Source organism: Salarias fasciatus, chromosome 12 (genome assembly GCF_902148845.1).
Source record: "Salarias fasciatus chromosome 12, fSalaFa1.1, whole genome shotgun sequence".
Classification (NCBI taxonomy): domain Eukaryota; kingdom Metazoa; phylum Chordata; class Actinopteri; order Blenniiformes; family Blenniidae; genus Salarias; species Salarias fasciatus.
In genome coordinates, this window is record NC_043756.1 from 19135512 (window position 1) to 19248507 (window position 112996).

Sequence of the window (112996 nt, forward strand, 5' to 3'; positions counted from 1 at the left end):
AAATATGTCTGTGGATCAACAGTTGTAACTCTTATTCTTAGATTTTGCACTCAAACTTAATAGGATGGGTTAAATGTAGAAAAACAATTTCCCCAAGGGGATCAAGCTAATTTAACAATTATGTTTTTGTATTCTTGAAGTTGAAACTAAAACACATTGGAAAATCACCAACAAGACAGATTTTTGTAATAAGACACCGGGAATGTGATATTATGAGTTGTACTGATTGCACAGAAAACACTCCATCCCTATTTCTTTGAAAAGGCATATTTAATTGGATTCTGATAATTAAGTTTCTTGAATGAATCAACTCCAGGAAATCATTATTAGGAATACATTTGCACGAATGTTAAATCAATATGAATTTAATTGTGGTCATTTCCATTCTAATTTGTTCAGAGAAGGTTTCATAAGCTTGTTCTTTACTATTTTCTTTTTAAACTAGTAACAAAAATCGTCGGTTTCCATCACACAGCAAATGAACACGATGTCCTGCTGGAAAACAGTGACAGCAGCAGTGTCCTTGAAATAATGATGGTCCTGATATACAATTATGTACCGTGTGTCACAGCTGACTGTTGTAACGCTCCTCGGATCAGTGGAAGAAGGAGAGACGAAACAGTGCATCAGTCAGTTTACAGGAGTTCATTTAAATCAAGAAACATGTCAGACGCCTTGATTTATTTCTACATTTCAGAAGAAACAACCACATTATCAGCATTTTAATCACCTGTGTGAATGCAGAAGTCCACAAACAACTCTGCCACATAAAACATTTACCTCAAAGGAATTTTGGACCATTTTCAGTGCAGTGTGTTTGTGAAACAGCGCTCTCACCTCACAGCAAGAAGGTAGCAATAACAATATTAATAACTTCTATCAGCATTGAGTGTGATTAATATATTTATTGAAAGGGAGACCTCAAGCCAAATTGGACCACTCCTTGGTGGAAGTCATATGTGTGTTATCAGCAGACTGGCTGTAAAGACGAAGGATGTCAGCAAACAAATCGGCACTAAGCAGATGTTCAATCTCTAAAGATGTATCGATCTGGTAGTTTTTCCCATGCAGTGACCAGGCCGAGTCTTTCTGACAGAAGCAGTGGCTCAAGCTCCAGTGTGGAGCCACACTTAAGGCTGGAGCTCGTCTTTGTGTCGTTTATCTGCTTGCATATCTTTTTCAAAGTGGTTCAACCTTGTCGAGATTTTCTTGATTCAGCATGGGTAATGGTCTATGAAACACTTGAGCCCGTCCATTATTCCAGGCAGTTTCCTCTCCTCAACTGTGACAGAATGTGTTGAACTATGAGCAGCCGAGACCTCGAACCCCCCCCACCACCGCCGCCTGACGTCAGCCCACTACACTGACCCTGTACACTCAGAAAACACGCGCCTTGTTTTTCCTTGCTGACACTTTGTGGAATTTATTCGAAGTCAGACTACAGAGGAAATTGCGATCATGGGTAAACTGCAGCCTTGAGAAAATCAGTTTTTTAAAGACTGCCATTCATATGCGATATGAATAAATTGATGGTGACATGTCAACGTTTAGAGCGGTCATTATGTAACAGTGCGTACATACAGCACTGAGTAAAATATGGTTTCTGCCTCCTGTTGTTTGTGAGCGTACGGTTTCAGGACTCGCAGAATGTTCTGTAAGTAGATTTGAAAGATTAGGCTTCTTATGAATGCGCTTTTCCTGGATTTGTTTGTTGAAGTCAGATAACCTGCAGCGTGACTGCGCCTTCAGCTCAAGAGTAATGACCACCGTCACTGCTAAAAGAATCAATTTTTCTTACAAAAAAAAAAAAACAACTCCAGCGTGCTTATTGTTGACAGACAATGGTACGGTTGAGTGACTTTCTCTGTTTCTACGTTTGTTTTTTGGGTAAACTCAGCGGCCCAAAGAAAGCAAACACAAAAATACTTCCCAAACACAAGATTTCTTCCAGTCCTTTAATTCCTGTGCCAGACAATTACTACATTGTGTTGTGGAAAAGATTTGTTGGCCCCATAGATTCCTACGTTCTCAAAGTATTTCCAATTGGTGGGAAACCGACGATGTTTCTCCTGTGATAGCTCTTCAAAACTTTGTTTCTGGCAGAAGGAGTCAATCGTAGCGTAGACAGAAAAGCCAGAAATGCAATTACAGGTATGTTTTTCTCTGCGCTCGCCACATTAGCTGTGGATTATTTCTTTTGCAACAATGCGTCTGTGCTTTGGTTCGGTGTTTGGGATGCAGTGGGGATAATGGTACTTCGAGGGACTGCATGTTTAGGAAAAAATAAAGAACCTGAAGAGTAACATGATTGCCGTGGACAGGTACGAACACATTCAGCAGCTCCTGAGAAGCTGTTTTTCATTCCAGGGTTTAACTATGCAGTGTGTGTGTGTGCGGGGATGCTCACACACCCACACGCTTCACAGTGACTCTACAAACAGAGTTTACTCTTCTGTCAATGAAACCGGTTGCATAACTCTGAAGTCATTTTTTGAACCAGACATCAGTCTATTTACATCAGTGTAAATAGACATCAGCAGTGGTCTGAAGTTGAAACATATGAGGTAGATTAGCCCCAGAAAAGCCGGTTCCTATAGCTTAGCACCAAGATAGGAAATGTGAAGAGAGTCCTTCAATGTCTGGCCAAAACGTGATGAAATCCACCCACCACTACATGTAAAGCTCACTAATGTAAAACACGTCATATCATGTTGATTAAATTAAAAAAAAAAAGAAAAAGAGAAAAACGTTGCCTGTAAACTATTTCCTCAGCTGCTGGCTCCAGGTGGACAATGATCAAGTTCATGGCTCGATGAAGTAATAAAAGAAAAAAGAAAAAAAGAACTGTCATTGGCAGCTTTTAAGATGTAGTAAACATTACAGTGGCGAATGAAACAGAGACGCATGCATCAAACGAACCTGAAACTAAAAAGAAGCTTTGAGCGGTGGGAGCAGGTCGGCGTGCAGCGGCGCTGGTCTGCAGGCTGGAGATTTGTGTGCGAATCCATCACCAGCGTCAGACTGGAGGGGATGTTTTCATGAACCTCAACTCAACATCGTAACTCAGTCGTCATTTCAGTCTGCACTGCTATTTTAGGTTACATTCAAATCCATTAAAATTTGTCAGTTGGCTTTTCTCGACTTGGTGCTCAGAAGACAGTTTCTTATCGGTGGTGAGGATTTCTTAGGCCAGGTGCAGAGGTTGCTGTCCTTGAGGACACTCCGGCTGCAGCTTGTTTTTAAATGCAAAGTTTAGATTAGAGATAGAGGATGTGTTTATTCTGGAGTCCTGCAGATTTATAGATAACATCCGTATGCAATCACACTCAACATAACAAACCCGCAGCACTGAGAATCACTTGTAAACTGTTTGAACTGGCACACGTCTGGCAACATGAACACACAAACAGCGGTGGCGCATTCAGAGTAACTGAAGGAATGGGAATGTCCAGAATCAGAAAGATATGTGGAAACCCCATTAAACTGGTAGCTTCCGTCTGGGAAAAAGTGACATTTGGTGACGTCCGGCCGATTCAGGATTATTCACTTTAATGCTCATTCACTCCTGAAGTGGCACGATCATTGTCCCGTGAGAAACAAAGCTTAGTTCTTCGCAGGGTGTGACTTTATATCATAGCAACAGTCAAACATCAACATTCTGGGAAGCTGCGCTAAAAGTGTTAATGAACTCAAACAGTGCAGACTCTGGAAAAATGTGGGCATCTGATTTCTGGGCAGTAGCTTGGACGGGTCGTCCTCCAGTCTAATCATTAACAGTGAGACAAACTCAGAGCCGTGTTAGAGGTGTTCTCTGCTAATCTTTAAATAACCGGACCACCATAGTTGAACATTAGAACACTGTGGAAAAACGCAGGCGGGGTGGTATACTGCTGATGATGCATAAATTAAAGACAAAGGTGCAAGCCTCCAGCTAAAGGGTGAAGCCAAAACCAAAGAGCAGCACTGCTCCATGTTTAATCCCCTCATTTATATTCTAACCGCTGAGTCTGTGAATTCGCTTCAGACTGATTTGAGGTTCTGAGATCTGCGGGGATACTGTACTGTATACATAAACACATTTTTTTCCCCCCATCTTTCTTGTAATTAGTAAAAACAACAATTAAAGCTACAATTTAGAGTGCATTACAGAATGTTAGGAATTTTTCTCTCCTCCGGGGTCGGGGTCACCACTGGAGCTTTCAGACCAGCTGTGATGCTTCTCGCCGTTACACAGTTACGTCACTTTAAAAGACTCTGAGGCTTTAATCGCCAAGCAAATGAAACTGCTTTACCTCACAGAGCTGTGTGGATGAGCTGTAGCAGTTGAAAAGAAAAATACTGAATCAGTATCAACAAAAGTAGCTCGGATTTTTAAAGTTTGGCATCTGGAATGAACGCCGCTTGCTGACTTTGGTTACAGAGCTGAGGGAAATCTGTCGACACCTTTCAGTCTGGAGGTGTGGGATACTTCACTGTTCAGCCGCTCTGGCAACGTGACAGTCTGACACACACACCCTTTCAGCTGACTTTGTGCATTTCAACAGGTGTGTGGAGAGTCTGGAGGCTGTCCAAGTGTGCGCTCTGATCTCGTCTCTATGATGGTATGTTTTCCATCCTGCCTCGGAATGAGATCATCAAGAAAGGCAGAAACCATTTCTCCAAGAACTTCTTGCTCATTTTTAGTTGGACATCAAGGATCTTTAATAACTAGACTTAAACTGATTAACTTCTGTGGTTTCCTTTGTTCTTTAACTCTGTTGCTTTGTTTCTCCTTTGCTTGCCTTGTCTTTATGCGTTCCGCATCTTTCCTGCTTTATTAAATCTCTCCAGCTTTTACTCCAATCTCCAAGTGATTCATTTGATCTCTCTCTCTGCAACAGAAGCCATCGACAAGTCATTTAGCTGGTACTTTAAATCAGAAACTCATCTGAGCTTTCAAAATCCATGTTTAGACAGTTATTAATTGAGGGTCTTCCAATCCAAGTGAACAGATTGCATTTGTTTGATGTTTACTTTCTCCCACAGACCTGATTCAATTCACTGAGGTACCAGTACGAAGCTGACAAATTATTAATTTGAACAGGGATGGAGAGAGTATTTTGTTTTTGTTGTTTCTTCTTTTAAATGCCAGTCTGGTGCTTTCACTTTTTTTCTTAGACAACAAAACTTCTCAATTATTTTCAGCAGATTTCCAAATGGAATTCCAAACATTTGAATCTTACTTTAAAGACAATTCTTTTATACTTTTATATTTAGAGACAGAAATCTCCTAGTCAGGTTGAATAGCACACATTTATGATAGCTATTAGTGTCTATTAAAATCTGTTTGTGCATTTTCATCGCTCACATTTATAACACATACAGTGATGGTGAGAAAATATCAGGCAAATAAATCAGCCAGCAGTTAGATCCAATTTCTAATTACCGCCGCTTACCTCTCCGATCCGTTAGTTTAATATGTGAACAATGTCAGACGGCATAAAAGTCACGAGTAGCCTCTGAACAAATGGACAGACAAATTAGACATTATTTATTTCCAATTACCTCTTTAAAATGTTAAATATGAAGCAACTGACCTTGATGAAAAATGAAAGATTAATAAGAGTGTCTCTCTGGAGACTCTGCAGGCGAGGAACATAAGTGGCAGCAGCTCATCCTGTCTGCATCATGCAGCAGGAAAAACACACTTCTGTCTCTGCTTCTCATTCGAAACCCACTGAAACATTAAAGATAAGACGTAGATACGGTCTACCAGAGCCTGTCCACTTGTTCAAGAATAAATATCAGCTAAACATGGCTAAAAAGTAGTTAAACAGTAGTTTCAGGACTGTATTTATGCTCAGTAGTATTCATTTTCTCTCTGAGATTTAGCAATATTTACATATAACAGAAAATTCAGGACAGCTTTCAAAACACTCAAAGGTCTCTGGGCATTTGAGAATGTCAAACTTCCTGATTATCTTCGCCGGCTGATTTCAGCTGCAGCATTAACAACGTCTTGTTCTCAAACACCTGCAGTGGAGAACAAAAAGCTTCTGTGATAAGAGCAAGAAGTCCAAACAATATTAATTTTAGGTCAGTGGCTCTGAGTCAAAGCTGAGAAAGCAGACAAAATGACACTAGAGATAGAGCAAATTCATTCTCTGTACCTTTTACACGGTTTAAGCTTTATCACTAGAAGATAAGCATCGTAGACACTCAGAAAAAAAAAAAAAAAAGAGCCTGTGGGGTAAATCTGATGAGAGAGATGAAACACTTTATTGCTTGGAGACAGAGAAGATAGTGACATTTTTCTTTATGGTGATTACATTTTACTTGCACACATCCAGCCTTATCCCCAGTTCTTATGTCAAGAAGCGAAAAAATAAATAAATAAAAAAAGTTGATTTGTGTCGTCTTTCTAGTTGAATTGATGGGACAAACACGAGTAGATGTAAAAAAAAAAAGAAAGAAAGAAAGAAAAAGGGATCAATACATACGTTTGTTCTGTTCCTGCTGTAAACCTGTTTAAACTAAAGGAATAATGTGATTGTTCATAGATAAAGGTATTCCTATCTTCCAAAATGACAAGAAAACAAGACAACCTGCAAAAAAAATGGTTGCTTTATCACACTTCTATTGATCTTCTGTGAGCCAGTGGAGCCGATCCCTGCACATCCTGGTCAGGCCACCAGTGAACCACTGAGTAAACACAGACGACCACACACTCGCGTTTTACACTCACAAGCAGTTTAAAGCAGCTCTTTAATCACAAATGAGCAAAGGATAAAGTAGTTTTGGCTTCATGTGTTACATGATGACATAAAGCTAAACTTTGAATGTGTCTAAATGAGGTGGTTGTAATCTAAATCCATCAACAGGAAACCGCCGAGTGCAGAGCCGCTCTCAGAAACGCAGCAGGTCAGGAGCTTCAGGGTCACAATGGTCCTTTTTTTTTCAGTTTGTGGAGCTCGTTCATCCTGAAGTGCATACCAAGCTGTTTCCGAAGACCATGCTCTGAATATTGAATAGTCGCAACATGGCAAGAAAGGAGGGCATTATGCGTTTACCCACCACGGATTTCGCTTCCCCAGAGATCTATTATCTGTCCAAGAATCCAGAATTCTCTCTAGCTGCAGTTCTTACTAGTGTTGTCAGTGTATTAGCTGATGCTGCACTAACGCATCGCTGTCTTAACTCATTAACAAGAGCACTGTGCGTCTCTTTTCAGTTATCTGTGGCTATACTGCAGGGTTTATGTTTTCCACCGTGCACACCAAGAGTTCAGGTCATGAGCGCATTCCTTCTTATGAAAACAATTTGTTTTTTTCTAGATTGGTTATCAGCAAATTCTCCTGTGCCATACCCACTTCCCTGTGAGAAACACTTTGAAAGGCACACACACACACACACGCGCGCGCGCGAAGCAAATCAATGTGTGACAAAGACAAACGGCACGCAGAAAGGAAAAGGAGTGGGAGGATGTGATGGTACAGTTTTGCTCAGTTTTCCCTTCTTTCTGCGTGCATGAGGTCACCCGACCAGCGGGCCGAACAATCGATGTCCAGGGATTCTGCCGCTGCGCAGTTCAGGACAGAAAAAAAACAAAAAAGGTAGGAGACAAAAGTTGTTGTATGAATGGAAATACATTTTATTCCGACAGTTTATCGGCCCTATTCTCTGAAAACAGAGGGAGGTTTATTACAGACACACAATAGATGATATATACAAAAGCAACTGGTGGCATGAGCGGAGATAACACCGACACGTCGGCTTTAATCCGTACCGCGGTTCAGATGTTACAGTCTTTGTATTTATTGCGCCGCCGCTGCTGCCTGAGCTGCTAACTGCGCCTGCCTCTCCTGCTTCTCCTGCTCGGCCTTCACCTTCATCTCCTTCTCTCTCTGTGCGAGCATCTTCTTCTCAGCCTCCCAGGCCTGCACCCGGACCTCGTATTGCTCCAGGTCCGACTTCTCTGCAGCTGCCAGGCTCTGCTGGGCCAGAGCCGTCGCCAGGGCCTGGAGGGAGGCCGGCTCCACTTTATTCTGATCCTCCAGCTGGCTGCGCAATTCCTGAAGGGGCAGAGAAACAGCAAAAATCTGCTTTGAGCAGTTCAAAGACTAAACAGCGACTTAAAGCCTGACTACCACATGACTCATTAATATGCAGTCATGACAAAGAAAAGAGTTAAGCACATCTAAAACACGATTCAGCACTCTGAACCTGACAGTTAGCATTTTCAAAAACACAGAGAGCAACATGTGTTATCAGTGTTTGTATAAACAGCTGGTAGAAACCCCGCTGACTGGCAGGCATCAGACATTAAACAAACTGAGTGATTCAGGAAAACGGGCAGCATTCTAAGTGAGTTTTTCCACTATTTTTAACAGTTTTTCTTTGTTCTCCTCTAAGTGCTCCATAGAGGAAGTGTCCAATCGGTGAAATCTACATCCCAGCCGCTGCTTTTGGATCATTTCACCGGTCGGTAGGTGGTGGAAATGTGTCAAAAGCTCTAATGCAGCAACAAAGCCAGGAAAAAAAGGAAGAATGAGAGCTGAAAAATGTAAACTAAGTGGCTGTATGAGGAAGGAAATGTGCTTAGCACGAGCAGGAGGCCGTGCACGGTGATACTGGAGTGGAGGTAAGCAGGAGCCACTTCATGGAGAACTGAGTGAGCTTCACAAGGGGCTCCAAAGTGAGGCGAAGAGCGTGAAGCCGTGCTCCTGTCAGGCGTGTTCGGTTCAGCAGAAACAAACACTGCATTTGTGGACGTGTGAAAAGGAAATTCAAATGCAGAGAAGTGCCGCCGTACACAGCAAACGGACAAACCTTGAATCTGCTGACGTAGTGAGGGAGCTTAGCTCTCTCAGCCTGATCGTGCTCGTCCACAGCTTGGTTTTTCTTCTCTTCTTCACCTCCGGACTCCTCTCCGGAAGACTCTGTGTCTGAGGCCGAGGACAGCTCCTCCAGCAGCTGATTCACATAGACCAGCTAAGAAAGGAAAGAAAAATACAGGTGAGGAAATGTAGTATTCACCTTATTGGAGGGTTCTTTATCCAGGTACTGAATAACATCAGTGAAAACTCACACTTGAGGAAGATGCAGTGTCCTCCTTCAATGATTACAAATCAGACACGTACTGACAAATGAGGCTGAATACCCGATTTGACAACTCGCCTGTTAATCTCAGGAGGAGGGAAGATTAACTGTGACCTGGAGGCAGCAGCCGCCGCCGCCGCCACCTCCACCTGAAATGTAATACTTCCCCCTCTGTCCCAGGGTGTTATCTCCTCTCTCTGCATTACTGCCTCGCCGCCGTCTGACGCCGCTTGTTTAGCTCCCGCTGCACTGATTGTCTCAGACATCCTCAGATATCCAGGCTCCTCAAAATCTCATTAGATGGGGACAAAGCTGAACTATTAAACCGGATTAGACCTGCGACCACCGGCTGTGTACGTGCACATACATGTAAAGATAACAACAATGTGACAGCACGCGTGTTCTATCTCAGTGGATGGGAGACGTCTGCGTCACACAGCACACCTGGACAGGAACAAGGGTCTTGTCGGCTGTGTGTCACGCTTCATGTTTCGTTTTTGATCCTGCTCAGAGGGGAAACTTTGGCCGGTTCTGTCTATTTGGTCTTAATCTAACAGTTTGGTAATGCTGAGGGAACTTTACTGAGGATTGGGTTTCACAAGATGCTCAATTGATGTCGAACATTTCTCCCAGAGTGTGCAAAATAGTAAGAAAAGTCTGTGCAAATGAATGACTTTACCTTGCAGGCTGTGATTTACAATGTATAAAAGTGCTGTTTATTATCCTGCTGGTATTAAACAAGAAAGCAGAAGTCAGTTCCTCTCATCAGGCTCACTGCAGACGCTTTATCATAAGATATTTAGTTTTTCTCTTTTCTTCTTTCTTCACACAGTGTTCCCACAGCACTGAGGGATTAACTTTTCATATTGTGTGTTTTTTTTAAAGCCAAATTCATTTTTGCTGTCTAACTTCATGTTGTCACACATAATTCTGTGCTAGCGAGCATTAAACTCCCCATTTAATCTTTTATTGGCAGACACAAGCAGCAAAACACACAAAGCTCTCATTTGAATATTCCCATTTGCACATGTTGTGGACCATGCTATCATTCCTATTTGTTCATCCAAAAAATAAAACGACAATTTGCGTGCATGAGCATGACTTTTATAAACTTGGGATTTAAATAAATCAGGCTTTAATCTTTTGAACAATCTTTGAACAAACACATCTTTTTTATTTGTCCTGATGCTGGATGCTCATGACTCGGTAATGCCAAAACCTGTCAGGTTAAGAAGGATCGGAATAAAATGGATTGTTGTGATTCAGTTCTTACTGAGTCTTTGGACAGCTTGACGTCACCAGAGGCAGCCGCCACTCTTTCCATGACAGCCAGCGCTCGCTCCAGATATCCCTGCTCCCAGCTGAGCGGCATTCCTTTGAACACGACATGTATGCCCTTTGCAAACTCCACCTTTCCTGCGTGGGGTTGGAGGAGGTTTGGTAAATGAGACGGCGTGATGGAAAAACAGCCACGTGAATCAGTCACAGTGAAAACAATCGACCTGGTGGGAGCAGGAACTCAAATACCTAGAAGAGCATTGCCAAGTAACTGAGCGCTGACTCCGATGGTGGTGCCTTGACTGATGCCGGAAATGAGCAGCGAGGCCCCCAAAGATCGCTCCTCCGACAACTGAAAAGTGAGATATAAGTGGTTTGTTAAAGTTTCTGCAAGATTTCGGTGTTTCTACTCTACTGCATTAACCTTCTGCTACATTAAAATCCTTAGAATCATGAAAAGTGCTGATTCCTGTTCCACTCACAGTGAGTTGTGGTCTGGTTGCTAGGTAACAGCCCAGCGCGTACAGAGACAGGATCTGTGTGGAGGGGAGGTCGAAGGCCTCTTGAAGCATCACCTCTTCAACCAGCGAGCAAGCACCTGCACATTGATAACAAAGAAATATACCTGATTAAAAGGCAGCAAAGAATGGATCAAAGGTCTGAAGTGTTCACTGCCTATCCCCACAGGTGTGAATAAGATGCGATCAACACAAAATACTGACATTCAAACTGAAGGGTAACAAAATATCCCAGAACAAAATGATGTTCAGCTGTGATTAAATGGAATGAAAAAAAAAGGCAACGAGATGTGTCACATCAGGATACTAATTCATCTACAAGGCTGAAAACAACTAGAGAAGACAATCAGACTGATGCTTTATTTGTATGAAAATATATAAAATGATCAAACTAGTACAAAACATTTAAAAACTATATAAAATGTATTAAATTTTAATTTAAAATAAGTATGTCGGTAATGAGTCCATAGCTAATCAGGTAGGTCTCAACTAACTGTATCTGCAGGTCAGCTGTAGAGCTTGATATTTTCTCAGGTGGTGCACAATGAAAAGTTTGAGAAACACTGCTTGATAGTAAATAGGCATTATCAACAATACCTGGGCTTTATAGACTAAACTATATATTGTAACTGAAATGCTATGTTAAACTAGAGAAGAAACGTTTGAAATTTTCATTTTGACAGGCTGTTCAAAATTCAAGTGATTTATTAAAAATCCTAAATGTGTTCACATTTTTTCCCACCCGTGTGTGTGTGGCAAATTCTCTAAACACACGGTGAAAACACACAAAAAAAGGTCCTTACTTTTGAAGTCTTCATCCTTGATGTAAGAGTCTAGGAGCAGGTTGAAAGTGAAGTCGTCAGGATATATTCCATACTGGACCTGTACACACACACACGTACATTTCTCCATAAATACTGTGTCTGAGTTTCAATCAATACACTGTTGTGCAGATCATGCAGCAACAACAAGAAAACATCTGTCCCACATCCAGAACCTGTACGTTCCTGTGTAACATGCCACCAATCAAAACAAGATGTGGAGGTGGTTTTCGAGTGTGTTCCTCTTTAGCTTGCTGTAAACAAGACATCCCACTGTTTGGAATAATCTCACAATGCTGAATTACAAACATGCTTGATGTGATTGGGGCTGCACGTCAGTTTGATAATACATCTGGGGGGTTTTTGAGACAAACTGTAATGCTTCATACTGACAGATGAATGGCTTTTTTTCCCCACAGCATTTCATTGATTGTTGGCTTACTCACTGTACTGAAACCTTTTGGGGAAAAGATTCAACTACCTGTAACTTTCTGCCTTTATATCCCATCTGAATCAGGATGATACATTCCAAGTACAGCAAATATGCTATGTATAGAATAAATGGTGGGGGTATATGGTTTGGCGTACCTTGTTTTTAACAGTGTGCAGAGCCTTATCTCTGGCTCCGTATTTTAGACACTGTCGGATCCATCCGTGAACGGTCCAGTCTCGTAAGTACCAGCAGTTTGGACTGTGACGAAATCTTTAAGGGTAAAAAATAATAAGAAGAAAAAAACAGTGATCACATTTTGGCCTTGAAGATATATAAAGACACCAAACAGGAGATTTATGAGTCTGAAAATAACCGAATAGCTCAAAATAAACACAGTTGTTTCAAAAGTCAAAATACATCAGTAGAGTTGAAAAAACTTTTCATTGATTGAGAACATGTATGTCTCTTCTAGAGTAGAGTGACTGTGAAATTTAGCAAAACTTGTAATCCGGAGAATGGGTGCAGATTCCAGAGGGACGAGTAAACAGGAAAGGTCTGGAGTAGCTTTGAACAAAGAAAAGCATGTGGCTCGACATAAACAGACAATGCAACACACACAACAGACAATCCAACACACACACACACACACACACACACACACACACGGAAACAGCTGATATGTGACACAGAAAGTGTTGCAATGAAAGGACAGATTGTTCATACTTGTAAAGGTAGTACTCTGCCTGATCGACTTCCTCTCTAGATGATATGTTGTCGACAAACTGAAACACAAACAGAATGCACAGCTATTACACATCTTATAACTGCTGCAATAAAATTCACTAGTGTATTTAAATAAAGGTGCTGATTACCCGCGATATAGTCAGAGAACTAACTGGCAGATTCCTGTCATAGGTCCTGTCCATAGTGTTGGCAAGTACAGCTGTGGGAGAAAAACAACAAAGTCATCTGCAATCAACTGATAAACTCAGAGTATATTTATCATACACTCACTACACAGTCATCAACACTGATTAACTTCAAACTTTTCCAAACAAGTAGATCTTATCAATATATGTTTTCACGAATAAGGCCACAATAAGGTGAATACATGTAAATTACATCCACACTACAAAGCTCAACAGAGGATGGCTGCACCATGAGGCTGCAGTGCCACCCTGTGCTTATCAAGAGTACATACAGCTATGATGTCTGCTGGATTTACAGCCTGTAGAAGTTACATTATTTCAAGCCATTCTTTGAAATTCACAAAATGTAATATAATCTTCACTTCATCGAGTATCATAGAAACTGCGATGTAAAAATGACTTTGGCTGGGGCGATTCCAGCTGTGATCAGCTCTCATTCTGAACGAGTCTGGGTAAAGCTGGCATCTCGTTTTAAAAGATGGAACTGCAATAGTAACTTTGGGAGACTTACTTATTTTGCTGTTTCTACTATCAATCTTTGATTGAATCCACATTTTGAGTAAACAAAAAATGAAATAACATAAAACCAAAGATGTTGAAATTAACACTTTCTTTATCTCTCAGCTGCTCAGCAGACTATCAGAATCCATCTCACAGTATCCCCTGCTTACTATACTGGAACATCAACATTTTGGTAAATAGATGTCACTATTCTAGTCCTTTTCCACTGCTTGAGCTCCCCCTGAAGCGCTATACAACATTAATGAAATTCACACACCAATGATGCCATGCAAGGCACTCAGTTCATCCACTGGAAGCAATTTGGGGTTCAGTGTCTTGCTCATAGACACTTTGAAATGTGGAATCGATTGTGCAACCTCACATTTTCATCAAAAATTTCTGAAAACTTGCTAATGTACCGACATGCTGCTGCAACACTACAGCTTTACCAATAGATAATCTCATTAATATCACAGAACTCTAATAATATAAATCAAACTGAGGGACAAAACAGCTACTCACATTTTGAGTTCTTTTTTTTCTGTTAACACTGTTGTGTGTATAATCATTACAGAAGCATCTATAATGCAACTTTCACCGACAAATGAGAAGTTGTACTGATATTTTTACTAAAGTGCAGATGATCAATGCTTGATAAGAATATGATAATTGGTGTAGAAACATTTTGAAAAAAGCAGCAAAAGAAAACCCGAAGTCTGCATGCACTTACTGACACAGTGCAAGAGTAGCTGTGTGCCTGGACTGTTATTAAATGTGATCTGCCAGCTGAGGACTGATCTGAGGACTTACCCAGGTTCTGGGGATCCTTGACTCTCGCCTCCCACAACTGAGTGTCCGTGTAAGCTGCTGAGAGCAGCCATCGTTTGACTGGAAATACAAACAGACAGCCAAGGCATAGTGGTACAAATACCTCATGTGTACTAATGTGTATTTCTTTTTAACCATAAGCAAAGATCTGAGCAGAAGCTGCTCCATGGAGGTGGATACATAGTTAGCTAACATACAGCTAGCTGAAGACATTTTACTGTTACTGTGGACCGTAACAAGCAAAAAGACAGACGGTGAAGCATCAATCACGTTTAATAAAACTCATAATATTGTCATTGTTTATAAATAAGACGATTCTACCTGAAAGAGATGGAGAAAGACATTTAACTTTGACAGATGCAGTCACACAGCGCTTCCACAAGGAGGCCGCCATCTTGGAATTTACCATCACACAGCCAGAGAGGGGGAGGTCGGTTGAAACCAACTGCGGTGAGAGACACCAAAAAATGAATATTGTCAGGAAACCGACACCCAACATCCACGTAGGTGTTCATTTATATATTCAATTTCTTTACCATATATTCTAAGTTAAAGTTTGTTGACATAATGCATAACTTACGTAGAATATTTAAAAATGATACTTAGTTACATTTAAAATATTTTGTTTATTCATATTCATAGTAATGCAATAACATCTATTTTCCAGAAGCAGTCTTTGTGGAAAAATGTCTAATTTTTCATAGTTTCAGTGATTTGCCTGTAAACTTGGTACACACAGAAGTCTCAGATAGAGACAGGCCTGCGCTTTGAAATGTGAAATTTCAAAAGTGTAACAAAATCTGTCTAATTTAGACCCTCACTGTGATATTTCGATGAAAATAAGTGCTTTTTATGACACCGTTTCAGAAAAGTAGAGTATGCAACATAACAATGAGACCTGGGACAGAACAGCAGATGGCAACAGTACTTCAGGAGAAGTTAGTGTTCCACTATCAAGAATTGCTAATTTACTAGCATCAAAGCTAATTTCACTTTGTCCCACTTCTTTTCAGACATGTTCAAATAGTTGTGTGGATGTATGCATAGAGATTACTTATAGATTATATATGGATATATTTGAGTTTGCAGTGATGATTTTTTTTATTGCCTGTTTTAAGTGTTTTATGGTGTTTAAACATGTCTGAATAAAGAAAAAAGCATTCTTGTTTATGAAAACATGCATATTGGAGGCTTCAGAAATCTTGTGCATTGGAGGGACAGGTTTTTCCCACATCAATCTGAAGAGGTAGAATTTCTTTTTTGATAAAATTTCAGGTTGTTCAGATTAGTTTGCACTAAATGGGAAAATATTAAAAGTGTTCTTATATTTTTTTGCTTAAAATCAGTGAACAAGTGTGTTTACTTTGCCTCTTCTTTTTTCAAATGTTTATTTTGTACGTGTCCCTTGAACTTGGATGAGTTTGGGGCCAGTGCGTGGACAGCAGAGGGCGCTGTTTATGCAGGGGTCACACTGACCTACTGGGGATGAAAACATACATTTTGACACTCCACTTTACCCTGTGGCACGACATTCAAAACCCAGTTGTCGTCTCTCAGCATCGTGAAGGACTGATTTCTGAATCCTCTCAGCACCTTTCATAAGCATTTTTGAAATTTGACATTGCAAAAAAAAAAAAAAAACTTTCATGCATCTCTTCTCAGTAAAGTTTGACCCGACATAAATAAGGAACAAATTTGCATTTAAAATCTTAATATGTGGAGTGAAATATGTTGAAGGATGATTTTTTTGTTTGTTTGTTTGTTTTTTGTTTCTTTTGTCCAAGTGCTGCAGGAGGACAGCCTGCAGCTATTCTTACAGCGAGCTGCTTGGCTCTGGGTCAAAGGAGGTGACAGGTTGAGAGTGGGGTGCGGCAGTTTTGCCAAACAAAACGTGGAAGAATTTTACCACCATCTTGTTTTCTCTCTGACCTGCAAAAACAGGAAGCTCCTACCTGAGATACACAGGAGAGAAATCAATAGAAGTCCATTCTCCTGAAGACACACCTCTCCTTTCAGGAATACACAATGAGTGGACGTCTGTTGTTGGGGTCTTTGCTTCCCCGTTGTGCTGATTTGACAAAAAGCAACACAGGGCATGAAGAATTCTTATCAGAAGCTTCACTTCTTACTGCTACAGTGTTTCCACTAAATGAATTTGTTTCTGAGACTAAATGTATTCTGAAACATGTTTTTTCATTGTATATCACTCACGGGCATCCCCTGTCTGCTTCTAATGTTTCACTTCCCGTGCTACAGAACTTTGTGGCCGACGATAAGAGAAAGATATATGTTATTCAAAATGAATTATGTTTAAAAATAAAAGTACAGCAGCTCTTTGAGAGATTATGCACCACAAAGAAGTTGATTTAGCTTTGACAGAGAAGATTTCGCAGCTGCAACCCACACATGCTTTCTGCTCATCCTACAAGTGCATAATTACGGTACAAAAAAAAACTCTGAAACTGTAGTTTATTAGAAAATCTAGCGAGTGTCAAACAAAAGCAGAACTGTATTGACTGTATGTGCTATGTGCAGAAATAAAGATAATACTGAATAAAAAGGCTTTATGTTGACTTCTGACAGAAAAGATACAACATTTACATATAGATAAGATTTTTTTTTTTAAGTAAATGAGTTCAATTAAAATTGCTCCAGTACAGAAGAACACATCAATCATCCATCTGGCAGATATTCTCTTCTCCAGTTTTTATTTTATATTTCCAGTTTCAGAGAGAATGTGAAATCTTTTTCACTTACATGACAGTGAAGTATATTTTTGAGAGAATGAAACAGGATGAGAACCACTTGACACCCCCGTGTAATCCAAACAAATCACTTGTTTATTTAAACCAGATTCACTAGCGATTCTTACAGGGTTGCAATGTGGACATTAATGACGGGTACAGGATTCTCTGAATGTAGAAATAGAGACTATTGAAATCGCTGTAATCTAGTGGTGTAGTTGTCAGAAATTTCTTCTGATGCCAGAAAGGAGTCATCTGAATAGTTTTATTTTCCCTTGTTTTTAAATTATTGGTGACTGTAATTTAATCTGTGTGTGTGTGTGTGTGATTGTTGTAGATTACAGAGGATGGCAGCTTGGATTCTCTTGAACCTCGATGGAACGGGCATCTGCTCTGGACGCCAGTGGCAGCACTGATGGATCCCAGGATCAGGAGCTGCGTTACTCTTGTGCTCCACATTGCTGATTCCCAGGGTGTGTACTATTCAAATTATTTTCCTCAACTGGAGTGTTTTCTTAATCTAGGACCCCCACGAGGAGTCAAGACGTGTTATGATCAACAGTGGTAGCACTGTCAGTTCTTTCCATTCCCCTCCTCATTCTGTTAGGACTCGTCAGTCTCTTATCCCAGCAGAACTCTTGTCTTGTTCAGGATATCGTCCGTCCCTCCTAAACTGTGTCCTCCTCGTGTCACACATATCTGCTATTCTTGCAAAAAAGAAAAATACACTAAAAATGAGCACTTTTTACATTGAAATCCAATTTTAAGGAAATGTAAAATAGAGGTGTCTTAGAGAAAACAATTGAAAAATAAAATATATTTCCATATTTGTCATCAACTTACCTTAAGTTAGAGACAATAAAAAAATGACATTCTGGAGGCAAAAACAATGTTTCATCAACACTCCAAATACTGATAAAGTGTATGCTTTGCTGTCGTAGAGAGCAGTTTGTCAAGATCAGTTTGTTCAGATCGTGATGACTGTAAAGCAGAATATCAACCACAAGGTTAACTTTCCCATCAGACGAGTATTCACTTGTTCTGGTGGTTCGCTCTGGATTCTCATGATTTATTCTGTTTCAGTTCATCAAAAATGTACTGCATCCTTTTGAAGCGCCGTCTTCCGTCGAGTCTCTAAGCTGTGATCAGTTCTAGACGTCGATCTTTAAAGGCAGCCCGGTGCGACGCCGCCGAGAGGAGCTGATCCTGGGACAGAGACGGTGACACATCCTCTCTCTCTCTCAGCCAGTGGTCGGGATTGAAACGTGTAGGTGAGGAAAGGAAAGAAGAGGAGGATGTGAGAACTTCCTCAAACTATTTGCAGTTTCGCTCTTTGGGACTTGGTGGTCGTCATTGGTAGAAATGGAGAAGCTGCTGTTCTGCATTTCATCTGACAAGAAATGACCCTTTTTACCTGAACTGGCACAACAAAGCCAGGGCCAGTGATCTGATGGCGTGAGGTTAAAATTCAGGGAGCATTGTGTGAACTGAAACACACAAACCTGTGCTTTGAACAACCTCTTTAACTGCATCACAATGCAGCAGAACCTGGATACGTGGTAGCTGTCATGTATCGTCTTTAAATATACAATTTGAGAGTTTTTTCTTCATTTCTTTGATATTTAATTTTCAGTGGGGATTCTGCAATGAGAAGAAACAATGGTTTTTTTTTTCATACAGACGTATGAAGCCTTTGTCTGGGACACCCACTGTGTCCGTCACTGCTGTTTGATCACAAGCTAAAAGAGAGAAGGGGAGAGGTGTTTTCTCTTCCTCTTCCTCTGCTTTGAAAGAGAAGCAGGAGAAAGGCAAGCATTTTGAAACTCACAGCAATCATTTAAAATGTTTTTTTTTTCTCTGCAAAGACTGATTGAAAACTTCTGAAAGCATTTAAAAATATACAGATCGACTGTGTAAGTTTTTGCATTCGAGCTTTTATTTTGGTAATTTGAAACAAAATCATATTTCAGGCAATATTTAAAAAAAAGAAAAACAGCAGGAGAATCAACTTCGGTGATTTTATTAGCAATACATCTAAACATTGGACAAAAAAACAAGAGAAATCACATTTTATTTCAGACAGAAATTCAAGCTGTCCTATGTTTAAACCTGTAAAAAAACAAAATTATTACACCTCATATGTTAGATTTTTACAAAAAAAAAGAGAATTAGCAAAAACCATGTTCAACTGCTTGAGTCGTAAAAATCATTCAACGTAACAGATTCCAGAGAAATAATTAAAGGCAAAGCTGCATATTTCAGTGAATGTCACAATTACAGTGATAGAAAAAACAAATTAAAACCTGAAACATATTTTTTTAAATTTATTTACATAAAGTAACAATCATAAAAATTTCACCTCACAAACAAAAAGAATCCTCAGTCAGTAACTTTTATTCATTGTATATATACTCTGTAGAAGCGGCGTGATTCACAGCTTCACGTTAGTTTCTTCATGTTTTACTTTCTGCTGCGATCCGTCTGTAGTTTGCTCTGAACTGTTGTGTGACATTCTTTAAAATCAGCCTCGCTATCAGACCTGCACACTTTCCTTTCTCCATGAGGGAGTGTCTCCTGAACATCCTCCCTATTTTCCTGTCAAAACAAATAACATCATAATCGCCAACGTGCATCTTTTTGAAAAAGAAAAATATTTGACTAACTTTTTTATTTTATGTGCATTTCTCCAATTTTAACAGTTATCTTAACTTGACTCTGTTACATCAGTGACCTCTTACAAGTCGTCAGACTTGTGTTTCCCCTGCTCTGGCTCGTCTCTGTGGTCATCTTCTGCCTCTGAAACAGAATCGAAGTGGTGTGCTGGTTTACAGACTCGGTACACCTGCTCACCTGACTCTGTGTCAGAATCACAGGATGTTACTGTCTGTGAGCTGCGCTCTCCTTCGTCTCTGGGTTCTACAGATTGTCTCTCTTCTTTGGACTCGATCTCAAATGTCTCATCCTCCAAGCTGTGCTGGTCCCTCTGTTGCCCCGCTGTTTCCCCCGGGGTCAGTTCGTCTGGGGAGCTCGGTCCTCTGTCCTCCAGCTCGGCGGCGTACCGGTCCTCGCAGGCTGCGTCGTGCTGGTCCACCTCGGGGCTGTACTGGCTCCTCCTGTACAGACTCTCGTCGTCCTCCTCCTGACAGGAGCTTCCCGGGACGCTCTCTCCGTCCGACTGGGAGAGACGCAGGCCGGGCAGGCCCGGGGTCTTCTGGGAAAGGTCAAAGGGCTCCTCTTGGCTGAAGTGAGTGAGGAGGCCCATTGGACTGGACAGACAGAACCGGCCTCGCTGTCTAAACACTGGAGGAAACAAGTAGCTGCATTAGACGTCGTTTACCACACAGACGATATGCATCCACAGAGATGTGCAGGCTTACATCTTTCATCCAGGCCTCTGTCCATCACTCCATGTTTGACCTTCATGTGTCTGGTGAGGTTTCCCTTCAGGGTGAACTTGCTCGGGCAGTAGAGGCATTTGAAGGGCTTGCTGTCGGAGTGGAGATGCATGTGACCCATAAGGTTGTGCATCCTGTTGAATTCCTTCCCACAAAGCTGAGAGACAAGACAGAAACCGAGAAGTTCGTCAGTATAAATCATACAAGTTTGTCTCAATCAGCTACACGTCCTGTATGGATGACGTTTTCATAAGGAAGGATCAGCTGACTGATTTGGAAGAGCTACATTTTTCCATTTCAGAAGGATTAACCAAACTTGACAGTCATCCCTTCATCCATCAATTAGATAAAACCAAGCAAAAAATGTTGTTTTGTGATATTCACCCACAGAAATTATTTTTCTAGTTCTATTGGGGCTTTATTGTAACTTTTAAATTTTTTTGCAAAGACATAATAGCAAGAGTTGGCAGATACATGCAGCAGACTAGCTGTAAATCACGATTCATCAGTTGAAACCAACCACTTAACTCTTTACTGTTTGTGTCAGACGGTTTTCTCTCAATGCCCAATTGTTGTAGAGAAGACGTAATCATGAATGAATGTGCAGGCATTCAGATACACATAATAAACACAGCCACACACCCTCCTCCCTCCTTCTATCCTTATTCTCCTCTTTGTCTCTCCCCTTCTAACTCCGTGACACACACACACACACACACACACACACACACACACACACACACACACTAGAAAAACAGAGAGAGACAGAGGGAGAAAGAGGAAGCAACATTGAGACAGGGCCAGGAGGAGAACAGGGAAGGGCAACTCCTGCGCTGTCCTTCCTCTGCATTCTTTTTTATTAGGGTGGTCCTTTCCTTCAGGAGGAGAGAGGGACTGTAAACTGTCCAAGAGGACCGTGAGAAAACAGGAAGCTCCCTCCAGCAGCAGAGAAAGCGAGATGAAATCTATTTGCGGGCCCCGTTCTCCAGGGAGGCTCGGGGGGCCATTGTTAGAGAGGCATTTTGTGTAGCGATATCCTTCCTATGGACAAGGAGGCTTCCACTCTCATAAACCCCTCTGCTATCTGGTCATCGTCTCAGGCCTCGCACACAAAACGCCGAGTAAAAGCAGACACTCGTCAAAATTAGAGAACCTCTTCAAATGCAGTCAGTGATAAACATCGACAAGTCAAGTTCTGCATTTAAAATCAGACTTATTTAAATTCTGAAGCTACTCAGTTTTTTTTTTCTTTCATTGCAAAAAAAACAAAACAAAAAAAACCCAACATATTAAAGAAACAGCAATACATTTTGAGGAGAACAAAAATACTAATGATTACTTATGAATAGCACTTATCAAATGCTTATCGAGAATCCTTCAAGCTACATTTGTTGCGTCACATTTGACCAACCTTGCATTTATAGGGCTTGATGTCCGAGTGGACGATCATGTGAGCCTTGAGAGTTTGTTTTTGCACAAAGCTCTTGAAGCACATCTGGCACTGGTAGGCCCGTATGTTGGTGTGGATGAGCACGTGGCGCTTCATGTTTGCCAGCAGGGTGAACTCGCGGCCGCAGATGCGACACTTGTGCTCCTTCACCCCCTAAAGAAGAGAAAATGTGGAAGACAGTGCAGCAGATGAGTGATAACTCTTTTAAAAATGACTATTGATAAGTTACTACTCCTGCATAATGAAAACAGAGCATCAAAGAGCCAGAATTTAAAGGGAAACTGCAAATGAAACGTCCTTTTCGGCTCATATCCGAGCTCTTCCAGACATTTTCACCATTCAGAATGTGAAGGAGCAATAAAATGATTTGACAGCGAGGGGGATACCTCCAATCAGGGCCAAGATGTATGATTTTGAGTCTAAGAGCTGTCAGAAAAACATTGACGAGGTGTTTTTCTTTCCTCCTTTTGTTTCAGACCTACTTTGTGAGTGAGCGTGTGCTGTTTCAGGTGGTGTGACTGGATGAACTCCATCCCGCACTCGCTGCAGATGTACGGTCGGATGTCTTTGTGTTTCATCATGTGGTTCTGAAGCTGACTCGGATACTGGAAAGTCTTCTGACACTCTGCACACCTGCAGGGACAACAGGTATTCAGAAAAACAGGGCACTGAGATGTTGAAACAATAGTCAGACAATTTGTAAAATGTATGTTTTAGATGTCACATCTAAGAATAGCATTTCATTTCTTTCGCTAATTTTGAGCCTGTGCTCGATGCTGGTTAGTGCTGTATGGTATAAAGACTATAATTTGGATCTCACTTTTTCCAACGTTTAAATTCCTCATGCATCCAAAAAGCATATTTCCATGAAACCACTGCACCAAAAACTCACTATTTTGTCCTCACCTGTACAACGTGGGCCCTCGATGGACAGTCAGGTGTCTCTTCAGCTGAGCCAGTGTGGGAAAGTCCAGACCGCACTCCACGCAGACGTTCTCTTGTCCCTTTTCATGCTTCAGCTCGTGGGCTCGGAGCTCGCTGGGGTAAGCAAAGCCTCGACCGCACACACTGCAGCTGGAGGCGCAGAGACAGCCTTCATGAGGAGGGAGACTTGGATAGAGACACAAAGTGGTCCGGAGCGGACGATTTACCTGTACGGCTTCACGTCGCTGTGCTGCATCATGTGTCTCTTCAGGTGGCTGGTCTGCGTGAAGGCCTTGTGGCACACCTGGCACTTGTGGGGCCTCATGCCCTGATGTGTGAGCAGATGCGTGTGCAGGTGGCTCAGCTGCTTGAACAGCTTGCCGCACAGGTGGCACCCGTGTGGCTTGATGCCGTTGTGGCCCAGGATGTGCGTGACCAGGTTGTACTTGGAGGTGTACGACTTCTCGCACATGCGACACTTCCATCGCTTTTTGTCGCCGCCGACGTCGACGTAGTAGCTGTCGTCTACGTGAACGCTGAGGCCCAGCTTCTCGGCGCTGGTCGTCCCGCCGCGCGGGGCCTCATCCCGGGTCCCGGGACCGGAGCGGGGGTCCTCTTTGGGGTAGAAAGCACCGGGTGACAGGTGCATGAGCGGTCCGGGCATGAAGAAGGGGTATGGGAGGAGGCTCGGGTGGAGCGGTGGGAAGTAGGCATGGTGGAGGAGGAGGGGGGAGGGAGGCCAAACTCTGGAAGGACTGAGAGGCTCCTGCTTCACCTGCACGGGTAGACTCACACCGGATGGTCTGTGGTGAAGCTGCATTCTGCTGAGCTCGATCATACCGGGGAATTGTTTAGGAGGGGGCGGGAAGGAGAACTGGAGGTGGGTGAGGTCTACTGTCTTCTTGCTGCTGCTCTCCTCTGCCTCCTCTTCCCTCTCCTTGTCTGGAAATTCACCTTCCTGGGCGTCCGCTCTGAAAGGGCTTCTTTTGGGTTTGCGGAGTCCGTCGGTTGTCGTGTATCTGGAGCTGAGCACGGGAAAGAAAGCCGGCGGGCTGAACGCGCTGTATCTGTCTGCAGTGGGCGACAGACCCGGATTTCTCGGCGGGGAGAATTTAGGCTGTTTAAGGTAAAATGGAGGCGGGTTTAAGTAGAAACTGCGCTGAGGTATGTGCCGTGGCTCATCTCTGAGAGGGGGACTTCTTCCAGGAGAGAAGTTTACTTCATTTTGCTCCATCTTCCACCTGCATGAAGAAAACAAAAATGGTGAAGAATCAGTCAGAATGATCACATAAAATTACAACACATCTTGTAGTGCATACATAAAATCTGCACCCCGTCAAATGTGGATCAGCAAAACACTTTTTTAGAGGACAACTTACCTAAAAACCACAAACACAATTGTAGTTCAGAACTACAATCAGGTGAACAACAAGGATGTTATTTATTTATTCAAGCGTGAATAGCTAGTTCGGACTTCAAAGATACAGACTCTCTTCACAAGGTTCACTTGCACAGTCATCTTAGTACATCTTAATCTTTGTACCACACCTTTCAGTGGTAAACTTGAACCCTTTCACTTCTTCCTTTCACACACATCTCCTCCTTGCCTGAAATTAGGAAGTCATCTCTGAAACGCTCACCTCCAACCTCCCGCATACATTTCGCTTCTCTGTCTCTTTTTTTTTTCTCTGCTCTCTTCATCTTCTGTTGTTTTTTTTTCCCCACTGGTAGACAGGGAGAGCTTCCTCTTTTCTTCTTCTTCGCTGAAAGTTGATTTTTTTTTTATCTGAGCTTTAATTAAACAGCTGATAACAGTCTCATGTGAAGATGTTGAAGAAGCTGCTCTCAGCATCTGAACTGCAGAGTGCTGCATACGTGGGCTTCATAGTCGATGATGTTCATGGACGGAAAGATAATGAGGAGGAACTATCTTACTTCTGCATGACATTTAGAATAGAGCTATACATGAATACACATACACGTGTTCTATTCCTACTTTCATATTTTTATTAATCAGAAACAGATTATCATTTCTACTCACTCAACTAAAAGGAGGATGTCTGCAACAAGTTGCGAACCTACTGAATTTTTTTCTCACACTTCCACCAATTGATGTTATGTGTAGATGCATTTCTCAAATAACTGAATCATTTTTATCGGTTAAAAATACATAATTCAGTAGATATTTTGTAAGATAATTATAAAACATTATTGTGCATTTTTTTAATGTAAAATATATTATTCAAAACTAATAATGACAAAAAAATGTTCTCAGTTCAAAACCTGCTTGAAAATTATTTCAATTTAGTGAAATTTATCATCAGATTAACTACTTAACCATTTCAGCACTTAACATACATTTACATATATGACAGTGTGTTGAAGATTGATGGAACTTGCAAGGATTAAAGTACTTACATCAATAATTTTAAGTCATTGTTTCTCCAAAAAAAAACCTCTGAAAATGTTACATTAACTCCCATGTGCCCACAATAACTGAGAAATCTCTATTTGTTCTGTAATAATGAAAACGTTCAACAATGTAAACATGGATATTGAAGAATAGAAAAAATCACACTGCATGCACAAAGACCACACAGATATTGTGATTATCTCAAGGATTTAAAAACAGCTTCTAGCTGAAGCTTTCTAATATTTCTAAGCATTGTCAAGTTGTTTCCTAAACATACTCTTCTCCTTTATCATCCCTGTGACTCCCACCAAAGCCTCCCTGTGCAGACCCCAGCCCGTTCTTGCCTCGCGGTGCATTCCAAACAATCCATTAAAACCGAAGCCCCTCCTCACATGCCAGTCAGTGCCCAGTAAGTGTGAGGCTGCAGAGAAGTGTGAGTGTGTAACTTACCAGCTGAGTCTAGTGGAGTGTGTTTTCTGTGATGCTGCCGCTGCTGCTGCTGCTGTACCTGCACCCTCGTTCTCTTCCTCCTGCTCACACTACAACCCTCCTGACAATGAGCCGCCCGTCCACGGATAGCATTTGAAGTGACTTAAGAAAGAGAACAGGAACAATCACTTTGTTCTCATTTTTCAGATGAGTACCTTCGGAGAGAAGGAAGGAAGGGAGGGGAGAGGAAGTCAACAAGCCTAGTGCCTTCCTGCAGAAAAATAAGGAAACACTAGATAGACATCTCCATTTCTCTATGAAATAGGGATATGCACAGCTTCGGAGGAACGTGGGGAGGAGAGATCTAATGTTTCATGATAAAACAATGTAATTTGGATGCAGATGCATGATGACATGCTATGATGGAGGATGGCCCGGCTGTGAAAATCATATAACTTGGTCTGTTTATCAAGCTTAAGGAAATGGAGGTTGAGGATGACTTTTTGAACATATGTCAATAATTGAAGCGCAATTTTCAAAAAGTTGTGGGAAAAATCAAGGTGTTAGCAGATGTTTAAAAAATGTCATCATGAAAACATTTTAACTGCTGTTGGTATGGAGCATGATGTAATTAACAGAAAGTGTGAGGCTCATGATGGACACACACACTTATTGTTGCGCCTGTATGTTGTGTTCACAAAGTGCACAGTGTCACTGAACATGCACCGGCTTTAATTCATCCGCCTTCTGCAGCAGCCTGGCAATATGAAAACTGTAAGACAACCATGAAACATGCAGAAAAACTACAAATGAAATACATCAGCACAGCCACTAGGAGGCAAGAGTGGCCTATTGTCTAAATTGTTTTCCTTCAGACAAATATATTTTTTTCTCTTCACGGTGTACCTGCAACTATGTCTTATAATCCAAACAAACTAATGTCCCTTTTCACTCACACACAGACGTGTGCAAACACTGATGATGAGATTATCTTTTTCTTTGTTGTTGTTTTATATGGATGAGCTGGCAGTGCAGTGACGCTCACGCCGAAGTAAGTGAGCTCACGTCATTAAAACGGTGAAATTGTCTTTTATGGGTTGTGGCTGATCATTAGCTGTATTAATTAGCTCATGAGACCAATTAACCTCAGACCTTGAAGATGTGTGTGTGCCCATTCTTGCCAGGAATTAAATACATTGTGCGTGCATGCGTGCGTGAGTGCACACTGTTGGCTTTGAATACAAACATCCCCATTGGCCTGCTGAGTCGCCATGTTGGCTCTGAGGGCCGAACTTCTGTCCGAGTCTTCTTCACCTTTGAAATTGCTTTTTTTTTCTCCCCCCCCAGCTAACAAAAGCCCTTTATTAAAAGGAGCAATCAAAACATATATTCCCATTTTAATAAAAGCACATCAGAGTCATACAGTGCTCGTGGCCCCTCGTGCCTTTAATACTTTCATCTCCACATGCTCTTCTTGACCCTTCTGACTTCACGGTCCTCGCTAACATGCACGATCACGCACCTCTAATGATCCTCCAATGCGCGGAACAAGCCGGGCCACATCAGCGCCACCCGGCCCTTTGACCTGCCCTGCCCAGCGGCCATCTTCATCTCCGGTGGTGACAGTAACTAAGATGGGCTCATTAAGGATTTTTAAGTGGCTTTTGGGTTTCTGTGTCACTCTCAAATGAGGCTTTGGAACTATAAAAGACATGTCCGCAGCTTGATGCGAGATAGAGAAGTCAGCAATCATCTGCAAGCATCTGAAGCGAGGACTGGAAGTAACAGGTGAGTACATTCGCGCTTTGAGCGTTGACTTCAGTGTTTTTAGTCTGATTCAACTAATGTGTTTCTGTGATTTTTTTTCTCAGGAGAAAATGACTGGAGCCGCCGTATCTGTGTGCCTGCTTTTCATCCTTTCTGTGTGTTCGGCGTGTTATATCTCCAACTGTCCGATTGGTGGGAAAAGGTCCATCATGGATGCACCATTGCGCAAGGTAAGCCGCAAGCACTAGGCTTCATTTTTATGATACTAATTCACTGTTGCAAAGATAAAGGAAGTAGCAAATATTTTATTGGATTCAATTAGCAAGAGATTAGTTTTCATGTCAAACCACATATCTCTGTCGGTAAACTTGACACCGTCTGGCCTACGGCCTTTGATTGAGATAAGGAAAAATGATACGTATCTCAGGAAGAGCAGCAGATGAGTTATCACACTTTCCAGGGGAACATATGAAACACTCAGCTTGAGATTTAGGACAAAAAAATATAATGTGCTAACACGTTCACACACACACACCCATCAACGTACTGAAATCTACACATTAGTCAATTCCTACAATCATTTTAGGAATCACTGACAATGATTTTGAAATAACTGTAAACTGATGTGAAGATGAACTCTTTGTTCCGTCCACTCTAGTGCATGTCCTGTGGCCCTGGCGACAGGGGCCGCTGCTTCGGCCCCAGCATCTGCTGCGGGGAGGGTCTGGGCTGCCTGCTGGGCTCCCCAGAAACCGCTCACTGTGTGGAAGAGAACTACCTGCTCACCCCCTGCCAGGCAGGAGGGAGACCCTGCGGCTCCGAGGGGGGACGCTGCGCTGCCTCGGGACTCTGCTGCGATGCAGGTCAGGTGAAAGAAGTATTTTGACCCTTTACTCTAGATTGTGACAGCTTCAGAATACTTGGTTGAAACTGAAATACGTAATTGTTTATGTTATGCATGTTTGAGTTGTTACAGTTGTAGCGTTCAGTGTTGTTCCTGATGCAGCCTGAGCAGCCGGGGTTCCTCGCTTTACTCAGACTGCAGACTAGCAGTGACTTGCAGAGGACTTGACAGGCTCACTCCTGTAATCTCTCGTCCACCTCTGCCCTCAAAATACAGTTTAATCTTAACATTTTTTTTTGTAACATGGCAACACTCAAGAAACCGAGAAACCAAGTCTCGCTCTACTTTAGTCTCTTGCCATTAAAAGGTTCGTGGTTCCATGTCACAGAGTCTGATAACGACTGATCATAAAGTGATTGTTGCAATAACAAATGAGTGCGGCCTTAGATAATAACGCAGCTTCTTCTTTTCCACAGAGGGCTGCAATACTGACCAGTCCTGCCTCGTGGAGGAGGAGGGAGACGAACCAAACGGCCAACTCGAGGGCAGCGACCCCAGTGATATCATCCTCAGGCTCCTGCAACTGGCCGGCCACACTTCTCCTCACCGGATCCACCAATGAGCCGCCGCCGCCGCCGCTGCCGCCGCCGCCGAGGCCCCGCCAGAACCGCTCCATTCCTGGGGACAGAACGGGACTTGTGATTGTGTTTCCATGTTTGTCATCTTGATCTTTCCCTTGGAGTGCTTCTGTAGAGTGCCTTTGTCAATATATTTTTCTGTATGAAAATAGAGATGAATTCTGACACTGGTCATTCAGATAAGTGCATGCTGAAATAAACTTTTGAGACGGTATAAAATGTTGTTGTTTCTCTTTTATTTTGAAGTCAGTATTTTGAAACCTGTGCAAACAACTTAAAATATTGAAAATCTGTTCTCCAGGCATTAAGCACCAAGTCAGCATGAGTCTTATCAGGCCGCCGGGTTCGTCTATACTCTGCTATCACCAATCGTACAAAGCCTGAAGCCGTCATTATCGTTCTGATGTTCGGCTTTGCGTAACCCTCCTCTGTGTAAATTCAAAAGATCCTCACATGCCGCTGTGTGCTTTTTTCTTTTTTTTGTGGCAGCTCCAGTGACACAATACCACTATTGCAACAGTTATCTTGTGTGTTTGTCACCTTTGATCCCTTTTTTTTTACTTTATGGTCGAATCATTTAAGCAGACTTCAGTTCTTGAGGTTCTTGAGAAATGAATTATAAACTCAAGAAAGTAATGAATTTGCTTAAGATAACACTGTTAAACACGAATGAGCTTTTATAGTGCCATTAAACTGATTTTATTGATATTTACTGACTCATGTATGAAAGCAGTTTTTTTTTTTTTCGTCAGTGAGCTTATCTAAAAAGGTGACATGATCTGGCTAAAGTACATTTCCAAATGCAGATTATAGTTCTTATTGAGAAAATCACAACACTCTCCGTGTGGATGTACTCCCACTGCTGCACTGCTGAAGAAATTCTGGAAAATTCTGAATGAATCCTGTTGATGTGACTAAATAAATATTATCATCATGGCTTTGGGACCTCTGATGAACGACACAATATACATTCAGTTTGTGCATTTTCAACACGACTGTGTGCAACTTCTCTATTATATAATTCAAATATAAGATCTGTCCAAATTTAGACTGAGAACATTTAGTGATTAATGACAGGAAAACTTGTAAAAGTCAATTTTAGTAATAATATTTGCTATATTATGAACTTTGATGCACTCAAAAGATTTCCTTAAGAGTCATACAGCTGTAGGGAAGAGAAGTGGTGAAACAGCTGGCCAGAGACAACGCCAACAGAAAACTGAGTGAAAAAGAATGAAAAGAGGGAACAGAAATCAATGTGGAGGCTTGAGGGAAAGAAGGAAGGAAAATGAAGGGAAAAAAATAGCATTAACATGAGAAATGACAAAGATAATGTCCTGTCAGCAGTTGTTGGGTACGACACATGCAGTGTCATCATATATATGTTGGTAATGTATGACTTCTAAAAACATGCATTTATTTGCAACAAAACTTCTAAAAACACATCCTGTATTGTTGTCCCTGTGCAGCAATAGTTATGTCTTGTCACTCTGTACCTCGTTTATCTCTGACGGCCGTTATCTGCGGCGGTCGATCTCAGCTCTGCAGGGTGAAGTGGGCTGCCCGTTGCCTTAATTGGGGACACCTGTAGTTAATGATTGAGCCGCTGCAGTTGTGAGTATAAAAGGGGGAGAGAGCCAGTTCTGCTTCACCTTCATCGTCAGCCACCATGTCTTTTTCAGGAAAGTACCAGCTGGAGTCTCAGGAGAACTTTGAGCCTTTCATGAAGGCCATTGGTAAGTAAGCTGCTTCTTGACCTCAGTTCTTTTTTTCCCTACTTTTGGCAAATGCTTCTTTTCCTCTGTGAAATACCCGTATTGTGAAATTTCAGAGTGTTTAACTCCATGTTTGCTGTGTCAGGTCTCCCTGATGAACTCATCCAGAAGGGCAAGGACATCAAAAGCGTTTCTGAAATTGAGGAGAATGGTGATGACTTCAAAGTGACGGTCACCACAGGCTCGAAGGTCCTGGTCAACAGCTTTACTCTCGGAAAGGAGGCAGAGCTGGAGACACTTACTGGAGAGAAGGTCAAGGTAAGGCGACACACTGAACCGGTGGGGTTTTAGTTGGCAGGAGCACAATTTCAGAAATGCTGTGAACACTAACAAATTGTATTTAATGTTTAAGTCGGTGGTTCGGCGTGAAGGCAACAAGCTGAAGGTTTCCTTGAAGGGGATCGACTCAGTCACAGAACTAGTGGATGCAAACACAATTGTCAATGTGAGTATATAACGCTTTATTTTGAGTTGCAGTGCTGTATCTTGAGTATCTCACACTTTTTTGTTCTTCCTGCAGACCATGACTGTTGGTGGCATTGTTTACAAGAGGACAAGCAAACGCATCAACTAATGCCTGCACTAAAATAAAGATTAACTGCATGAATACAAGTGTCTCCTGGGTTTTAATGCATAATTCTGCACTGCTTCACAGCAGCCGGTTTTAAAAATGCAGCACATTAATGGATGGAGGCGGTGACGTGCAAAAAGTGAATAGTGTTGACGTTTAGTCTGAACCTTAAGCTATGTGCAGTAAGGGGCTTGATTAAGCTGAGCTTTCCTCTTTGCCTTGAGGGTTCAGACAGTTTGAAGAACACATTAGTAGGATGGCTGGAACTGGTCCACTGCTTTACACTGAGTTCATATGTTTCAAACGTGGAACTTGGCAAGACGTATTTCAATGATATGTGTAGACTCAAACACTCGGTGCAATTCAAAGTAAACATAGGGTGGCTTTATTTCCTGCAGTCTGATCACTTCCTCCTGTGGAAAAGGTTCTTGATGCCCTCCTCGACAGACTTGGGTTCGTGCATCATGGTCATGGGTTTGTTCTTCAGAGCTGCCTCCCTCATACTGTGGTAAACGTATTCGTTCTGTTTGAACATCCTCAGCTCCATTTCTGTCTGCATACGCATCGCCTGTGTAGGGAAAAGATGGAACAGTTAGTGCCACAGATGAAAATTATTACACCCAGATACGTCCCCAAACTGCAGACCTCCAACTTTTTGCATGTATGGATATTGGTTCAAAAGAATTTTCGTTGCTACTGGGTACTCTTAACTTGGGAAATGAAATGTTGACCATGCTCCTTGGCACACCCAAGGAACATGAGATCAATGTTATGAGATGCTGCCAAAATTTCATTAAAAACTGGCCCTGCAGCTACTTCACTATTCTGTTTCTGAGCTAATTGTTCACAGGTACAATTGAAGCAACTTTGCCTTGAATCAGAATGAGAATAAGTGGCGAAGAATGACCTGCTTAACTTCTAGGTGTAATTTATCCATTCAAATTTTCTCAAAAACTGCTGAAATTTTCAGCTTTTGGTCCATTTGCTTGATACTATGACATTATGAATCTTGGGGCGTTTACCTCCAGGTCCTTGGTGATGGGATGTGTTGGACCATGGGTGATCATGAGGATGGCGAAAGCCTTGCAGATCATCCCATGTCCAACTTCTATCAGTCCTGCTTGCCAGTGGGTCACTCCTGCTCGCATGGCTGCCATCCCAAGTGCAGCGTTGTTTGGGTTGTACAGCTTCCTGCATGTTGGAGGGACGGCTTAGTCTACACTGCATGCTTGGTTTGTCTTTCAGGCTTGAAATTGTGTCCAAAAAGCTTATATTTGCATTTTCATTTTCATTTTTCATTTTCATTTCATTTCATTATTCATTGCAGAAAGCTGCTCATTTTCTTCTCACTCACGTATATCCGTCCACCATTTTGCGGGCGTATTCTGCAGCTTCTTCAAAGTACTGCAGGTACGACTGCACTTCGCTCATCGTGCTCCAGATCCTCAGCAGGTAGATGTGAGTGTCTGCCAAAATCGGCTCTGTTTTCTTGATGCACTCCCTGCAGATTTTTACCACCTGGGGGAAAAAGGCGATTTGAGACGGAGGAAAATGTTTCTGTCTTCAGTAACCATGTTGAATATACTCTATCAAATTTTCTTAGGTGATTTGATGCAATACCTCATGGTAATCACCAGCCAATCTAGAAGTTTCCAACTTTTCCATCATTTGAAAGCAGTAGTCTGTTGCTTCTTTAACCTGTTCCTCTGGAGGCTGAAAAACAATAGATGTTTAAATAAGACACTGATTCAGCAAAAACAAAATGACTCTGGAAAATACATTATATTCTTTTGGATATTACACTGTTTATTTTCAAGTGGTTTATCAGTGACCGTTTCTGCAAAGATAAAGGTGAAGGCCTGATTTGTTTTTTTATCTTTAAAGGACCTTTGGCTTGTCGAAGGGACCTTGTCCAAGGCTTTCAGCATGCTCAAGACGGCTTCGATTGACACGGTTACATTTTGAACATTGAACATTACAAAGTCAGATCTGATATATTCCGGCACTGGTCAATTTGTTTCAACAGACTTGCTTTAAAACTTGTGACAGGGAAACAGAGACAGACATGTTTAGTTTCTCTGGTGTGCATTATGAACACAATAAGAAAGTATTCGAGCATAACTTTGACCATGTCAAATATACAACATGTCTTATAATGGTGCACAACAGAGTACATTTTCTATGGCATGTAATTAAAGCATGTGTGGTCCTGGCAGGTGAATATAAATCAGTTTATGCAGTTAATGTATGTAATATGAGAAGCTTCTGAATAGCAAGTGAGAGCATTGTATGCTGAATCCACTTGGGACTTATCTTTGCTTAAAATAGTCACCGTGGCCGAGCTTCTCATGTTCCCGTCAGTCCTTATCACCCACGTCAGACCTAAATGTGGTGAGAGCCTTTGGGTCTTTTGTGCCATGCAGTGAAATTCGCGGACACAAACCTTAACGCCTTCCACCTCCCTTCCCGCCATCTTCAGGTCGTCTTTGGTTCCGTTCTTGCAGTGCTCACATGTGCAGTCGAAGAAATACTGCATTTTCAGCAGCCTCCGTCGCTCCTCCGACAGATTCAAGTAGTCCACGTAAGCGACTGTTAGCTCTTCTCCCTCTGCAATTTTACCCAGAGATCGCAGCTCAATCCTGACAAGGGGAAACAGTTGAATTCAAGTCAAAATGTCCATTCCCGAAAACTTTGTCTCTGTTATGAAGTGATGGTGAAACTCTGGCTTTCAGACCAGTTCACATGAAGGAGTGAAACAGTGAGACGTTAGTGAAAAATGTATCACTTCACAAATCACCTAAATTTGTGAATGACCTCCTTCAGTGTACACTCAACAAGGTGTCTTCAACTGAAATACCTTATTGTTTACATGATGTTAGAGGTGAAGAATTAGCAAAAAGAAAACTGAAACAGCAATTTAACCCATTAACAGCACACAAGTACAACTCTGTGAAGACAAGACAAGCTTAATTGAGTGAACGTGGTTAAAAAACAATGAATTATTTTTCGGAAAATAAAGAAGATGTCAGTTGTATTGTCACAGTGAACTGGACAAATGAAGGTTAAAGTGTTGCATCTGGACGTTGATGTGTGAATGTCACATCAGAGGTTCGGCGCACTCTTTTCAACATTGTCAAAGTTTTATTTGCTGAAACTTATGAAGCGGGTTATGTGTCAGGGTGTAACGATGAGTTTAAGGCTCTGGTCTCAATGGTGCTCTAATGCAGTGGCTCCCAAACTGTGCCCCGGGGTCCCTTTTAGGAATCACAGGGAAGGTATGAGGCCTTGAAAACTATAGCATGAAACTTTCTGGTCAACTTTTTGAGTTTTCTTCAGGACGTCATCATGGCCACTTGCCTTTGGATTCCTTGTAATATTTTGGTTGAGGAACACACAAAGGAAGGGACTTGTAGCTTGTAGACTTTCTTACATGGGATGAAAAGGGGCGCCCAGGAAGTAAAGGTTGGGAACCACTGCTTCTACTGAAAGAATGGCATTTAACGGTTTTCAGTTGAGCTAACGCACCTCCGTTGAGAATGATACATAGTATTCACAGCCGATTGACTGAAAGACAAACAGGGAGCAGTTTTACAGCGAATAACACAAACACAAATTTGCGCGCATGACATTTGACACATATACCACACATAAACAGGCTCAAACTCTGTAAACACTGAACATTTTAAACTCCTGATCAAGTTAGAGACACTTTCAGCTGAAAGCAAACAAGATGTTGAGACAACAAATACGCGATTTTTTAACTTACTTTCCGTGGTTGAGGATCACAGTGCAGTTTGGCCAGCAGTCGTGGTTCACCAGGCACAAGTTTGGGAAAAGACCAACTCCTACAGCCTGCAGGCCCCTCTGGTCGCTCACGGAGAAGCCGTTGCAGTTGATCTGTGAGGTTACAAGTGTAGGGATTAAAACAGGACAACACAACTTTCTGCTTCTGTCTTAAATCAAACAGAATTACATGGAGAAAATAACTATTTCATATCATATTTACTATCAAAACCAGAAAACATTTTCAACCTTTAGTGTTTTGGATTCCTTTCAGCAGGTCATAAGAGGAAAGTAAGAATTTTCCAAAAAGTTATTTGGTTTGACATTTCTTCAGCTGTTTTTTACAAGATTCACATATTCTAGGTATATTTATTCACATTGAGCCAATAACAGCCAAGACTTATCAGTGAAAAGAAAATGTAATCGAAATGCAAACCCTGACAGCTTGTATTAGTCTGATGTTGAGCATGACAGCGTGTAAATCCAAATATTGAACCAAGGTCAGCTAATTACTACCTTTATTCAGACAGGTCTTGCTCATACACACATCACACGCGGTTAAGCACAAGCTGTGTAAACATAATTTAGTGCTACATGAAGATTTGGTATCTCAGAGACTGAAGGGTCTTAATTGATGATGATTGTCCACAAGAGGTATCAACCCCTGTTTGGGAAACAGGCCTTGTAGTTTACCCCTTCAACGTTTCTAGGAGAAAAGACGAGTATAAATGATTTGCACATTTGGACATACCACTCCAAATATGTGTGAGATGTCATCGATTGTGTGCTGCTTGCTGTTACGAGGCCAGTAGTCCAAGAAGTTGTGGATGTCCACTTTGAACTCTTTCAGCTCGTCTTCCTGCATGTCAGCAATGTGGTCCTCCAGCTCCTCCAGGGTGGTCAGCTGCATGTCGGAGACCACGCCGCCCTCCTTATCGAGGCGCCACATGATGCGAGCCACCAGGCTGACCATGCAACAGATCAATTCCAGAAACAGGACGTGTCACCAGAGGTCATCAGACACACATTATCTGTCAGGTTAGGAACTATTGACAATAACTCCTGTGTAACCTGTTGTGTAAGTGTCTACACTGGATGTCATGGGATAAAGATAACATGAAGCAATAAATACAGTTATAAAATAAACATTAACCAGTGAGAGGACCAGAAAAGTATCGCAAGTTATCATCAATACAAACAATAACAACGGCAGATTCAAACCTGCGATCAGACTATTGATTTAGAAGTTTACCAATGCAAAAATACAAAAAGACAAGCAACACATATCATTTAAAAAAGACTAGAGATAAAGTTTTGTTTTGTTGTCTCCTACCGGATGTTCTCGTTTGGTACTTTGCCATAGGCCTTGATGGCGCCACACTCCTGCTTGTGCTCAGCCCAGCCGGCCCGCTGGCAGGTTCGGTCACAGTAATGGGCAAATTTACACTGACCACACCTCTGGAGCTTGTCTTGTCTCCGGAAACAACTGTGGCAAATTCGCTCTGAGAGACTGAAGGGAAAAAAAGACAAAGACAAATATTCATTTAATTATTCACTAATCAGTGTGTGTGTGTGTGTGTAGTTGTGTGTGTCAGTGAGAGTGAGAGTGAGATTAGCCCTTGCTTACAGAGACCTTTCCAGAAAAGTCGGTCTGTGGACTTTGATATGAGATTATTTGGTTTTAAGTGTTGTAAAACCTTGAATTATTGCCTATAAAGACAGCTTAATGTGAAGCATGTCGCAGCTGAATGTGTCTTTTTACAACACGCAACAGACTTTATTCAAAAGATCTCCTAAAAATCCAAAATTGGGACCAAGAGAATAAAAAGAAGCATAGAATATTACTGATAAAATAAAGATTTGCATAGCACATTCTCATTTTTAAACTGCTGCTTTTCTAGTTAAGTTGAAAACAACTCTGAAAACAAATGGTGTGAAAGCATGAATGTAGTGTCTGATGTTTCTCATCCCAATTTGCTCAGGCTTCAACATGGCTTCCACATACTGAAATTATGTATTGAAAGAGTGAAACCTTGGAAATTAAAACAAAAGAATTTATCCAAAAAACTATACGGGATTCTAAAGTGGATTTAGATGGATGATACAAAGACTGAAAAATGAAAAGAACATGATATATCTTTCAAACACATCCTTGACCACTAAATGTATTAGAAATATCAGTATTGCTTGAAATAAATGAAATAAGAAGAATGAAAAATGCCTTTATCCACGACCAGCATCCTCACCTTACCTGTCAAATACAACAGCTGAAAGACTGGCCTCCGAAAAAATGACATCTCCAGCCCAAAACTCCTTGTTGGCTTTCAAACCCCGCCCCTTTCCAGGTGAATCAAATACCGTCACGTTCTCCATGGTGGACACACCGGCTCCGGAGTACTGAATGGTGAGGTAAAGGGAGGAGTGTTTCGGTGGCGAAGCGACTGGGTGGCTTTGGGGAAACCCTGAACCAATCTGTGTCCTCTGTTGCTCCTCAAAGGCAACTGCACATTCTGCATCCAAGGTATTAAAATAGACCTGCACTACTTCAACTGTACCAAGAGGGGAAGAAAATGGGTTGTTCAAGGCCTGTCATGTTGGTAGATGGAGAACTTTCATGTCTCCAGCAAGCAAATCGGGTCAATTTAACCAACAAGTCATTACCTTTACCATCGATTCTTGTTATCTTAAAGTGTCTCAGGTTTTAATTTAAACATTCAGTCACTTTTTGGGTGTTTTTTTCCCCACCTGAATGGTGTAACTAACCCCCCACTCCACCCTGGAAGTGGTAGGTGCCCTCTCGCCGTGGGTTATTTTTGTCCGTCAGTTGTGACTGTCTGTCAGGAGGCAGTGGTGATGCTGAACAGCTGCGAGAAGTTTGACGGGAACAGAGCCGCTCTATCTTGTTGACTCTACGCTGTTCTGGTGCTTTCTGCAACACGCTGTCCCACCCCCCACCACACACCCACCTTCTCGTTCCATCTTGTTATGCATCTTAAGACGGAACATACTAGAGAGAAACTGATATGATGGCCCATTCACAGAGAGAGGAAAGAGAAGGACCGGTGGCTCCGACTGGGTGTCAACGCTCACGGCTTGATGAATCTCGGGACACACTCGTTCTCACCCAGGCCAGTTACTGAGTAAAAAGCCTTCAGAGCGTTGGCCTAGAGGTTTTGAGAAGCAAGCTTGTGATCAGAGGTTCACTGGTCGGGATCCCACAGCTGACAGGTTACCGCTGTGGGTCCCAGGCATGACCCTTGACCCCCAGCTGTTCTCCAGGCATTGCGTCATTTCTACTCACTGCTCCCCAGGAATGAGTTTAAAGCTCAGACTACATCCATTATGTGACAAATGACAATTCTATTTCTTCCTAAATATGATGTTAGCATGCCAAGAATAGATTCATAGAAAAGATTGTAGGCAATGTGCAGGGCAATGAAAATGAAGCCAGTTTGAGTTGTCCACAGTTTCGGACAAGACTGTAAGTGTTTTTTTTTTCCCATTAATTATTATATTGTATTTGTATTCGTATTATTCGTATGTTACATTTACTCAGACTCGACGTTACATTCTTTTAACCAAAAAGAACGGCATTCAATAATTTGCAGGATTTGAACAAAGACATTGTTCCATATATTAACTTTAGTTATCAAAGAAGTCAGTGTGTGTGCCTGAGGGAAAGCTGTTTTCCAGGAGCAACTTCATCAGTTTGGCTGCAGACTCTTTACAGGGAAAAAGATGATGAGCAACACCAGCTACCCTCTGAATGTCCTACTGCATCTCTGTGTCCGTAGGACCTGAAGGGAAGCAAACACAAGTCAGGAAAATGTTACATGAGTTACAGAGTAATGTATACCTGGGGAGTAACTAGAACTGTGACGTTTGGTTCATCCTCAGCCAGCACCCTGAACATCGCTTTGCTGGTGACTTCCCTTCATGGAAGTAAAATCAGCGAAATTCAAACAAGCTCACACAAAGAGGAAGCACATGATCCAGCTCATTTGCAGCCTGCTGTCTTGCTCCTCTCACTGTTTCATTCACTCCATCTTTTGTGCTCAGATCAGCTGTGATGCACTGAATTAGCAGCTGCTGCTCTTCACAGAAGCTTTGCAGCTCCTGCAGCAGAACAGCAGAGCGAGCAACCAGGAGGAGGACGGAGCCAGGCCTCAGCAAATAGACAACCTGGAAAAGCATGATGCATTTAGTTGTTGTTTTCTCTCTTTCGCCTATGCTTCTCTTTAACATGTTGATCGCTCACTCGGTGAGTCAGTGCCCTCCCAAACCCTTTCCAGGCTCCTGTGATGATACAGAGGCTCCTGCCCAGACTATTTAGATTTTCACTGTGGATGACAGACATCTTGTCCAATTTCAGTCTAGATAAACACACTGATGGTGAAGAAGGTGTTGGTTTTGTCAGCTTGAGAGAGCTTTGGCAATGTGCTGCTGCTTTTATAACCCAACATTAGCGTGCAGAACTAAAGCATTTCACACAGACACATGCTCACTCAGAACTGCACGACCCTCCAAAAGTGGGAATGTTCCAGTCACCACCAGCATTTCCGTTTGAGCAAAACATATTGACACAAGTGTAGACAGTGAATCACTGCAGCTTAAAAAAAAAAACGAAAAGAAATTTTATTTTTCTGCAATAAAATCTGTGTAAACTAGAAACTGAAGCTAAGAGTGAAAAGTGTTGTTGATGGTCGACTTCCTCCAAAATTTCATGTTCAAAGATTTTGTCAATAATGACTGATTGAATCCAAAATCAATGAAATTGTTGTTTCAAATTGTTTCATCATTCAGCATAAAAGAACAAATGATCAACGATTTGCACATTTTTGCAGTAAAACAGATACAAATACTTGGCAATACAGGTGGCTTTTGGGCCATGGTGATGAAAGGAACTTACAATAACATAAAAAGAAATAAGGTTTCTCTTTTGATGGATGTGGGTTTTTGTTTTATCTTTAGTTAGTTCTACAGGAGTGCTGAATCCTTATCAGACACAGTAAAGTCCTTAGATATCAAAATTCATGCGACTGAAGACTTGATCCTGTAATTAATGCATTTTAAGTGATGTGATAGAAGAAAAACATGTCCTGGAGCACCATTTCATGTAAAAAAAACATATTCTGTAGTCAATTCCAGCTGAAATTGTTCAGAACGTACAGCACGCCCTGGTCACGCCACAAATCCAACACAGATCAAATGCAGAGGAACACACACACACACACTCCTACTGACAGGTTCAAATCACAGAATACAGTTATTTGAGAAGGAATCAGAGTATCACCAGAGAATCCAGGAAAACTCCTCACAGTAGTTTTCATGGACTTTGAAGCCATAACTTTAAATACAAATTGTTAATAAATTGTATGATTAGTTCATCTGCCTCTATTGAGGGGAAAAACGTGTAAATAGAAGTAAAGATGTGGAAAGCACTTGTGTCTAAGGTTCTGTAAAAAAAAAAACAAAGAGTGACACTGTAGCGTCCCCTAGTGGCCGAAAGGAAGTTTACTATCGCATCAAGCTTCAGGTACTTTGCAGTTTTACAGCTGTGAGACTCAATGAAAGCATGCGAATAGACTCCACTGCCCTCTGCTGTACATTCGAGCAGGTCTGACCGAAAAAGGCCTCAATATTTACCATCCATCTCCTGTCCAGCTGGAGAACACACACATTCATCCAATCTACAGTCATCATTTCACTTCAGATTTGATCACTGCGATCCACAATTCATTAATTGTAACGTTAGTTATACATGAGTTTAACATATAATCAAAGACACCTTCACATTTGTGTGCAACAGTTAATCAGAGCAATTAATGTTATTTGACTCCGCCCCTCACTGGTTACAACGAATCATAGATAAAGATCCATAGTTGATAAATTTATGCACAGAAACTTTTTGCCTCTCTCACTTGCAATAATTTCAGCAAGAGAGACGACCATGGTCTCTACTTTTAACATCAGGGCTTGTTCAGGTCACCGTTTGCTCAATAAGGTTTGCAAAACAGCTTAAGTGACATTAAATGATTGAGCAATTCAAAGTAGAGCAATAATCCACATGTTAGAGTCTGTGCAATTTTCCATGTGCACTGCACTGGATGGATAAAAAATGCATTGTGTGTGAGTTCATCCGACTTGACACAATATATTTGATCTAGAATAAACAAAACTTGAGGCAAATATGAAAAAGGGGGCAGGTCAAAAAAACTTTTAAAACATTAATTAAAAAGAGAATGGGGTTGGTATTAATATGTAAAAATGTAAAAGTCAGTATATTCACATATGTGACACACACTCATCCCAACTCTTGTGTTCAAACTGAATCTTTTCAACGACACAGTCAAACTGAAATGTGTGTTTCTTTGACCATGAACAATCACAGACATGCCTCAGTTTAAAATAAAAGTTTAACAAAAAACCCACAAAAAACAGCAACATTTATTGAAAAGATTTATTGTGGGTACAAAATGTGATGTTTTTCTCAGCATGTCTTGAGATGTGACTGAGAGTTTGACCCATGTCACAATAACTTTCCTTTTCCGATGATTTTCAGAAACTGTCAATTATGCAACCTCACTCACTCATTTCAGCAATGTTAACCTTCCTTTAGAATATTTTTCTGTTTAGTATTTATGCCTGTGATCACACCAACCTGTTGCAAATCATAAAAAACACAGTCTGATGGGTGGTGAAGTAGTAATCTGTCTTTCTGATCAGTATCGCTGTAGGCTTGCGTGTTATGTTTTAAGTCTTATGAATACTCTCATAGCCACTGTTACTGCAATGAACAAAAGTTATCAAGTCTCTGTATGGTACCTACACCCACCACCAAACCTGAAGTTGCTGAAATGCCGGTGAATACAGTGAAGTTCCAGCATTCATCTCAGACCTTGATAACACTGAAAGCTGGACTGACTTCAGATAGAAGCGCAAAGCTAATATAGATTGTAGTAATGTTGATGCAAATCTGCTCCATCTTCAAAGCTTATGCTCTGACACATTTCTTGAATATGTTCGTCTTTAGAGTGCTGCAGTTTGATGGAGGCCTTTCTATGTGGAATTTGCATGTTTACCCTGTGCCTACATGGGTTTTTCTGGGTATACCTGCTTTCTACCACACAACAAAAACATTCATATTTGATTATATTGACACATAATTGTCAAAAGTTGTACATATGGTTCATATTTAAAATATTTTAGACCAGGTGCCTTGGTGAAGTTTGCGTCTTCTTCCTGTACCAGGCTTAGTACCTTGTCTTCCTCAATCGAGGCATATATGAGGTTATAGTGAATCTATACTTCCCATGACATGTGGTTGATTGTGAGGCAGTGTTATTATGAATATTCAGCTTGTCCATGGGATCCACTTGCTGTTTGCTAAATGTTTATTTTCAAGCTCCCAGTGGTCTTTGCTGGAGGAATCTAGTGTCGAAGCTGGATGAATGGATAGATGTGAAGATTGATCAATAAATGGATGGATGGAAGAATGGATGACTGGATGGATGGATGGATGGATGGATGGACCGTATGAATAATAGATGGAGCACATTTGGATGGATAATTGAAGGTGTTCAGGTGTTTTTAAGCTTTGAGCATTGTTTTTTTTCTGGGGTAACCTGTGCATCACGTGACCTTTATTCAAAATATGTAACAGTCCCAGAGAACCACCATACCTGACAATCCAGCCTCATGCCGTCCGCCCACCCGTCCACCCGGGGGTCTGCACAGCGCCTCACTCCGTCGCCCGTTCCCCGGGGAGATCTCTGGATGAATGCCAAAAGGGGGCGTTTGTACCGTGCAGCCCGAGGGGCGGGACCAGAGGTGGGTGTGTGTCTCTCAGCTGATGCGCGTATCAACCGACCGACTCCATCATCAGCATCCGACGCTGACAGCGGTCGAAGACAGCATCCCTAATATTGCCGAGCCTCGGACTAACCGAGAGCCGCGGCCGACCGGGACTGACGCCGCTGTCTCGTGACAATATTGTTTATTGGAGCTGCCATCTTACGAGCCGCCGCGCCGCGAAATAGTGAGTAGCCTTTGATGATGGAGCGCCAGGATGCTACAATCGGTAAATCAAAGCTGCTGCATGATACGTCGTCAATGTCAATGGCGCTGTGCATTTTCATCTGGATGTGTTTGTTTCTGATCGGCGGGGACCGTGCGTTTTGTGAGGGATCTTCTTTTCATTTTCTTTTTTCTTTTTTCTTTTTTTTTTTGGCCCAGGCCTAGCGAGTAATTGTTTGGGAGCGCAGTCGATTCAGGGCTTGATGCGGATGCTGCTAAAGCCGCCCTTGCCGCCCAGGGATGCAGAGAAAAGAGAGAGAGAGAGAGAGAGAGAGAGAGAGAGAGAGAGAGAGAGAGAGAGTCGTGAGGGGAGGGGAATGAGGCAGAGGAGCAGATAGATAGGCAGTGTATTTTACTACTACTACTATTCACCCAAGTGGAAGTAAACCTCTAGTAAATGGGCTGAGAAGGGAGGGTGCACTGGCATGACTGCATCTCTATCTATCTATCTATCTATCTATCTATCTATCTATCTATCTATCTATCTATCTATCTATCTATCTATCACAGACAAGGTAATCCTTCTGTATGAATCTGATGGCATTGATATGATTATGGGAGAACCAGCTGCAAATAGGCTACATGAATACAAATTCAGCGCCATACATACTGCACATAATACATCTAAGCCTTTTCGCTGTCCTATATGCATGTGCAGACTTTAAAATGAACACCGCTCCACATTAACATGCACTTTCATGAAGGCTTTGCATCCTGTTCCACATTCAGTTTTCATGGTTACTTTTGTTGCATGGCCTGTGGTGACGCTGAAACCGCCGCCTGTTGTGATAAATAGGAGAAGCTGGGTGACATGCAGGACACAAAGGTAAAGAAATGCATGTGCAATCCAAGAAAATATCCCCGTTTGGATTCAGATGGTGGTGTTTCTGTCCCCCACCATCGGCGAGTTCATTTCTCACTGATATAAAAGACACATCAAAGAAGCAGAACAGTTCAATACACTGCAAGTGACAGCAACCACACACACACACACTCACACACACACACACAGATACACAGGTTTCCTTCCACAGCCCAAAGAGGTGTATATTTGGTAAATTGTTGTCTCTTAATTGAGCGTAGGTGAGTAAAGTATAGGATACACTGAATAAAGACTATTTAGTATGTATGTTTCTGGGCAGGCCTTCATGAGTTTAGACATGTTAAAGACTCCCTCTCTATTATGTGCCACAAAATTTACATGCAGTGATGAAAACATTTTTTTTTTTTTTCATCTGGTTTAGGCAACATCAGATCACCTGAGAAAATGCTAAAATGGCAGTTGTGTCATAATAAATGTTGATGCAAGGCATCACTGTAAAGATGAATTTGAAAAGTCCCCTTTTATCTTCTTGTTTATGTCAGGCTTTTAGGTGAATGTTGGAAAATGAATTTACAGTTCATCGTATTACCACAGCCTTTGGTCTTTGCAGGTGCCGCTTTTGTCCAGCTGAGAATGAAATCCAATGCATATACTTACCGAAACAAAAACGGCAACAAAAGAACTCGTTAGCGTGGATGTACACAGCAGTGCATAGGATGATTGTTCTGAGTAGCTTTGAGGTTGAGATTTTGATTTTTAGAGTTAGTTACCAGTATGCTGTGAATGTGCTTGGCTAAATGTTTGTTTACTGCTTTATTTCATGATGTTTTTTTGTAGTTTTGGTTTGTTGTGCACATTCTGTGCACATTACACCATTATGGCCAGAGCCATATAAATCACCACACTTATATGGCTCCACATACAGAGAGAACATGCAAACTCTACATGTAAAGGCCTCAAAGTCTAGATTCACACTGAGGTCATTACCACTGTGGCCAGGACTGCAAATCACTACACCCAATACCTCCCTAATATACTGTAAGTTACGCTGAACTTCATTTAAGTTCTGATTAAGAGAGAAATTCGGCAATACTGAAACTCACTTAACTGTATTTTTACACTTAATGTATTTCTTTGTACTGCTTACAATCCAAATGTGGATGCAAATATACGTCTGAAATGCTGAGCTGTAAAACATGAATAATCACAGTTTAATATGTCCTTTATCTGTGCTTGGTGAATATAACTTTTACATTTATGAAGTCCTGTTGTCCTTTTGACAAACAGAAGACGTAAATCCTCTCTGTTGACAAGTAGAGAAAACTGAACTCTGTATGTCATATTATTTTATGCTTTTTGCAAAACTAGATATACAGATATATATTTCACCAAAGGAAAAACAAAGAAATAACTTGCATTTTTATACGGTTATGTAACTAGTTTCATCCTTATAAGGAGTGAAAAAACTTTTTCATACTCATTTTGAAACATGTCCACAAACATAGTTTTATATTAGTGTTTTCACAGTACATGTGTTTATACACAGTAAACAGACAGTAACTGTGGGATTTCTTCTCGTATTTTCACATTTTATTTACTTCATCACTTTAGTCATAGTTGTCCAGATTTATTGAACTGACCTTTTTTTATTTTCTTATTGTGGTGGGAGGATCACGCTGCCCCGTATGTGGGTTGGAAACTATTCTGCATCTGTTATTGTATAACTAGTCATTATGCAATTACAATCTTGTATAACTCCTTTCATTTTTCTGTGTTCCTCTAGTGTGTGTGCCCCCACTACCTGCATTAGGTTGTGATGACCCACACTACTTCCAAATGTATCTGTGACCCTCCCCAATCCTGACTCCTAACCTCTAATCCCTGACCTTTGACCCCACTATGGGCAGTGTTGGCAGTGGGGTGGCAGGAGAGCAGGAGTTTGCCATGAAGTCTGTGGGCACGAGGACCACCCTGCCCCGCGCACCTCCTCTCTCTCGCCGTTGCCCTGGCGACCGCAGCTGCAGTGCGGAGCGCCTGCCCCGTCCCCCGGCGACTATATCGGACGGGACGGCCTCTAGTGATGAACGTGGGAGTGTTAGTATCGGGACTGGGACCTGTACCGGAACTGATCGGCCCACCGAAACAGCCTCCTCCACCAACACTGAATGTACCATGACGGCCCCCTCCAATAACAACCAGTTGGACTGTGGCAACGGAGCGGGCAGGAGGGAGAGGGAGTGGGAGAGGGAGAGGGAGAGGCAGCGCGAGAGAGGACGAGACAGGGACCGGGACCGAGACTGGGACCGGGAGAGGCTGGAGAGGGAGCGAGAAAGGGAGAGGAACCGGGAGAGGGAGCGGGAACGAGTGGAGAGGGAGAGGCTGGAGCGAGAGAGAGAACGGGAGAGGGAGAGAGCCAGAGAGAGGGAGAGGGAGCGAATCGAGAGGGAGAAGATAGAGAGGGAGAGGGAGCGAGAGAGAGAAAGAGAGAGGGAACGGGAGAGAGAGAGGCTGGAGAACGAGCGGATGGAGCGAGAGAGGGAGAGGGAAATGCAGGCCGCAGGTCTAGACGTCTGTGGGAACATTGTGGGTCGAGGAGCAGGTGAGAAGAACGGTGTTGGCATGAACCAGCACCAGCACAGAGAGATGGCAGCAGCCAGAACTGACAGCGAGAACAATCCAGTCGGCCACAACCCTCCGAACCACAACCCGCCAAAGATCCTGCCAGTGTCGGGAAAACTGGAGCAGGTACTTAAAGATTTCAGGCAGAGGGGGTCAGGACCTTCACGAGGGGGTTGTAAAATTCATCTACAGGTGATTGGCATTGTGGGAAGTAGAGAAATGCGAGGCATCAAAAACTCTGACACAGATTAGTCAGTTTAACTTCTCACAGTTGATAAATGTGCAACACAAACAGCTGAGAAGCTGGAAAGTTTGGGACACTATAGATCTACACTTTACATTCACGCCCAATACATAAAAGAGAGGCCGACTGCAGTAATCTGTCCATTCAAGAACACACAGCTCACATAAATAAGAAGGGACAATATGAACAGCCTGAAAAGGCCAAATTGAAACAAATAACTCAGTTCAAATTCAAATGTTGAGTTATCATGGACCATCATGCCCATTAGACTTATGCCTGTTTAATCTAAAATATCCTTTTTTATAGAAACAGTGGAGAAGGTGTCCAAACAAAAAGAAGGATTTCTATATGAAGGTATATAGTTCCTAGACTGTGTGGTACAGCTTTACATTGCTATCTTTAAAAATACCGAATGTGGTGGAAGGAAATCTCTTCATTGTGCTCTCAGTGTAGAGCTGGTTACAGAAAGGAGAGTTTTTCAAATAAGAAAACAATATGACGAAAGATACATTTTTTTCTGTGATTGTTAATGCTTCATATTAACTTCTGATTTTTTAGTGTTGTATAATAAATTGAGACCTGTTGACCTTGCTTGCCTTGCCCTACATGGCAGTCCAAGGTGAAACGTTTTGTGTTATACCAATATGTTTGAAGGGTTTATCGTCATGAAATACTGACCCTATCACTTAATATAAGAATCATGAGTAGAAATATTTTTGCGCAGTGTGTGTTCAGGCAGTAATTCATGTATCTCCCTTACTTCTTCTCCTCTCTTCTTCTCCGTCTCCTCTGCAGGCGATGCAGAACAACTCAGGCCTCGTTCGTCCCTCTGCCTTCAAGCCAGTGGTTCCCAAGAGCTTCCACTCCATGCAGAACCTGGTGGGCCAGGCAGGAGGGGCCGGGAGCGAGGGAAAGGCTGAGGCAAGGGGTGAAGGGTTCAGTGAGGGCAGGGTAGGCAGGAGAGGCAGGGACGGAGGAGAGTCAGGGGAGGTCCCAGAGGCCCTGCTGCTGGACCAGGACAGCCCAGTGAGAGTGAGCAGAAGTGACGGAGGGGGAAATGGGAACGAAGTGGTTCAGGGAGGGATGTCCGATTCAGGGAGGAACTCCTTGACCAGTCTGCCCACGTACACAGGCTCAGGTTCTGGTTGCGGGCCCCCAGCAGTTCTGGGGCCCCTTAGTGCCTCCACCAGCCACATTAACAGGCTGGGCATGGCTGGGGCAGCGGCAGGCCTGGATAAACTGGAAAAGCCTGGCTACCAGGTGCAACCATTATCCATCTTCACTTTGTTTAGGGATAATTTATCTTCTCTGTTATCTTCAGTGAATGACAATGTGTGTTTTTTTTTATATATAAATCATTTTCAGAACGGGCTCAGTGCTTCAGACAGCGGGCGGTCCTCGTCAGGAAAGAGCTCCTCTTCCTACCAGAGGCTGAGCCACCTGAGCGATGCCCCTGCACCTCTACGCCCCTCCCCCTCCTCCGACGACATCATCCAGGACCTCGAGGACCGCCTGTGGGAGAAAGAGCAAGAGGTCAGTGACGATCGCACGGAAACACTCGGACCAGGCAGGAAAAAAAAAAAAACTTTTAAAGGACCAATTTTAACATAGTGGGAATGTTGCAAACTTTGTGTAATTAGTTAGTTCTATGTTTTTTTTGATTACAGTATTATTTGTATCTTTGCTGTGTTTTTCTGGTTTAATTATTTAAGATGGCTATTTTGTGGCCTGACTTCCGTTCTGTTTTCCCCACTAGGTGCAGCATATGCGCAGAAACCTGGACCAAAGTGAGGCAGCGATCATTCAGGTGTTTGAGGAGAAGCAGCGTGTCTGGGAGCGGCAGATGGATGAGCTGAGACAGAACTATGCTTCGCGCCTGCAGCAGGTAAGCATGAGGAGAAACTACTGCACTTTGTTTTTTTGTTTTCTCGTGTAATGTCCACAAGGAAGCTCAGAGAAATTTTGAAAAGTTAAAGAATGGGAAAACTTTCTTTTAATTGAAGAATGTGGAATCTTCATTAATTGAAGAAACTTGGAGTAAGTTGCTGCAGAAGTCAGTTGCAAAGTGGCATCTTGGCCAAACAATTCCAATTTGTAAATCTTGGATTATTGAGGATGTGGAGCAGGTGGCATCATGGTGGTCCAGTGCTTATGCTGATGATAGCTGAGTTTTTCTGTGGAGCTTTCATGTTGCCAGATACATTTTATATCAGACAAATCACACATTACAACAAATTGTCACTCAGACTGAATAAGTGCTGTGTACCACATGTACCATACATCGTGATAGAGTCTGTATGTCTACATTCTGTGCTTCCTCTCTGCAGGTCACTCGTCGCGCTCAGCGTTCGCAAACCGCCCTGCAGGCTCAGATAACCCGTCTGTCACAGGACAAGAGGAGGCTCCAGGAGGAGATGGCTGCTCTTTTAGCTCAGAGGGAGGAACTGGAAAGAAAGTGTCTGGATTACCGGAAGGAGCAGGCTGACATCTTACCTCGTCTGGAGGAGACCAAGTGGGAGGTGAGATCTGAATACTTGAGTTGTTACGCTGCACACATTAAAATGTTATCAGGTTGAGGAGAGCGCTCAGTAGTGTGTGCAGTCATTTTGCTCTTTTCTGTATGGTAATGAAGGCCACAGTGTTGACATGTTTTCAGGGTGAAGGTTACAGTGAGGGTCAGGGTTAATAAGGGGATCAAAAAAAGAAGAAAAGATGTGTGTAAAAGAAACAAAGTGAACCACATGTGTCATTTGGAGTAGATTACAATGAAGAAAGCATCATATAATTTTTTTTTCTTTTCCGTAAAGATAATAGAAAACATACATTGAAAAGGAATAGCAACTATGTGTGAGCAGTAAGCCATGTACTTTAAACATGCTTTCAAAAAGAGAGAAAAAAAAATTCATATGTTAACGTCAATTCACGTGAAAAGACAGCTAGGTGAACGTGATCGTCAGTATGATCAAATAGTACTTGATTGTGTTTGATCCAGGAGGATTTTCTTGACAAAATGACAATGCATTGGTGCAAATTTCAACATTAAGATACCAGTTACATTAGAAATTCAACCAGCGAGTTGCAGGGTTTTTCTTCATGTCTACAAGCGACAGTAACTCACTGTTTAACTTGTGTGCATCAGGTGTGTCAAAAAGCCGGAGAGATCTCGCTGCTGAAGCAGCAGCTGAGGGAGAGTCAAGCTGAAGTGACGCAGCGAGCCGGAGAGATGGTGGCCCTGAGAGGCCAGCTGAAGGAGCTCAACGCCCAGCTACGGGAGAGGGAGGAGGTCATGCTGGGCCTGAAGGACTCCTACAGCACCAAGAGTCTGGAGCTGGAGAAGTGTGAGGGAGAACTGAGGAGAACCCTGTCTGAGGTATGCCGAGTTATTACTCCAAACCTGATTATTAGTCAGATCCTAAAACAGATATATCACAAGAGGAAAAAAAAAACACCTAAAGTGATTTCCTAAAACAATGTTTTATTATTTTGACACCTCAGAATAAGTTCAACAAATCAAGTAAGGACAAAATGTGGTTTTCTCCCACTAAGCATGCCTCGCTTTCCCTGTTTTCTATCAGGGAATTGGAATTTTGTATCCTGAGTCCTTGTTGACATGTATCTAATGTCATGGGTATATTGTAAGTTGGAACAACTTGCCGGACAGATACTTCTTCTGTTTTCCTTTCAATAATTCTGAAATAACTGAAAAGCATTTTTATTAATAGTACTTACATAAAAGAAAACATGGTACGGACTTATTGAGTGTTGCAGATTATCTTGATATTCCTTTCTCTTTTCTGCAGGTGTCCATACTTCGAGAGAAGCTGGGAGTATTTGAAGCAGAGGTGCTGAGTTTAAAGCGAGCTTTAAGTGAAGTGAGCAGAGGTGCAGAAGTGGTTGTGAGCCCGAACTTAGCTGCTGCAGGGCTTTTGCCGCCATGGGGAGCTGTCCACTGCCCAAGAAACCCAACTGAGCCCACAACCAACTCCCTCACTCCCACAGCTGACACCCTGCTGAGCCTTCAGAGCGATGAAGCCAAAGCTCAGAGGCAGGAGGCTCAGAGACAAGAGAGGCAGCAGCGTGAGGAGGCTCAGTGGCGGGACGTGCAGCAGCGTCAGGACGCCCACATGCAGCAGGACATCCAGATGCGTCCGGACGCCCCGATTCGTCCGGAGGCCCAGATCCGCCAGGAGGCTCACCTCCGCCACGAGGCCCAGTTACGCCAAGAAGCACAGCTGCGTCAAGAGGTGCAGCTCCGTCAGGAGGCCCAGCTTCGCCACGAGGTCCAAATGCGGCAGGAGGCCCAGCTACGTCACGAGTCCCAGCTCTGCCCGGACGGCCACCAGCAGCCGCGGGTCCAGGAGGGTCACTGGGACGAAGCGGGGGAGCTGCGGCGGCAGCTGGAGCAGCTGCAGGCCGCCCTGCGCCTGGAGCGGCAGCAGCGGGAGCGTCAGGCCCTCAACTTCGACCAGGAGCGGCACACCTGGCAGGACGAGAAGGAGAGGGTTCTGAAATACCAGGCACAGCTGCAGCTCAGCTACGTGGAAACGCTGCAGAAAAACCAAGCTTTGGAAAAGCGCATGAGCCAGCTGGGAGCCAAACCGACAACAACCTCCACCACCACCACCGTCACCACCACCACCACCACTTCCCCCACCTCCTCCAACTCCCCGCCTCCTCCCCCTGCCCTCTCTCCTCTATCTCCTCAGCAGCTCCCCTCCCTCTCCGGCCCCATCGCTCTCACGCTCTCCCCACCCTGTGAAGACCAAAAGGGCCCTCCGTCCCTCCATCAGCTCGCCCCTCCGTGGGCCGGACCCTCGCGTCTGGAGAGGATAGAGTCCACGGAGATATAAAGACAGCTTCATAAAGCTAATTTTTCATTACTCTACATGCACAGTGACAAGGCCTCTCACTCTAAACCACTTCAGCATACAGTGGGACAGCACTGAGTCTACAATAGAATAAACCGGTACAGTCTGACATACTTTTCAATTCAACTGCAGACGACAGCAACAAAGGCCGACTGAAAAATGCAGCATTATCAGATAGCATATCATCTCAACGGGGGTTGATCTACATACCTTCACAAAGATTTGTCAACCTCCTGAACAGCCTTTCTCACACTCGTTGCACATCTCTACATCCTACCTAATCAGTGTTTGTGAAAAGTGTGCCACACTGATGAACGGCAGAAAAACAAAATGTCGAATGACAATGTTGAGAAGACAGCACTAGTACATGAGTCATTTGATACCCAGGTTAGAAAAGGACCAAGACAATCAGGGATATTGTCAGAAATGATCGACAGAAATATAATGCGGTATTTATTCATTGTGAGTCTGTGTCACTGGTCATGTAAAAGTAGAATTAGTGGTCAGAGTGTGTGATGTTATCTTGCATTTTTGGCCGGAGAGCGCCTTACTTCATTCCATCCAGCGTGTATAAAAGAAAAACAAATGCTGGAAATCGATTTTTCTTTTTTTAAATCAAGAGTGTAATTATCATTTTGAGTACTTTGAGTATGATATCAGCAACACATCACTACACATGGCTGGACTATTACATCGAAATCTGAGCAGATATTTGCGTCAAAGATAACACAGACTGTTTCTTAATTCAGTTTTGAAGTCATTTCATGCACAGGGTCTCACATACACGACCCAATTAAACACATTATTAAGACCAACAGAGTTTATATTTTCTACAAATTGAATATAAATAGATATGTTTAGCAGATAATCAACCCCAACTGAATATAGATGAAGTTTTAGGACACAGGAGAACTAGGTTCTCTTTCACTTCAGAGTTTCTGTGGTGACTAAATATGGACACTAGGGGTCAGTGGAAAGCTTTCACAACTCAAATTTCTTCTCATCGAGCTGCAAAGAATGTGAATGGAAGCGCACAATTTGAATTTGGTTATTATGATAATTGTGTCATTCGCTTTGTGCATTCACAACCAAGTATCTGAGAAAGCAGTCAGTATCCCCAAAGTGAAAACAATTTTATAGAATGTATTATATTATAGAGAAAGAAATACTTATAATAGTTATAGATTGTAAATGTGTGTGTGTGTGTGTGTGTGTGTGTGTGTGTGTGTGTGTGTGTGTGTGTGTGTGTGTGTGAGTGTGTGAGGGAGTGTGCAAGCGAGCGTGTGCATGTGTGTGTATACATATGAAAAGCTTCAGCTTATGAGATTGAGGATAGAGGGACTAGTGGCAATACAGCAAGTGGAGTTATATTAAAAACAAAGGGATTGTCTTTCTGTACAGTATCATGTACATCAAAGCTTGTGGGATGGAAAATCAAACAGAAGGGGTGTATATATCGTTGGAAACTTACACTTTCTTCTGTTTAGTTCGTATAGACAAAGCAGGAGAGACTGAAGTTTTAAAAGATCATAAAAATAAGTGTTAAGTCTGCCTCTTAAAAACAAGCATTCAGGCCAACTGCACTATGTAGGGTCCTACACACAAGTTATGATGTACAGTAGACTCAGATGTGAATATCATGGCTTTTATATGTGTTGTTTATGCCAGCATACAAAGATGTTGCTCAAGAATATTAACTTATCTCTAAGGTATTACATAGTATTATCATCTTTATTACTGTTATTATATTATAGTGAACTGACAGAGAAAAATATGTGCCATTTGAGCTTTCCTTTATGTGTTTTTTCAACTGTGTAGATAGCCTTTTGGCCTACCATAATGGTGCAATCATAGCAACCCTGTCCAAAAATGATGTTCCTTTTGATGTAGGTGATAAATGTAGTTCCAGTAATGCATTGTTTAGAGAACAAAATGCTACTGATTTTATACATGTTTCAAATCTATTGTTTGCATTTATGTTATTAGTACTGCTCTGGCTTGATTAAAACCACCCCTTTGTTAAAATTCAGCAGAAATAATAAAGATATGTGAATAATTCAGAACTTTGAGCGGTTGTGTTGTTTCTGCAGTTGTAGTTCAAGACTTCTTTAAAGGATGCTTTGCCTATTCTGTGGGAATTAGATTTGCACATGTCCATGAAAACCAGAACAGCACAATTACTGGCTTCTAGACCACACCTGGAAAACTGTCAGTCTCTTTTATTTTCTGTTACGTGACAGTGGGTGTTGGCTTTGCTGTGTGTGTGTGTGTGTGTGTGCGTGTGTGTGTGTGTGTGTGTGTGTGTGTGTGTGTGTGTGTGTGTGTGTGTGTGTGTGTGTGTGTGTGTGTGTGTGTGTGTGTGTGTGTGTGTGTACTCATGTTTGGGGGTGATATCATTTTTCACTATTATAACAGGTCATTTTTTTAATACTCCATGACATATTTTTTTATTTCTCATAGATGATTATTTGTGTTTAGTCAAATTGTTTAAACGCTGCAGAGGGTGATGAAAACAGCCCAGAAAATCACAGGATTGCCCTCTGCCCTCCATGGAGGACTTTGTCCATACCAGATGCATGAGAAGGACTGCTGCCATCCTCAACTCCCATCAAACTCGTAACCTGTTTGAACTGATGCCTCCTTCTGGCTATCGCGACAGGTCGATGAAGGCTTGCCCACTCAGACAACTGGTCTCTTCATTCATCATCATCCGTCATCCATTCAGCTCTGTGAAACTCCTGTCCTGTGTATATTTTTTGTGTTTCTCACATTTTTCTATTATATTGTACATATGTGTATGTCTTAACTGTATATTTAAATTATATTTGATTTATATCTGTTATATTATTATAGTGTACATATGTGCCTGTCTTAAAAGTATATTTAAATTGTATTCAATTTATATCTGTTACTGTATATCTGTTATTTATTTAATTGTATGTCTTAGATGTATATGTAAATTATATTAAATTTATATCTGTTATTTAATTATATCTAGCTTAAATTTATATTTGAATTATATTACATTTTTCTATGTATGGTTGGGCTTTGTAAATTTCACATTTAACATTTCTATTCCATTTATATTTCTTTTCTCTGTGCTGCTGGAACACTGCATTTTCCCCCTGTGGAACAAATAAAGGACTTTCAATCGATTCAAATCAATCTAAATTATTAAAATGTCACTGTGTGATAACATGAGACAAGGCACCAATCAAATTTGTTTTGTAACTGCAGATAGCATTTCTACATTTGCCAAAGAATAATAAAACACAATAGATGTATGACATATCTGTACTTCCATTTAAAAGCTGCCTTTGAATGATCAGGATTCTATGGCTGTAGCTCTGTCACTTCACGTGACTCACTTTGCACCTGGTTCCTTCTTTCTGTATGAAAATGTCATTTAGAACTTTCCGATACATTGTTTGCAACAATGTATCGTTTTAAGTGACGTCATCATCTAATTTGACCGAGATATGCAAATGAGCCTCTATACAAAATAGAAGATGAAGGTCATCTAGAACGTTCCTCAGTGAGGAGTTGGCAACAATGTGTCCGTTTTAAAGCTCTTTTTTGGCAAAACGCAATAAAGTGCATCATATTTAATTTAATCATCAAGCATTTAATTTAAATATTAACATTATTTCATTCTACGTTGCACATCAACTATGTCATGACCATATGTTTTGCAGGAGTTCTGATGGTCAAAATGTCTAATCTAAAAGTGAGGAATTAGGGTTTGAAAATGTTTCATTTGCACTCCCTGTCTCCTCTCATAATAACCTCCCGGTTGAATCTGGGATATTATGTTGGACCACCTTCGGTGTTGTGACCATGCCGGTCTTGTCCTGTTTATCTCTGCATGTTCCTGCGTGGATTGAACGCAGCAGGACAACGCCCTCTCCTTCTGTGGAAAAGGGACACTCGAAGCTGATTGGTCGATGCAGGCGTCAATCAAAGTCCTGGTCCGCCGCGTTCCAGTAATCCCGGCCCACTCGGGATCATTGGGAATGGTGAAAGCGCGGAGGATGGTTACGCGACCGTGAGGAGACCGACCTGCTAAAATATTTACGACGTTTTGAAGGATCCGATTTTACTTGGATACACAGTCGTAGGAACACAGCGCACGATTGACCATCAAAACAGAGGTAATTGTTGTGTCATGTGTGTATTTTTGAAACTAGTTTCGCTGAAGGGAGTTGGTGGATGGCACCACTCGGGCCAGCACTGTTTTTCCCAAACACTAGTGGCCTGTCTTCATCTGTTTTTGTGCTTAGTGACAGAGGACGGCTTATCTGTGAATTTAGACTACCTGCCATCCCCCACTATTCCTATTTCCTTTAGTGACATGAGGCAGTCATTTCACCTTCAGTTCGTTATTATGTAGTGAATTCTACACGACTTCTCTGTAACGCTACCCTTCATGCTGCTAATGCTAATGCTAATGATGCACTTCGTCTTGTGATGATGCAGATGGTTATAGCTGCTGCATTGAGACACGTTTTTCTCAGTAGAACACAATCATAAACAGTTAATAGCAGCCACACATGAAATTAGAAGAGGATTGAAGGAGACGTGTTGTTTTACTCATGTTTGATCGTATCTTTGGGTGTTGGGGACCCCAGGGTGGGATGCGCGTCATGACGTCACGACGGTTGTTTGTCTCACACGTTCAAGAAGGTCACGTTAAAAAAAAATCAAGAAGGTCACATCAGCTGCTATTTCTTTTCTGATGTCTTTCCCCTCGTAGCCAGTCTTTTTCAGCTTGGATACATCTAATCAGTAGTTTGATCTGTCACTATGTTATTTATATCACATCCAAGCTCTGAACTCATGATCAAAAATAGCCTCCTTGCTTAGAAAAAGAGGCTTGTTCTCTTCTTGTGTCACATTCAATAATATCACAAAACTGTTTGTGTTTTTTATGCAGAATTTATAACTGCTGGCTACAAAATAACACTCCTCACTGAATAACAGGTTACTTTCACATTCAAAAGTGCACAACGTGAAACCACGTGTTGACATAATGACAAATGATATTCATTCATTTCCAAGGAGAGAGATGCTTATCGGTGTTATGGTGTATGCAACTGCAGGTCATTCTTCAAGAACATGGTTTTCCTTTCAGATAATTGAAGAGTTTTTGCTGCTGTTGGCCACCACTAAAAGGGAAATCATAAAATGATACAGTAGAGAAATGTTACAAATCGTCACTGTATTTATGACAAACCATTTTTGATACACAACATGCTCTAACAATACTCCTTTGATCTTTTTGAGCAATGTCACTGTTATTTAGTAGGCGACATTGTAGTTGCACTCCGGCTGTCTGGCATCAATGCAAAACTATGATGTGTTTTTTTCAGACAATGTTAATCAGTGAAATATCACGTTCACCTCATTGCACTGACATCCCATTTTTCAAATTTTTGAATGCATTGTAGTGTGATAAAATGATAACAGTATGCCATGTTTCTCATTTGTGCTTTATCTCATTCAAAATGATGTTATGGAATGCATCACCGGCTGTCTTGAATAAGAGCAAGCTATAAGAATTTTCTCATTGAATCCTGTCCTCATGGCGTGATTCAATTTGAGAAACAACATTAGTTGCTGTAACTAAATATAAAGTACTGCTTGTACCTTGGCAGGACAGTGGCCGCCCTGTCGGAATGTTTTCTTTGTAACTAACCCCTTTGATGGTGTTTGTGCCAGGAATGAAAGACCTAAACTGTGTATTTCAGATCAAGGGTTATAACACTAACCCTTGTGCTTTGTGACTGTGGGTGTGTGTGCTAAAACTAAAAAAAAAAAACAGACTTCTGTATATATATAAAACTGTATATTTATAAAGTGAGTTTTTCCTAGTTTCCTGTTGCTTCCAGCGTACGCATTTAGTGTTCATAAAGGATTACAGTGAGGGAAGGAAGGAAGAAAGGAAGGAAATGCTATTTGGTTGAATGCCAATGGCTGTCGACACAGAGGATTGAATGTCCCTTTTTCTAGTGAGGTCAGAGCACTGACTTTTCACACGGACACAGCCATTTTTTTAACGCTCCCTCATTTTTTTTTTCCCCACTTTTTCCTCTCTCGAGCATCCGGTCCTCTCGTTGCATTCAAAGGTCAGACATAATTAGCTGCAACTTCGGCTCGTGTTTCAAAATGTCACCACACTTACGGAGTTCAGTGGAGACGCTGTGTGCTTATTTCTGTGGTTCCTGGCGGTCATTGTATGACGGGGTAATGACAGCGTTGCAGAGCGTGGGCCGAGAACCGCCGCACCAGTTTTTCCTGGAGTTGCATCGCAAGAAAACTTTCAAGGATTCGGAAACTTGTTTCAGAACGTGACTTTAATTGTCACCTGTCTTAGTTTGCGTACTAAAGGGGACAAACATAAACGTGCTTGAATTATATCAACAGAAAAACAGCTTCATTTTGAGACAACCTCTTAAATGCAGTTCTTCTATAGCTGTCTAGTTTTGACTCGCATATCCCCCCCATAATCCCCCATCATTTTAGTATTAAGCTTTTGAATATTAATACGATCGTCACAGCTTATAAAAGGTGACGATTTAAAAGTGTTTAGACAGTTCTGAAACCATTTTGGTGCTTCTTTCACAAGAAGTTTCTTTTTCTCTAAGCAGTGGCAGTGGAGTGTAATTTTGGCTTTGGCTCTCTTTCATTTTTATTTCTGTCCTGTTTGAAGTGGTTTCAGTGTGGTTAGCAGTTGCTTTCATCCCTTAAAATCTTGAAACAGGCTCACAGATGAGTAAATACAGCAAAAGGTTTGTTTAGATGTATATATATATAAGTTTGTTTAAAAATCAAGTTCAATAACCTTTGGACACGGGGGTATGAGAGGCCCTGCTTGCAGTTTGTGTGTATTCTTTGACTTTTGCAGTTCCCAAACTTGTGGTGATGTAGGTTCTCTAAATACCATATGGGCATTTCAGAAAGTGTGAAAGTGGAGAAATTGGTGCATTATATGACAGTAAATCCTGTTAGTGATTTTTTGTGTGGGAGTGTATTACAGAATTCTCCATAGTGCAATACACCCCGGTGATAAAATCATTCTGGATACACTGTTGGTTAATAAAAGTGCCTGTATTGCAGTTTATTACTTCCTTTGATCCAACATTGTATTTGTTGTAACACTTCATTGAGCCAAGAAACACATCGAGTGCATATCATATATCAACATTTTAAGAAACAAGTCTGACATGAATTTTGGGCCGTGTTGCCCAGCCCTATGGCTCAATCCTAAATGTTGCTTTGTGAGGCTGCGCCTTCAAACAGTGGAAAAGTCTTGTGTGGACAAAGGCGGTAACCTGAGTGTTAATGCTGTGTTTTAACTGAAGCCTATCCTTCCTGAAATAGCGCAGCAGCAGCCGGCACACAGGTGGGCTCGGTTTAGAAGTAACATTAGTATCCTTGTGGTTTTTCCAGCTTATGGCCGCATTCATTACAGCTGCTGGGACAGGGACCAGAGACCAGAAAGAGGTATTGATCTGTGTGTTGTGTGCATTTATAGCTATCAGTTTCTTGATAAGATTTCCCAGAATCTAGAGCTTTTTTTTTTTTCCCTGCTTCCCATCAGTGCTTTACCCTTCTTCTTTTTTTTTCTTTTTTTTTTCCTTTTCTTTGGTCCGTAAGGGGCGTGAAGGAGTGAAGGATATGTGAAAAGTTGTGAAACATTACAGCTGGATGGCTTGGAAAAGGATCTCTTCATGTTTGAACTCACATGGCTCAGAAAGCATTTTTGGTGAAGTGTGTGAAACTGCCACTGCACACAGCTGTATTTACGTTGAGCCATGTGTCTGAATTTCATCCAAAGGTGATGTTTTTTTTGTTTGTTTTTTTTTTTAAGGGAGGAAGATTTTTCAAAGTAGTAGCTGACCGTGAACAATTTCAAATGTTCACATTATCTTCTTAACCAGTTTACACTTATGTATTTATTTGTTTATTTTAACTGCAGAAGTGACTTTTTTAAGATTCTGTGGCTTCCAGACCTTCAGTCGTTACTTTACCTTGAACACACAGAGGAAAAATCAGTCGCCTTGATTGCAAAACAAACCACGACGCCGTGCCCTTGGTTCTATCCTTGTAGGCCCCACATTTGAATAACAAAACCGTGAAAACATAAGTGAAACCACTTTGGGGGGGGAGGAGGCAAAGCACATCTGAAATGTGAAATTCATTCCGCTGGAATAACATCATCCAGCGGAAGGAGAGAGGAAATGTACTTGACAAGTGAATATCAAGATGTCGTCTCTGGATTCCTTCACACTCAGTGGCAGCAAGCATGATAAGTAATGTATTAGATTAGATTGTGCTCTGCTCCTTTTACCGTCCTTTCCTCCCATGCTAATAGATGTATTGCATTTCCTGGATAAATGTCATCTACAAGGATTGCAGATTTTTAGAATTTACAGACTACTGCTGTTTGGACTGTTTCACCCTCGTGAAAACAAGATAAATTATACATAATAGTCGACATGTTAATAATTAGCTCAACTTTTCCAGGTTTTGAGAGCAGTTATAATGTACTAATGCTGTCTGTTCCTACTTTCAAGATGAAAGTAGGAGCTGGCTGCGTTGTCGGTAGCCACGCGGGTTTCACTATGATGCTTCAGGTTGGGTTGAGACTTGTTGCCTGGAGCAGGTTCACCGTAAGTGTTTGCGTCTCTGCGGGGTTTGTCTGGCTCGTGCTGTTGCCGTAAAGGGCTTGGTGGATATTGACAGCATTGTTTCGTCGGTCCTGCCCGAGCTTGTCTCGAGGGAAACCAAACCAGACCAACTGCTCTGCGTCGTTGCCGTGGCACTTCCACACACAAACCCTGAGATTTATCCACACACACTGGCAGGCCCGTCCACATCAAGTTGCAACATCTCATTTTGTGCACTGAGGTGTGTCTGTCTGCTGTTTTTAAGAGAGAAACATTCAAATATTGCATGGTGTTGAATTGTGCTTTCCACATTTTGATATCTTTCTTTTTTATTGCAACTATAAAATATTTTCAGATTCCAGGTCAGCTTTACCCACACTGTTATAATATTTTGCACAATTACTGATGTGAATATTTGAATATATATCTATCGCAGTGTTAAAGGGATACTTCAACATTTTGGCAAATTGGCCCATTTAGCGCAATTCCTTAGTCATTTCGAACAGCGTACTTACTTTTTTTGTGAGGGCGAGCTGTTGTTTGTTCAGAGGTGAGTCGGGGAAGGTTTTCGGGACGGACTCAATGGAAGTGAATGGTATTTTTGCTTCCCCTCGTCAAACTCATCAAATACACAATCCAACAACCCCAAAACACTTTTGTGGGCATGTTATAATCTGCACATTCACTACGCTGTGAAATATTAATGCAAAATTACGAGATTGAGTTGTTTATGCGAAGATTGCTAAGACAAAACTACTTACTAAATATGGCGTCTGGGCGTAGTGATTTCAAAAGAAAAAGTAGTTCCCTGTATTTGCTTCAGTGTCGTAACGCTACAATATTATTTGTTGGTGTTCCACAGCGTAGTGAATGTGCGGATTATAACATGTCCACCAAAGTGTTTTGGGGTTGTTGGATTGTGTATTTGATGAGTTTGACGAGGGGAAGCAAAAATACCATTCACTTCCATTGCGTCCGTCCCAAAAACCTTCCCCGACTCACCTCTGAATAAACAATAGCTCGCCCTCACAAAAAAAAGTAAGTACGCTGTTTGAAATGACTAAGGAATTGCGCTAAATGGGCCAATTTGCCAAAATGTTGAAGTATCCCTTTAAAAGAAGGTCCTGAAATGTGAGACGGACCTATTGGCATGCCGCCTTTTTCACCACAGATCCATTTACAGCTGTTGGAACTGAGGCTTCATGTGTGACTTCATCCTGTCAGTTCCACAGCTGTCAGCTGTCTTTGTGTCCCAGCTTTACTGTACCAGCGGGGAGTGGGGGCTCCTCTTTGTCTTGCTATTTGCAATCCCACAAGATTGGAGAAGAAGAAAAAGAAACAGTCAGTTGTTCATAAAGTACACACATTTACAAAGTACAGAAGCAGGGGACAGGTGAACTGGAATAGCAACAGTGGTGAGCCTTATAAAACCGGACCTGTTTACACACACTTGTGCTTACTTTCACATTGAATCTGAAGCGGAGCTTGCATAGTGAAGCACTGATGTAACGTTAGTTTTTCTGGCTGTGGGAGCTCCCTGACTTTGACCGCCAATCTTAAGGGAGTCATTGCAGAGGTTGAAAAACGTTTTCTACACATTCACTTTTTTTTCCCCTCTATACATGGCTAATGCCAGGAAACTCGGTGAATAAAAGTAGTTTTAAAAGCTTCACGGCCAGCACTGTGAACGTTCCTCCTAACATATGTTAACTTATTTTCTGATGTGTCTGCAGTTTACAAAATCCTTAAGCATATGAATCTTACATCAACCATTTGTCTCTTTCTCTGTCTCGGTTTCTTCCAGGATCCCCTCTGTGTGTTGCCTCTGAGGATGTGTAGCAGGTTGTTGCTGTAGTGAGGAGGATCATTGTTTCAGAACCTGCAGAAAGGCTTGGAAAGTTAATCGTCATGTCTCCTGTAAACGTCATTCCCGGGCCGAGGCCCAGCTGCAGCCTCGTGTGGATCCTATGGGTTCTCCAGGGCCTCTTGTCTATGCAGGCTCATGCAAAAATAGGTAAAAACGAGACTTTTTTAAAAGAGAGTTGTATACAATATGAATTCTTTATAGATCTTCATGTATCTGTTGATCTGCATACAAGCTAAAATGTCACAAAGTTCTTTACAAAGTTAAAAACAATATGTGTATTTAGCGATAATTTTTCATGCTAAATGTTTCGCTGATTTGATCAAAGTTCGCTGCAAAAGCTAAATCCTGTCTTTTTTTGGGGGGTGGTAGTCCTTACTGTACCCGACCAGGTGACTTTGTCAGGCAACACTAAAGCCCAGCAACTGTCTATTTCCTGGAATGGAGGCGCTGCCACGACCTTTGACCTGATCATTCTTCGAACTGAATTCAACGAAACTGTCTTCTATGTAAGTGCATTTTTTCATGACAGATCATGGCTAATGAGTGGAATTTTTTTTTTTTTTTTGTGCAAAGACAGCAAAGCTCCTTTCTCCTGCTGTGATGTTCTACAAGGTTTTTATTACTTTTTATTATTGCCGTTGCCATTTTTTTTCTCCTGTTTGTGTTGTCTTTAGGACACCGTGTCTCCAACAGTGAATCAGGTGAACGGTCGACACCAGTGGAACTGGACCTCGGCCGAACCGCTGGAGTGTACCTCGCTTTCCGTTCAGATTCGCTCCAGATATGAACAGACAACAAGTGAATGGAGCAAGACTCAGATACATGAAGGTCTCACATTTATAATGACGGTTTATTAAAGCTGATTGTAATTGAAATTATATTCTCCCCGTGCATCCCGGTTATTAAGACCCCTTTTTTTTTTTTTCATTTTGTCATTCGAACTTTTTAGGAAAGGACATCCCCGGCACGAAGAGCAATGGGATGTACCCCATCGACAAAGTAGTCCCCGTTGGGGCCAACACCACTTTCTGTTGCATCGTAGCAGAGCGGAAAGCCTTTCAGAGCATGCACTACGACAACACACCGATGAACGTGACGCGACTGAGCAGACGGACTTACGCAGCGACGGCGTTCAATCAGAGACCATCCAGGCCGAGCGGAACCAACATACCTTGTTATACGAGCCCGCTGGAGCCACTGAACAGCGGGACCGTCGTGTTCGTCGGATGTAAGAGGATCATGTAGAAAAATAAGAGAGTGAATGTCAACCCTTATAAGTTTACATCTAAGTTTTTACTTGTTTTGGCGTCTTCCCTAGATGCACCTCTACCAAGTGACCTGGTGTGTGAGACGTATGACCTGACTTCAGCTGTTTGCAAATGGAAGGAAGGCCGAGACACTCACTTAACTGGGAAACGGAGAACACGCTACTGGTTAAACTCACGGTAAACAATTTCAACTGCACACACAGTCATGGACTTGTTGCAAAGCATAACTGTACCCACTCACACAGTCACAGAACATTTGATTTGTAATTCAAAAATGGTTTAATTGTAGTTATATTTTTTTCTATCGTATCTCATCGAGACGGTCCCACAACGAACTGTTGATCCCACTTTTGAAGTGCTTGTCTGCTCGAGGAGGAGAGATGTTACACTCCCCCCCTCTGTACATCAGTACATTTTTGAACAGCATGCAGTGTCGTCATCTCGAAACAAGCAGAAACAGAAGTGGCAGTAACGTTGTTTTTTTTCTCTCTTTCTCTGTCTTTGGACACTCTTACTGTGTCTGAGATGATATTGCTGAATTATTTATGATAAGTCCATCTTCCTTTTTCTAAAAAGTGTTTTCTCTCCAGAAAACATAAACCAGCAGAGAGAGAGAGTTGAGAAAAACACCAAGAAGCACTTAGTCTAAGTAACCACTTGCCTCTGTGTCCATTTGATAGCGGTTTGGCCGTCTTCCAGATCCGTTACAGGAATGGTCAGAAGGCTGACCAGAATTCATATTTGAGGATGTGTCTTTTGCTGTTTGAGTATTTGAAGTGGTCGTAAATTATTTTAATAGCGTTCGATCCCTTCGATTGTTGTGCTCCCAGATAATCAGAAGTTAGATTTTGACTGCTGGTGTTGTTTGCAGTTCGTGTCCTCAAGACAAACAGGAATGCGAGTTGCCCCAGTGGGAGGGTAACTGGACCCTGGTGGCTGTGAACCCTCTCGGTCAGCACAGCCTGACGGACTCTGCTGAACTCACACACAGAGGTGGGCGTCTCCTCCACTGCACACCCAGTGACAAGAAAAATAAGAAAAACATATCACAAATCAAAGTTTCTGTTCAGCTCGCTCATGCAGTTTCTCCCGTCCTCCTCAGTGTGTCCCGTAGCTCCGTCCAAGCTGAGCTCTGTGGTGCAGGCCTGGAATGCCACTGTGGCGTGGGAGTGGAAGCACCAAAGTTACTCCTCCCTCGCTCTTGTCTGCCAGGTCGAGCTCTCAACCGAAGGGAACAAAACGAAGGTGAGCGCGTTAAAGTTTTTGTTTGCATCGTTAATAAGATGGCCTAACCTCCATCACATGTCTGCCTACTACTGACTCATTTGCCTTTCATCATCAAGAAGTGCGAGTTCCTTTCTCTCTGTGTGGCTCATCGATGTGTTTGTGTGCAGCGCATCTACTCGGGCGTGGGTCTGCGGTCTGTTATCATACCGGGCCTGTATCCTGACGAGCAACACATTGTTCGAGTCCGCTGTGGCTCCCAAAGGAATTTCTGGAAGTGGGGAATTTGGAGTGATCCAATTGCCTTCAGAACCAACGCTGACGGTAAAGCATGCCTTGTGCGGCAACTCCTCTTTCTGTCTGAAGCCTTCCCAACAAGTAGTGATTTTTTTTTCCCCTGTCAACCCTTTTTTTTAATTGTGATAAATTGTTTGGAAAATGCGGCCCTATACTTAAACCAAACATCCATTCCTGTTTTTTGTTCATTGACATGCTTCTCTCCTTTCAGTTCCAGATGCCCTTGATGTGTGGATGTGGATGAACGGGGACAACACAGCACAGGTGGTTTGGAAGGTGTGTGTGTGTGTTTTTTTTTTTTTTTTTAAGTTGTTAAGTTGGTCTACATGACACTTTTCTGAAAGAAAATACAGAAGGTCAAAAAGGAAGTTCTTTCTTTGTGTTCATTTGATTCAGTTAAGACATTCTGGTAAGAATTGCTTTACATTATGGGTTTCAAACTGCCTTGAAAGTCGAAAAAACAGAATTTTAAACATGGAATTCATAATGTTATTAATCACAATTAACAATGGACCTGCTGTGATTAATCACAATTTAGGTCATAATGGCACATTCTGTACAAACTTTTCTTTTTACTTTACTCTCCTTCAAAGTTTGAATCTTTGTAAGTGAAAAACCCTGTTTAATATAATCTTTGTGGGCTTTTTTTCCCTCTCCTTCTCCTCCATCGCTTTTAGCCTCTGACACCAAGACAAAGTCACGGCCAAATCACAAATTATGAAGTGACTCTGTGGAGCCCTGAAGAAAACCGACAGCACACTGAAATCTTGCCACCAACGACCCGCACGGTGTCAGTCAACCTCACACAAATTACTTCCTCCACCGGCGGGGGCAAGGTCATAGCCACCGTCCTCGCAAAGAACGCCAAAGGAGTCTCTCAACCTGCCAGTGTAACTCTGCATTTCACAGGTTTGTGGAAATAGTGAAAAAATTCCGAGTGGCTGAATTGGTTTTCATTTTCTGACAGTTTTTTTTTTCTGTTTTGATGCGCTGTGCTCACTTTTAAACACTCCCAAGCAGCAATTTCAGAGACGCAGATATAAAGCTGTGACACTGCTGTGTGTTTGTGTTTTTCTTTCCAGATGCAGATTCTCTTCCTGTGTCCAGGACAGATTATACAGACAGAGGCTTCCCTCTATCCTGGCAGAGCAACACCTCATGTAGCTTCGTGGTGGAATGGCATAATGCTGCCTGCTTCCACGACTGCCCTGTGGAGTGGATCAGAGTTGCCGCTGGAAGCACGAATGCCTCCGTTGAGTCAGGTGTGGCATTTCAGAAGGAATACAATTCCTATCATTTATTCTTTGCTAAAACCTCAATCTTTCTCCCTTCTGTAATTATTTCTTGTGGATACTCATTTAAAGATCTTGCAAGAGTTTACACTCCTTCCAAAGTAAATATACGCTGCCAGATTTCACATTCCTGATGCCATATTGTTTTTGTTATTAGCCAACTTCGAGGCAGGTCAGAGGTACAGCTTTTCCCTGTACAGCTGCCCTTCAGATTTCCCCGAACTGCTGCAGCGCTGGCAGGGCTACAGCCAGGAGCTGGGTAAGAACAACACTGCATTTGGAAAGCTCGCCCCTTTTGCAAAAGAAAGTGATGACTTCAGAAAAATCCGCTCTGCATTTTAATTGCTGACTGGGCGTTTTTGTTCTCTGTGCCTCGATCGCCTTTCCTCAATCTTCCCGGCCTCCACAGTCCCCTTCAGCTCCGTCCCGCTGTCAGGTACATCGCAGCAATCTGACATTGTGCTCACCTGGGGGGAGATTCCCACGGTGAACCAAAGAGGCTTCCTCCTGGGCTACAATGTTTACATCAGTAATGGCTTTCAGCTTACCAGTCTCGGTAAATGAGTTGCTTCTAACCCGTTAAACTCATTCACTGCTCTCATTTTTTATTTATTTTTTTTTAATGTGTGGCTCTTGCTTCTTCTCTCCCATCTTGTTGTATGAACAGCCAATCTGACAGACCTGGAGACGAGGAACTACACAGTGAAGGGCCTCTCTCGGGGCACCTATAAATTCACTGTGAAGGCCTACACTTCGGCAGGCGAGGACACGGGCGCCACTGTTTCTGTCACGCTGGCGCCATACAGTATGTGAACATTACTACTGTAGAGAAACAGAATTAAAGCCCGCTATACGTGTTCCCTCTATTTAAAGCAACTTATGAATCTATATTTAAAATTTCTTCGAAAAATAAGTTTACACATAATATATATCAGATTATACGATATATTTTTGCCAATGTCGCATTGTTAATACGTGTTTGTTCTGTTCTGACAGCTGATTGGCTAATCCTGGAAATGTTAGGTTCCTTGGGAATTGTTTTCTTGTTGCTGGTTGGTGTCACCTTCATTTGCTACAAGAAAAGGAAATGGTAAGAGTCATATTCTCTTATTTCCAGTGAGTTAAACTGCATTGCAGAGATATTTGTTGGAAAAGAATATGAAAGTCTAGCAGACCGTTGAGTTTGTTTAAGTGATTGTAATTATTGTATAATACACGCACATATTTCTTTATTTAGGGTCAAAAAGGCGTTCTATCCAGACATACCTGAGCCCAAGCTGCCTGGTGATTGGTCCAGGACACAGGTACGGCATTACTCCCATCTATTGTGAACTGTCTTGACAAAAGCCGCACTGTGTGTTTATTTCTTGTTTTATCTACCGTTAAACAGTTCACTGCGTCATTTTAAGTGAGTGAATGGCGTTCATATTTGTGTGGCTCTTCCAGGGAACGTTGGATGTAAAGCCGTCACCTCACAACATGGTCCACATCGTGGAAAAGCCTGACTGGGACTCGAGTAAAGAAGCGCTTGTTGCCATTCCCGAAGAGGATGAGGATCACGACGGTCAGGACATGGGCGATGAGCCCGTAGACACGGACGAGCCAACGTCGTTGCGATACTACAACCAGGTCGTAGATGAGCGGCCCATCAGGCCGCGGTTTCCTGACTCGACGTCTTCCGCGTCTTCTTTGGACTCGGCACAGACAGATGTGACATACACGGGAATCCAGACCTCAGGGTCGTCCCTGGTCTTCCAGCTGGATCAGCAGGGCTCCTGTGAGGGCCACCAAGTCCAGGATGATCACCCCATCCGCTCCGGAGGGAGAGGCTACTGGCCTCAAATGCAGCAAAGTGCAGCCTGTAATGAAGTAGGTCTGGCTTCGCCGGAGCCTTTACTCGAACCCCAGGCCGCCATTAGTGGAGGCTATAAACCTCAGATCTCCTGGCATTTGGACTCCCCTGGGGAGGCAGAGGAGCGGGGCAGCCTGGCACCCTCTCTGGGATCCCCCACCTCGGTGGCCTCCACTCAGTTCCTCCTCCCTGAAGGAGAAGAGCATGATGAGGAGAAACGACAGTCATCAGCGACTACCTGGTTCACCAACCTGCTGTCATCTACTAAACCATAATCGCTCAAACAGCCAAACCAGACGGGGTTCTCATTAAATCTTCCAAATCAATGCTATGACTATGGTCTTAATCCATATGGAATTAATGTCCACTTTGACGTAGCTCTACAGCGTTACTCTTGCCTTTTGATGACAGGTCAATAATACTTTTTAAGGTCCAGAGGTAGATATTTTTTCTGCCATGCAACTATCAGAAGTGAAATTCTGTATATTTATATATCCACTACACATTTCCTGATGTGGTCCCTTGAAAACTGGCGGATCCCCTCACTGCCTTTTATCCGATGCTCTTTCAAAACGGCATATCCTGAGATTCTGTTAGCTTTGTGATGTGAACAACACTGCACCACGGGACACCACACTTAAAAAGAACACCACAAAAGAATGTCTCTGTCTTCTGTTGGTCCGTCATTGGGGTCGCCTTGTATCCTTTGTTACTTTTTGAAACAGCCGTTGAGCCACTGAAAGGACACTTTTGGCTGTTAAAGAAGGAACAGTATGGTCTTCTCCCATCCGTACCAATGTAGCTTCTATGATTGCAGACAGGAACTGTGTTTCACGGTTTACCGTCAGAAAGATGCAACAATGGAAAATAATCTGATTTCACAGAAAAAGGAGCGGTGCTTTCTTTTATGGTCTGGAATTATGTGGGAAATACACCCACTGGATATACACTGATAAAAGCTAGATTGTAACTAATGTAATTTAATGACAGACACTGTCATGTTACTATTAAATGTATTCAGTTTTGTCTCCAATAGCCTGTAGAGTTTATTTTTGTTTAGCCTTTTATTTTTTTAAATACATTTTACAGTCAGGCCAGTGTTTGTTTTAATGCTATGTTTCATCTAATTGATGATTAATATTAGAAATTGTACTCGAAATGGCATGGATGGGTTTGTAATGCTTCCAATAATTTGCGACGTGTCACTTTTCACACACTGCCTTATTTCCAAAAATTAGTTTATCTTTCAGTAATGCAGCTCAGTGGTGATCAGATGTGTTGTACTGGACTTCATTCTCCACTGGCACTCAGCGTAATGAACCGAGAAAGTCGGTTGTTAGACTGCATTATTCTTGCTGCTCATCTTTCTGTGTGTTTTTGTGGATGTGAGAAATGTGTTTTGTTTTTTTTTGTTTTAAAGAAATCCCATTATATACACATTATTTTTTTTAATGTCACTAAATTTCTATTGTATTTTTTTTTATCATCTATTAGGGTTTTTCAGAGGGGGCAGAGGGACCAAAGAGAAAGCATATATTGTAAATGATTTCTAGAAAGTCATTTCGATTTAAGTATCGGTAATTTTTAATCTGATCGCTTGGATACTGTGTGTATGTGTGTGTGTCTGTGTGAGGTTGCACCATCGGCTCGGCTTCCCAAAAGTCTGGGTATGCAAAGTGTTTGCTTTGACCTACTAATCCGGTAAACGGGATGTTTTATTTTGAGTTCAGTGTATTTGCAGAGCCAGGCTCCGGTTTGCCTGTGTGTTAGCCTTTGGTATGTCAGTTCGTCAGTGCCTCCAGCCAACAAGCTTTAAGTAAAACTACTGTGACAAGAATGATGACTTAGATTTAACTATGATATATGTTTTCACAAATGAACTCATAACAGACAGGCAGTCGGTCCTCTGTAACTACTGAGAAAAAAAAAAGTGTTTTCCCTTTTTGGCCTGCAAAGCTGATCTGAAAGAAAAAATACTCTTAACTGTGTGACGATTGAACCAACTAATTTCCATTGTGTGAAATCAGTATTGAAACATGACTGCAGAGATTGTTTTCATTTGAAATATCCCTTCTTAACAAAGCAGGGCTTCAAAGAATTTGTGGTAGATGATTTGTGTTGAATGATCAACAGAACTGCACCTTTTTACCTTTTTTATGCAATTAACTGTACATAATTGTCCTTTATCTCATTTTTCTTTATGATTTGCATTATGAAACCTTATGTTGTTTTAATTTAGGATATATTGGAATGTTTGTGTCATACTAAAATGTTAACTAATTTTTTTTTTTTTTTGCCAGAGGGAAAAAAAGTCCTACTAAAATGTATAGTTGTTTTCAGACACATTAATAACTATGTAAACTGATTAGAATTGTGATATTACTGTCTTAGTTTAGCCTGCTTTGCAATAGTGATGATTACACAGCAGCGACGCTTGGCCAGAAACAAAATTAAGGAAAGAAACAGTGCGATATGGAAAATGTTGACATGCAGGTTTCTTCATTTCATTGCTTTATGTGTTTGTCCACCTACAGTTTCAATCATAGCCAGTTTACTCTGTTAAAAATTTAAGTTTGGTTTATCCAGAAAGGTAAACAACCATCTCCCTGTCTGACGGTTTTGTCAAAATCAATGCATGTTATATAAATTATGAATATAGATGGCTTGTAAACCCTTAAAGTATGTTTTTGTTACTATGTGGCTTTAAGACACTAACACTGACTAATGCTGCGCATGATGACAAGACTGAAGAATTGTACATCTAAAAAAAGTCCTCCGCCTTTAAAATTCACAGTATTTTGCAGATGGTTTTGCTCTTGATTGACTTATTGAAGTGACCTGCCTCCAACTGAATAATAAATGTTAACACTAACAACACAAAGTGATATGCTACTTGTTTAAAGGCAATAAAAGGTATTTGTCTGAATACTTGTCAGTCTCGTTAAATTATCCACGTATTTCCAAACGACAGTTTACACCACCACGAAGCCTTAATGAGGGTTTTTATCTTATTTTCTATTGAAGTATAACAACAAGTGGAGCTAAAAATACCCCCACTCACACACGACATGCCCTCTCGAGGGGTCCCGCGTGACTGTGGCGACGCGTCACCATGGCAACGGGTCACCGCTGGGGTAAATAATCCGCGGTCTGTTTTCCGGGGTAAATGCCCGCTGTATGTCGTGTCTGGACTCAAATTCAGCGAACAACACCGACAGACGCATCATGTCTGAGATATTGTGTCGGTGGCTCAACCAGGAGCTGCAGCTGTCCAGAGTCGTTGGTGAGTGATTCTGAAATTACTGCGTACTATGGCGGATTCTGCTCCGTGTGTCGAGCTAGCTAACTGAGCTACTCTGTGGCTTCTTACTTCTTTCTAAGAAGCAAATTTAAAAATAAAAAAAATACTAATCTCGTTATGTGTGTATCTCAGTGAATATATTTCAAAATGTTTAATATTGACACTGTGATGTGGGTTTGGGGTAAAAAAAAAAAAAAAAGAAAAAAGTTGCTTACTTCTCTTCACAGAGCCAAAGACTCTTGCTAGAGATTTCTCCAATGGTTATCTGATTGGAGAAGTTCTGCATAAATACCAGCTGCAGAGTGACTTCAGTCTGTTCATGAAGAAGGAGTGAGTTGACGCATATCTTTCTATTTTGCTTTTCTTGCTTACATATGAATTATTTATCTATATTTTCATAAAAGAGTCAATGTTTTTGTAATGGTGTTTATCAACTGGATGGGAGTGGTGATGGCCACGATCACGTGTTTTTAATCTCGAATTAGTTTCCTCTGAATGAAGTGAATTGGAATGACATTTATTCTCTTTCGTGTTCACACGTGTAACCAAAAACACTAAAGGTAAGCCAAAGGATTTCATGACTCAGCAGCAAACTGGAACAGAGATAAATCTCTCCAACTTTTTTTTTTTTATTTCCAAAGCCATCCCTTTGAGCTAAGCTCTCATAGCTGAGCTCTCCTTCTGATACCTTATGTTGACTGCATAATTTATTATTTCTTTTCAGTGTATCGTCTTCTGAACATTGTATCCTCCCAGACTTTTTTTTAATAACTTGTCTTTTATCATAGCACCTCCATCTCCAAAGTAAATAATTTCACCCGCCTTGAGCCAACGCTCAAGCTTCTGGGGATCTCCTTCAACATAAATACAGCCCAAGACTTGATGCAGGAGAAGCAGGGTGCCGCTACACACCTCCTTTACCAACTCTATGACTCGCTTGAAAAGAAGAAGAAAGCAGAACTCAGTGGAACCATGATGGAAATAATGCAGCCTGCTGCCATTGCAAAGCTGCACAAAAAGGAGCATGAGATCTACTCAGATGTAAGGGAAATTATGATGATTATATATATCGCATGTGAAGAATGAACATCTTTTTGGTGATATGTGGCAACTGTGACTGTCTTTAAGCCATTCCACATGTTATTGTTATAGCTTCACATCAAAAATTGCTCTAAGGCCAATACTGCCCCCCCCCCCCCCCCCCCCCAAAAAAAAAAAAAAAAAAAAATTCACGCGTCTTTCTTTTTGCACAGAGACTACATCAAGTTGTGAGACGTGATGCAGAAACTAAGCTTCAGAAGATTTCGCAGCACTATGAAGAAAAATACCAGCAGTTGAATGACAGGCCCGTAAACCACCCGATTCAGCAAAAGAGAAAAAAGGTCCAGGATGAGAAAGGAATGAAAAACACTGACAAGGTACTGGAAAGCAAGTTAAATATTCTAAGAATGCACTTCTTTCCCAAGTTATGTGGACTGCTGTGGTGCTGAATCTTCTGTAAAACACCTTGAAATTTCATCATTCAGTACATCATTGTGGGGTGAATGGAAGGTCATCTCTTTAACAGTGTTAAATGCAGGATGTGTGTTTCAGCAGCAGGTGCATCATCAGAGGCACAACGATCTGGCTTGTACCCAGGCCACATATATGCAGTTGCCAAGGCCTCCTCCCTACGCTTCACATCTCAGTCTGAAGAAACGACAGCAGCAGCAGCAGCTCCGGCGCAAAGAACAGCAAGCAAAGGTTTGATTCAGAGAAAAATATTACATTAAAATTTTAACTTGCTGACAGTTTTAGTATTATTTAACAGTTTTTTTAAACGTATTTTATTCCTGCAGGTTGTTCAAGATGAAATAGCTCAGTTTGAGACAAACAGAAGGAAACTTGTTATTTCTAGTTTTTCTTCTTCTCTAAGGTAAAAAAAAAGGCATTGATGGAATTACTATTCTACCTCAGTTTGTATTACTGGTTTGTTGTTGGAAACTTGGCTTTTTGCCATAACGTCATCTGTAATTTGCACCTCTTCAGTTCTAGTGGTCATCCCTTTCCTCCAAATGATCCCTTTGGTGGCAGCAGCCAGGGCTGTGAAGTCCCTGGAGGTGAAACTAAGCTGATCCTGCAGTCCAACAGCAAGTATCTGCAGGAGATCCGACAGAGGCTCGAGGAAAATGCTGTGGCCTGTGAACAAAGACAAAAAAGATGTGACAGATTCCTGGTGGAGCAACTCAAAGCCCATGAAGCTCAGGAGGTGTAACTTTTCCTTTAAAAATACAACCGTGTGAAATATTAACTTCCATTATCTGATGAAATCAAACATCCATTGCCCTTCTTTAACTGTTTATTTATCAATAAAACGCTTTCCCCTGTTAATCTTTTAATAAACTCAATTTTGAGAATGAATTAGAAAAACCTGACACATTCTCCTCACTACATAAAGTTGTGTTTTTTTGTTTTGTTTTGTTTTTTTTTTTTTTACATTTCTGAATTTCATAAGCATTTAGTTTTCTGACCAGCCACATTTTCACCACCCTGCAGGAGGCTAGGCGAGACGAGCAGCTGGTGAAGCGTCTGACGCGTCAGACTCGGCAAGAGCAGCGCCTGGCGGCTCAGCTTCTTCAGATACGTATGCAGAAGGAAGTGATTGTTAAGAACCGCCTGTTCAGGGAGCAGCAGTACCAGCAGCGCAGAGAGAAGGACTTCCAGGAGGCTCTGGACAGGGAGGCGGTGAGAACTGGATGACTAAAGACAAAGAGGAATACATGTTTTATGAGTGGTCAAACCTAAGAACTAGATCTACACTTTGGAGAGCTTGAAAACAGTATTTGGTGTGTAAAGAGAGTATGAGAACAGATTCAGATGAATGGTAACTTAGAAGCAAACACTGTTTATTGTGGTGTGATCACACAGTACACACTTTCAGATTTATCAGGAAGTTCATGTCTTGGTTGTCTGTTGATTTCATCACCTTTACAGAAAGTACCAGTCATTACTTTTCCTTATCAGCTCTGTTTTTGGCGTTTTTAAAAGATCCTAGTAATGTGTGTTGAATACCCTTTAAAGTTTCACCGTAATGTTTCCAGCAACAGCGGTGATGAGCAGGAACATTACGTTGTGCCTTTTCCTTTTCATTGCAACTGTCATGTGGTGCTTGGTATAGGCTTTGGCTCAGCAGGCTAAGTTGGAGCGTGCAGAAGAGATCAGAATGGAGCTGGAGTTCTGTCAAAGGATGGCCGCTGAGCGAGCACAAGGCAGATACAAAAAGCACTTCAATATCTGCAAGGACATTTTGGAACAGATAGTGGACTTGGCAACCAAGATGGGGGAGTATCGGCTGCTCACTGGGAAGTACGTTTCATAATTGCATCAAGATGCAGTAAAAACATGTCAATGGTATTATCAGAAAACTTTTGTAAATACATTTTTTGAAATATTCCTGTCATGGCTTTATTTTCTGAACAATAGTAGTGAAGCTGTCTGTGGTATATTGCATCTAATTATGTTAGGAAGGTTTTCTTCAGGTGAAATTTACATTTAGACTCAAATGTTTTTTTTGTAATCTTTGCATACCAAACTTAAGAATCGTGGTGTAGAGGCTCATTGTGGTGACTGAATAACCTGTGGAAAAATACCAGTAATGGGAATATACTTTTACAAGTGACAAGTGGTGAAATAAAATCAGGAGACGTCAATATCATGTCTGCTTCTTCTCACAGTCAAATCCATCTGTACATTTGCAATACTACTATATTACACTCGCATGTCCTCTATAATAATGTTCACACTCATGGACAGAGTCGAGCTGAACAAGAAAAAAAAATGAATTACAATAAAAAAAAAATTCAGATGAATGGTTCAGTTATAATTCAAAGATGATGTGATGAAATTTTGTGCCTATGTGTCAAGTCTGATTCCAGAGAAGCAGATGAGAGAGTGGAAGGAGTTGTTGTTCAGTGGTCTGCCTCTCTATGAGCCAGAAACAGACCACCAGTGCGACACCTCTGCTCCACTAGACCCTGTAGAGCTTAACAAGCAGGAGATACTCAACAACATGGACTATGATGAATATACTGTGAGTTTAAAACAAGATCATGTTTTTCTTTTTTTTTAATGGAATAGCTTCATTAAAAAGAGTTACATTACAACTGTGTATCTTTTTGATCCTGATAAAGTATGCATTGTCTCTTAATAAAAGCTGTTAGCTTTGGGAAACCCAGAAATGCCTTTCATCTCAGCCATGTGATATGTGTGCCAGGATATGGTAGGTGAATGGGCATGGCGAGAGGAAGCAGAGGAGATGAATTTGCCTCTGACCAACAACAACATCCTTGGTCATGTTGTCCACCGGCTGAGGAGCATTCTGCATCCACCCACCATCGAAACGTCCCCACCTTTATTTCCCCCCTTCACCATCAAGGCCTGTGCCCTGGGCAGACTGTGTGCAGCACAGACTGCCTGTCTGTCCAAGACTGCTGAAGGCATGTGAACACACAACAAAACACACACCTAAACAGCGCCACGCTGTCTACCTTCATCATTATTCAAACTAAAGTTCAAAATGCATTTGTGTGCTGTTTTCTGCTTCAGCACTAGGCATCCATGTCTTATTGACTGATTTGTTGGTTGAGGAGGCACTGATTGCTTACAAGAATGAAGAGGTTAGTCAGATACAAGGAAATATTATCTTAACTGTTTTGCTCTATCGAAAATAAATTACACTTTATGATTGTCACCATTTTTGGACGCAAGGTGCAGGAAACAAAGATGCAGAGAGATAAAGACAACCAGCAGCTGCTCACATGCGGCCCATCTCAAACACGTGGTGAGTCATTGCTTTCTGTGCTGTATGTGAGTAAAAAGTGTGCTTTGTTCCTGTTTGAACAAATCTATCACTTCCATTTTATTCTAGGTCCTGATACTGAAGGGAGAACTGAACATAGTGATGAAAAAGTAGGTGGGACTTGCTTCTGAGTGAGAACACTGAACAACAAAATCTGGTTTTCTTAATGATAAATAAGCAAATTTTGAGAAATGACACTGTTCCCTCAACTGTTGAGTGAAATTGAAACTTTTTGATCCCGCAGTCCACTCAGGCTATGCTGGGAGCAGCAGCAGCAGAAACCCTCAGGAATGGAAGCACAATCTCTAATGAGCTTTTAGTGGACATTATAGTCCAGGCCATCTGGTAAACATGCTATCTTGCTATAAGTTGCAGTATGTATGCAATACAATATGTAGTTGTCGCTGGTTTATAATTCAAAAATTCATTATTTAGAATTGTTTTGATACCGATAAGTTAAGATTTGTAGTAATTTCAAGATAACACTTAAAATCATGTCTGATGTGGTTATAAACGTACCTGACCAAAACTGTCCACTGATTGTTTGCTGTGTCCTCAAGTACTCGGGTTCCGGCTCAGTCAGGTTGGATTCTGATTGGTTATCCGTTGGACGTCACTCAGGCTCACCTACTAGAGAAAGCCCTGGGTGGGTCTGTAGATCTGGGGAGTGGAGTTGTTGACAACAGGACAAACCTTGCTGCTGATCCTAATCCACCGAAGCCTCCACCACCCACTGCACCCGTATTAGACGTGGCTCTGCTGCTGGACATCCCTGATGCTCAAGTGATCACACAAGCCGTCAGTCAGATGGGTATGCCATGTCAGACTTATTGCTGTCTGCAGTGATTAGCTGAGGTTAACAGAGGTTTGTCCACATTGGGGCAGATACAGATCCTGCTGCTGCTGCTGCTGCTGCTACAGCCTCCCCGACCACGGATCAGCTCATATATATGGCACAGATTACACAAAGGTAAAAAAAAAAGTATAATCAAGTGAGAAGGCAATCTAAAATGAATCCATTGTCTTCACAGCAGGCCCATGTTTTCAGTGTCTTACGTGCTTTTCATTCTCAAGGACCATAGATTTTCGGGATACTTGGCCAGAATTAGAGGAATGGTTTGGAAAAAAGCAGGACATATTGGTACGCGTCGACGCTGATGTAAAAGACGAGGAGCTCTGCAGTAGGATTCACTCTGTCCTGCAGCAAGTGATGCAGAAAAAAAATAAAGGTAATATCCAGGCCTAAAATTATGTTTGCATTAAAGAGAGTCTGCTTAAAAATAAACTTGTTATTTAACCAGATGTGGAGAAATTACCTTTCTTGAAGTTCATATCGATATGCCTTTTCTACTCTCACAATCTACTAAAAATATTTGATTTTTTTCTCTCCTCAGCTCCTCCGACTCCTCCTGCTGAGGATGCAGTGCCAGAGAATGTAGAAACTCCTGGGTCGTCTTTGACTGCATCAGCTCCTGTTGGCCAAAGCCTCAAGGAGAAAAATGTCCAAAGCGTGACGTCGCTTTCCACAACCAACCCACACTCCCCGAAAGGTAACTACTTCATTAAGTTGTCAGTTAGACAGAGTTTTATTTTCTAGTCACTTCTGATCTCAAAAGATTTCTTTATCCAAAAAGAGGGCTCATAAATTATCTGCAACTCAGTAGCATGATGTTCTGTTTGTGATTCAACAAAAGAGTTTACTTTGACTTGAAAAAGTAAAATCCAAAGAAGTTATGTTAAAATTAAAGTGAGTTTGTTTCATTGGTAATTTTCTCTGTATTTTTCTCCAACTAGAACAACTAGAACAATCAGGCAGCGCATCGATTACCTCAGAGTCCAAAGAGGATTCTCAAACATTTAACAAAAACTCTTCCAGTTCTGCCACATCCAGCCAGGTCTACATGGACGACCCCCTTCCTCCAGTAGGATCTCATTTCTGTTCATAATCATTTTACCTACATATATCACACTCTGGGTGGGGGTTGGTCTTCACCTTTCCCCGCCCTTAAAATATTTGCATTGGTGAGATCGTCTAAGATTACATCCAAATTCAGTGATCGTGTTCAGCTAGTACGTGACCTTCTCTCATCAAACAATTTGTAGTTTCAGAAAATTTGCATGTGAGAAAAATCTATATCACACTGTGCTCTCATTTGTTTTGTGCCCTTTGTCATCTCAACACACCAGTTTTTCATTTGTCGTCCTTTTTCTGTCATCTCTAGGAGATTCCGAAGCTCCTCTGTCCATACTGGGACGCTGTGTGTGAGTCTTATGTGAACAATGTCAAGAGAGTGATGGAGCAGCTACGCTCACAACAAACCCTGATCAACAACCACCTCTTCAACTTCAGGTATTCTGCCAGCAGGACTCTGAAAAGATTTTGTTGTGTTGTGTTATTACTTAATATTCCCTATGAACATTGAAACATATATGATTGTCCTGTGATTAAGTTGCTTTATTGTTGTAGGGGGTACAATGGGATATCAACCAAATATACTAGAGATATTTTACAAATAATACAGAACTATTTGATCCTGTTGCGTGAATTCATCCTGTATATCCTTGTTTTGGTTTTTCAGGGGAGGGTATAAGCATTATTTGGATCGTCCAGACTTGAAGCAGGAAATAGTGTCTCACTGGCAGAAGGACTTCAACAGTTTCCAAGATGACTTGAGACAAGATGAGGATACCAAAGCAGAGCTACATTTGAGACTGGACGTAGGCTAAATCACAAAACAATGTGCAGAAACAGCCTTAAAACAAAAGTATGACATGTTGGAGTTACTCTTCTGAAATGTTTTCAGGAACTTCGAGAACGTTTGTGGGACATCAGTGACAAGCGCAAGGAAGAGAACGAGCAGGAGAAAGCGTCTCTGCTGTGCGACGACTGGTTGGAGGATCAGTCGACCTGTCTGATCAACCATCACTGTGTGCTAATGCAGGTATTACATACAGTCCCTGTGTGGCAAAAATCAAGATCAAGAATTTTCAATGTGTGCCTGTACGCTTTTGTCATTTTTTTTCCACAACACAACTTTTTGTTATAGGTAGGAAAAAAATAATCTCAGGTATTTCATTTTGTATAGGTGGAGTTGAACCGTTTTCAAGAGACACTCTGTCTTCTCAGAGTCTACTATTTGGGCATGTGCAGTCAGACGCCACCTGAACTGCCCTCCAATTTTGTCTACATACCACTAATCGACTCCAGAGGAGCAACGGATCAGGATGAGAGGCAAGATGCATTAAAAGGAATAAGTAAAGTGATTGTATTAGTAAAACAAAATAGAGGAATTGTTATTGATTTATGGATAATATGTGCAAAAATAAAGTAGTAGTTTTGCCTTACTTGAAGTTACCACCCCGGCACAAGTGTGATTAACCAGATGGATGAAGAAGAGGACAAAAACAGGATGACATTGTAAGAAGAAATGTAAATTCTCATATTATATGTTTATATATTGTCACTTACAGCTATTTCATCTTTTGCAGCACTCCTCTCGTGAAACGTCCCAAATCCAGTGCAAAGGGTTCCAAGACGAATCCAGTTAAGGTCAGACTCAGGTCATTTTTTATTACCGCCTCTTATAATGTGAACTGAAAAGAACAGAATATTGGGCCTCAGTGTGAACAATTAAATAATTAGCAAAAATATAGAATAGTAAAGTTCCATGTACAAGAAAGTTATTTGTACAAAAATAATATCATATGCAATTAAAATTAAAAGAGTTCATACAAAAAATAACTTTAGGCACTGACAGCAGCAGACATGAAACAGAATTTATATGTTATTTTACTTCAAGCTTAACAAGAATACCTTTTTTGTGAGAAATAATCTGTCAGTAGAATATTATGTGAAATGCTGATACAGTGACCATATAAACCATTTCCATTTATTACTTTAGCCACATGAGGAACTTGTCAATGACTACGAGGAAGCAGTCAAGGCCATCGCTAAAATGGTAACGCACTCTGCATCCTGTATTTCAGTTTATATGAACATGTTATGGGGCATATGTGTCTGTTCATTCCTGACCTGCATGGCTGATACACCACTGTAGGTTTCAGCAGAAGCCCACCAGATGGAGACAAAAGAGCAGAAGGAGAGCACACAAGAGAAGGAAGAGAAAGACAAGAAGAAGGAGTCTGCAAGCAAAAGCAAAACGAAGAAACAAAAGCAGTCATCCCAAAAACAGAAAGGCATGTCTTTGTGATGCATAAAGATGAGAAGGAAACCGGATTCTTTATTGCACTGTATGTTTAAGGAAGTCATCTTCATCAGCATCTATCTTCTCAATTTTGATCCTCCAGGTCCTTCTTCTCCATCTCCAGCATCCAGCCCTACACCGGTTGAGGACAAAACCTTGGAGAAGGCTAATGGTCAGGAAATTAAGAACAAAATACTCGAAGAGTATGCAGCTGCGCTGAATCACGAAGGTACTGCAAAAATTCCCCCACAATGAAGGTTTTGATCTTTATATAATGAAAGTATAATTATATTAAAATATACTAAATATACTGAATATAACTAAATATATTCAGTCATATTATTTACAGTCACTTATACAGTTGTATTGTTTAAATACAGCTGCGCTTCTTTTCATATCTGTGTATTTATTTGAAATCCATGCCCAGCATGGCTTTAATAGTTGTGTTTTTCTGTTATTGTGCATTTGTGTGCACGCGTCTTTGTTTTCCCTAGAGAATGCAGCAAAGGCTCGGATAGCGCTGGTGAAAAGTCATGGTCTGGTGATGGTGGAGTCCCTGCAATGCAGAGCTCAAGAGTGTTTTAGCGCCATGGACGAGTGGTTGCAGGCACGCTACCTCGCAGAAATGAAGAGGTGGGATATTTTGTTTGTGTTGGTTAATGTTTGTTTTGGTGGCATTCTTCGTGACATGAAATTGTATATGTGTGTGTACATGTATGTCTGTGTCTTTGGATGAACTAGTTAACGGTTCACAAGGTTTATTCACCACATAACTTATTTACTTCTTTTTTCTTCTGTCAAGTATTGACCAGCTAGCAGAGGTCATTGGCCACCACATTGAGGCTGGCATGGCGCTGCAGAATGAGCTTGTATGGGTATGTAATGACCTTGGATAGTTTTGTCACAGTAGAATTCCAACATCCAGGTAAATTATTCTATAACATTTGACATCTTACTTCTTCTCCTTCTCCAGGACTGTTCTGACTTCTATCTGAATGGAGACTGCCACGTGGTGCAGAGGTCACCCCTTGCCACAAATCCACCTTCTCTGGAAAAACCCACACTTTCCCCTTCAGCCACTGCTCACCTACACTCACTTTTCCAGCAGCTGTGCACCGTTGCTCCATCAGGTACATAAAGTAGACACATTGATTTGGCTTGCTCAATCAATCCTCTGTAACCACTGATCCATCTATAATTTCTTTTCCTGTCCTTTTTGACAATCAGGCTTCATGTGCAGTTCTGAATTCTTCAGTTTTCTTGAAGATCTTGTCTCTGCTGACCTGAGCAAAAACACCTTGCCAGAGATTTGGATAGACGTGAATGAAATGCAGGTACACAGTACAAAGCAAGCCAGTTTCCAGTTACAGTGTTGTTCAATCGTGGCTTTTGTTTTCATCTCAGAATTGACAGATTAAAAAGCACAAATAAATATTTATTGAAATGCTCAAATAAAAGACACTCTGTAAACATTTTTTCTCTTGTTCCCAGTTGATGGAGATTGTTTCCTCGCTGACCAATGACCGTAACCTGGTAGACTGGCGTCGTTTTCTGCTCAGCGCTGCTCTTCCTTGGCCTTTTCCCAGTGTAACACAGCTACTGGATGCGCTAAAACATTTCAAGGAAGCTGACACTGAACACACTGGTTACATAAATGAGGTGCAGTACTCACAGGTTTGTTACTCTCTGGTGAAATATTTGAACCGTATCGGTTCTTCTCTTCAGGATGACGCTGTCCAGTGTCCTCATTGGCCATGTGTTCTGAGAATGTGTTTGCATGATCAGGTGAAAAGTCAAGCTAATGTGGTGACACATTCATCATCCACGTCACAGTCGTGATTTGTTCTGATTGCTTTGTTTGACGGCAGACAGAGTTGTGGTTTTCCACTGAGAACATCCAGACAGTTTCTGAGGAGCCCTCTGAGATTGTACCTCATGACCGTCTGGCTGATCTACCCAAGGTACCTTATACGTATGGGAAAGTTGATTTAAGTGATTAAAATTTGAAATTTTGTTGTTCACAAATTACAGTAACAGTTGTCTGTATTACAGTTGTCTTTTTTTCCCACTCTTTTAGTTCATTTTCCGACTGTTTGCGGACCACACCAGCGCTCCTCCTCAGCTGGATTACGTCTCCATGCTGCAGTACTTTGCAGCTGACTCGAACCCCAGACAGGGTTTCATCAGAGCGCTCAGTGTTGTTCTGGGACAACAGATTAAACACTCTTCTCTGAGCCATCTTGTGAAGGTGAATAAATGAATTTAATCTACTGCAAACACATTTCACCTTGTGTCAGAATTAATTAACCTCTCGGTTTCCATCCTTTCAGATGGTTCAGACTTGGAATGGAAACCAACAATTTGTTTTTTAGTGATGCAAACAATGATCTTTTTGTGTTGTTTGCAGTCTATGCCCAGCATTGAAGAGACCGCTGAGCTTGACGGAGACCTCCGTAAAAAAGACGCCCTATATGCATCGACAGGACCCTTGGGCGAACAGGAAGTGTCGATCCCTGCTCTTACTGCAGTGATCTGCCACAGCTTTCCCAAGATGAAGGAAAGCAGCCTTACTGATTGCCCAAGTCAAGAGGAATACACTGAGGTACGACATAGCTGGAATGAAATATATAGCAGAATGATTGACCAAAGGAAGAGAACTGTATAAATGAAATATACCTTATTTGTTCTCACTGAATGTACTAAATCTGAAATGGCACAAGAAGCTTTATTTATTCTTCAAAATTCAAAATAGTGAGTTTCATTCTTAAACATAATGATCACAGATGTTTGTCTGACTGCAAGGCTTTTTGTTGAATGTTGAGGAAAACTCATATATCTTTTAAAAGTTCAATGAATGACTTATTTCATGTTTTTCTTCACTGTGATGATAAATATGATGCCCTTCGGGGTGGGGTGACCATCTTAATGCATATGAAAGGCTGAAGGGTGTCAAAAGCATAATGCTTATGAGTCAAACTAATCTGTTTGTCCTGTGAGTTTAACAGCGGTTTATTTTTGCTGACCCTCAGAACCTCACACAGATATTCAGAGAGCTGGGATATGACTCCGAGGGCGGCGTTCCCTTCTCCATTCTTTCACAGCACCCATTCATCCAGGCGCTCATGGAGGAATCAACACAGTACCAGCTTGTAGTAAGTCCTATATTATTATTCATTTCATTCTGATATGGATTATTCATAAGAATAAAAGAATTCAGTTTTCTGCTGTTGTGAACAGTCACACATCCAGACTGCCCCAAACCAGATGCATTCTCATTGTTTTTCCAATTTTTTAAACTACCATTCATTTAATTCTCTATCTCCTCTAAATTTTTCATGCTTATCTTTTATTATTTTTTTAATCTTTTAAATGTTGTTATTCCTCAAATTGTCTTCTTCTGTCCTGTGTTTTATTTCCCAGAATATTCATAGAATTTTACTGGCACATCAAGATGAAGAAGACAACACTTTGACAGTTTAAGGCTGTGGCAGAGTGACGCTACATTTACACACAGCTGCCTACCGTACGATGAACTCTTACTCAGAATGCAAACTGTGATGCTTTAGGCCTTTTTTTTTTTTTTTTTTTTTTTTTTTTGCATTCTCGTTGCTTTCAGCTTTGAAACGGTCTTGCATGTTTCAGTGTTCAATAAACATGTTTGCAATTATCGCTTGATTCAATTTGTAGTAATGACAAAACTGACGGAGGCTGGAATGTCAGCATATTTGAAGTAACAACAGTGGTGGCAGGATTGACCCTTCTGACTCGCCTTTTTTTTTCCCCCCCGACACACTCCAGCAGTTTTTCTGACTCGCTTGTTTTTCTAATGACCTCTCTGACACAGAAAAGCATCAGTTGCAGCTACAATGAGTGCATTGTCCAGGATAACCTACATGTCAGGCATGACTTGCCAGTCACTGCCCACCGGGGCGCCCTCAGTCTGATCTATCAGAGTTCATCCTGCGCGGATGTGTGTTATGGCAGCTTTTCTATACCGTTGCCACTGCTGCAACTGTCAACCAGCCAAGACTACGTTCACACTGTGCGAAAAACACAAAGGCATACGTGAACCAAAATAAATGTCATTTTGTGTTATTAGTGTTTTTGTTACATCAAAGACAAAAAACTAAGGTATTAGTCCATCGTTAAGAAAAATGATATACTGTTTATGTGTCAAACATGTCTGTTCTTATTTTTAAATACAATCCTGCAGCTGCAGGTGGAGGCGGTTGTATTCTGTCAGAAGACTTGAGTGGATGAAGCTCATACGGACGTTTCCATTTGTCTTAATTTAACACAATGGGGGCTTGGGGAACCCCTCACCCCCCTGAACCGCCACCCTTTCTCCCTTTCTCTCCCTCCCTTTCATTATCACTGCAGATCCAGGGCTCTTGGTCATACCAGAGTCTGACTTTTAGAGAAATCGGAGCTGCTCACACATGACACATAGCTATACAGATAGATTTACGTCAAAAACTTAAATAATTTGGAATAAAGCTTTTTATTTTGTTGCAAAACAAATTGTACCATTTTAAGATACACACTGAGGATTTGGGACTTCGCTTCACGCTCCTGGCTCAAATGGATATGAGATTAAAAGGAGGATTTTCAGTTATTAATTTGGCAAAAGGATAATCAGAGAATGTCACTTTCGATAAAGTAATGTTGCTGTGTAGTTACATTAATGCTCTGGTGAACAAAGACTGACTGTTGTGGCAGGAAGGTTTTGATTCCAGTTTAAATTTCAAAACTTTGACTTCTGGTCAGCACTCACAGCTCTTACAGCAACATGGGGATTGTTTTTTGGACTTTTTCTCTGCTGGCTCTTCCACTGACTCATTCTGCCAAGATCCTGACTGTCTGCCTGATTGGTGAGTGGGGACTTTTAAAAACTATTCCACTCATGACAAAAATATTCACTGTAATTGTTAGAGTCTCGCATGATTGATGCGTAAAAAAAATTACACAAAGCACTTCAGTTGTTTCTGAAGAAATTTTTTGGGCAATTGATATTTTATTGATACAGTGTGCAGCAATCAGATAGTGATAAACTACATTTTTATCTCTAATTCTCTGTCATGTCACCCTCTCTCAGGAGGGAGCCACTACTTGTTATTCGATGAAATTTCTCATAGCTTGCACCAGCATGGTCATGAAGTCCGCATGCTCTTTCAACTGGGAAACCCTGTTATCACAGGTAAATTGAATCAAGATCCAGCATACTCATGCATGAAACTATTCATATCACTTATCTTCACGTTTCCTTCTTCTCAGGTTTTTCCTACCTGGGTCGCACAGACAGTTATAAGAGGAGCGTTTGGTCTTTAGGAGAGCAGTACATCAAAGAATATAATGACTGGTTCCGGGAGCAGCAAACACAGTTTTTACTGGGAAGGTATTGTGAAAAGCTGTTTATGTTTCAGACAATAACTATATCTAACACCACATTATATTTAAACTGTTTCTTTCTTGTCCTTTCTTTTTTCCTCCTGCTTCAGGAATAACTTTAATGACTTTTTGAACTTCATGGAGCATCTGTCCTTCCAGTGTGACAAGCTGTTGGGAGACAAAGAGATGATAACTTTCCTCCAGAGGGAAAACTACAACATCATCATCCTGGATGCTTTCAATCCCTGTTCCTTCATCCTGGCTCATAAACTTGGTTGACATATCTACTATGGATTCATTAAAAAAAAAAGAATTCAGTCCATTTGTAGCATCAAAACAGTATTGCAATATGCATAAATAATGCTCGTACATTGTTTTTAAATATATTTTCAAACTCATTTTGACATCTGTCAACAGTGAAGCTTAAATCACGAGCCTAAAGGTTTAATTCATGTCTCTATTGATTTACTGCAGGTGTCTCATACATCGCCTTCTACCCCGGCACTCTGAACGGTCCTCTGTCCATCGCACTGCCCAGCCCTGTCTCCTACATCCCTGTCTTTGGCTCCCAGCTGTCCCACCACATGGACCTCTGGGGACGTGCAAAAAACCTCTTCTTTTCTCTCCTGGCTCCTGTTGGTGAGGAAGTTGTTAGGCTGAATATGACATTGCTGCAGCACACAAATGAACTACTTTGTCATTACCTCTCTTAACGTGCCGTGTGACTGAAGACATTTTTGGAGATGGTGGAGGATTTATAAATGTTTTATTTTATCATAGCTAAATAACTGCTGCAGCAATAATCACACCATGCAAATATAGTCCAATCCATTCATCTCTTCCTTTACACTTGGCTTGTTAAAATATCAGTTCTTCATCATAATATAACTTCTGGTATCAACAATCAAACCTGCTTTATCATTTTACTTTGAGCAAACTTTAAGCCATTAACATAAATACAATGCAGTAGGCTTACGGTTTTGCCAGTTTTATTTACTTCAGTTTTTTAACTTTTCTTTTTTTTCTTTTTTTGTCTTTTGAATGAAGGCCAGGAAATTGTGTGGTTGAAATTTAAAGAAGTAGCCGAACGCCATCTTGAGTCCGGTCCACCCCCTGGTGGTCTGAACGAGTTACATCAAGGAGCTGAACTCTGGGCCTTCAACACTGACTTTTCTCTGGAGTTCCCCCAGCCTCTCATGCCCTACACTGTGCTGGTGGGAGGTCTGCTGAATAAACCCGCAAAGCCACTGGAGCAGGTCTCTTCTTTTGATTGTCAAATCTCAAAAATAACTGAAACTCTGACTTCCAAACTCTTTTTATATATAAATTCACTCTTTCCTACTGGCTTCTACTTGTGCACATCATCCTTTCACTTTTCTTTACTGATGCTTATAAATGTTCCTGTTTCTTTTTTCTGTACTGTTCAACTCTTGCAATTCTTTAGGATATGGAGCTTTGGATCTCCAGTTTTGGAGAGGCCGGTTTCATTATTGTGACTCTGGGGTCAATGATCTCTTCGGTCTCTGTGGCTCCTCTGCTTGTGGAACTGGTGGCTGGTTTCTCCATGATCCCTCAGGGGGTGCTCTGGAGGTAAAATTACGAGGCAAACAAATTCTTTCCTCGAGTGTTATATATGGATTTGTCAACATCATAAAGTTTGCAGCTTTCTCTGAACCTGTTTGTTACCTTTTCAGGTATGACTCCCATCGATGGCCGTCTCATGTTGACAGACCAATCAATGTCAGACTTGTGGACTGGCTTCCCATAAATGACCTGCTAGGTAGGAACTGCTACTTTTTACAAGGAACAGTTAAATTGTACTGTGGAGACTATGACATATCTGAGACAAAAAAATACCCAAAAAAACCCATTAGATTAAACCGTTAGATTTTCATAGTTAGGAAAAAATATGACAATGTCCTTATGAATATCAGCTTAGCCATCATCCTTTGTTAAAAGAATAAAAGGTTAAATCTATGATTGTTAGACAAAGTGCTCTCAACTGTTTCTTTCATTAATTTGTACCAGACCCGCTGTTTCTCAGTAATGATGTTTCCCCTCTTTTTCTGTTTACCCCATGCAGGACACAAAAAAGCTCGTGTTTTCATCACCCATGGTGGACAAAACAGCCTGCTGCAGGCAGTGTACCATGCTGTTCCTGTGCTGGGAATCCCTCTGTTTGGAGACCAATTTGATAATGTGGTGAGGGCTGAAACAAAGGGACTTGGCCTCTCCATCAACCCCACACACATTACCCGGGAGCTGCTGAACACCACCATTCAGACGCTCATACAGGACACCGGGTATGCGGATGGAAAATAGGCGAACCCACATGGCGCCATCAGAGTATGGACATGTATGGACAGATCCTTGTTCTTTATAAAAATAACATTAATGTTCTTCTTTTTAAAGGTTCAAGTCATCAACTGTTGCCCTCAGCAAGATTCACAAATCGCACCCTGTCCCTCCCGACATCCGACTGGTCCAGTGGGTTGAGCACATTCTGCACAGTGAAGGTGGGAGTCATCTGAGGCCAGTGTCTTTAGCACAGCCTTGGTACCAGAGGTACCTGTTGGACTTGATGTTTCTTCTGGGCCTAGGTCTTCTTGCACTGGCTCTTCTTGGTTGGAACATGTGTGGCAAAAGAAATAGTGCCGATAAAGAAAAAAAGATCCAGTAACTGTAGAGATACTATAGTTTCTTGCTGTTTTTTTTTTTTTAATTTTAGATCTGTACCACTTCAGGTGCCAATCCTCTGTCACTCAAAAGCTGTTCAAATTCAATAAATAAGCCAGGAATATTTTGTATGTGGCTCATCTTCAAATAAACAAAATGAACTATTCAACGCAATTTCCTTCATTGAGTATTGCACAAAGAAACAATAAATTCAGTCAATGTAAAGAAAAGGCTTTACCGTGTGAACCTGCAACTAAAGGCTCTCTATTGTTTTAATGCTATTGTATACTAATACATTCAGTCTACTAATTGATGTATGCTTCTGTACTTCCAATTACAGTTTCGAGTAACAGCCTAATGCCAAGTGTCTTGCCCTCTCCCCTTTCAGTGCCATCATGTCTACCAAACACGTCATTTGTAGTACAGCGCCATGTTGTCCAACACCTCTGTGCAGCTTCAACCTGACTGCTGCATGCAGGGCTGCAGTGCAGTGCAGTGTGCTCGCAGAAATTCCTTCTAATCAAACAATTCGTGTTTTATTGCTTGTTTGCAAACGATGAAAAATGTTGATATCAAAGGAAAAATAGGCTCTTTAGTGCAGGCAGTATGTTTCTGAAGGAAACTAGCCTACCTGCAAAACGTGTGTCTCTGTTCATGCGTGTGTTTGAGGCCGTGTTATGGTCTACTGGCTCTTAACCACCAGCACCACCTGCAAGTCTCAACTCTGACCCCTGCACCCTCCTCTGCAGGTTTCCACTGAGCCTCCTTCCCCTTCCTAAACAAGACACAAAAGCACACTGCAGTCTTCACGGTCAGTGCTCAAGCCAGTGTGGAGAACAGAGCAGGCCTCAGAGGACCCCCTCCTTCCCTGCTCTGTCCTCCCAACACTACTCACATCTGTGTTGGGGGTTAGCCGGGAGGGAAATATAGATTAGCAGGAAAATAATGACCAATTAGGACGACTTGTTCCCTGTCTATTCAGCTGTCCAATCCTTCATTACTTTCCTGCATTTCATTTGTCTGTTTGTCTGGCAGTTGCGGGTGCCAGTGAGTCTTCCTCTGTCTCGCACGCAATCCCCCTCATCTCCCCTCCCCGAAATAAAAGCTGATGCAAAGAAACCAAATCGTGACTGGACAAAAAAATACAATAAAATCTTGGCGAGGCAGATGTACAAGAAAACACTACAGAGAAAATGCATACAGTAGGGGAAAAATGCATTATGAGTAAAAGAAGCAGAACAATTAAATGCCTCAAAATGTGATACTTTGTGACTCCTTTACTTCTTTTAATACTGAATTTGAACACACTTTATCAACAGTCAGGACACTTTGCAAACGTTTTACTGCTGATTTGTTGCTACACAAGGAATTCAATGAGTTGACATAATCACAGTGGTATGGCTTTGTGGGAGGCAGAAGACAGAAGACTGCAGCCTCTAACTGCATGAAAATGCAGCATGCATTGGGGGTAATATGCGTTAGAGCGCCATCTAGTGGCTTGAAAGGTGCGACCAGGACTGCATCATGGTGTAGTAGTGGACTCGAGGACTTTTGTTGAGTTTGTGGCAGATACTTCCCACATTCTGAGCAGTTTTAGGTTATAGCCTACAGTGATAACCTGTCAGAGAAATCTGAACCACTCAACTGCCACCTATAATATTTCATTCATCTCACGTGGCAAATTCACTTGTCACAGCATCTCCATACTGGACAAATGCATGACAAAGCAAAATTATACAATAAAATATTACCTTTTTTCAAATATTCCGTTATTATATATTAAATGTACCTAATATAAACGTGATATGAGTTATGAACAGGAAAACAATGACAACAACAAGAATTTACCACAAAAAAAGCACATTAGTATTTAAAACATAAGAGGAATAAACAAACGACTGACAAATACTCTGTCCGACGTGCAAAGGGAGAACATGAGGAGGGAGAGTACTGTGCCCTGAGGAACTCCAGAATTCCTGCTGGGCTTCACCAAACTCCTGTCATCTGACAAGCAGCTGTGAAGCTTCATATACTGCAGTCTGTGTTTAAAATATACAGTAAATATTACCTAATTTTACTCGCAAAAATATTATTTTCCAATGAAAGATGATAGTTTTAAAAGGAGTCTGTTTAATACAATATGAGTCACATTTATATCTAACACAGGAAAAAAAAGTGCTATTGTGAATAATGACAACTTTTCTTTGTCATTCATACACAGGATTATTTATTTCTGTGGTCTGTAGAAGTCTCTTTGCAGATATTATTGCTTTATTGGAAGCTCTAGTCTAATAATGGAAAAAAAAGGTTTGTTGTGATACAAAGTTTTCCTGTCAGTCAGATGTAATTGTTCATTTTACTGAATCTTGTTTAATCTCATTTTTACTTAACTTTTTCACTTACACAAACAAAATGTGATCATCTGTGCGGGTGCACATTGTTTTTGATGATTCTGCTTCTAAAAAGCGTCTGACATGCTCGATGCTGATTGGCTGGAATGCTGCGCTCTGATTGGACGGCGTTGACATGGGGGCGCGGCTGTCTGTCAATGTTTATGTAGCCTGCTGTCCGTGTATGTAACCGCAACCAAGGACTCGGCAATGTGATTTACCGACATCCATTTCTCTTCAAAATCATTCTAAACGCCGCCTTTCACCGCGTTATGCACCGGGCTCCGACATGGGAGGCCACTAGCACGTGAAACACGGAAGAAACCGAGGAATCCGCCGGAATGGCAGGCGCCTTTGGATTCAAAGGCTGCCAGAAAATCCGAGGTCCGCAGATCCGGAGTCTGCTGGAGGCGAAAGACTTCTTCCTCTTCGACTGCGACGGGGTCATCTGGCACGGGGAGAAGGCGATCACCGGGGCCGCCAAGGTGGTGAGCTCGCTCATCCGGCAGGGCAAAAACGTGGTGTTCGTCACCAACAACTGCACCAGGCCGCGGGAGAATTATGTGAGCAAGTTCTACCGGCTGGGCTTCACCGACGTGATGCTGGAGCAGATCTTCAGCTCGTCCTACTGCTCGGCTCTCTACCTGCGGGACGTGGTCAAGGTCCGCGGCCAGGTGTTCGTCATCGGCTGCGACGGGCTGCGCAGGGAGCTGCAGGAGGCGGGCATCCCCTGCCTGGAGGAGGCGGACGACCCGGACGCCACCATCTACGACTGCGCCCTGGCCCCGGACGTCAAGGCGGTGCTGGTGGGGCACGACGACAAACTGACTTTTCTCAAACTGGCCAAAGCGTCGTGCTACCTGAAGGACCCGGAGTGCCTGTTCCTGGCCACCGACAACGACCCCTGGCACCCCCTGTCAGGGGGGAGGATACTGCCAGGTACAGATCAGATCCTCCCTTTGTGTGTTTCTGAATGTTTTCCTTCATCCCCTTAATGCAGACCACGTGATGCTGTCATGAGGAAGTTTTGCAGATGAAACCAGCTGAGGTGCTCCAGCCCAGTGAAAATTCTAGCCTCATCTCCCCTGTGCTCTTTATTTAGTCAAAAGGTACAGGTGAACACAGGGGCCACAGGAAGGGGCCCCATCTGTGACTGCTGAAGGCCCCTACTGGATTCCATTCTCCCCATCCTCTTTGCTTTGTTGTGCACCTCACCATGCAGAATGCCCACATAGCAGACTCCAAATGGCAGCTTTGTTACACTACATTTAGTCTAGAAGCTGTGCTGCTGCGCTGAATTCAGAAATACCACCTGGCGTCGGGCCTGCCGCTGTCTGCTAATGGCACTGAAGTGAAGTGTGGGAACTGTGGATGGCTTCACAAACACTTTAAAATCTACCTGAGTGGCTGGAGCTTTAGCAGTGATTACTGTCTACAAAATGGCACAGAAAAGGGAAACTGCTGCATGTCAACTGGGGGAAAAAAAAGTCTCAGTGAAGTCTCTCAGGGCTGAGGTGATGTGAGGTTATGCTTTGCTCAACACTATGGAGCAACTCATTTGGTGATCTGGTATGAGTTGTCACTGCCCCTCCAAATAGATTTTCAAGCTGTGTCAGAGGTGATTACGATTAGTGGATTTCTGGAAAACCTCAATATCATAATTTTTATAATATATACTGTGATAGCTGTAGCAAAATAAGAGGAGTACTTAACAGTATGTATAAAGCATCCCACACTGATGTAGACAGATCCTCCAGTTGAGGCTGGAGAAAAGCTGATCTGCTCTTTACCTCCCAACAGGCTCCGGCTCTCTCACTGCAGCCTTGGAGGTGTCCTCGGGCCGCAAAGCCACTGTGATCGGCAAGCCCAGCCGCTTCATGTTCGAGTGCATCTCCAGTCAGTTCAGCGGGGTGGATCCCGCGCAGTGCCTGATGGTCGGGGACCGCCTCGAGACGGATATGCTGTTCGGGTCCAACTGCGGCCTGGACACCATGCTCACTCTCACCGGTGTGTCTCAGATCGAGGAAGCCCAGGAGTACAGGAATAGTGACCTGACCACCAACCACAGCCTGGTGCCTGACTACGTGGTGGACACCATCGCCGATTTCCTACCTGCCTTCGAGGAACTGGATGAACAGAGCAATTGATCAGTTCCTTTGCTTTCCAGTACTGAGCACTGACTGCTTTGACTACGTTTCAAGTGCAAAGTTCAGTCTGGTTTGTGCCAAACAAAAAAAGAATTAAAAAAAAAGGTAGCTGTCTACAATGATTGAACGACAGAGTTCATGTTGTGACCGAGACACACGTAGGACGACTATTCTCCGCCAAACTAAGCAAGAGTAATCATTGCATACCTCAGTGTTTCTTCTAGTGTTGTGCCCATTTGTGAATCGACAGTCCCTTGTTGGTGCATTTATAGCATATGAATATACTGCACTCTTCTCCATAGACGTTTCACTTCAGATTTTGACCATTCAGAGGTATTTTTCTAAATCCATGAATTGATCTGAATTCATGTGTTAAAATTTTTTTTTTTTTTTTTTTTTTTTTGCCAAAAGGCAAACAGGCACCTATTGAAGCAAAAGTTTTCTTCTCCAGTGCACATGCCTGGGTGTGACTTCTCAATCAACACAAGAGGACAGAAGCAAATGGGCAAAGTTAAAACTGGTGTGAGCTTCTCTCGGGTCTCGTAGAGACTAAGCTGACAATCTGCTGACAGGTGAATTATTCGTTCACTTCAGGCCTTTTTCTCATCTCTGTACTACTCATGCCAATATTCAACTTACTCAAACTAGTAGGTAGTTAACAAGTAACACATACTGCACTGTTGTGAAGTGTCAATGTTGTTAATGTTTGAAATATAGAGCATGCCACCAACGGTGACAAGGAGAAATACCTGAAGTTCAATAAAATCTTGTTAATCAGTTGCCTGCTAATGGAAATGTCCTGGTTGTCTGCTTGTTATGTTTCTGCATTGAGCATAAGAACACCACAATCAAAATGCAATATTCTTTTAATTTAAATCCAGCAGTTTACATCGAGGCAACACTGTTTCATGTTGCATCTCTTGATATTCATCACCTCCCCCGAAAACAGTTCGCTTCACTGCAGTGAAAGACATGAAAAGGAAAGGGTTTCTATGTGCCGGAGCCTCTTGCTTTGACTTAAACATGAAAGTACTGCAGGTGAACCTCAAAGAATTATAAATAAAGTGGTGATTTCAATAAGGATGTAGAATATCTCATGTGCCAGCACTGTAGATGGGACAACTGAAGCTTTAGCTTTCCAGCGTGACACAACGAAGACATCCCTCTATGACAAACAATACATTTCAGATTTAACGTCTAAAAATAAACATATGTACATTTCAAAAGGATTCATGTAAATACTTTATTCTACATGTCTTGTGGCATTAGGTTTGCTTGTGCGGAGGAACAGAATTAAAGACACATGCTGATCTCCATCAGATCAGGACTTTGGCTGCAGTGACTTGAGTCGCTTCTCGTCACTCTGGTCCACCGCGCTGTGACCAGAAACAGAAGAGACAAACAGGAATCAGATACGCCAATAAGTTACCCGCTTTAGACATAACTTATTAGAAATTATTCACCCCTCACCTGGATGTAGTCCATCTCATCAGCCGTCAGCGGTCTCCTGCGGTACCTCGCCGGGAGGAGCTGAATAGACGCCAGCGTGTCCGGAGTGCCCGGGATCGGCGTCAGAGGTACATGAGGTCTTGAAAACGAAGGCGCCGCTGCTGCAGCTGAAGGTGTACTGATGGCGCTGTGTTGCGGAAGGCTGTTTGCTAATGTTTTCAATGCCTCCAGGGCTACAGCAGGACAGAAACGATGAGTTAAGTCAAGTTCAAGTTGTTGATCAAACCTCAGAAATATTCCCAAAAACTAAACTGGGAGGGAAATTACAAAGTGACAAGTGTTCTCAGACTCACCGTTGGGCTTCGGGGCTCCTTGTCTGTTGGGAAACTTGATCAGAGGCGCGTGAGGCCGCACAGCCTGTTAAGACACAAGATCAGAGTCAGATCATAAAAATAAGAATAAATATACTTGTATGGCACAGGATGCTGTTGGCAAACAGTCAAGATGTGGGTTTAGGTCTGCGAGTGCCATGTGTGCTCACTCCGGCCACACATCTGGTCCAGAGGTGAATTGGGGGGTCGTAATCCTGCATGATTTCCTGCTCTAACACACTGGAATAATGGAAACCTTGAGAGCCATCAGATCACCGCTATCTGTTGTCGCTGCATACCAGATAGGGGTGATTTAATCACCTTCCTCAGATTTAATCAATTGACTGATCTGCTCTTATGGAATCCCATTCAACTCTTTCCAAAGAGCTTGTGGATCTGGATCACTCACCAGCAATCATCCTACAAAGAGCCTCTGAACTCTCTGATTACCTCTGGCCTCTTGTCTTTAGTACAAAGATCTAATTCAATGTGGCTTCTTCTTGTTTTACTCTGTGCATGCATGCAGGCTCCACAGACGAGCATCTTTTCTGAAAAATCCCACATTACAGCCCTGCAACCTTTTTTAATATTAAATAGCTCCAAATTCCCATGTTACATTTATTCACTGTCACATGAAGCACTGTAACTGCAACACACATTAGGTTTCTCCTTTCTTGCTTTTTTTTTAATTTGACTTAGTCCGTAGATATGCACATGTCTCTGTCTCCACCCTGCACACCCTGTGTCTGCGCAACCGGATTAGGTTACACTCTGCCCTTTGCCCTCAGTATCAGCAGGGATCAGTTCCAGCACCAACGTCTGGGACCCTCATTTGGATAATGTGGCATAGACTTTGAGTCCATTCATGAACTGATCTTTCACTGTTTCTTGCCACCAATTCATTAAACAAACTGTCACTAAGTGTGAATCATAGGCCAAAAAAAATATTGTTTTTCATACTGCAGGTTTTTGGTGCAACAAACTAACACAGTTTAACAGTAAGTACCATCATCAATGCAGTGTCAGAAATGAAGACAGTTTCAAAATGTTCACCACTGTGCACGTATTTTTGTAATTGGATGCATTAATAATAGTTTGAATGGTTGAATGTTAAAGCAAAAAATTGTTCTTTGTTTGAAAGTTACATATATTCAATTGTAATTTATTAAAACCCATAATGGCATTAATCACAATCATTGATCAACACACATTTCATCAAACTCTGCCGTAATCAAAGTAATCCATCGGATTTAGAAATAAAGCTTGTTTTTCAAACTGCTCCACACTTAAGTTGTACGCTTTGCAACTGTGTTGTATTTTGCTGTTGTGTCCTAACTTTATGCTGTTGTGTTGTTGCATTTGCGTTTTAGCGTTGACCCCTTGGGGCTACCATAAAATGGTCCGTCAGAAAGTACTGACCCCGGAAGCAACACCTGTTCTTAGGGTTAAGAAATATTCCATTTATGTAAAATTTACAAAATTCACAAGATCGATAGATTGCGCGAGTATTATGCTGTGTAATTGCATGTTAATTGGTATTGGTAAAATGCGCAGCGCGATCGACGAAGCTAAATAAATAACGGATTCATTATCTACACACTGGAATCAGTAGCTATAAAATAACCCAAAAGCGCTTAAAAACAATGCGAAATTTCAGAGCGCTTCCTAAGCTAACACTCAAAAGCAAAAGGAAGCACAAACAAGCAATTACTTTAGAATAACCCAAAATAAATGTGGCTATTTACGTGTTTCTTAAAGACTAGCAGACGTGAAAGCATTTTGAAAAAACAGACTTGTCAATATGTTGACAGCAACACCCAACTCATTGTTTCCATTCCTACAGTTCAGTTCAGGTGAACTTTGCCTTCCAGACATTTCATTTCAGGCGGCAGCTGAGACAAAAGCAGCTCAAAAAAACCAATCAGTCTTTAATTTAACCTGAATACTTACTCTGTTAAAAGATTCAACAAGCTGAAAGCACGAGACTGTGCGTTTTACGCTTTAACAAGGACACTAACAAGGGTAAGAAGGATATTTGTCACCTTGACATCGTTGAAACACATTAGCGACTGTTTCTGAGTCAACGCGGAGTGAAAGCGACATATTAAAACGCGAAGTGCTGTGATCAGAGATCTAAGAAATCTATCAGTTAGATCGCAGGATCTGTGATTACCTGGATCACTCTGGCGGTGGGAGCTGCCATTTTGGAGCTGACTTTGCTCCCCATGACGACCTCACGGGTTCAGTTCCGGGTTGACTGCTTGGGCTGTAGCGGCGGGGTCCGGCCACACGGGGGCGCTGCTGTCTCGACACAGCAGTCTGGTCTATACCATAAGACTCTGCGGTCCACAGGATGCGGCTTTATGGTGATGGAGCAGGTGGAGACGTGACAGACAGTCCGCCTAAATCAGCAGAGCTTTACAATGACTTTGGGATGGATGCTCAGTCCAGTGCAGAAAAGTTACTCATAACGACATTTATTGTGAGTACAAATCGCAAATGACACAAAAATAACTCCAATCTTAAGCTGCTGATTAGCTTACCTTGGGCTCTCTCTCTTCCTCTCAGCAGAGTTTAGCTAGCAGCCTTTAATGCCAGTGACTTGTCCTTCTAGGTCAAATGTTCGGGGCATACTACAGCGTCTTGGCAGCCCTATATCAGGAAATAACAGTCCACCAAACACAAGCCGATGTCCAGCGAGTCTCTGAATGTCCCTTTCAGCCCCTTGAAGCATGTAAGCAGAGAGGCTGGTGCCTTTCTAATGACAGATAAAGCTAATACGAGGCCTCACAGTGAGGCAATGACAAATATTACACCTATCTTTAATTTCACTCCGCCTCGAAAAACAGGGACAGAAAAGGATAACCTGGTCACGTGGTCTGAGCGCGTCCAATCAAAACCACCGCGTAAAGCAGCAGAGATCGTCTATAAGTGAAGATATGTCACCAGTGGAAAGCCTTCAAAACGCACCTCAGTTAACGTGATGACAAGAGCCACCTCTTCCATTTTAATATGGACTGTGAAATTACAGTTACAAATAATGTAATGATCCAACTATACACCAAATTAGACATACTTAAGTACAGTACTATACACAACAATAATACATTATCCTGAAAAAGTTTACTTATGTAATGAACTACTAGCATTTTCTCATAAGCTTCCTCTATCTATCTATCTATATCTATCTATCTATCTATCTATCGATCTATCTATCTATCACCACCCATCTCCCAGGAGTTCCTCCTTCAGTACATCCAATGATTACCTGTTGGCTCCATCTCCAACATCCTTTGTATACTACACCCATTATCTTTCCTCAACACATGTCTCAACCTGATCTTGTGAAATAATGTTATTATTTACATTAAATGCTTAATAATTAAATTAAATATGATGCACTTTATTGCGTTTGGTGTTGTTCGAATTTGTATAGAGGCTCATTTGCATATCTAGGTCAAGTTAGATGATGACGTCACTTAAAACGATACATTGTTGCAAACTCCTCAGTCAGGAAAGTTCTAAATGACATTTTCATACAGAAAGAAGGAAGCATATTGGTGAAAAGTGAGTCACGTGACATGACAGAGCTACAGCCATAGAGTCCTGATCATTCAAAGTCAGCTTTTAAATGGAAGTAGATATTTATTTTTATACATCTATTGTGTTTCATTATTCTTTTGCAAATGTAGAAATGTTATCTACAGTTACAAATCAAATTTGATTGGTGCCTTGTCTCATGGTTTTACACAGCGACATTTGAATAATTTAGACTGATTTGAATTGATTGAAAGTCCTTGATTTGTCCCACAGGGGGAAAATGCAGTGTTCCAGCAGCACAGAGAAAAGAAATATAAATGGAATAGAAATGTGAAATGTGAAATTTACAAAGCCCAACCATACATAGAAAAATATAATATAATTCAAATATAAATTTAGGATAGATATAATTAAATAACAGATGTAAGCTAACTGACATAATTAAATATAATTTAAATATAAATTTAAGCCAGATAATAAATAACAGATATAAACTAACAGATATGAATTAAATATAATTCACATATACATCTAAGACAAATACATTAAATAAACAACACATATACAGTAACAGATATAAATTAAATATAATTTAAATATACTTTTAAGACAGGCACATATGTACAATATAATAGAAAAATGTGAGAAACACAAATAATATACACAGGAGTTTCACAGAGCTGAATGGATGATGGATGATGATGGGTGATTGCACCCCCCTTGCCCCTTTTCTTTTTTGATTGACAGGTAAGTGAGAGGCTTGCAAATGTGTTTGATTCCTCCCGGTTCCATACCAGCAACGCACAAGACAAATTTACCCGTATTTTTTTTCTTCAGTGTGTGAAATAAAATGTGTGGCATGAGTGCGTGAAAAAAAAGCGTGGCTGTCACGCTCAGTGCGTGAGACTTAAGAGCCCTGCGTGTTTGCATGGGGCTGACTTGGAGCACATATTTACCTCTGCCAGCGGAGGTAATGTAATCGTCATGGTTTGTCTGTCTGTCCGTCTGTCTGCCTGTCTGTTAACAACATAACTTCCAAACTATGGCACGGATTATGACAAAATTTTCACCATTATTAATTAAAGTATTTCTTTGCTGATCCTTCATCCTGGACTTCAATCATCATAATTCTGGGCCTGAGAGGTCCCATAGTCCCTCTTGCCTCGGGCCCCCAGGAGGTCTAGAAACACCCCTGAGAGCTACAGTAAAAACAATGAAGAGTTTTATCAGACATCACGCACTTCCAGTCACTATGTTGGATTGAATATTCATGAGCCTAAGCTGGATAAATCTAGAAGACAGGTAGAGAGATGGATAGGTCTTTTGTATTTATTTATAAAAGCATGTGTGTATTTTATTTTTTTTTTTGTATTTTATAGCTTATTGTAAAGCCTTTATTTTTCAGAAACTATTGCCGATATAATTTTAAATGTTTCCACTGTTGTACATTGATGGCTTTGCTTTATATCAACTGTGCAGTGTTTATGCGTACTATATATGCAATTTCATTGGCACAGGTTTGTGATGCATGCTTGCATGCATATGAACTACCGTAATAAACAGAAAGAGGCAGTACGAGCACAATTACCCTCCCGTAGCATATGGTTCACAGCATGACACAACAATGACAAAAACCAATTCACATTTTATCAGCTTATGTTTTATTAAACAAACTGGTCCAGGGTCATGGAAACATAAAACAAAAACAGGTCCCAGCCTTAACATTGACTAACTTATTATCTTAAGACAGTGTGGCTTCTGCTTTACAAAACAGCCTCATTCTCAAGCAGTTTCAGCCTTTTACACATTATGCTTGCTATTACAGCACCGTATACAGATCAAGTGGGCCACCGTGCTTCAGTGGCTCTACAGTACAGCAGTTTGACTCCCTGTCTGTTACCCGGTCTGAGGGTGACGGATTGACTTAGTGGTTCGTTGACCTGTCGAACAGCTGTTTGAGTTGGTCCTGAGTGGTGGCTTCTTTCTGCTGCAGGAGGGCAGAGTCTCCCTTGGTAACACCCCAGCTGTCAGGGTGAGACATGGAGGGGCACTGGGGGCGACCAGAGGCTGGACGCAGATTCTCCCAGTAAGCACGACGGGCTCTAAAAGAAAAAAGACAGATAGACTTTCAAAAGTAATTCTTGTGATCTTGCACTTATAGCCTGTATTTTTCAATTAAGACTTGGTGCATACTCATGGTATTTAGTGAGAAATTAACAGATTTTTTTTTTATCACTGACCTGGCTCTGACCCAGGGCTTGGTGTGCATCTCCAGACCAGCTCCCCAGCTGCCATGCTTCTCTGATGCGGCAGGGAGGAAGCCCCTCTCAGGGGCCAGCTCCTCAGCCACAGCCCTGATGTGATAAGGCTCAAAGCCACAGCAGCCACCAATGAAGAGAATGCCGGCATTGTAGGCCTCTCTGGCATACTTGTGCATATCCCAGCGGGTCAGGATCCTGGGCTCCAGACCTGGCAACAGAATCAGGGTATAATTGCAGACTAGTTGCTTGTGGTGACCATGTGCTGCAATACAATGTGTTGTACCAGCAGAGGGTGCATGTGCATGTCATAAAACCTATTTTCAGACAGTACTCCATGCATGAGTATTGATTTGCAAAATAGAACATGAAATATGTTATTACCAAAGGGGAACTCTGGCAGATCGATGAATCCCTGACAGTTGCAGTCAGGAGTGTGGTATGCCAGAGGCTGCACCATGTAGTGAGCCTTCAGCCCGGCCTTCTCCACTCCTTCCTTCATCATCTTCACAGCTTTGACGCAAGTCATTGGGTCAAAGTGGCAGTTCACTCCCACAATCTGGGCACCTAAAAATAAGAAGGGGACAACAACATTGTTTGGAGTTGTGGTTTTGAGATCATGAAATCATAAAAGTGTCAATGTGGGTTGTCAAGTTGAACAGTTCAGTAAAAGTTGCTGAAAAAAATGTTGACTGATTTCAGTGAAGTATTCACAGAAAAACAGCACACTTGAGATCCTTTGAAAAAGCTCTGCTCACAATACTGCAAAGTTATATGAGATCTATAGGAGACACCTGAAGTAAAAAATGTATTTTTTATGTAGACGTATAAAAAAATCTTGACTTTCTCTTTTTGTGTGAGACAAACCAAAGTTATGCTCCTATGTCACTTTCAATATTTCACGCAACGAAGTACCCACCAGCTTTAACCAGCCTGACCGCACACTCTGCAGCTGAGACTCCGTGCATGTCTCCCTCTGGCCCGATACACAGACAAGCAGCCACGGGCTTCCCTGTCTCCCTCAGCACCTCCACAGCCCACACAGCCTCTTCAACATGCTCAAAGTACTGCAGGACAGAAACATTGGCTTCAGGTGAGGATAACGCAACACTACAAAAACTGCCAAGAAAATGTTAGGAATGATAAATTCGCTTTGTGTTTTTTTGTTTTTGTTTTGTTTTTTTACCTCAGCAATGAGGAAGTCCACGTCCTTCTTGATGAACACGTCCAGCTGCTTCTTGAAGATGGCCTTCACCTCTGTCTCGCTCTTGCAGCTCAGGTAGGATGGAGTCTGGGACACTCCTCCAGCGACCAGAGCGTCGCCCTCGTTGGCGACCTCACGGGCCAGATCACAGGCGGCCTCGTTGATCTGAGCTCCCTGAAGGTGAGAAGAAATAAGCTCTCTCAACACAAATAGCAAACAAAATATATATCTACATGTTTCAGAAAAAGTGATAGATTGATATTGAGTGTTAGCGGTGTGTTCACTTTGTTCCTCTCTTAACTTGCAGAATGTTATCCTCATTCTTTTGGAGTTGATGTGACATGCCATCTAACTTACAGTGAAGCTTTGTTTGTTGCCTCTGTTCTCCAGCTTGTCATCACTGGCGTAGAAGGTGAAGGTCTGCATGACGTTGGACCCGGCCCTCAGGAACTCCCTGTGCAGCTGTCGCACTGGAAGTTATCAAGCAGATTACATCAGAGAGCAAACACACCGTATAGATGGACACTGTTTGTAAAGGGAATATATAGGGAAAACCTCCATGAAAAATGGAAAATAAAGTATGAGAGTTGGTCTCTACCTGCTTCAGGGTACTGTGCAGCAGCTTCAGGGGTCCAGGGTCCAGCCTTAACATACCCTCTCTTCTCCAGTGCGAATACGAAGCCTCCATCGCCAATCACAATCTCTCCGGCGTCAAGACGCGCCAAGATTCCCTGGAATGATGGATCAGAAATGTGAGGGCACAGTCTTACTGGATCACTGAAGCTTCCAAGCTCTGTGGGCGACTATTGCTTTGAAGGTTTCTGCTTCAAACTGAGCAAAAAGCTAAGTTGCCACAAATGTATGTCAGTTTAGTATTAAGTGTCCTGTACATGAAACCAGTGCCTTATCTGTCCCTCTTACAACGACCATGAGCCAGCATGAGAGCAGCATGTCTGTTAGCAGCTGCCCTGATAACAGCTGAACCACTCCCACCTTTGTTTCGACCTGTTTGAAGCCGTGTGAAACTTTCATTTTTTATGACTCTGTTATTACAGATTAGACAAGTGCAAATCCAGTTCGCATTAAATTTGAATGACAGTTATTGTTGCAAATAAGTTTTTACTGTGGCACAGGATATAAACACTGACCCGCTTTAGATCTTTCTTTTTATTATATCATGTTGAAAATCAGCGATCAAAGGAAAGTTATTTCTTCTATATAATAGCAGATGCCCACTCAGTTATCTATTGTTAACAAAGGAGAATGTGGACTGATTTTGTAAGTTTTAAATTAAACAAATTTTTTTTTTTTTAATATGTGAAATTGATGAGCAGTAACTATATCAGACCACCTCAACTCTTTTTTTAATCTCCAGTAAAAGTGGGGAGCCTCAGTGGTCAGGGAAATGTGACCTGACATGCCAGATTCACAGCAGCTGCAATAGTAACACTGCAACCCCCAACCCAGGATTCCCACCTCCTGAAAACAACCCTATAATAAATATGCAGTGTCCCACTCTTCCCCTCATGCATCATAGGATGGGAGAAGAAATCTCAGACAAATGTTGCATGTATCAGTAATTTTCTAAACCTCCTAAGTAATTGTTTGTAATTAGGGATAATTTACAAAATATGTTTGATTAAACACATTATTTCTGTTTTTTCGTCCAAGAACCAAGTCATTACTTGCAATAATATTCTGCAGAACAGTAGTGAAAGCTCAGATGAAACTCCACACTTACCTTCTTTCCTGGTGCCATAATCCTTCAGCTGTGTGGACCCCTGACAGCTCAGAGTTTGGGGAAGTGGAAGTGACATTAGATTGAAGCTGAGGGCTACAATAAATCTCCCTGAAGGAGGGGAGGGGTCTTGGTGAGAGCTGCTCTGATTGGCAAGGAATGAGTTACACAACTACGATGTTTACTCCTTCCCCTCTCCCCATCCTCTGAATGGGAGTATTGTGAGTGTGTGATACTAGTTTGGGCCGGAATATTTACAGTGCTTGGTGTGTTTGTCAGTTTATGGGCTTCTGGTTTATTGACCCAGAGGAGAGATATCAATGAGCTCTAACTTTATCTAACCCAGTGTCATATCTCACACATTGTAATTATAAAATGTGTTGAATATCGATAAAGGATATCAACGTTTTCAGTGGTTTGTGTTTGTTTCACAAGTCAAGTATCACCACAATGACAACACACTTTTGTGAAACTGAAATTACAAATTCAGGTTTTATTGTTTTGGGGTTTGCTTTCAAATACTCCACAAATTAGAGCATTGCTGTTACAAGTACTTTTTAACTCCAAACTGAACTGGGATAGTGCTTCACCACCGCATCCCTCTCTTGCCGAAGGTGCAGGTGGGTTCGTTTTCTTGCTTTCTCGTGCTCATGCAGCGGTCTTGGCTTTCTTCTGCATGTCCAGCACGTGCTTCATCTCCTGTGTGGTGGTGGCTTCTTTGTGCTGCAGCAGATCTGCGTGGCCCTTAGTGACACCCCAGCCCTCTGGTTTGGACAGGGAAGGACAGTCTGGACGGCCAGATGCTGGCCTGATGTTCTCCCAGTAATCACGACGAGCTCTAAAGAGAACAGCAAGATGGATAACATGATGAAACAGTCGAAGAGCTACGCCATTAGAAGTTTGAAATCTATAACTGTTAGCTTTTTAATAGTTGTTAATGGTTTACCTGGCTCTGACCCAAGGCTTGGTGTGCATCTCCAGACCAATACCCCACATTCCATGTTTCTCTGACCCAGGGGGCATGATTCCCCTCTCAGGGGCCAGCTCCTCAGCCACAGCCCTGATGTGATAAGGCTCAAACCCACAGCAGCCGCCAATGAACCGAATGCCAACTTTGTAGGCCTCCCTGGCATACTTGTGCATGTCCCAGCGGGTCAGGATCCTGGGTTCCAGAGCTGAGAGCAACAGAAAGAAGAGGACGAATGCAAAAAGCTGCCAAATCATTCATTTGTTTCTAATTTTATAACAGGCTCATTGAATATTACCAAAGGGGAACTCTGGCAGGTCGATGAATCCCTGACAGTTGCAGTCAGGAGTGTGGTACGCCAGAGGCTGCACCATGTAGTGAGCCTTCAGCCCGGCCTTCTCCACTCCTTCCTTCATCATCTTCACAGCTTTGACGCAGGTCATTGGGTCAAAGTGGCAGTTCACTCCCACAATCTGGGCACCTGGGCAAAATGGGGATTTCAATGTTACTGCGATTGCAAAAACTAAAGTCTAAAGAACAAGCTACACTGTGGAATATCTCTTACCAGCCTTCACCAGCCTGACCGCACACTCTTGAGGTGAGATGCCGTGCATGTCTCCCTCTGGCCCAATGCACATGGAGGCTGCGACAGGCTTCCCACTGGTCTTCAGGACCTGCACGGCCCACTCGGCCTCCTCAACATGCTCAAAGTACTGCAGCGACAGGAGACGTCTCAGTCACCTCTCAGGCCTTTTTGACATGACTCGTGCAGCTTTCTGAGATCAAAATACTTTTAACCACCTCAGCAATCATGAAATCCACGTTCTTCTTGATGAACACGTCCAGCTGCTTCTTGAAGATGGCCTTCACCTCTGTCTCGCTCTTGCAGCTCAGGTAGGATGGAGTCTGGGACACTCCTCCAGCGACCAGAGCGTCGCCCTCATTGGCGACCTCACGGGCCAGATCACAGGCGGCCTCATTGATCTTACTTCCCTGTAAACAAAACAAAAAATAGGATGAGAGTTTTACCTGAATATTACCTGAAAATTGAGATTTGGGTGCTGTTAGCATTTAAACAACAGAAGGACGGGGATGAAATTATTGGTAAAATACAGCAAATGAGAACACATTTGCAGTTTGCCAATCCTGCATTTTTGTTCATGCCGGAAGTGAGGTGCGTTGGGTACTCACAGTAATTTTCAGTGACTGACCCCTGTTTTCCAGCTTGTCATCACTGGCGTAGAATGTAAAAGTCTGCATGACATTAGCTCCAGCTCTCAGGAACTCCCTGTGCAGCTGTCGCACTTTAGAAAACATTGTTGTCTTGTTAAGTCTTGAACATCATGAGCTTGTGCATTGACTATCTATGACTCTGGCAACCTTACCAGCCTCAGGATGTGTGACTGCAGCCTCGGGAGTCCACGGTCCTGCCTTCACGTAGCCTCTCTTCTCCAGAGCGAACACAAAGCCTCCATCACCAATCACAACTTCGCCGGCACTCAGGCGTTCAAGGATACCCTTTGAGAGCAGACAAATCCACACTTAACCCTTGATCCATGCTAAATTTAAAAGCCTTTGGCTCTGTTGTAGGTTATTCTATATCTCGGAAAGCGTCTTCACACAGACAAACGTTGATTTTGCAGAGGTGAATTAATAAAGCAGAGAAAGGTAATCTAAACTGGGCAAATGTCTGTATGTGAAATAACAAATGACGTGCATGAAAACCCAAAACCTGCACTGACAGTATTTTCTTTGCAACAGTTTAATAACATACGATGCAAATATGGCATAAAGTTGCATGATCTTTAAGCTTTCATCAACCAAATCTCTGTCCACTGTTACTGCACGAACGGAGATTATTTTACCTTCTTGGTCGGTGCCATCTCTTCTATCCCGTTTCAGTTGCAGCAAGAAGCACTTTGTAACAGCGCACCCCTTCAGTGACCCAAAGAGTGAAGAGAGCTGCTCATCCACAGTTTTATAGCACTCTACCGTGATGGGAGGATTTCATTTTGCTGCCAGGTTCGTGTGTAATTTCCACATGTCTGTTTGGATATTGTGCAATGCGGTCTGTCTCACAGATCAATGAAGATGGCATGGGTTGAATAGTCACCTGAGGTAAAACCCGGGAAGGGGTCTGGTATGAAGATGTGTCTGAGCAATGATTATGCTACCCAGCTGAGAATAGCACTCGCTTAGCATTAACCTACTCTCAAGTCATTCGCCATGAAGTGTTTTTGGAAATTTGTAGGTCAGAGTTGAGTTGTAACGCATAAATTCAGGCCGCTCGGTTTGTTCAACAGGCCGCTTTTATTATATAACCTCTGGAGTTTACAGTTCTCATTCTTCTTTAGCCAGTGTTCGTCTCGACGTTACTCTGAGCTTTGATATTCACGTCCAAACTCCTCACCTCATTAAAACCTTAAAGGGGTCCAGGTTGTGGACTTTCTTAACACTCAGCTGAAACCACTTGGAAAAATCTGAGGTCATGACGCAGGATTGTGTAACACAAACATTTTTTTCTCATGTGAAGACAAATGACATGTAAGACTGGTTGAGTTTAAAACTTTTAATGAATCACAAATGACTGAATAGACTATACATGGCTTAATGAAAAAAAAGTTTTTTTAAAGCATGTGACAAATACAGATTCATGTTTGTTTTGCACTTTGTAAATCTCTGAAAGTTATTAAACCGAAACATTTATCAAAGCTAAAGCAATAGCATTAATCAATTTACTCCGGTCCAGGTGAAATACAAAATGTCAGGAAACCGACAAAGAAAGATGTGCACAAAGGTCAAGATTCTACAGTGCACCACACTTTAACAACAGGACTTCAGAACCTTAAAACCATGAAGTAATATTGAAGAACTGCCTGATATTAAAAGTTGAAGTTTATTTGGAAAATTGACAAGAATTTCTCACTCATCATTTCGTTTTCTCCAGATTTTGACATTTCAGAAATCAAATAAGTCCAGTCAATCTGGAAGTAAAACAAATGAACTCCCTGAGAAGAAGAAGAAGAAGAAGAAGAAGAAGAAATTAAACACTGGGTGAATTTTTAAAAAAATCCATCCATCTTTTCATCCACTGTACCGCTCTTTCTGACACAGATGACAGGATGCACCGTGGGCATGCTACCAGTACATCACAGTATTGTATATTTTACTGAAACTAAAGCGACAAATATTTAAGTAATCTATCATTTCTCACATTGGTTTTTAGATAGAAATGCCTGATCTTAAAGATGTCCAGCCACTTTTTCTCTAGAGAATAGATTGGATGGTGTCGCTGGGGAAATATGATAAGCCTAACTTTTGCTGACTTTTGTTTACAACTAGTGAATGTGGAGCATGTTGTCTTCTTTCAGTTTTGGCTGTGTAATTCAGTGATTACTAAGTAAACTATTCAGCAAATCAATCTGTTATCAAAACATCAAAAAAAGTTGCTCAACTCTTGCACCACAGCTCTGCTCAATCATGTAACCTTGTCCAGTGGCAACACACAACGTCACTGTTAAGACCACTGTGAACACTGCATTTAACTGACACACACACACACACACACACACACACACACACACAGGGATTTTGACCTTCGGCAGACTAGTGGTGTGCAGTTCTGTCAGCGCTGGGTCTGACCAGTTTGGAGATAGGTCTTCCAACATGTTTATCAACACAGTCAAAGTTCAGAAACCTTCAAATCTATAGTTCATGATATTTCATCAGCTTGCAGCGAAGCACAGTCACATTTCCTGTGTTACATAAATAAGACCCATATTCCCAAACTGCTTCCATCCCTCAGGCTCCTTATTGTGGTGCTTGAAGGTATGAACGTGTGCATAAAATGCACTGCATATGTGTGTAAGAACAGAAATAGCTCGAGTGTGTGTGTCAGGTGTCACTAAGATGCTGATTCAGTTATTTGACTGGACTGTGCAAGAGACCTCAAACTGCATGCTGCACCCTGAGCTATGTCCCTGCTCTGAAAGAAGCTCCAGATAGTCCAGCGTGAGCTGCTCTCCTCATGCCCACTGCGCATGTTACATGACATTTATGTAACATAACCAAGCCATTGTTAATGCTTTAAATGATAAAACATGTATTTTTATTTTATCATTCATTCATTCAGCTTTACATATTTGTTGCCTGCTTCCCACCTCATTAAGCTCATTATTCATGTGGCCGCATGGCCCCTCTGCTCTCTCCATTCAGAAAAGCTTAACAAACATCGCACCAATCTTTTCCTTAGTGAGACTGCAACATACATTTAACTCCTAGAAATCTATTTACAAAATGAACATCTACCATATCAAATTTCTTCTGAGTAAGTGAAGCATTCCCGTTCGGAGTATCAGACACTGACCAGCAGCTGTACTAACTAACATCCCCCCCCTTCCTGTAGATGCAACTAGTTCTTGCAGGCTGAGGCTGGAACTGAGGCCCTCTGTGCAGCTTCGGTGATCAAAGGCTAAAGTGGAGCGCAGGAGGCGAGGGAGTGAACGACTGACGGGCAAGTGAGGGGGAGGAACTTTTCACGGTGGGATGAAGCTGGAATAGTTTGTGAGAAAAGATGGATTTGAGGCATGTAAGTGCAGACAATTGCATATCTTCAAGCTTGCTGCGGGCAAATACATTTGTTATGTGAATGACCTGAGCTGACACTGATAAAACTGCGGTTAACAATTGACTCCTTACCAACTGATAAACTGTTGGACAAGCCATTTGGCCAAGTGGTAACAGACATCTAACTGAAAATCAGTTGTGGTAACACCGTGTACTCCTAATCTTTGAATGCTATACTTTGCAGTGTCTGTCACATTACAGTGATCTGCTCTGTTACAATATGTGTGCACACATTCGTGGGTGTTTCTGTGTGCAAATGTTGTGAAAGACACCGGTGAGTCTGACCCTGCAGAGCTGACGTTCAGCCAACTCTTTATGTCTTTTCTCCTGTTAATGTTCACACGTGTTCTTCTCTCTGCGTTGCTTCACACACTGGTGTCCTGAGATATTCAGACTCCCTGTGCCCCAGCAGCCCACTGTTTACCTCCACCCCTTCCTCTGGTCCAATCACAGCTCAGTCTATGGAAGCCACTCTGCTGGAATTGTTTGTTCTTTGTGCCTCAGAAATAGCGAAAAGGAGAGAGGCACAGAGGGAGAGACCGACTCGGAGTGAGAATACTGTGTGGCCTGATCATTTTGGGTCTGTTGCTCTCACTTAACTTGTATAACAGACATGTCACCTGGCAATTTTATAAAAGAGGCTGTTTTTTTTTTTTACTTCAGTTTGCAATTAATGCCACATGACCACTGCCTCACCTTTAGCTAATTTTTTGCAAAGAACCTGTTCAGAAACTTCTGGACTACTGGACCATTGCCATGTTTTACTCTGTTTTGTGTTTCTCTCCACATGACCTCCATTGGACAGTACATGACTCAAAAATGAACTCGTCGGCAAAATAGTCACGTTGAAGTTCAAGCAACACACAATGCACTGTGCAAGCCTTAGAGATAGATGCTCACCTTCCCAGGTGAGAATTTGTACTGAAGGGATTCTGAAAAAAACTACTGATAAAGGATAAGTGAGGACATATGTGTAGTTAGGATAAATTTTTAAAGTGTACCTTGCATTCAAAAATTGTGAAATATGCCAAACATGGGCATCAGCCCCTGATCTCCATGCTGCATTAGAAATTCTCTCATGTAAGTATGGATGGAAGGAAATTTTATTTGAGGATTTGAGTCTTTAAAACAATCCAGAGAACTGCAGGTTCAGTCCCAGCATTGCGTCTGAAGGAGCTGTTGTCCTCATGCATCCTTTGTTTGAAGCACGCACAGTGTGCTCTGTATCATGAATCCATGATTAGAAGGATATTTTCAACAATTAATTTAATATTTCCTTCATTTTTTTATGTTTTTTTTTTTAAATAAATCAAGTGCATAGTACACTCAAAGTGGGTTACTGACCATAAAGATGCTGTGTCATAAATTAGATTTGACCCATATTTCACCAGCCTGCATGAAAGCCATATCAGAATCAGACAGCTGGTTGTATAAATTTACAAACCTGCTCAGCGTTTGATGTCTGCCGTCCTCTTTCACTGACCTAAATGTATTATCAAAATCAAAGTGAGGAGGGATATAAAGCTATTTAGATAAGAACATCATGTGAGCGACACATGCCGCGTCATTTTAAGATGCTATTTCTTGAACATTTCTTCAGCTCACCACTGTGGATTGACTTTACTCTTTGTAACCTGCCTATCACAAACAATATACAGTAGAACGTACTGTTGCCTCAACCATGTGCCACTGAGGTTAAAAATAATTGAATTCATGGAGCTAAACAAAAACAACAAGAACAAACTGACCCTTTCTGATGCTTCCATGTGTAACTGAGGGGTACACATTTAATAATGCCAAAAATGAATAATTCTTTTTGTTTGGGAACACTTCAGGGTGTTGTTTTAGTCGAGCAACAGGTTTTCTTCAGGAGGTACATGCTGCACCTGTAGAGTTAAGACGAGGCCATTTCATGGAAACATTCACAAAGGACTCAGAAAAGAGAACAGTGCTTATGATGCTGTTGGACTCTGATATTTATCGTACATGCACGTAGTAAATTATGCAGAAATTGTGAAAAAAAAAATAACGTGACACACTTTAATAATACTTTCTTCCACAAGAGGGCAACAGAGCTCACTTTCTGCAGCAAGAGTGGATTCACAGTGGATGGATGGATGAATGGAAGATGCAATATTTATTTAATCAAAACTATAATGATTATAGATGATAGTAATATAAAACATAGAATCAGTGATTTTGTCTCGTTTTTTTTTTCTTTTTTTTTGCCATTCTGAAAATACCAATAATGTTTCCTGTTGAATTTGTGGTGTAATAAAATGTCCCACCTCCAGGCTCAAAAGCCCAAGCAGAGAATATCCTTTAGTTTTAGATATTGGGTCACTTACATGCCTAATTCTGATTGGATATCAGCTTATTTCACATGTTCAGAAACTTAAAGGTGCTGTAGGCAGGATTTTGCTAGTTAATGCTAATTTTTCTGTGTTTTCTTTGGATTAAATGTTAGAGTATCCATTGATAATCCTTTAGGAGTGTAGCATAATTGCACTACCGCCAGGGCGCAGCGTTTCCATCTGTCTCTGTTCTGAGCTGAAAAGGAATCTCGACAGCTCCAGGTATCTTTGACCAATCTTTGACCAAGAGCCCCTGAGGCTCTAACCGTGATTGGTCGAGGGGCATTCATCGCACGTTCTTGTGGGAGGGGCTTAACTTGTGTAAGGGTGTGATGTCAGAGAAAACAGGACAGGATTGGCTGTGCTGGGTTTCAAATCACCATCTTAGATGGGTCAAATCGCCATCTTGCTTAGGTAACCCTAAGCAAGATGGCGGAGATGCCGAGTCCTGCCTACAGCACCTTTAAAAAGCAATAAAAAGTTGAGTAGGAATTTTAGTTCTTTGAAACGTGTGCTTCTTCTTATGAGCATGAGCTTAACCTTTGTCTATAAAACAACAAATAAACTTTGATGTTTGCTACTTTCATTGTTTTAAATCAGAAGTGCACTTAATTTAACCAGGGAATGGCAAAAAAATTGGAATTGGAAATGGAGACAGAGTTCTGTTCAGAATGAAGGGATCACTTCCAAGGAAATGGTTTTATTACTCCTATTCTGCATCAGTCTTGATTGAAAGGTGTGGTTTGTCCCCTTATTGGCCACATTAATCTGATTTCCTCAAACTAACACACAGCATTAACACATTAACTTTTTACTCTGTATTGTTTTTATTCACTTTTTTTTTTGTTTTCATAAAGTTTGCAGGGATGTGAACTCAAGACGTCCACACACACCTGTGGCCCACAGGTCCCAGGCCTGATTTAAATTCTGTCACCAGCTTCACTCCTCAAAAAGTTCAAAAAGTTAATACATTTTAATCATAAAATTGACATGAAAACAATCTAACAAATAAACTAATGACGAGCCCACAGCAGCTTTGTATTTATGCCGGCTGATTTCAAAATGTAAAGAATTCGTGTGAACTCTTTCCCAGCAGGTGACCATAAATTCTGTGACACTTTAAGTAAAGAGAGGGCTGGTTTGAACCAGTGAAATTGTAGTTCACTGCAATAAAGCAGCTGAGCAGCTTTTCATTACCTTCTTCTTTTTACTACTTCTCGGAGTGAAGACACTGTAAATGTGCGCTCCGCAGAGGGGTTACAGTAACTTATCTTTTTAACTGCTTCTTCTCATCTCTCCAGAAGGTCTCACAGAGTGCAAAACCATG

At 41.8% G+C, this 112996-nt stretch overlaps 13 protein-coding genes across 19 annotated transcripts; 7 read left to right on the forward strand and 6 right to left on the reverse strand.

Annotated features, from left to right (window-relative positions):
• Positions 1 to 7612: 7612 nt before the first annotated feature.
• mrps27 (mitochondrial ribosomal protein S27) lies at positions 7613 to 14795 on the reverse strand. The gene is made up of 11 exons (XM_030105477.1): positions 14708 to 14795; positions 14369 to 14446; positions 13001 to 13071; positions 12852 to 12910; positions 12284 to 12398; positions 11678 to 11756; positions 10839 to 10954; positions 10606 to 10708; positions 10352 to 10494; positions 8809 to 8970; positions 7613 to 8051 (listed from the first exon to the last, which is right to left on the reverse strand). Exons 1-11 carry the CDS (start codon positions 14793 to 14795, stop codon positions 7794 to 7796), a joined length of 1272 nt encoding a protein of 423 aa, XP_029961337.1. The 3' UTR covers positions 7613 to 7793.
• LOC115398623 (isotocin-neurophysin IT 1-like) lies at positions 12375 to 29233 on the forward strand. Of its 3 annotated transcripts, none has more exons than XM_030105481.1 (4): positions 12375 to 12379; positions 27613 to 27738; positions 28167 to 28371; positions 28829 to 29009. In XM_030105481.1, the coding sequence occupies exons 2-4, from the start codon at positions 27619 to 27621 to the stop codon at positions 28972 to 28974; spliced, it is 471 nt and encodes a 156-aa protein (XP_029961341.1). In that variant the 5' UTR covers positions 12375 to 12379; positions 27613 to 27618; the 3' UTR covers positions 28975 to 29009. The 3 variants fall into 3 exon arrangements, with proteins under 3 accessions (XP_029961341.1, XP_029961340.1, XP_029961339.1); XM_030105480.1 differs by lacking the exon at positions 12375 to 12379 and adding an exon at positions 27483 to 27529 and having other exon boundaries at positions 27614 to 27738; XM_030105479.1 differs by lacking the exon at positions 12375 to 12379 and having other exon boundaries at positions 28829 to 29233.
• znf366 (zinc finger protein 366) lies at positions 19097 to 25873 on the reverse strand. Of its 2 annotated transcripts, none has more exons than XM_030105474.1 (7): positions 25763 to 25873; positions 23127 to 24140; positions 22882 to 23049; positions 22458 to 22608; positions 21937 to 22128; positions 20508 to 20682; positions 19097 to 20430 (listed from the first exon to the last, which is right to left on the reverse strand). In XM_030105474.1, exons 2-7 carry the CDS (start codon positions 24131 to 24133, stop codon positions 19865 to 19867), a joined length of 2259 nt encoding a protein of 752 aa, XP_029961334.1. In that variant the 5' UTR covers positions 24134 to 24140; positions 25763 to 25873; the 3' UTR covers positions 19097 to 19864. The 2 variants fall into 2 exon arrangements, with proteins under 2 accessions (XP_029961334.1, XP_029961333.1); XM_030105473.1 differs by lacking the exon at positions 25763 to 25873 and adding an exon at positions 25318 to 25415.
• Positions 29234 to 30577: 1344 nt separating the features above from the next.
• On the forward strand, positions 30578 to 65302 carry LOC115398624 (fatty acid-binding protein, liver-type). Of its 2 annotated transcripts, XM_030105483.1 has the most exons (6): positions 30578 to 30726; positions 30851 to 31023; positions 31118 to 31210; positions 31286 to 31331; positions 52936 to 52944; positions 65292 to 65302. In XM_030105483.1, the coding sequence occupies exons 1-5, from the start codon at positions 30660 to 30662 to the stop codon at positions 52938 to 52940; spliced, it is 384 nt and encodes a 127-aa protein (XP_029961343.1). In that variant the 5' UTR covers positions 30578 to 30659; the 3' UTR covers positions 52941 to 52944; positions 65292 to 65302. The 2 variants fall into 2 exon arrangements, with proteins under 2 accessions (XP_029961343.1, XP_029961342.1); XM_030105482.1 differs by lacking the exons at positions 52936 to 52944; positions 65292 to 65302 and having other exon boundaries at positions 31286 to 31339.
• smyd1b (SET and MYND domain containing 1b) lies at positions 31294 to 37600 on the reverse strand. Of its 2 annotated transcripts, XM_030105475.1 has the most exons (10): positions 37371 to 37600; positions 36453 to 36629; positions 35871 to 36084; positions 35103 to 35233; positions 34862 to 34900; positions 33780 to 33975; positions 32957 to 33049; positions 32691 to 32854; positions 32359 to 32527; positions 31294 to 31904 (listed from the first exon to the last, which is right to left on the reverse strand). In XM_030105475.1, the coding sequence occupies exons 1-10, from the start codon at positions 37490 to 37492 to the stop codon at positions 31740 to 31742; spliced, it is 1470 nt and encodes a 489-aa protein (XP_029961335.1). In that variant the 5' UTR covers positions 37493 to 37600; the 3' UTR covers positions 31294 to 31739. The 2 variants fall into 2 exon arrangements, with proteins under 2 accessions (XP_029961335.1, XP_029961336.1); XM_030105476.1 differs by lacking the exon at positions 34862 to 34900.
• Positions 46487 to 53818, forward strand: lzts3b (leucine zipper, putative tumor suppressor family member 3b). Of its 2 annotated transcripts, XM_030105471.1 has the most exons (8): positions 46487 to 46763; positions 47188 to 47235; positions 47677 to 48141; positions 48247 to 48414; positions 48638 to 48766; positions 49209 to 49400; positions 50021 to 50251; positions 50682 to 53818. In XM_030105471.1, the coding sequence occupies exons 1-8, from the start codon at positions 46542 to 46544 to the stop codon at positions 51729 to 51731; spliced, it is 2505 nt and encodes an 834-aa protein (XP_029961331.1). In that variant the 5' UTR covers positions 46487 to 46541; the 3' UTR covers positions 51732 to 53818. The 2 variants fall into 2 exon arrangements, with proteins under 2 accessions (XP_029961331.1, XP_029961332.1); XM_030105472.1 differs by lacking the exon at positions 47188 to 47235.
• On the forward strand, positions 55757 to 71144 carry lifra (LIF receptor subunit alpha a). Its single transcript, XM_030105470.1, has 18 exons — positions 55757 to 55900; positions 62223 to 62432; positions 62655 to 62791; positions 62960 to 63113; positions 63235 to 63513; positions 63604 to 63730; positions 64425 to 64546; positions 64656 to 64798; positions 64948 to 65101; positions 65286 to 65350; positions 65752 to 65983; positions 66157 to 66336; positions 66524 to 66625; positions 66776 to 66922; positions 67034 to 67171; positions 67363 to 67456; positions 67604 to 67670; positions 67813 to 71144. Exons 2-18 carry the CDS (start codon positions 62327 to 62329, stop codon positions 68491 to 68493), a joined length of 2928 nt encoding a protein of 975 aa, XP_029961330.1. The 5' UTR covers positions 55757 to 55900; positions 62223 to 62326; the 3' UTR covers positions 68494 to 71144.
• A 222-nt stretch (positions 71145 to 71366) lies between these two features.
• spef2 (sperm flagellar 2) lies at positions 71367 to 84059 on the forward strand. The gene is made up of 36 exons (XM_030104229.1): positions 71367 to 71501; positions 71747 to 71849; positions 72308 to 72560; positions 72773 to 72937; positions 73158 to 73262; positions 73358 to 73434; positions 73548 to 73767; positions 74055 to 74243; positions 74677 to 74864; positions 75423 to 75588; positions 75772 to 75994; positions 76426 to 76466; positions 76610 to 76701; positions 76917 to 77167; positions 77242 to 77326; positions 77431 to 77585; positions 77751 to 77906; positions 78151 to 78278; positions 78579 to 78706; positions 78936 to 79074; positions 79161 to 79298; positions 79443 to 79588; positions 79846 to 79906; positions 80259 to 80315; positions 80415 to 80553; positions 80665 to 80790; positions 81056 to 81194; positions 81364 to 81436; positions 81535 to 81691; positions 81783 to 81895; positions 82053 to 82235; positions 82430 to 82522; positions 82639 to 82809; positions 82969 to 83163; positions 83591 to 83713; positions 83982 to 84059. The coding sequence occupies exons 1-36, from the start codon at positions 71396 to 71398 to the stop codon at positions 84039 to 84041; spliced, it is 4944 nt and encodes a 1647-aa protein (XP_029960089.1). The 5' UTR covers positions 71367 to 71395; the 3' UTR covers positions 84042 to 84059.
• Positions 84060 to 85724: 1665 nt separating this feature from the next.
• Positions 85725 to 88629, forward strand: LOC115398093 (UDP-glucuronosyltransferase 3A1-like). The gene is made up of 9 exons (XM_030104735.1): positions 85725 to 85758; positions 85836 to 85956; positions 86060 to 86223; positions 86424 to 86588; positions 86997 to 87205; positions 87394 to 87539; positions 87644 to 87729; positions 88033 to 88252; positions 88362 to 88629. The coding sequence occupies exons 1-9, from the start codon at positions 85725 to 85727 to the stop codon at positions 88627 to 88629; spliced, it is 1413 nt and encodes a 470-aa protein (XP_029960595.1).
• Positions 88630 to 91162: 2533 nt separating this feature from the next.
• On the forward strand, positions 91163 to 93953 carry pdxp (pyridoxal (pyridoxine, vitamin B6) phosphatase). Its single transcript, XM_030104736.1, has 2 exons — positions 91163 to 91954; positions 92816 to 93953. The coding sequence occupies exons 1-2, from the start codon at positions 91357 to 91359 to the stop codon at positions 93160 to 93162; spliced, it is 945 nt and encodes a 314-aa protein (XP_029960596.1). The 5' UTR covers positions 91163 to 91356; the 3' UTR covers positions 93163 to 93953.
• Positions 93763 to 97854, reverse strand: kgd4 (alpha-ketoglutarate dehydrogenase subunit 4). The gene is made up of 5 exons (XM_030104737.1): positions 97526 to 97854; positions 97156 to 97384; positions 94965 to 95028; positions 94633 to 94844; positions 93763 to 94538 (listed from the first exon to the last, which is right to left on the reverse strand). Exons 2-5 carry the CDS (start codon positions 97207 to 97209, stop codon positions 94521 to 94523), a joined length of 348 nt encoding a protein of 115 aa, XP_029960597.1. The 5' UTR covers positions 97210 to 97384; positions 97526 to 97854; the 3' UTR covers positions 93763 to 94520.
• Positions 97855 to 100164: 2310 nt separating this feature from the next.
• On the reverse strand, positions 100165 to 103824 carry LOC115398050 (betaine--homocysteine S-methyltransferase 1-like). The gene is made up of 8 exons (XM_030104674.1): positions 103726 to 103824; positions 102583 to 102715; positions 102342 to 102454; positions 101967 to 102158; positions 101700 to 101847; positions 101165 to 101347; positions 100763 to 100991; positions 100165 to 100624 (listed from the first exon to the last, which is right to left on the reverse strand). Exons 1-8 carry the CDS (start codon positions 103741 to 103743, stop codon positions 100447 to 100449), a joined length of 1194 nt encoding a protein of 397 aa, XP_029960534.1. The 5' UTR covers positions 103744 to 103824; the 3' UTR covers positions 100165 to 100446.
• A 378-nt stretch (positions 103825 to 104202) lies between these two features.
• LOC115397977 (betaine--homocysteine S-methyltransferase 1-like) lies at positions 104203 to 106672 on the reverse strand. Its single transcript, XM_030104545.1, has 8 exons — positions 106555 to 106672; positions 106075 to 106207; positions 105881 to 105993; positions 105491 to 105682; positions 105255 to 105402; positions 104988 to 105170; positions 104669 to 104897; positions 104203 to 104560 (listed from the first exon to the last, which is right to left on the reverse strand). Exons 1-8 carry the CDS (start codon positions 106570 to 106572, stop codon positions 104371 to 104373), a joined length of 1206 nt encoding a protein of 401 aa, XP_029960405.1. The 5' UTR covers positions 106573 to 106672; the 3' UTR covers positions 104203 to 104370.
• Positions 106673 to 112996: the final 6324 nt, after the last annotated feature.

Bases quoted from the DNA above. Each gene is read 5' to 3' on its own strand.
- LOC115398093 (XM_030104735.1), top strand. From the start codon at position 85,725: ATGCTCTTTCAACTGGGAAACCCTGTTATCACAG. The intron at 85,957-86,059 runs GTATTGTGAAAA...CTCCTGCTTCAG, and splicing joins ACACAGTTTTTACTGGGAAG to GAATAACTTTAATGACTTTT. The intron at 87,540-87,643 runs GTAAAATTACGA...TTACCTTTTCAG, and splicing joins CCTCAGGGGGTGCTCTGGAG to GTATGACTCCCATCGATGGC.
- pdxp (XM_030104736.1), top strand. From the start codon at position 91,357: ATGGCAGGCGCCTTTGGATTCAAAGGCTGCCAGAAAATCCGAGGTCCG. The intron at 91,955-92,815 runs GTACAGATCAGA...ACCTCCCAACAG, and splicing joins AGGGGGGAGGATACTGCCAG to GCTCCGGCTCTCTCACTGCA.
- LOC115398623 (XM_030105479.1), top strand. The intron at 28,372-28,828 runs GTCAGGTGAAAG...TCTTTTCCACAG, and splicing joins GGGACTCTGCTGCGATGCAG to AGGGCTGCAATACTGACCAG.
- lzts3b (XM_030105471.1), top strand. From the start codon at position 46,542: ATGGAGCGAGAGAGGGAGAGGGAAATGCAGGCCGCAGGTCTAGACGTC. The intron at 48,767-49,208 runs GTAAGCATGAGG...TCCTCTCTGCAG, and splicing joins ATGCTTCGCGCCTGCAGCAG to GTCACTCGTCGCGCTCAGCG. The intron at 49,401-50,020 runs GTGAGATCTGAA...TGTGTGCATCAG, and splicing joins TGGAGGAGACCAAGTGGGAG to GTGTGTCAAAAAGCCGGAGA.
- lifra (XM_030105470.1), top strand. From the start codon at position 62,327: ATGTCTCCTGTAAACGTCATTCCCGGGCCGAGGCCCAGCTGCAGCCTC. The intron at 63,731-64,424 runs GTAAACAATTTC...TGTTGTTTGCAG, and splicing joins CGCTACTGGTTAAACTCACG to TTCGTGTCCTCAAGACAAAC. The intron at 67,671-67,812 runs GTACGGCATTAC...TGGCTCTTCCAG, and splicing joins GTGATTGGTCCAGGACACAG to GGAACGTTGGATGTAAAGCC.
- LOC115397977 (XM_030104545.1), bottom strand. The intron at 105,683-105,880 runs GTGAGTACCCAA...TTTTGTTTACAG, and splicing joins GTCAGTCACTGAAAATTACT to GGAAGTAAGATCAATGAGGC. The intron at 105,403-105,490 runs GTGGTTAAAAGT...CTGTCGCTGCAG, and splicing joins TGGATTTCATGATTGCTGAG to TACTTTGAGCATGTTGAGGA.
- znf366 (XM_030105473.1), bottom strand. From the start codon at position 25,382: ATGGGAGTTAATGTAACATTTTCAGAGGTTTTTTTTTGGAGAAACAAT. The intron at 22,609-22,881 runs GTGAGGACAAAA...TTGTCCCTGCAG, and splicing joins CGAGGGCCCACGTTGTACAG to GTGTGCAGAGTGTCAGAAGA. The intron at 22,129-22,457 runs GTAGGTCTGAAA...TCTCTTCTTTAG, and splicing joins AGCACACGCTCACTCACAAA to GGGGTGAAGGAGCACAAGTG.
- LOC115398050 (XM_030104674.1), bottom strand. The intron at 101,848-101,966 runs GTAAAAAAACAA...TCTGTCCTGCAG, and splicing joins TGGACTTCCTCATTGCTGAG to TACTTTGAGCATGTTGAAGA. The intron at 100,625-100,762 runs GTCAGTGATAAA...TTTTTCTTTTAG, and splicing joins AAGCCCTGGGTCAGAGCCAG to AGCCCGTCGTGCTTACTGGG.
- spef2 (XM_030104229.1), top strand. From the start codon at position 71,396: ATGTCGTGTCTGGACTCAAATTCAGCGAACAACACCGACAGACGCATC. The intron at 79,075-79,160 runs GTAGGCTAAATC...AAATGTTTTCAG, and splicing joins AGCTACATTTGAGACTGGAC to GAACTTCGAGAACGTTTGTG. The intron at 81,896-82,052 runs GTACACAGTACA...TCTTGTTCCCAG, and splicing joins TAGACGTGAATGAAATGCAG to TTGATGGAGATTGTTTCCTC.
- mrps27 (XM_030105477.1), bottom strand. From the start codon at position 14,795: ATGGTAAATTCCAAGATGGCGGCCTCCTTGTGGAAGCGCTGTGTGACT. The intron at 12,911-13,000 runs GTAATCAGCACC...TTTGTGTTTCAG, and splicing joins GTTCTCTGACTATATCGCGG to TTTGTCGACAACATATCATC. The intron at 8,971-10,351 runs GTAAGAACTGAA...TTCCTTTCTTAG, and splicing joins TCAAGCTGTCCAAAGACTCA to CTGGTCTATGTGAATCAGCT.
- smyd1b (XM_030105475.1), bottom strand. From the start codon at position 37,492: ATGGAGAACGTGACGGTATTTGATTCACCTGGAAAGGGGCGGGGTTTG. The intron at 36,630-37,370 runs GTAAGGTGAGGA...TTTTCCCTTCAG, and splicing joins TCAGCTGTTGTATTTGACAG to TCTCTCAGAGCGAATTTGCC. The intron at 33,976-34,861 runs GTGCGTTAGCTC...TCCCCTTGTCAG, and splicing joins ATGTATCATTCTCAACGGAG to GATTGAGCTGCGATCTCTGG.
- kgd4 (XM_030104737.1), bottom strand. From the start codon at position 97,209: ATGGGGAGCAAAGTCAGCTCCAAAATGGCAGCTCCCACCGCCAGAGTG. The intron at 95,029-97,155 runs GTAATCACAGAT...GTGTCTTAACAG, and splicing joins CCACCGCCAGAGTGATCCAG to GCTGTGCGGCCTCACGCGCC. The intron at 94,845-94,964 runs GTGAGTCTGAGA...GTCCTGCTGTAG, and splicing joins AGGAGCCCCGAAGCCCAACG to CCCTGGAGGCATTGAAAACA.
- LOC115398624 (XM_030105482.1), top strand. From the start codon at position 30,660: ATGTCTTTTTCAGGAAAGTACCAGCTGGAGTCTCAGGAGAACTTTGAG. The intron at 30,727-30,850 runs GTAAGTAAGCTG...TTGCTGTGTCAG, and splicing joins GCCTTTCATGAAGGCCATTG to GTCTCCCTGATGAACTCATC. The intron at 31,024-31,117 runs GTAAGGCGACAC...TTAATGTTTAAG, and splicing joins TTACTGGAGAGAAGGTCAAG to TCGGTGGTTCGGCGTGAAGG.